The sequence below is a fragment of the Molothrus ater genome, chromosome 2, assembly GCF_012460135.2.
Source record: "Molothrus ater isolate BHLD 08-10-18 breed brown headed cowbird chromosome 2, BPBGC_Mater_1.1, whole genome shotgun sequence".
Taxonomy (NCBI): domain Eukaryota; kingdom Metazoa; phylum Chordata; class Aves; order Passeriformes; family Icteridae; genus Molothrus; species Molothrus ater.
Window position 1 is genome coordinate 28,991,358 of NC_050479.2, and position 144,179 is coordinate 29,135,536.

The 144,179-nt window shown below is 40.5% G+C and overlaps 2 protein-coding genes across 18 annotated transcripts; one reads left to right on the forward strand and one right to left on the reverse strand.

The window, feature by feature from the left end:
• Positions 1–749: 749 nt before the first annotated feature.
• Positions 750–3,765, reverse strand: POU3F3 (POU class 3 homeobox 3). The gene has a single exon (XM_036387062.1). The coding sequence runs from the start codon at positions 3,726–3,728 to the stop codon at positions 2,409–2,411; it is 1,320 nt and encodes a 439-aa protein (XP_036242955.1). The 5' UTR covers positions 3,729–3,765; the 3' UTR covers positions 750–2,408.
• A 3,253-nt stretch (positions 3,766–7,018) lies between these two features.
• Positions 7,019–73,310, forward strand: LOC118689053 (proline-rich protein HaeIII subfamily 1-like). Of its 17 annotated transcripts, none has more exons than XR_004980558.2 (7): positions 15,851–16,084; positions 16,482–16,591; positions 22,889–22,970; positions 31,815–31,900; positions 41,071–41,197; positions 59,482–59,566; positions 72,357–73,310. XR_004980558.2 is itself a non-coding variant. In XM_036387074.2 (5 exons), exons 1-3 carry the CDS (start codon positions 15,573–15,575, stop codon positions 31,863–31,865), a joined length of 588 nt encoding a protein of 195 aa, XP_036242967.1. In that variant the 5' UTR covers positions 15,470–15,572; the 3' UTR covers positions 31,866–31,900; positions 41,071–41,197; positions 46,007–46,583. The 17 variants fall into 17 exon arrangements, 3 of the variants coding, with proteins under 3 accessions (XP_036242985.1, XP_036242967.1, XP_036242975.1); XR_004980547.2 differs by lacking the exons at positions 59,482–59,566; positions 72,357–73,310 and adding exons at positions 44,877–45,029; positions 46,007–46,583 and having other exon boundaries at positions 15,919–16,084; XR_004980557.2 differs by lacking the exons at positions 59,482–59,566; positions 72,357–73,310 and adding an exon at positions 43,781–46,583 and having other exon boundaries at positions 15,886–16,084.
• The last annotated feature ends 70,869 nt before the right edge of the window (positions 73,311–144,179 follow it).

Sequence of the window (144,179 nt, forward strand, 5' to 3'; positions counted from 1 at the left end):
AAAGTGGAGGAGAAAACTAGACTACACCACTTCACACCCCATAGAAAAACCTTAAAACAACAACAACAGCCACAGCAACAGCAACAACAGAAACGGTGAACTAGGCAGACCGCACGTGGGATGCTAAAAGTATTATTCTATATATTCGATCAGGAAAAAAATTATAAAATATAATTTCCTTTAAATTATAAAGATAAATTAAATACAAATATTAATACATACATAAAATGAGCCAAAATAAATTATAGGTCAGCCCCCCTTCTCCCTCTTTGCACCCTCCCCCCCCCCCCCCCCCCCGCACCTCCCCCCCGTCTAGCCTCAGTTTGGAAAGAGAGGAAACAAGACTGAACTTTTGGAAACATCCCTCTTAGCACCGGCCACGCGGGACCTGAGGACGCGCTCAGGTACCGCCCGCGCCCGAGTGCCAGCCCAAACCGAGGCGCCACTGCCCTTTCGGGTGGAAGGTGGCATGTGGTGAGCTCTAATGTCGCCGTCCTTCCCGGCGACACAGGGTCCCCGGGGCTGATGGAAGGGAGCGCGGACGGGCCCGGCGGAGAGGCGGGCAGGGGAGAGCCCCGCGCCGGGCAAGCAGCAGCAAGGGTGAGGCGGGGGCACTGCCGGGGAGCACGGGCCGTGCAGCCGGCAGGTCGGACCCTCCGTATTCCTCTCACTTTAGCAGTATGTCCCTTCAGAGAACTTTTTTGTTTGTTTGTTTTTCGACACAGTGTTTATGCATCAGACACAGACTATTTCATTCTAACAAATTTATTTTCTCAATCAGCTCTTACGGAATCACTACTCAAATTAAATTACAATCAAATTATCACATCAAAAGATACCCTTATTACCTAACAACTGTCCATATTTTCATTTCATTTTGATTTGTGCTCGTCTGAAAAAAACACGTAATACAAGATCTGGGGAAAAAATAAATTACCGTTTTGCAGCAGTTCATAGGTATTCTGAATAAAATATTAAAAGAAGTCATTTAATGAAAATATAAAGCAAATTTTTTTTTTTAGATCAACAACGGATCTAACAATTCTATATTGCCGTCTTTTTGAAAAGTCTGTTTATTAAAACCTACCAAAAACACTGCTTGGAAATGGCAGTATTATATAATCACATCCACAGCACCCATTCAATCAAAGTTGGCAACGGATTTAGGAGAGGAGAAGTTCAGATAAGTGCAGCTGCAGATGCTCAGTCCTTCTAAATCCCTTTATCTGAATCAGTCCAGAAATAAAAAATAAAAATATTAATAAAAAAAATATTAGCAGTGGATTTTTTTTATGACTCTTCCATGATGATTGGCAGCCGTCAGGAGCAGGACTTTGACAGCCCTAAATTATTTCCCTTTCTTTCCCTGGTTCCTTTAATTCATGCAAAGTCCTTCTACAGAGCTCGAACTTTAGGGACCAACAACATCTCCTTCTCTCACCCTCCCCCTGGCGTCTGTCCCTCCCCCCTTTATCCTCAGGGTCAGTTTTCTCCGCGTGCGGGCATTTATTTCCATATTTTTGTTCTATAGCTATACCTATATATATAGATAAATATATATATATGTATTTGCTTCCCTATTCAGCCTGCTTGTTTTTAGTGCTGTGTGCATATTTTTTTTTTTCCTGGAAAAAGTGGACCCTTTCATTTTGCAGAATATATAGATTTATAGATATATATGTTTTCAGAGTGGATATCTGCCTTGCACCAAAATTCTACGGTTTGGCCAAGAAAAACAGGGTGCCGGAATGCAGCAGGCACCTTCTGATTAACCAGATTATTTTTCTTCTGTTTCCCTTTTTTTGACTGCACCCATTGGAAAAAAAAAATTAAAAAGAGGGAGAGAGAAAGGAGAAAAAAAGTTTCTGTGATTCATAGAAGAGAGCCCTTTTGGGGATGGGGGGAAGAGTGCGGGGGGTGGGGGGGAGGAGGAGGGGAGAGAAGAAGCGCAGACAGTGGTGTTCCTTACTGCGAGAAGGGGATAATTTGGAGAAAAATAAAAATAAAAATAAAATTTAAAAAGCCCAAGCCCACCCCCCAAGCCCTTTCCCCACAACCAACCAACCAACCCCCCGGCACATCTGCAGTTTTGGTGCATTATGCATCTCCACCCCGTTTTCCCAACACGGTCTAAACGCTCTCGCTCGGATCGACCTTCTCCACCGCTCCCTATTGGTATCGATCTTATATATATATAGATGCACGCATATATCCATATATATATAAACACAAGCAGTCTGAACGAGCCTGGATCGTGTGTGTGTGTGTGTGTGTGTGCGCGCGTGTGTGTCTGTGTGAGCGTGCGGCTGTGCGCGGCGGTGCCGGGGCCGGCGGCGGTGCCGGCGGCGGTGCCCGGCCCGGCCTGGCCCGCGCTGCCCCCGCGCTGCCCGGCCCGCCCGCGGTGCCCCTCACTGCACGCTGGTCTGCAGTCCGTGGTGAGGGGGCGGCGTGTCGGAGTTGACGGTGCCGACCTGGGAGTAGACATCGTCGGGGGTCTGCTGCTGGATCCCCGGGGGGGTCATCCGTTTCTCTTTCTGCCTCCGATTGCAAAACCAAACCCTGACCACCTCCTTCTCCAGCTGCAGGCTGTCCGCTAGGTTCGTAATCTCCTGGGCGGAGGGCTTGGGGCATTTCAGAAAGTGGCTCTCCAAGGCCCCCTTGACACTCACCTCGATGGAGGTCCGCTTCTTCCTCTTCCTGCCCTGGGCGGCGATCTTGTCGATGCTGGTGGGACTGCCCGTGGAAGAGTCGGCTTCCTCCAGCCACTTGTTCAACAAAGGCTTCAGCTTGCACATGTTCTTGAAGCTGAGCTGCAGGGCCTCGAAGCGGCATATGGTGGTCTGCGAGAAGACGTTGCCGTACAGGGTGCCCAGCGCCAGCCCCACGTCGGCCTGGGTGAAGCCCAGCTTAATCCGCCGCTGCTTGAACTGCTTGGCGAACTGCTCCAGGTCGTCGGAGGTCGGCGTGTCCTCGTCCGAGTGCGGGTCGTGGCTGTTGACGCCGCCGTGGTGCGGCGGGTGGTGCCCGGGGTGCTGGTGGTGGTGGTGGTGGTGATGCCCGGGGTGCTCGCCCAGCTCCGGCGTCTCGCCGCGCACGAGCCCCGGGTGCACCAGGCTCTGACCGCCGGGGGGGGGGCTCAACATGCCGTTCACCGTGAAACCCCCGGGCTGCGAGTAGAGGAGCGACTGCTGCTGCTGCTGCCCGCCGGCCATGGAGGGTAGGTGGGCGGCCGCCGCCGCCCCCCAGGCCGCCGGGTGCCCCTGGTGCGGGGGGCCCAGGTGGGGCGGCCGGTGGTGCAGCGCCGCGCCCGAGTGCAGGTCGTCGCGTCCGCCGCTGCCCTTGACGTCGGGCGGCGGCGGCGGCTGCTGGGGGCTGCCCGTCATGCCCACGGGGCTGCCGGACCAGGGCGAGCCCGCTTCGGCGGCAGCGGCGGCGGCGGCGGCGGCGGCGGCGGCGGCGTGGGGCAGGGCTGTCACCCACTGGTGGGCATGGCTCAGCATATGGCCGCCGTTGCTGGCGGCCATGGCGCCCGGCATGAAGTCGCTCTGGACCATCTTGGCCGCCGGGTCGCCGCGGTAGCCGCCCGCCACCGAGGTGACGGCCACGCTCCCCGGCTGCATGCCGCCGCCGCCGCCGCCGCCGCCGCCGCCCGAGTCCGCGTGGACGATGGAGCCGGCCGCCAGGATGCCGTTGCCGGGGAGGTAGGGGTTAGAGGTGGCCGCGGCCATCCCGCGCCCGCCGCCCGCCGCTCGCCCCCGCCGCGCCGCAGACGCCGCTGCGCCGCCGCCGCCGGCTGCCGGGCGCCCGCCGCGAGCGCCCTTGCCCGGCGCTGCCGGGGCCGCTGCCGGGGCCGCCGCCCGCGCCGCCGCCGCCGCCGCCGCCTTCCCAGCCTCGCCGGGGCGCCGGGGCGCGGGGTTCACCTGCTAGCGCTCCGCTGCGCGCTCTCCTCCGCCCGTCCGCCGGCCGTCCTGCCTCCGCTCCGCGGCGCGCTCGTTGCGGTCGCCGGCTCTCGCTTCGCCTTTTATATTTTTTTAGCCTTTCTTTTTTTTTTTCCAAAAAAAGAGAAATATTTAGCTGTACATGTAGTTTTCCTCCGCCTTCTTCTCGCCCGGGTTTGCTGCTCGCAGGGAGGAAACCAAACAAAGGCTAAAAAGCGAAAAAAGGCGGGGGGGGGGGATCAAAAAGCCCCCGTGCCTTCTCCCCTCCGCTCCCCTAGGAGTACATCTCCTCCTCTCAGCCTTCCCCTCTCAGAGTGAAACTTTTCCTTTTCTTCTTCCTTTAAGGCTTTGTGTGTGGGTATATTTTCCTTTTTTTCTGCCTCTCTGTCTTTCTCTCCTCGGTTCCTCGATCTCCTTTTGCTCTGTTAATTGCAAGTTTTGTTGGTGTCCTAAGAAAACTTCCTGTGATGATGATGGTGGTGATGGTGGTGATGATGCATTTCTCAAAGTTGTGCTGTTGCTGAAGCACTTTGTCCCCTTTGAAACAAGAGTCCTGCCGGAGCCTTCTTGCTAGAGTCACGCTCTGGATAAGACATTTTTTTCTCTCTACCTTTCCTTTTGGCGGTCGGAAAAAAAAAAGTAAAAAGAAATTTAAAAAGTTGAATTTTCTTGTTACCTCGCGAATTGTTTCTTTCCCTCTCCCGCTCTCTCTCTCGCTTGGTTTGTTGTCTTTTTTTTTTTTTTTGGTTGTGTTTGTTTTGCTTTTTATTTTAATTCCAGCAGTTGGTCGAGGGAGGAGGCGGAGGAGGAGCGCCTTGGTGGAGAGGTGTGTGTATGTGTGTGTGCATATATGGTATCCTTTATACACTAACTCCAGCGGGGAAGTTGGCTGCCGGGCTGGCAGCGCGCACTGGCGGTGCCGGAGTCCCGCCGCTCGCCTCTCCCCGCCTCCCTCTCCCGGGCCGTGCCCGCGCCCTCCCTCCTCCCTCCGCCCTCCCCCCTCCAGTCCGTCCGTCCGTCCGTCAGTCCCTCCCTCTCTCTCCTCCCTCCCGCCGCCGCCGCCGCCGCCCGCGCCGCCAGCGCCCGGCCCCGCCGCGAGGAAGCGGCCGCCGCCGCCCCCGCCGATTGGCTGCGCGCCCCGTGACGGACAGCGCGCCGCCGGCCGCGCGGCCCCCCTTCCGGCCGTTCCGATTGGCTGCTTTTTAATTTAGGCGAAGTGGCGTCGGAGATGGAAGTTGCCCCCCCTTGCTTCTATCCCTCCTCCCCCTCCCCTTCCTCCTTCCTCCTCCCTCCATCCCTCCCTCCCTCCGCCTCTTAACTCTTCCTGCCCGGCGGACGCACGCACCTCGGAGCTCTCCCGCCGTCGCCGCTCGGGCAGGGGCGAGCGCGGGCGGTAATAATTAATACCAACACTAATAACGACAATAATAACGACGCCAGCACCGGGCTGGATTCGAAAAGGCATTTGTGCGAAGGTGTCACCACCGGGCACACGCACCCGCTTCTCTCCCGCCGGCAGTGCCCGTACCGGCATTCGGAGCTGCCCCCCCGCCGCGCTCAGCCCCGGAGGCGCCCGCCCCCCGCCCGCCCCCTCCTCCCTTTGTCCGCCCCCGCACCCCGGGGTGCGTCCCGGACCCCGGCAGCCCCTCCGCAGCCGTCACGCCGGGGGGCTGGCCCGGCAACGCCGGAGGAGGGCCGCCCCGTCGGCGGGGGAGGTGGCAAGGGGAGCCGGCGTCCGGGCTTGCCCTGCGCGCTGCGGTCTGCTCGCAGGGAGCCAGCCCCGCGGCATGAAACGCTGTATTATTTCTCGTCCAGCGGAAAGAGTTAAGGGGGGCGGGGGAAGGCGGGGGGCGCGGGGGAGAGATGCGACCGAGCGGAAACACTGCGCGCAGGCAACCTCAGTGAACCACGGAGAAAGAGAAAGTGGCAACAAAAACAAGGGCAAATTGAACGCTCCTCGGGGACTGCCGGTGCAATAACATCGCTCGGACACGGAGGGGACACGGCGCTGCCGGTGACCGCCCCGCCGCGCGGCGCCGTCCCACGCGCGCTCCCCGGGTGGCGGGGGCCGCGCGAAGAAAACGCGCGGCGCGGGCATGGGAATGGGCAGCGCCGTCCCCGCCTGGCCCTGCCCGCCCCGCTCCCCTCCTCCGCACGCTGAACAAGCCGGCCCTGCCAGGCGGTGGGCTGCGCCCCGCTGGCAGCGCCCTCCACGCCGTCCCGCTCCCGCCGCGCTCGGCAGCCGGTGCTCGGGGCTCCCTCCAGCCCCCGGCTGGCACGGCACGAAATACCATGGCAGGTCGGGTTAGAAAAACCATTCAAGTGAAGCGTACGGATCTTAAGGGCGGTGGTAAATAACACCAAACATAATAATTATAAATATATATATATGTGTATATATCTATTTGTATATATGTATATATATATATGCATATATATATAGGTATATATATTTGTTCCCATGCGTCCTCCAAAGGTTTCTTTTTTTATATATAAAAGATCCAACACAGATTTCATTGAATAAATCTGAGATCTCCAGGTGCAGACGTTTGAATAGTCAGTGCCAGAACCCCATGTTTTCCTTTCCAGCCGATTTTGCTTGGATCAGGCTCAAAAACCGAGTGAGTCTCGTGGTTTTGTTTACACTGAATGGGGAGGATAGGAACGGTGCCATGGGGCCGTCTTTCATTAATATACAGTGAGGATTTTGTCTAAATTACTGCTATGAATTTCACAGTACACGCTTTCAAAAGCCGTCTCAGGTGGCCTGATGAAACGTGATAGCGCCTCTGCAAACAGATCTACTTTCTTAATAAAAAAGGAAGGTGTGTGGGGGGGTGGAGAAATCCCCCAAAAATACAGAAAAAAAACCCAAACCGCCGTACACCCTCATAACAGCGACAACAAAAAATAAAGCTCAAGCTGGAGTATGGTCTTTTATTTTAAAAAATATCCCAACAAAAAACAAACAACCAACTTCGTTCCCCAACTCTTCCCACCCCCTCCCTTGCAGAGTGAGATTGTTTTGTCTGGAAAAAAATCCAAAGTATAACAAGGGGAGAACAGTTAGTGCTGATTTTCATTTGCATAAATTTTCATATATTTTGGTGAAAATAATAGACTAGTGGAGAGCGGGGCTTAGTGGAGTCAGTGCAAAGGAAAATCTTAACATGGATCGTTTCGCTGGAGTTGAGAACATGCTTTTTTCCCCCTGTCACCTTATTAAAATCAAAAAATTAAAAAAAAATTCTCTAAATCCTGGGAGTTTGATCGGTAAGTGTTTTACATTTTTTTATCTACTTTTGTTTTCTTTAAAGTCTTCTGGATATATATTTTCAAAAGCTTAGGACAAGACAGGGGAAACCCATGGCAACTGCCTTGAAGGAAACAGGCTGAAAAAAAAAGGGAAAGAGAAAAGGGAAAAAAAATCCCACCAGCAACAAAAAGCACCTTAGTGAAATATTACATAAAAAGCATGGATTCATTCCAAAGCTCAAGGCAGCAATGGAATTCTTCAGCGCTGGAAAGTCTTTCTGGTTACTACTTCACTTTTCTGGGCACTGTTAATTATTGTAACACCAAGACTCGGGGAGGCTGGGCCGGGGCGGCGGGGGGGGGGGGGGGGGGGGGGGCGAGGAAAGCTCTCGAAAATATTACAGATTTGTGAAGGGGAGGCGAGGCAGGGATGCGGGCTGTTTTCAAACGCTGCTTCGGGGGGGCGGGGGGGTCGCCCGGCGGGCGGGGAGGGGTCCCGGCCGGTGCAGCGGGCGGGAGAGGGGCCGGGGCCGGGGCCGAGCGGGGCGCGGTGACCCGAGCACCTGCCGGCGGAGGGACGGACGGACGGACGGACGGACGGGAGCGGGGGAGGCCGGGGAAGGTGCGGAGCGGCGGTGCACGCACAGGGTTAATATTGTAACTAGGGAACAGACGGTTAAGCACAACATCTAGAGCTCTGTAGTGAAAGTCCATCAGAAAGAGTATAATCAATCAAAACTAACCAGGACATCCCTTCATTTTATTCTCCAAGGAGATTGGGGCTGGAGGATTACAGACCAGATTTCACTTTGTTTCTCTCTCTTGACAATCTTGCCTGTCTCTCCGCTTTCCCCGAATCCCATCCAATTGCGAGCTGTAGTCTAATGATCTGAAACTCTTCTATAGCGTTTGGGTCAGTGTGATAAATAATGCGATAAATAATGTAGGATTAAATTAACAGGCCAGATACCGCTCCCGAAAACTTTACCGAACCTTAAATATCCCATTACGTGACTTTAATTTATTTTAATTTTACCCTTTTTTTTTTGCATTTTTTTTCCTTGCCACCTCTGTTGCTGCTCTTTTGGATACACAATAGCTGGTGATCATTGTAATTTCCTAGAATTAGTTACTTCTTTGGAAACGGTCGATAGCCAAATCAATAAAATGGCTTGTAAAACTACGGAGGTATAGGTTTCAATTTGGGGGGGAGAAGAATCGCTCATTTTCCACTTCTTGTTGACGTGCCCAGCGTCTCTTTTGACTGGGGTTAACTCTGTGTGCTCCATCGGAACAGATGCCGTATAGAGCTGCTCCCTCAAGATCATTTGTTTCCTTGATGGGGGAACATTTCTGAGCAGAACATATTGGTTGCCATAGAGAAAGAAATAAAAGGAAGAACACTAGTCACATTAAGCTATATGTTTGTGCACTGGGCTTTAGATAAAAGGACCCCAGTTCAAGCCAGAGAGAACGGGGCCAAAGCAGAGCTTCTTAGCTTCACTAAAACTAGCTTTATTTTGTTTTGGACTTTTACGGTTGAAACATGTAAGCTAATTTTATTGGCTGTCGTTAATTTTATACGATACGGCTTGCTGAACAAAATCAACTTTGGGCGCGCTCCGCCTGGCCCCGGCCGGCCGCCAGGGGGCGCCCCGCGACGCCCCCTCCCCGCGCGCGCGGGCGGGGGCTGAGGGCGGCTGAGGGGGCTGCGGGCCCGGCCCCGCCGCCGGCGCTGCCCGCACACCGGCGCTGCCCGCACACCGGCGCTCCCCGCCGCCGGGACAGCGCCCCGCGGCCCCCGGGGCCGGCGGGCGGGGGGACAGCAGCGGGGGCTGCCGGTGCACGGGCCGCCCGAAAGTGTCCCAGGCGGTGCGGTGCCTCCAACGGACCCGAGGCCTGCAAGGAGTGAGAGCGGTAATTAAACACAGGCACGGGCACCGCAGCTCGGGGCAACCCGGGGTGCCACGCGGGGCTTTTTTGTGGTTTTCTTCCTGTCCAAATAAGGCGCTTAAGCCTCTGGAGATGCAATAAAACGTCTCGGGTTTTTTACATTATTTAATATTTAATCGCTGTATTAAACCTGGAAAAGTGGCTAGTTTTCTTTTTCTTTTTTTTTTTTGCTTTCGTTTTTCCCTCCTTCTCCCTCAAGCTGGCCACTCCTCCCCCCGATCCCTTCAGACTTATCTGTGTGCGGGAGCCAGCGACAGAGGTAGCGCCGGGCTCCCCCCGCCTCCCGCCCTGCCCGCACCGGCCGCGCACCCGGCACAAATTTCGCCGTCCGGGACGCTCGCAGATTAACAACCTCAACTAAGCACAGCATCGACAGCGACCGCAGCTTAGCTCGACACAGCTCGGGTCTCTGTCCCTTCCCGAGCGCGCCTGCCCTCTGCCCTTACTCCTTTCCTCTGCTTCCCTCGCTAAGTGATTGCAAGAGGGGACAGAACTGAGAAATTTAGTTGGTGGCTTTTAGTTTTCGGGTTTTTTTTTTTTTTTAGTGCGCGGGGAGGGTTGTTTTTTGGGGTTTTTTTTTTGGTTTTTTTTTTGGTGGAATTCCTGCGCAAACACGGCTGCTTCTCACCCCCGCGCCCTCGTCCGCGGGCAGGACACAGGGCACGGGCGGACCCGCGTGGCTGCAGCATCCTGCAACGCACCTGCGTCCTCCCGGGACGGGCGGGGAGCGGTGGCCACGGGGGCGGGAGCTTGGAGCCACTTTGCTTCCCCGTGGTGGAGCCCCAGCAGTTTCCGTGCTACAAGGAAAGTTTTATTTCTTGCCTCCATAAAGGAAAGACCAATTGGAACCCTGGAAATCACACAGCCCATAAATATGATAGAACCTGGCAAGATGAACTCCCCGCCTAAAAGCCTAACACATGCATAGCAAAAAAAAAAAAAAAAAAAAAAAAAAAAAAGAGAGAGAGAGAGAGAGAGAGAGAGAAAAGTAATCAAAGACAGAAAACGACCTACAAGATATTACACTTATTACACTTTTCTACACTTTCCATTTAAAGTGTTCGTGGGGCTTCATTTGGAAAACGGAGTCAAGTCTCTGTGTGTATTGACCGTGAGGTAAAATGGTTGAGATATTTACATGAACGAAACTTTCCACCTACCGCGTTTGGCGCAATGAGCGCTAGGAATATTCCAGACTATTAAAACATATTTCCAGAGCTCAATTCTCCTCAGAAACGTGGTCACTTTCTCGAGATTTGCAGTTTAGTGAACATTTCCCTCGCCTGTGAAGCGGGCGGGTTTTGGAGTTGAAAGAGCCCAGCAAAGTTCATCATCCCGGGGTCGGGATTGAGCGGATTTCCCCCAGCTTTCCTCTGCCCCTCCTTCCCCCAATCCTCCAAGCGTAACCTGCGTTATATTTTAAACAAAACAGGGTTTAGAAGCTCAGCTCCTCTGCTGTGTCCCTGCGCCAGTTAGCAGCAGCAGGCGACTAGGTACCGCAAGCGAGAGAAAAACTAACGCAAAAACGAGCAACAAGTTAATTCGGCAAAAGTAAACTTTTCTGGCTGCCTTTGGAAGAGTCCGGTCCGGCCAGGATTGCCGGCTCCATGCCTGCCGTGGCACCCCAATTATAAGAGTGCTACAGAGTGCATTTTTTTCCTCCCCTTTTTTAAAATAAATGCCTATTTTGTCCTAATGGATGCCTTTGGAAAATGGATGTAGAAGAGATACTGTCGTGGAAATAGTAAAAAGAAAGTGTTTACCGTATTTAGTATTCATTTACTTATAGTGGGAAATGATTAGGTATGTACTAATATAACCGTGGAGACCAACTGCCTAATTAGCATTTACAAATTAAAATGTTAAACATAAAGACATATTCCGTATACAGTCTGCTATATGTAAAACACATTCGTGCATAATACAGCAGTCAGCTGCAAACGTGAAGTTGACTGGCTTCCAGATATGTAGCGTTCTTGGCTAATGCGATCTGCTCTGGGTTTTTCAAGCTTACCCACGCTGTAGTTCATAGTTCTTATGACCACGTTGATAGCTGCACTAGGGATATTGCACTAACCAATCTGGAGAAAATAGGAAAATACACAGATTACTTTTAGAGGCTGACTATAATAACGATAAACACAATAGGCAGGCAGATCATTTATCCATACCTTTTATTCTGAAGGCTTCACTCAGAACCTTATTTGTTGTTTTGAGCATAACAAAGCAATTCGGGTTCTGTAATAAATTAGAACAATAATACAGAACCGCACATGCAAAGCAAGATTCCTTTATTTCCCAGCTGCATAATTTTGATATTACCCAACGTGTCTTGCTCAGGGTTCACCTCACACGGACTGTAATGAGAGTTGCCAAATGAATGGAACAATCTATCTGTTGACTTGAGCTCAACGTAGACACATTACATATGATGGAAACCTAATGCTCCCACCGATGTTAAAATCAGAGGGATACATAGTTTCAATCCAGACCCTTAAACATGTAGATTTTTATTAATAAGAATAATTGTGCATGTAGCGACATTAAAAGGGGATTTACAAGTTGGAGTATTTTAAAAGAGACTGTGAAAACCTTAGCCCTGCTTTTATTAGACATGATATCATTTTGATTTGCGTGCTTGCCATCTCAATGGCGTTTCACATGTGATAAAAAAAAATTCATATGCATTGCATAGTTTTTCTTTTACACGCATGAGGACTGGAAGTCTTTTAGTGGATATGAGGGTGAATAATTGTGATACACCAGAAAACAGTTCGTGCAGTTTGGCAGCTCTGGTTATTATTATTAGATTTTTTGACATTTGAACTTGTCTATTGTCTGAGGAGCTCAGTGCAGATTGCAGTAGGTCAACCTTAAGGCTGCTCTTTTTGGCATTGCACACAAACATGCACACGCTGTCTGTTCTCCTTGTGTGAATACAGCAGCTAGAGTTTTATCGTGCTTTTTTTTTTTTTTTAATGCACATTTATTTATATTTATCTAATCCTCTTGGGGTTTTCACGGTCCTGTGATTAGTTTCTACGTGCCTTCATTTTACACCCATTCCTCCAATCTATACATTTGCCTGATGTTGGATACTTTTAAGTACTCAGTCGCTTTTACAGCAGTATAATTCCAGCATCACGACGTTTGATAAAAGGGACTTCAGTAGCCCTGGGATTAAATGACATATTTCCCCGCAGCTTCGCTCAACTCCATCATGACTCCTACAGTCAAAAGTTAAAGTTATTCATCATCTCCCTGCATTTATTCCCTCCTCCCCTCTCTAAATGCAGCCCCACCACCCGACATCTGAAACAATTTCTTGCCGCCTGCCAAGAGTTAGGGGGGCAGCAATGTGGGGGGCGGAGGCTGGAACCCGAAAGCCCGCCGCCACCCCGCGTCCCCGGGGGACCACCCCCGCCCCGCCGGCCTTTCCGCGGGCGCGGAACGGGCCGCGGCCACGCCAAGGTCCCGGCAAACGCCCTCCCGGGCGGGGCGGCAGGAGCCACTTCTGAGAAGGAAAACGCGAAATAGGGATGGATCCCCCCCGGGGTGGGAGAGGAAAGAGGAGCAGGAAAACTGGATCAAACCCGATAGAAAAGTCAGTTTGCACTGGGAAAATCTAGAGATTGTGTCTAAATAACTTTTCCCTGGAGTGATTTGTGCATGTTGCTTTCCTCTCTAGTTTGGTTGGTGTTTTAAATTGAGGCTCTTTCCTCATCTGCTGGGGTGAAGGCACTCGGTCTGAACAACAGCCCATCTCTTCTTGTAGCAGTCTGTCATTTAAATATGTATCTATATAGGTATGCATACATCCAGGCATATACGTCTGGATTTGTTCCCCCCTTCACTTCCCTCTTCCCTCTTTAACAAGAGCCTGATAACGCGTTTAAGGCTTGTTATTTGAACTCTCTGATCAGCATGCAGAAATGTAATTGCAACGTTTTTCATCAGGAAAGAAAAGAAAGGGAAAAGGGGGAGGAAATCCCCCCGCTCCCCTTCACACCCTTACACACGCAGACACCCAGTGCTCTGTAATCGCTGAGTCACCGTACTGGGGGTCAGTGGGTAAACACGAAGGAGAGAGCAGCAGCTTATTGAAAACCCTGGCGCAAACTGCATCCCTCCTTATCTCCAGACTGTAGATCCCTCCCCTCCTTCCCCTGGATTTATTACTCCGGACTTGGGAAAGAGTGGCCCGAGTGCTGCCAGAGCCCTTTTTGTGACACCGTATGTCCTCCTCAGGCACAGTGGGACCTGCTTTGTTCCGGCAGGGTGGAAGGAAGAAATTCAACATTAAACTGCTATATGGGCTGCCGGGAATGGGCATTGTTTTGTGGGAGAGAGGGGAGAACGAGGAAAGGGAGGAACAAGGCCAGTTCACCTAGGGATATAAAGAAAGCTTTCCCTTTCTCTGGGGCTGGGCTCTGATCTGGGCATATTTACTTCTGTTTAAACGCTATTGTTCCTGCCAGCCTTTGACACAAACAGAAGGGGGGGGGGGGGCGGGGAGGTGGTGGTGGTGGCTGAAACAAAGATGCTCAAACCCCAGCAACCCCCAAAGGCAGAGGAATACTTCTTTTTTTTTTTCCCTTTAAAACGTATGTGACAAGTCTTTCTCTTTGATGTTGTTTTCTGGGTTCCCCCACTCTCCCTGTGAGCTGAGCAGAGTGCCTGGCTGTGATTCACTTACCAGGGCCCGTTTAGAGAGGTACATGTCCCCCCAGTAGGTGCCAGGGAGTCTTGGAGGGACAGCTTCTCCAGCCCCTGGGTCTGAAGGAGAAGACTTGAAATCGGTTTGTGAAATCCCAAAGCCCTGCAGTAGGAAACAAAGAGGCAGAAATGTTGGGAGCCCAAGGAGGGCCTGGAACACAGAGAAGCATTGAGCTTCCCAGAGATGCTGCAGCTTCTCAGCGGGGGACAGGGCAGAATCCTTTTTGGGCCGTCTCTATGCATTTGAGGGCTGGACTGTACAGCCCACATTGAATCAGAGTCATTGTGTGTAAATGAATAAGTGCACATTGTTTTGAGATGCTGCTATTGTATTTGGGGTTGGGGGGAGGAGAAGGTTATATTTTGTGTCTGTGTGTGCATGTGGGTCTATGTGCTTGCAAAAGGTGAGTGCAGATTGCAATAGTTGCTGCTCTATTTTTGTTTGTCAAACAGGGCCCTTCTCTTGGGAGAGGGGCATGTGGCAGATCCCAGCCCAGGATTACATTAATCAAAGCATTATTTCCCCAGGGATGTGCAGCACAAATGATAGTAAATCCTAATAAAATTGGATCGCTGAGAAATTGAACGCTTAAAGTAATCTGCTCTGCCTGATAAAAACTTCAAATTTATAAGATATTATGCATCCCCACCCCCAAACACCTTAGGTATCATCACTATGTGTGTATTATACAACTATCTGTAGGAGAGAAATCACTGTTCAGTTTAACAGGCCCATCACTATTGAATATATACATAGATATAAATGTGTTTGTATGAGCATGCACACAGATATTGCCCACACACACATGCGCAGAGTCATAAAAGAAGCTAAAATATTTATGCACATAACAATAATGACTATGGTCAATATTGTCAGGACTTTACAAGCAACACCTTTGCTGTGGCAGGTACTGTAGAAGGCTTGGACAAGGCTGTACATGGTTGTGTACCAGCACTATAATCTGGCCTGGGGATTTAATTCTCTCTTGCTTTTTACTGATACTCATTATGGACCTCCATGATGGCACCTGTGGTCTCAAGCCACTGAGCAGCTTTGCTTTTTAAACATGGGACCACAGGGATGGTATGAAAATAATTTTAAAAAATTTAAAAATATGTGAACATGAGTATTTGAAGCTGAATTTAGAAAGCTTTTGAGGGGGATGAGCTTCAGAAGGAAACTGTGTTGGACTGGATGGGAAGAGTTGAAAGAAGAAGAGGTATTCCCAGGCCAATTATTAAGTCTCAGACATGCAACATACTGTGCCCACAGTCTTTCAGTACAGGGCTGGGCCACCACCTTGCTGGCATGGGCCAGAAAAGATCAGGGTAGCTGCTGGCCACTTGCTAGCTTCAGACCCTCAGTCTCTGCTACTTCCTCTCTGCAGAAAGAAAGTTTATTTTTAATTGCTACCATAGGACGTAACAATAGGCTCAAAGAGATCCACTGTCCAGCAGAAAATTTGCTTTCCCTCCCCGCCCCCCCCCCCCCCCCCCCCCAAGATCGCTGTGCTTCCATATGTGTAAGGGGCAGAAGGCATTTCCACTCACCCAGCTGAAACTCTTTGAAAGGCTGTGAGCCTCCCCCGGCGTTATAAATGCCGATCATTCCTCCTACCCTCGCCGTCCCGGGACCCTGTTACCCCCGCGGGAGCTGGCCCTGCCTCGGGCCCCCGCTCGTGACCCGTTCTGCCTACTGCTTTGTGGCCGATGAGTCCCGTAGTCCTCTCCCTGCCCCTGTCTTTTCTGGCATCGCTAAGCAGACCGAAGGCGGCTTATCCCTTTTCCCAGCGTGGGGTTTTCCTTCCCCGTCCCGGCCCCGGGGGCTTGCGGAGAAGGGCGGGCGGAGGTGGTCCCGACCCCGCAGCGCCCCGCACCCTGCCCTGGCCTGATGGTATCTGTCCTCCCTGCCTGCAGACAGGGAAGCGGCGGAGGGGAGCTGAGCCCTCTCCCAGCCCCGAAATGACGCAGCCCCTGTTCCAGCATCGTCTCCCGTTTGGGCTGGCTCCATTTCAGAAGCCGTCTCCCTCCACCCCCTTCTTCCCAGCCTTCCTCCTTCCTCCTCCTCCTCGCCTCACCGTCACTCTCAAACAACCCCCCCCCCCTCCCCACGCCTCGCTTCCCCCCGCCGCCCCAAACTCCTTCCTCAGGACCGTGGGATGCGGGTGAGCTCTGGTGAGAGTTGCCGGTCTCCATTTCTGAGCAGGGAGCCGCCGGGAGCGGTGAGGCAGCCGTGACGGGGGGGGGAGCGGTCGGGGGGTTAGGGAGGCGATGACTGACGGAAGGAGGGGGGTCCGCACCCCCTCTCTCCCCATCTGGAGCGGCCGCTGCTCCCGGGAAGGCGCAGCCCCCGCGCCCCGCCGCCCCGGCCCCGCGCCCCTCGGTGGGCAGCACTGCCCCGCGCCGGCGCTCCCGCACGACTCCCCTCGCCCTCCCCCACGCGTGTGCGGACGGTGTGGGGACCCACTCACCTCGCCACTGACGATGCCTTTTCTCACACCCCCCACCGCCCCCCCCAAAAAAAAACCGACAAACAAAGACCAACTATTTGCATAGCGTTCGGCACCCTCACTCAGTATTTAGCCCCACTTTTTTTATCACCCGTCTACCTCCGCCCAGACCGACCCTTCTGCCCCACCCCACTCCCCCGCATCCCGGGTGCAACCGGATGGCAAAAATCAAAGCTGGCTCCAATTTACCCCAGTTGTCTTCCTTTGAACACTCATAAGGTAGGTATGGTGGGATGCTGCGCTCCCACTCCCCATGTGCTCAGTGAGGTGCCTTCCTCTCCACCCTCTCCCCCCCGCTCTCTATTCCTTAATTGGCTGTATCTTGATGTGCACTTGTTTTGTTTAGCCTATTTTACCATTGCGGACGAGATAGGCAGGAAAAGGAGTGTTTGACTTGGTATGTCTCTGATTTTTTTTCCCCTCTCCCTGTCTTCCGAAGTTAATTTGCATTTGAGGTCTAATCCATGTTTCAAAATCCTGCCATTTGAGGACCGTATAGGAACTGGGCATTCGTTTCTATTTTTGAGGAGGAGCCTCTCCTGCATTTGCTCCTTTCTGTATAATTTCATTGTGTTCACAAGTGACAGGGATTTGCATCAGTTATTTTGCAATTTATTTTTTGAAAGAGTTAGATCAAATTTTCTTATTTTTAAAATTGCCGAGGGAGCAAATACTAGACATTAGAAAAGGAGCATACATTATTAACAATGTTGCAAACTTGGTCACAGACTATATATTCATATATATGTATTAATCTGCATTCCTTGGAGTTGGATTTCTGCCTCCTGAACATTTGATTTTGATGAGAGAAATCAGTCAGAGAAAGTCAACTATACAAATGCTAAAGTGTATTTATAGTTCCTCACATCTATTTACAGGTGATTTTACTGCTGTTTGCTACTTTTGCTCCAGCACTTAGTAATTATTCACTCCAGCAAGGCATTTCATAGGATTAGATGCTGCATTACTCATTAAAGTTTTCAGTTTATCCAGGTGTAACTTTCATCCACATCTCTGGAAATAGCTATGAGGCCACGTGGACTTTATGTAAAAAGTATAAAATATAAGTGAACATATAAAAAGATTGGATTTATCCATGGGTCTTTCAGTTCTTTGGATGTGATGAAGAATCCATCTATGTTGAGGACTTTATGGGTCCTTTAAGGACTTCTTTAGCATATTTTATTTGTATCTATAAAATGAATTTTCTTTTTGTATGTAGTGAATACATGAATGGCATATGTTGCATAATATGCATATGAGGCCTTTCAAGTATTTCTGTATGCCCACAAATTTATTTTTCACAAATGTATGTGTGTGCATATGTATGTGTTTATACATGTGTGTGATAAAAAACATGCTGGAAGAGAAAACTGCCCAAAACAAAAAATATTCATAAAGGAAAAGTCATTAAGGTGGTTCACTGTGAGTTGGTAGCTGGTACATTGCAAAAGTCACTTTTGTTTCAAACATTACTGTAAATACCTACATACACCCCCATCTCAGCAAAAAAACTCCTCTGTGTGTATTTGCCCTTCTAGAACTAACTAAATGGGACTGTGAATTATGCCTAAAAAGATGCCACTGATATAAAAAACTTATAAAATAGTAATGGAATATGGAATTTTATATAGTGCCAACAACTTTAGCACGATTCTTGGCATAAGCAATTTAGTGCAATTTTATTTGTCTGAACCAGAATGATATTACAAAGTGAATTAATAGAACATTAGTACTGAAAAAAAGAAACAGTTTTTCCTTTGAAATATGAAGTGCCACTAACTTGAGATGAAACCTGAAAGTCAGTGAATAATATATGGGAAATATTAATATTTTAAATGTATCATATTTAAAATTGCTGTGAACTTAAACAAGATTTCATATCAAGAAAAACCAAGTAATTCATTTTAGGTTCTAATCTTATATGCAATGTTTTACAAATGAAGCAACTCACTAAAGGAGGGAAGTCAGGTATGTAAGCACATCTTGTTATTTTGCACATGAAATATGGTCATTGTGGAATATAAATTTAATTTTGGAAATGATAAAAAAGAACACTTATTTTATTTTTTCTACTATGATTCAAGAAAAACATTTTTAAGCAGATGATTAATTAGATGAAATGGACTGACATGGCCCATAATACCTGTATAGGCTTTTATACCGTGTGAAACTCCACCACAACGGGACCTTTATAAAAAGTATGAAGTCAAGTAATGCAATCATATTTTATATTTAGAATGGGAGCTGATATGATTCAGTTTAATGTTGTGAAAAAGTGGGCCCTCTGGCACTTGACATTACATTTTTTTTAAATTTCTCCTTCAAGTAAAGTTAGTAGAAAGACTGTACCATGGTTGAAGCCCAGCACTAAAGCTCAGGGGCAAATTGGGTGCTGCTCCTTGCCTTGCCATCGGTTCAAGTGCAGACAAGGTGTTACCCTTTGTACTCTCCTTAGTTCAAGGTCTATTGGCTCCAGTGTTTCACTGTCCTTCTCCAATGAGTGGGTACAGCTCAGCATCTGGAAGCCAAACCTGTGCTGCTCAAGATGGGCCAAATCTTGCTTGTCCCATTCATTGAAGCCATGTGGAGTTTTGTTTGATTGGAATGAGCAGGACCTAGCTCTCATTCTGCTCCCTGAAATATTTCCATTAGACTTTAATGTCAACGGAGAGATTATTGTTACATTTATATGATGTGAATGGAGTTAGGTATGAGGGCCACATTGATCTTGCCCTTATGCCTCAGCTGTCTAAGGGTTACATCCTACACACTTTGACTAGTGAATCAGGCCAGCAATAATTGTGGTCACAACATACTAATGAGTAGGATATGCATTACTGAGCATTTTGAACGATCGAAAAAACCCCATACCTGCGTCTTTGCATCAATGGGAAGTGCTGGATATGTATGAGGTAAGCAGAAAGGGCAGTTGTGTGTTTTGGGAAAGACTTAAGGCTGCCATGAGGACTGTCAGCACTTGTGAGGTGTCTTGTTGAAGGACAGCAAATGTCTGGTTAGTCTGTAGACTGGTTCCCACAGTGCCAGTTGCTCCCACCATGAGCTGGTTGCAGGTGCCACAGAAGAAGACAGAGTGGTGTTGGTAGGGAGGGCACGCAGTTATCACTTGCTACACAAGCGGATCTTTTTCTGTCCAGTTTTGGCCAAAGCTCTGGGACATTTGCTATGGTTCTCTCAATTATCTCTCATTAATTTCAGTAGCTTGTGTTTTCATTACAAATGCCCAGTGTCCTTTGGAAATTTACTATGGGTATTTTAAATTCAGAATAACTGTGGTGAGAAAAAACCCATGCTTTTCCTTTTTAAGCAGTTTTACCATTTAATCACAGTTTGTTTAAATATGCTTTTCTCTGCTGTGAAATAACCTTTCTTTCCACATTTATGTGTACAATCCTAACTCATAGCAGGAAAAAACATTTTAAAACACTGTGTCATGCTTATAGGATAATTATTAATCTTGTCAGAATAAAAAGCATACTAAAAGTATTCCGTACAAAGGTTTGTGCCTTAACATTTTGGAGAGTTGTTTTTTTTAAATAATCAGAGATGTCATAACAGGGGGAGAAACCATATATAGCATGTAGTACAAGTATAAGACTCCTAGAGGACTATTTAGAAATACACAAAGCAAGCTTTTTTTTTCTCCTTTTGGTTAGCAGACTACTTGATGAAAAGGTATGTTTTTCTTTTTATTCCTACTTGTGTCTTACAGTTCTATGAAGGTGATGGGAAGCTACAAATTCCAGACTTTAGTTGTTATATATGATATAAAACTAAGAAAGAAAAATGTTCATGATACGTATGTGGAGGGAGAAATACACAACAATAATGCAATCTGAAAACAGAAAGAATAATTATTTGACAATAAACTCAATGTTAAATACACGCAGAGTAATATTGTCCTAGTAAGAAATATAGCAAATAAAACGATACTACAAAAAGACACTTATGAAACTTCCTCTATGTTTAGAACTTTTCCAGTTGAATTTTCCTTTTTAATAATTTGTGACTATTGAGATATGGTTAGTGAACAAGCCAGTCAAAACTTTTCTGTCTTGATTTTCTTATCCCATATCTACAAATCCAAAAATGCGACTTGTAGTAACTTCACTTGATGTTAGGAGGGTGATTTTGCTGCTTGTTTACTTGGATTTTACTTGAGACTTGATTTTGCATACCCTAACTCATGCTGAAATTTCTGGTGCATGTGAGCAGTGTTTATAGGGTCATCTTATTTTGTGCAAGAAGGACAGCTTTTTCATACTGGGGTTTCCGATAGAAACAGAAAAGGGATACTGCAGGAAAGCGACTGTTTTTCAAGGGCCTTGGGCATTCACTCCTTCATTTAACTTCAGTGAGAACTGTGAAAAGCATTAAAAAAGTGCCAATTTTTCTTTAGAAAGTCAAATGTCATGGAAATTTGACTTGTGTAAGTCTGGCTATAATAAATAGTGAAATTCTATAGCTGGAAATGTCTGTTTTTATCTTTGTGTGGGTTTAGCATTAGCTATACGTATATAAAATGCAAATGTACCTTTCCTCATGTGATAACTGTTTGCTTTGCCTTTTTCTTCTAAGAGGTAGAAAAAATTATTAAAACACTACTGCCCTGAAAAAAAAAAAGAGAAACAATAGAAATCATTGTTCACTACTCAGTTAAGAAAATAAGAAGTCTGTAAACTGCAGAGGGTGAATTATGATTTTGTAAGCTGCTGATTTGCCTTTCTGAAATTAGGATCCTTTACTGAACTCTCTTAGCTATTTTCATAACTATTAGGAAAGAATAAGATGCAGATTTCACACACCTGTTAGAGGGACAGCTTTTTGCACTGTGACACTCTGAAACCTAGAGGAAAATATAACAAACTTTTCGGGGAGCCAGCAGTGGCTGGGGAGAGGAGAGTATCTGCACATGCTTCTGTGCCAGTGAATGCTGTAGCAGGTTGTGTGCACTGGGGGCTATGGGTTTTCTTTTCAGAAGAGGACTAGCAGAAGAACCAAAACCCATGACTAGTTATTGATCAAAGTCCCCTCAGTGCAGGACTTTCAAGTTTTGGGATCAGTTTTGACTGGATGGTATTGAGCTGCAGCTGGGAAAGGAACCCAATCCAAAGCTCTTTGTGTCCCTTGTGCCCACATTTGAGGAATAATTCCTTTGTCTGCAAGTGGTGGTTGAAGCTGTGACCCTCCCCCCAGCAATGCCCAGGACAAGCTGGCCCCACAGCCCCTAGCAGGAGCTGGGGTCTCTGGGATGGGAGGGCTGCTCCGCTTTGTTGTGCAGAACCCATAGGGACAGGGCTTCCCTCCGCATCCTGACACCAACTTTGCACTTTGGTTTCGTCTATCTCTCTATTACGGTTTTTAAAATTTTAAATCCTGGCTTCAGTTAGAGATGATTGGACTGTGCTCAGCACTGGCTGTCTTGATAGGTTTGAAATTCCTGGGAAACCTCAATACTGGCATTTTCTAAAAACAGTAAGCAAAGCTCACTGGAATATTAATAGGTGAAACATTTTAAAGGGGCAACATCACTTTGTAATTTTGTGTGTTAAAACGTTGGCTAGGGGCAGCTTGGGGGAGTTGTGGTAAAGCCACAAGTGTTCTTCAAAATTTAAAGCTTCTGCATTTTAATTATTTCTTTTTTTTTTTCTGCCACTGTAAAGGATCCCTGGAGACAATGGGGCTGTGACACTTAGCAACAGGTTATCCTCAATGTGCAGGGAGCACCATAAAAACCACAAAATGGACACACAGAATAAAAAACAACACCCGCTCCCCTGCTTCCCAGTTTCTTTACTTTCTGGTGTTGGAGTAGTTACACTGCATCGGCAGTGGGTAAAAAGGAAAAAAACCCAACCAAACAGATGGAAATGTTGTCTCTAAGCTGACAGAGCCTCTGCAAATTTGCTTGAAGGACTATCTTAAAATAATAATAATAATAATACAACATTCTACACTGTTCTGGAATTTATTTATTTAAACACAAATTTATGGAGCTGGTCACACACTAAAAATTGGAGAGTTTGGCACTGTATGTTGCTTTGGTATATTTTTCACCATTGTAATGAGCTACAGGGAAACAAAGGAGGATGTGAATATAGGGCAGTTGGTATTTAGATTTGGGTGGCACTTTCATGTGTTGAAAATGTCTTTTAAAAAAATCTATTTTTCTTCTATCATGCTATTGAATTGTAGAAGGTGTTGAGATAGAGTTGGAATTATTTAATAACCAAAACTAAGAGTGTTTTCTTGTGGTATGTTTCCTATATTTCTCATTGCCAACCTCTTGAGTGATAAGGAATCCTAAGGTCCAGGCTAAACTCTCCCGTGGGGTAGAATGGGCTGTTAGAGAGTGAGATGATAGATGGATCTATTCCTCACCTTCCAAACCCAGTTTCTTTATAAAGCAGTAGAAAACAAACCTTTTCATAGAGCATCAAAAAGCAAGCTCAAGAACAACACTACTATCACACCTTTCACGGTATTTTTTTTCAGGCATCTGCCCCTGATTTTAATCCAAAGGAGCTGCTTTTGGAACTGGTGTGTCCGGCTTTGGTGTTTGCCTGCTGAGGAAGAGGTATGCCCTTTGTCCCTCACCTGCAGATGGCTTGGATGCTTTTACTTTACCGAGGCAAGCACTTCCCAGTGGGTGCATTCAGAAAGTGCTTTTCATAGCATTAGTACAGAACCAAGTTACAAAAGAATATTAATCTAATACATTCCAAAATTCAAATATGTGTGATTAATAAGCATTATTATCTATAAATAAGGCTCTAATGATACTTTGGCAGTGTTGTAAACACAAGAATCAGAAGCAATTATTGTCATTATTGTTCTGCAAGTACCTTCCATGAATACCAAATGGATATTACTGTCCAGCTCTTTGGCACATAGAAATCCTGTAAAGAACAGTTGTCAGTCAGTAAGGCCTGGCCGGCTGCTGTTAACTACATTTGTTTAAAATGTAGTGTACCTAAAGACAAAGCCGACGAGTTATTGAAAGCAAGATGACTGATTAAAAAAATTATTCTTTGTCCTTTGCAATACCCAAAATTATGTTAAATAAAGCCTATGAGAAAGTTTTCCCATCCTATGAGATTAACTGCCTGTGTGATGGTTGTGATTAAAAATGGAAATGGATTCTCTGACAAAAACACTGCCCTTCTTTGTGTGAAACACACAAAGGTGAGGATGTCCCAGCTGAAAGGTGGTGTGTAAATAATGACAACATCCCCCCACTCCCCAGCTGTAAGAGGTAACTCAGGACTAGTTTTCAAGGACACAAGATGAAAGGGATCTTAATTCTCGTCACATTTACCTCTCCCTAGTTTGTACAGGTCCCATAGACTGGAGTCACGCTAGCGGCCGGGTCCCACTCTCTGTGACTCCCCCACTCTCCCGCCTTTGGCAGTCTCACCTCCCTCACCAAACCTTGCTGCTTTAGACGGCGCCAGCCAGCAGTAGCATTTTGTGGTGGGTGTTATGTTGTTCTTCGGATGCCAGGGTGTCATTGCGAGCGGGAACAGTGTGGGTCTGACTCTTCGAATATGCAGAAAGAAAAAGTAAAAAAAAAACCCAACCAAACCCCAAACAGTAAGCTTTACTTTCCAAATGTGTTCAATTCTTCTTATCTCTCCTTGATATTTGGGGCGTGCAGCACCCTATACCATGTGGTTTAACATTTTGTTCTCTATTTGTAGGTCAACATTTCCATGATTAAACTTCATCCTTTATTCAGCCTGTTCTGGCTAGGCTTTGCAGCACATGTGATATAAGCTGTTTTCACAGCTAGTAGGCCAAATCTTACTCTGAATAAGGGAGCCAAACATATGTGACTGAGTCAGACACTTAAATCAACTCCTTGGTAAATGGGAGATAACTCCAGGTGCAGTGATGAACACTGAGAACCAAAAAAGTGGGAAGGGTGGCCAGCGTTCCTCTGTGTAGGAAAGGAGACATCCTATGCACACAGGCAGTGAAATCATAGCCCTACCCAAATTTTGCTCTCCTGCATTTGTCTGAGGACACAAAGCCCTCTTCACTGAAGTAATTGGGAATTTTTCCATTCAGGGTCAGGCCAGCCTGGGGTAGGCTCAGCTGCAGCTGGGCATGGAACAGGCTGTGCAGGAGGAGGACAAGGCAGCAGGAAGCGAGCCCACCTTACATTCACATCATGCACAAGAAGGTTGCTGGGGGAACATGGAGCGCTTCACCTACAGCATTATGTTTCCTTCATTGTCCTCCCTTCATCTCCCTTACTGATCTCATTTACGGACCAAGGCTGGTGGCTCTTCTTTCGCTTGGTGGCAGGTATCAGTTGCTCTAAGTCCATGAAGTTGGACTGGGCAACCTATCCACTTAAATCAGTGGAACAATTCCCAGAAGCACTGCCATCCAGAGTGAGTGTGACCTACCAGTAACCCTTGGTGCAGAGGATTTTTGTTAAAGGACTCTGGCTGTGGGGCCAGCAGCCCTCCTCCTGTCCTTCTTTGCCATTGCCTGGTAATTCTGTTAAGTTCTGGGAAGCCTAAAAGGCTCATCAGGCACAAACAGAAGGCAGAGGAGGAAGGGATGTCATAAGTTATCCAGACCTGCTGTGTGGTTGCTGTGTGATGTTACTGCCTTCACCAGAGCTGGACTGGTCTAGGTTATTGGGTCACTCCGCAGCAAGTACCAGAGTGAATAGCAGGAGATCTCCTGCAGGAGGTCCAGAGAGGACCTATATTCCTCAAATGGAGATGGCTGTACCCATAATATTATGGAGAGAGGACTGTGCTTCATATATAATTTGGTGATGAATTGCAGCATCACAGAGAGGACTTGACAACAAGCCATTTCTGTAGGAACAAGCACTTCCAGAGCTACACTGGGGCTGCTTCCCTCAGCTAAAGGAAATACAGGCAACATAGCAGGACTTTCAGTGACTTTTACTTTTTCTTTTTTTGTTTTAATGGCACCCATTCTTTAGGTTTTGTTCATTTGCTTAGGTTTTTTTAAATAGCTTTTTTTTTCGTTTAGGAAGAAAAACATATCCTGCCCAAAACTAAATCTGCTTGCTAGATCTTCAGTGAAAAAGGTCAACTGGTGACTACTGTGGCTTTTTGAGTAATGTGTTATTCATAGTTTAGAAAGTCCTGTCCTGATAAGACACACAGTAGACAACACATATAAGATGAAGTTTATGCACTAGTCTGAGGTTCTGAGGACATGCCTCATGGCTGGGCAAATCCCTGGGCATTAATGTAGACATCTGACCCACTTCCCTACCATTGCATTGGGAAGAAAAGCCTGCTGGCTACGAGATGTTACCAAGGACTTCATAGAAGGCAGGTGCCTTCCGTGCTTGTCAGGCAGTTAAGGGATGCTGTACAGAATGAGGCACAGAAGTAGATGATCTGGTCCGGTGTGTCATGGGGATGTGGAATGGTGCAAGGCAGAGGAAGGATAAGCTGCACACTCCTGGAAAGCAAGAAGGAGAGTACCATGATTCTGTCCTCTCTGGAGTGAAGGTTAATCAAGAATATGCTGGAATAAATCCCTATGTGCATCAAAGATACATCGGTATCAAATTAATGGAAAGGAGAAGGGAATTTAGGACAGCTAAGATCTGCTGATAGGGTCAGGTGACCTCCCTGTCCTTAGGTCTACATTTTGGAAAGACAAATTGTACTTTGGTTTCACTTTTAAATGTGTAAGCCAAATTGTGATGCTTATAGACACCAAGAAGATTGGAAGAAGATGGGGAAGTCCTGTAATCAGGGAGCGAAAGGATTGCAGTAGGATATGGTGAAGTTAAGCAAAAGAAAATTAGATTTTTTCTCTCCAGTTATTTAGCCAAAAGTAAAATCTCCATTTTCTTATGCTTAAATAACAGTCTCTCTCTTCCATGGTATAAAAGATCCCAAGATGATGCAGGAATGAATTAAGACTGTGGTAACAGACATGATTTCAAGTTAATGAAGAGACAGTATGTTTTGTATTATCTTTCTCTTGTTTTTGATTGCTGTTTTTGGGGGGTTGATATTACTGTAAGTAAATACATTTGTCTTTTGTTTCATTTTCCCCCTGTGACCTATTTCATTTAATTAGAAGGAAATGCATAATAGGAAATGAGTATCATCACACTGGGCTCCATCCAAAGCCCATGAAATCATCAGGAACCTTTCCCGGGTTTTTCACTATCACTGCGTCCAGCCCAGCAGAAAAGAGGGGTTATTTCCACCTTATCTGGAAGAATGTATGCTGTCAGTGTAAAAATATTACAGTTCTTATTTTAAGGTCTGGCCCCAATACTAGGGAAGGATTTTGCTACTGCATGTGCCTCTCTGTGCCACATGTTTCACATCTGTGGCAGCACATTAAAGGATAAAGGTTCCTAAAACTTTAACTCTGAATATACCTATAAAAAGAAGATAGAAATTAAGGAAAAGATAAAAGATATTGATGGAAGTACAGGAGATGCTCTTTAACATGCATATTATTGACTCAATAGATTGTTACGGCTTCAGAGCTATTAGGGTCTGCTGTGTCAATGTGTACTTAGGGACTGTTTAATATGCAGATGGTTGACATGACAGACTGGAACCATTACAGTCTATCATGTCAGGGGGGATACATGAATACGCACTTTGCCAACACTGTAAAAAGTCCCTTTAAAATGCAGTAGCTGTTTTTTACAATAATTTAATAGGTTTGGTTCTTTGGATGCCCAGAGACTTGAGAGTCTGGATTTATCAGCAACAAAATTTATTTCCAAATTAAGTCATTTTCCATGTGGAATGTGCAGTCTGGAGGACAGGGTGTAATCTCAGATACACAGCTCCTATCAAATCTTGTAAAATTAGCTACTGCACTTGTGCATATGTAGAAGAGATCAGAATCTATCTGTCGGCATGTGTCTTTTTGAAGAATATAGTTTTGTCTTTTTGAGGGGTAAGGGAGAATGTTGTCTCATTTTTCATTCAAATAATCTTCAGTAGCAATTAAATAGCTTATGCTACCTAAGAGATCAGTTATTACAAGATAAGCAGCATGACAGTTTGGAAAACTGAATAAGTCTTTGATTATTTACTAAGTTTTGATATCTGCTATTTGCCTCAAAATGCTAAAAAGTGAAGTATAAGATACAAACATGAAAGGCTCATTTGATCATCATAAGGAAAGGAATCAGTAGTTTTGCTTTTCTTTTCCTCAACAACTTATTTTTTATTAAAATAGCAAAGCCAAGTGTTGTGTTTAATAAGATATATTTTTTTCATTTGAATATCAAATGGAAAAATACAATTAAAACATTTCTGCTTTTACATTAATCGTAGGCTATATTTCAGCAATGCATATATCTAAGAAGCTCAGCATACACATTTGGTATATATTAGATGCTTCTAACAGATGCCCAGACCTCTTCCCCTGATTTTTAATGTTCTTTTTTATGGCACTGGTCCAGGGACATTTTAATTTGCAAGCCTGTGAACTTGGAAATAATACTTGTAGTGGGGCATTATGTCTAGTCCATTCCCTCTAAGTTTATTGTCCTGTGTCACCTAGCCCTGATTTTAGCTGGTTTGCTGAACTGAGTTGCATGGTGCAATTACAGCACAAAATTCACTGAGCAAAAGCACTCTGTCTTGCAAATAATAGTAATTGTGCAATATTATAAAGGTCTTTCCTCTTATCTGTGAGAGAGTTGGTGGACAAATTCCACAAAAATTTGCATTTTTAGGCAAATGTGATGGCTGATTTCTGACAGCTCCTTTTACTGCCTGATGCTAACGGGGAGACCGTGGGGGCAGTTTGGATGTGGTGGTGATGGGCAAGTGCCAGGAGGTAGAAGATGCAGAGAGCACATTTCCCATAACCTGTTACTCAAGTGCTCCTGGGTCTTCTGTGAGATTTCTGCAATGACACAGGAAAGCCAGGAAAAGCTTAGGGGAAAAGAGAGGTCTGGAAAAGCCCAGGAGGTGGCTTCTTCTTATGCTGAATTCACCCTGTACTCACGGAGAAGTCCCTAATGGGAGATAACTCTGCAACAAGGGAGGACCAAGCAGCAGAAGCCTGAGCTGCAGGAAAATGTGTCGTAGCTTCAAACTGCATCAGTACCTGTGGGAAAGGTGAGCTTTGTTCCCTCCCCAGCTCTGGGATGGTGGGCATGTCTATGGCCATGGGTTGTGACCATGGCTGTGGGAGTGGCAGCTCCCATAGCCCTTCTGCCCCCACCTCTGGCCTCATGTGACTCTCCCGGCCACTCTGCCCTTCTCCTTCCCCAGGGCAGCCCTAGAAGTTCCATATCCCTCTCTGTGTTTCCCATGTGCAGGGAAACATCATCAGCTGAAAGAGGCACGTATGAAGGTATTATGTGAAGCACTGTGTTACCTGGTGCTAATCAATAAAGCAAAAATGTAGCTTTTTGACAGCACTTGTAATTTTGACTATTGCAATGGTGTGCCATTTCTTTGAATGCAGTACGCTTCTGTGCCCCATTAAAGCATGGCTGGCATCGCTTTCAACTATTCACAAATGCTGAGATGTTGAAAAATGTAACATTTACAAAAGATACATCTGGTGTATATTTACAAGGCTCAGGAATCATTTAAATAGTGCCTGTGCCATCACCATATTAGGAGAAAAGTTAGTCCCAGCCGCATATGTGAAATCAGTAGTCAAATGTGTGCTGGTTGAAAGTCCATTGCTGTGATATGGTATTTTGGGGTATTAAACATGAAAATACTAACCTGGGTAAAATGCTCAAATTAGATAAATATAGACCTGCATAACATATGTGACAGCTACCTATAGGCACCTGTATAAACGGTGTGGTCAGAAGAGGGTTATGGGTTTTGAGGGATAAATGCTTACTTTTTTTTTTAAAGTAAAGCACAATCTTTGGCTTCTCATTGAGGAGTGTCATCACACCTTTGTTCCTGTTCTTCAGTGGGAATTGTAAGACCTACCTTGGAATCGAGGAAAAGGCTATTGAACAGCTTCCTTTATATCACATAACATGTCAAGGACAAAAAGGTGTTTGTCTCCTCCTGCCAGTGCAATACCACTTAAGTTACATTTGTAAACTATTTTTTAATTAATGCGATGGGTCATGTTTTCACCACACTAAGGCAGGAAATTCAAGGTAAACCAGATACTCCTTTTCTCAGTCACACAAACATGAATTAAGCATGTAGCATCAGACTTAATTTCAATTTCTAGGTCTGTAATTGAATCTAGCTCAATGTGAACTTTTTTCTGCACCATCACATTGATATCTGGATGTTAGTGACATTATTTAAAGCAACAAATCAACCCATAGGACTGTGTTCAACTGTATGTTGTTTGACAGTAAATGGAATAAAAAAATGTTACTTTTCTCTAGGGGCAAATTTGTTAAAGGGTTTTCATCTTTTGTCAAGATATTTAATCTTGGAATGTTACAAAAAAAAAATGCACAGTTTGTACAAGTGCAGATTTCTGCATGCACAGTTTGCCTGATTGCTAATTTGGCTTAACACACTTAGCTTTAGCACACAGGAATGAGAGAGGATAGGTAATTTTTGTATATATCCTTCTGAGTCAAGTGTGAGTCGCTGAACTCTAAGGGAAGCAGGTATCCACTTTTGGGGCTGAAGGCTGTCACTCTGGATCACCCTGTACATCAGTCTCAGTTCATGCATGCCAATGAGTACAAATCCTAACAATGAGCAGTTGAATGATGCCAGCAGAAATGAATGTTTCTGAAAGCTTCAGGGTTTTTGGAGAAAGCAGCTGAAGCCAACTCTGTGGCACTCACCACTGTTGCCTAGCTGAAGGAGGGCAAGATTTTGGCACAAGCCTCCCATGTAATGGACAGATTTGAACACACCTTTGTTTTTCAACAGGCTGAGTAAAGCTGGTATGGGACTATAGAATTAAGCCAAAATGCCCAACCATGTTATTTCCTCAGAGGGGTTCACTAAAGAACAACTTCAACTAAATTATTAGCACTACTAGTAATTATTATTATTAATTCGTTTTGGTAAGCCTGTCTCTCCATCACAGTAGCAATCACGTGCTGGGATGTCTACTGCTTAGGACATCACACTCCTTTGGAAGTGGATGCTTGTTTAATTGATAGATTGCAAAGAAGGTCTGACCTATTGCCTTTTCATGTTTTGCTTTGTTTCAATTGCCCGGACTCTCACAGCTCCTTAGTAGCTTTTCTGATCCATCACGTCAGGCTGGCAGCTGTGCCTCTGCACTGTGCCTGCCTGCCCACCGTGAGACAGATTTCACTCTCAGATGCTTGGCAGACCCTCCTCCCTCACTGTTCTCTCACTGGAGAGCTGATTTTGCCTTCACCTCTATTAAACGCCTTGGTTTTAATGGGAACAACTGCTTTCTCTCATGGGTCCTCAATCCTGTGCTCTAGGTGTGCAAGGACAGAGGAGGAGGGCACATTTCCAGATGTCCCTAGGTGTGTGCTATGCATGCGGGATCAGGCTTCTTCCTGACATCTGCAGACCCAGCCCTCTACCCCTCCCAGCAAATGGTCCCACTCAGAACCATGAGCATTTTAATTTGGAGATGTTTTCCCCAGGCTGTGTAACTTTTGCCCTCACTGTGGATTCCCCACTTCTCTTGAGCATAATTTCCCTGGGTCGTGTAGGCCCACAAAGGATGGCATCTCAAATGAATAAACTCCATTTTACATCAGTACGCCTGAAAAATTGTCCTCAGAGGTTTCCACCCCGTCCCCAACATCAGGAAAAAAGGTTGAAATTTTATAAGCAGATTTCCAAGAAGGAACAGATTTTTTTTTACTGACAAGCTGTATAATAGGTGTTTTTGAGAGGTCGTTAACTTGAACAGTATAGTCAGAAACAGTGTTACACCCCACACTGCATCCATCGTTAAGCGATTAAGTTACTGATGGGCTTTTACATTTATTTACCTTGATGGAAAGATATGTTTACCGAACCTGAGTACAAATCAACATGAGGAGGTGGAAGTTCAGAGTAAATTTGACTAATGATGTTGTGTTTTCATCCTTAAAAGAAAGAAAAAAAAAACCCTCTCTGCTTTTGATGCTATTTTATCTTCATTGGAAGGGATCCGAAATGATCCCAACTGTCATGTGAGCACTCAGTTAGGCTTAGATCCTCTTTGATTGCAGCTGAACATCTCTCTCCGTTGGCTCATACCTTTCCTTATATGAATACAGCATACAGCACTTCAGGTTGTTTACTGAACAGCACTTTAACTCTTCCTCTGTGAATGCCCTCACGATTATATCTTTAAGCAAAATTTGAGCTGTGGCCACCTTTGCCTGAGGAGATGTTAATGCGGCCTCATTGCTGATGTGAAGAAGAATTTCCTTTTGCTTTCACAGTAACTTCTGAAATACAAATAAGAAATATTTATTTCATGAAACTTAATTCTCTCTCCTTTTTTTCAGGCCCACTCTTTTCTCCAGTCTTGGTATGAGGATTTCTCTCTCTCCAAGTAATTCCTTAGCATACCCTTGAATGGCATCTACCACACGTGAGCATCCTCTACAGTCTCTAAGATACTTTTGTTGTTTTTCTTCTTTGAACATTTGTTTTTTTGAGATGACATTGACAGACATGAGGCCTAAGTCTGGAGATGTTCTGTGGGTAGAACTCACATTTATTTCAGTATGTCGAGCAGTTTTAGGATCTGATCCATATTGAAGACTAGCATGGCGTAATGAGGCCTGGGCATATACAACAATATGTATTCTAACATAGCTCACTCAAAACAAATATGTTCCCTTCTCTTTGGCTGGTATAAACAAACAATCTCCATTGTGTTCTGCATGGCTCTGCTGCGCCGCCTTGCACATGGCAAGAGCTTGGCTTCCCTGTTCACAAAAACAGCATCTCCGTTCTGCAATGCGGTGCGTGCTCAGACAGACCTGCAGCTTAGGACACTGGTCCCAAACTGACTGCTGGTTTGGTGTTAAGTCCTAGGTGAGGGAATGAGGGAATTTTTCTTGTGACAGATGTACTTATACAGGGTCTTGTTTCTGAGTCGTGTGCACTTCAGTCAGACAATACCGACTCTGGATTCCACAGCTGGAAAGCAGAGAATCAGTTGTTGCAAGATTCCCTCACACTGACCCACAAAATCTTATATCCTTGCAATAAAAACTGTCAGCTTTGTGAAAAATTCGTGATGACTCGAGGTGGAAACATTAGCAGGGGTGAGCTCAAAACTCATGTGTGAGACCCATTGTCTGTGTGAAGCTGAGTGAGTTTGAACCCAGGTGTTCCTTCTGTGATTGAGCTCAGACTTTTATGCCATTTTACAAAGCCATTACCTTCTCCTGTAACTTGTGCTGGAAGCAGAGTGAGCTGTTTTGGCACTGAAATGATTTCATTGTTAGGCTAAGTGTTACACAGATGGCATTCTTAAATGTAAAATTCTTTTTATGATTCTTTCTATTTCATATTTATTTCATTAGATCATTATTTATGTTAAAGAGTCACTATTAATCTGAAACGTGCTCAGCTTGAAAGAAAATGTTGAGAGGAGTTTCAGGTATCTGATCCTCAATCCTTTAGTTTTTTTGTTTTGCGTTTTCCTACTTAAAATGGTTTTTTCTGTCTTTAGGTGCTATGTGACAGATCCACACAAACAACAGAGGGGAAAGAGCCTCACTTAACTGATTAGAGGAGAGAAGCAGTGAAAGGGAATATGCACAAAGCACTGCCAAATTCACAGAGCAAAGGAAAAGATAAAAAATAGAATAATTTCACCAGCCTATTTTTTTTCTCCATAGAGTAATGTAAGGTATTTTTTATACTAGCAACAGGGAAAGAATTTTCAGGAAAAAATGTGATTTCTTAATTAAGGATCTCTAATTCAAAATATAGTCATTTAATAAAGAGTGGTTATGATAGAAGCAACTACTCATTCACATCAATAATTCATTCAGAAGTAAACAATATCAACATATTAGCATTTATTTTTCCATTTAATAGGCTGTGATTTAAAATAAATCTAAATCATCATAATCATTTTGCTCCATATGCTGGGAAAGAAAAAGTCACCTTAAACCAGATGCATATTGTGAAAAAAAGGAAAAAAAGAAAAAGAGGAAGACAAGTTGTTCTAAAGAAACAGCATATGGGAGAAAATCTTAAGCCTCAGTAAAGATGCTCTGCTTTGTAGATGACAATTTAGTTTTGAACTGAAAGAGGGTATGTTTAGATTAGATATTAGGAAGAAATCCTTCACTGAGAAGCTGGCGAGGCACTGAAACAAGTTGTCCAGAGAAGCTGTGGATACCCTATCTCTGGAATTGTTTAAGCCCAAGTTAGATGGGACTTTGGGCAAACTGATCTAGTGGAAGGTGCCCCTGTGCAGGGCAGAGGGGTTGGACTAGATGGTCTTTGAAGTCCCTTCCAACCCAAACAATTCTGTGATTCTAGAATTCTGTGATAACTATGATTCTATGATAACGAGGCTGAGTTATGCCAAACAAGATTCTGGTCAATAATTTTCAAGAGCTAGAAGTCAAATACTGATTTCTTTCTTTTAGAAAATTAAGAAAAAAAGGGATTTCTGTCATTTCCTTTTAATCGGGAAAAGGCAATAAATGTGATCAAGAAAAATTCAAATTCAAAGATGTTTATGTATGGAAACAATAGGCTGTTTGCAAATCCTTATGTATGGAAACAATAGGCTGTTTACAAGTTCCAAGTGGGCTCTGCACGTGTACCTGCTTGTGTGCTTGGAGCTGCATTTATTTTTCCTGTTGCTAATTACATAGCCAATGCCTCTCCTAACTTGTATCCTTAACTACCCACAGAATTTTGTCAGCTGACAGCTCTTTTTCAGCTCCCTAACACATCAGCTCTCCTGGAGCAAGCTCTGTTAAAAGTTTTATTTCTGTCACCTGTCTGAGGTCCAGAGAGTGGCGTTTGGAGCCTGTGGATCAGGGCTGTACTTCGAATTTTTTTTACTTTTGACATACTGAAAAAGGAATGGAGGGCTCAAGGCCTGGTCAGCCTGTGCTTCCCTGCTTCAGTATCTCGAGAAGTCGGTGTAGGTCTCCTTCTTATTGCTTTTTCTGTTTTTGCTTTCAGTAGGTGAGGCCAGAAGCTGTGGTGGAGAGTGGGGTGTCAGCGCTCTGCCTGTTCTGCTCCCATGTCCAAGGTAGCACTGACAGCACACTCTTTGGGCCTTGGTGCAGCCATAAGGCTCTCTTGTCCTTGGATGAGCTCAGCAAAGCCCTTTCTCTCCCCCAGACAGAGAGCTCTGTATTCTGTCTGGGAAAATAAGACTGTGCAGCCCTTCTTCCCCAGAATTCCAGCAGTGATGCTCTTGGGGACCTCTCAAAGGGGTGGCTGCAGTTGCAATGCTGTGAGCATTGCAGGTTAACTCTGCAAAGAGGTGTTTTCTTAGCCTCTCAGGTGAGTTTTGTCACCTGTGTTATTATCTTATTACTCTTCCAAGATTGTTGTTGCTGTCCCAGCAAAGGCTGCCCGGATGTATAATCCCAGGGCAGGCAAGTTTAAAAGGTATCTGACTTTTGTTCTTTTCCAATCTCTGTCATGCTTTATGCTGTTAATATTCCTCCAACAATTTTTAAGGAGAAAAGTGAGTCATGATTGATTTTCCATACCCTAACAGAGAGGAGCCATGTATTTTCCACAAGCTATTGCATTATTTCTCTCTCCGGTGTGGCTCTGATTTAGTGCTGGATGAAACTCAAAAGGAGGATTAGTGTAGAGAGACTCCCATATGCTTGGATGCATTTCTGAACTGTGTACTATCCTCACTGCTTTTGATGAAAAAAGCTGGGCTATAAACCTGATGAGAACAGGCTTCCATGCAAGATGTTTAGTATTTCCTGCTTCCATTTGGGCCAGGAATACAGCACACCCAGCCGCTTTTGGCCCTGTAGCTCTTGGTCACAGGCCTGCCTGAAATTTAGAAAATCACAGCAGTGGAAAATGAGTGGGAGAGTGAAAGGAAGTTGATTTTTCTCCACTTTAATAAAGGCTAGATTAGGGTTTTGTTCCAGTTTTGGCAAAAGCTTTGCTGGGGGAAGGGCACAGGTAGAATGTTTTTATATTAATGGAATTGGTTCATCTGTCTATTAGATGGCTGCACTGAAGTGCAAGTCCCTTTTTATGGTCCTGAGTAAAATAACTTGTGCTGCTTTTTAAGGGCTGTCCCTCCTGGAAAAATTAAAGCTGAATGTAAAACTCTGACTATATTGTATTTAAGGAAATTGGGAGCATAAGAAGGAAGCAAGATGAAGAGAAATAGTGAAAAAGGGAGAGAGGGAGGCCTCCCAAAGATAAGCTGCTACAGTGAGTTGTGCTACTGCTTGGTGTCACACATGGGGGCTTCACTATACCTAATACCTGATCATTTTTCTAGCTGGTAATTAAATTGTAAACAGTGAAACACAAAACAGCACTGAAATTGACTCTAAAACTGCTGGTGTACTGCCATTTGGGTCTATCTTCTGTAGTATTTTCTTTTTTTAGAAAGAATTTCCCAATAGTACTGTTATCAGGTGATCATTTTTGCTGATTTTCCTCTCCATTACAAAACTTTCTGAGTTTGTGAATGAAAGGCTATGAAGGGCCAAATCCTTTGCTTCTCAGTCTATTAGTAAACTAATGTTAACTTACAAGATTTGACTGAAACCTCAGGCTCTGCCAGCTGGATGTTTGAGGAGTCCAGGCTGGCTAGGTAAAGAAACACCTTTTTCACATGACCCAGCTCGGCTCCCGAGTTGCCCCACAAGTTTCCATCAGTACAAAGGCTGACTTTGTCTGCAAGGAGCAACTCAGATTACGGTCCCTTCCAGCTGCATTGCCCCTGACCCCAGTGCTGCCCCAGGCTGCCCACGCTCTGCCCTCCCTGCACACACGGAGACTTCAGCTGCAGCTGACAGCGTTGAGTCTGCTCTTGAGGGTGGCCTTGGATGCGTTTTAAAAGGCAGTGCAGGCGCTCTGTGAGGATAACATGGAATGATTATTTTAGGGCAGATTTTTCCCTAAAAAAAAAATAGTTCTACATGTGCGCAGTTTGATCTTCACACAAAAGATTTATATAAGAACTCACTTCTCTCTGTCAGTTACAAAAAAAAAAAAAAAAGCATGCTGGCAGGATTTAGGGAAGTGTGCAGGCTAAAGGATAGAAGCAGACAAAAGGGAGTTTTTCTTCTAAGAACATCTGCACAGCTGGAACCCTGGCAGTGCTGTGGTTTGAAAGCCTAGGTGTTGCCTGGCTGGGGCAAGGGACAATGTCTGTTTGGCACCCTCCTGACACGCAAATTTGGCCAGAGGTTCTTAGAGCAGTCTCAGCCATGTCCCTTGCTGTGCATACACAGATGCATGGACATTATTTTGCCATCAAATGCCTGTTTTGGGGAATCTTCCACCCTGGAGGTAAACTGTACATAAATGATCTGAGGGTAAAGGTGAAGGGAGAAACTGTGATTTCTTTACATGCTAAAGTAGATATAAACCAGGCACAGAGTTAACAGGAATAGAATATCTGCAGTGCCTCTAGATCAGCAGAAACCAAACATCCCTGACTCCTAGATGCCATGCAAAAACGTGCCTATAGCTCAGGCTGGAGAAACTTAACAATAGGTCTGTTAGAGAAACAGCCCTGAGAGCCTAGCAAGGATAGGAAGGCTCCTGTGAGGCACCTGCACCCCAAATGTCTTTGTAAGGTCAGATCACCACCTACGGGTAGAGCACGGGCTAGCTCAGTCTGATCTGCTTTGTGGCATGAAGGAAATGCATGTGTGAGACTGGAGTTGTTCTGATTTTTGTCTGTCTCTGGCTGGCCCCATTCAGCCATCTCTGCCCTTGCTGGGGATTGAGTCCCAGATCCAAAGACAGATTCTAACAATACAGCCTGTGTGCATGCCTCATATATAACATGATGCTTATAACTGAATATAAGCAGGGATGAGGCTTTAGATCTTCCTCAAATCTCACCGTAACTTTGAGATTGTCAGACAGTGCTGAAGTGAGAGATCTGGAGTAGGAAAATTAGTGAACACAAAAGTCATGATATTTACTTAGTTTATGCATTTTCTCTCTTTTTTTTCCATAAAACCCGCATAACTGGCATGTAATTGTTTTGCTAAGTGAGTCTTGAAAGAAAAAGTCTTGATAGCTGTCACATATCTTCTTTGTAGTACAGTGTGTTGTCCTCAGAAGATAATCAGTAGAACTTGCTCAGAAAAACTTAATCAGCAGAACTGAGCACATTGTCAGTGCTTAACAAATAATAAATTATAATAATAGCTGCAGTTTCTTTTGACACAACCTATCAAACTTTTGCTTTATTTCCAGGAGTACCTTACTTACCTCTGTTTAAGATTTAATACCTTCTACAACTCTGCTTGTTATGGTTGAGAGAACTGGTAATACAACCTAACAGGGTGGAAGTATTGACTGCAATAAAATTTTGACAAAGGGCAGAAACAAAATACAAAGAAAATTCTTGAACTGTTCCTTTCCACTTACTAGTGCTGCTTTATAAATCTTAAAATCTGAATTCAACAATAGATTTGATCTGTTCTATTGTTAAAATGTAAAACACTATGCTTACAAGTTAATAGAATCACACTTAAATTTTCTGATAGTCTGTTTTTTAAAAGACAGACTCATTAGGCTTTCTTTACAGAAAGGTGAATGTGTCCAGAAGCACATCTCTTATTATTAATTATTTTTATTATAACAAACTTGAATGGCTCAGAAAGTTGTTAACATAGCTGGGGCTATCACTTTGCCACCATTATAGTTTGGTCTTGGCTTGGAGTTACTAACACTCATTTCATTTTCTGATCATTTGGTAGTTTTTATGCAATTTGTTGGTGGGTTTTACTGACTTAGAACAAGACACATATTCACATCATAAGAAAACCATCGGGTCAGCTCTAAGCTGCTGCTAATTGTCACAGGCTTAAATGGACCCGTTTCAATTTAACCCAGTTGAGGATCTGACCAATGATCACAACTGGCATTAATTAGCAGATGTGTTATCAGACTCCATGGAGATGTCCTGGGTTGAGTGACAAGAGAAGCGCTCAGCTCCTGCAGCCGGTGGAGCTGTGCCAGTTTGGCAGCTGATGGCACAGCGCCCGATGCTGGCAGGTGGAAAGGCCGGGTCACCCCTGATGGAGGCACGCTGGTGGCTTCTGTCACCAGTCTCCAAGTAGAAGGAGCTGCAGACAGAGACCAGAGCACCAGGCATGTGGTTGTAGTAAAGCACAAACAACACAGGACTCCTGGGAGGAGGATAGCAGGCAGGGAAGACAGGGAGGATAGAGTGCTGAACTGACTTGTCCCTAAAGCTGGATATGCACAAGACATTGCACTGCTAGAGAAGCAAAAGCCACTAGCAAATGTGTTGAGGCTCTGGCTTTCCATGTGTGCCATCTGATCTGACACTGTAATGCCAGTTGCAAGTGTGTGGCAGAAGGGTGAGGAAAACACATTTAAAAGCAGGGGATCCTGAAAAGCAGTTGAATTTCACAGAGACAGCTACTGACAGTCTCAGTGCTATTATGGCTGTAAACTAGAGGTTTGGACCATGACTAGAAAAGTGTCTTGAGCAGGTCATGGGGGTGAATGAAGAGCAGGAATGAGAGGCTGCAATTTTATCAGGGAAAAAGGCATCCTCCCTTTGCACTTCTCTGAGTGCTGTGTGGGTTAAAACCAGGCCAGTAACCTGCCCAGATATTGCTCAGTAGCAGCCAGTCCCTCTTTCTCATGCCTACCTACCTCCACAGGATGGTGGCAGGAACAGCTAATGGCATGGGACCTTTGTAAAGATTTATGGATTCTTAATATTTACAGGACAAAATTGGACATCAGGTAGCTCAGGGAGTAATTTTTTCAGCTCTTGACAGAGTTTGGAAATTAGCTTAACTGACCCCATGTATTTTGATGCACTGTGAAAAAAAGAAATTGTTTTAATTGTGAGATCTTTCTTTGTAACCCAGGAAAGGAAAATAGCAAGAGAGTACTGGGAATGGAGAAATTTTTAGACTGGTTGCAGACCTCTGACCCAACTGATAGGAAGATGTAGACTATCCAAGGAAGGCGCTACCACCTGCAAATTCTCTGTTACCCTTCCTGCCATTTCTCCCACCACTCAAAGCAAGATATGAAAAGATGTTTATGCATCATTTGCTGTGAAAATCTGGGTCCTTCTCTGAATAATTATCTTTGGGCCTAAGGCCATGAAAGGGGATGACTGAGACTCGTGTGGGATATAGATGTCCAAGTCCAATTTCCCTATCTACACATTCTTTACATTTTTTATCACCTGCATTTTTGATAAGAATGTTCTTAAGACATCTAAAAGCTTTTTTCTGCTCATGTCTCTTCGTCAGTCACCAGCTCAGCTAAGTTGAACTTCCCAGCAGTTAATCCTGATTCATCTCCTCAAACCATCCACTGCTTCACCCATATGTCTTCCAAGAGTGTCGTGGTAAAGCACATGTAACACGTGATCAGGGCTGAGCAGTACACAAAGTACAGCAGCTGTGTTCACCGTCATTCAAAGGCATTAACTTCAAACTCCACCCAAGCTTCAGGGGCTTCAAGCCCTTATCTCTTATCTGCAGAGAGAGCAGGAACCTTAGGTAGGAAGCTGCATGCTAAATATTCATGAGGTTAGAGGTTTTTCATACTTCCTGCAGAAGTGATACTGACACATGTATGGTTCTCTGGGAGGAGTTTAAGCCAATGAAGTACAGAATACAATCTCCAGCCCTCCACTGCTGAATTAGCTTGGTGTTTTGGATTGATGCAGACAGAGGATCTCTTTTGGTATACTCATTGCTGTGTAAGGTGTTTCTAAAACATTGTCTTCACAGCCAAATGAAAATACAGTGATTTTTCAGAAAAATCAGTAGAAGATATCCTCAAAGGATATGATGATTATTGGAGTTTTAATTAAAATAGCAGGTAAAATAAGTATTATAGTGTGCTATTACTTCTAAAATAACAACAGAATAAAGATGCCCATTTCTTTTTTGAGTGCAATTTTCTAAATGAAAAAGTAAACATTAATATCTGCAGAGATCTTACTGATCTTGTACGATAATTTAGAAAAATATCCCTATTAGGGATAGTTATATATGCTTTTTGTTGGAAATGCAATCACAGGATATGCACATAGCTGCAATCTGTAGATAGATTAAGTAAATTAAATCACTCAATGTCTTTTTTCAATAGCTCTAAAGTTAAAAGTAATTTGCAAAGAAAATACTCAGTTTCAATTGGTTTGTAATATCTGTTAATGATCTTTGGAAAAATTTCTGATAACATGCAGGAATTCCCTCAGGGGCAGGGTTGTGAATAAGTGGATTTTTTTAAGTTTGAGATGTCATTAGCTAGTGATTTCTTTGAAGTAAAAAGCTGTTACAGAATAAATTGCAGAGGTATACAAGTGAACAGGACAATCATTTTTATGAATAATATACATTATTTCCACTGTGCTTTCTGGCCTCTAAAGAAATAATTTACAATCTAGCTTGCCATTACAAACATCCTGGAAGAGCAACTGCATGAGCATTTTGTGCTTACTTTATGTGTATTCTTTGACTTTATATAAAAGAACACCTTGATGGTATAAAACTACCAGTGTAAGGAGCTGATTTGCCCCTTTTAATTTTTTTTGTTTTCTTTTCCCCCCAGGAGATAACTTTTTGAACCCACAAGGCTGAAACAACTTCCCTTAACTGAAATGACCCCAGCACAGCTATTCACTAGAAGACATCCTCCTTGATTTCTTGGAGGGCCCATAAGATGACTGAAGTTGTAGGTAAGTGCAATTATGTCAAAAAGTGCCTCTATTCTCTTGGTACCTTGTCAACATGAACATATTCTTAACAGTTCAGAGATGAATCGGGTATCTATCATGGCCCACCACAGTAAGGTAGTATGAGATAAGGCAATAAGGACAAATGAGATCTCCTGGTTCTGCTCCCACCTTAGGATATCTCAAGTAGAAAAGAGTGCCAGAAACATCATAGAACACACTTGTCCATGGGGAATGTTGTCCCGTTCCAAGGTTCAATTATACAACTCAACCATGGGCATCCGAGGTTGGACCGTCTGCTTCCACAGGTTCCTGTGGGTGGTTCTGGGTTTGGATGGGGATGGAAGGGATGCAGGTCTGGATAATGTGGCACTGGGACTCCAGTGTGTGTTGTCACACCAGTCATGAGATACAGTTAATTGCAGCCATTGACCTTTTGATTTCCTCACCTTCCTCCAAACCTTTTTTGCCCTTTTTACCTTGTTGGACTTGGTCATCTTATTCCTGCAGACCTGCAGGAGAGAGCTGAAGACCCACCATGCTAGCATGAGTATGATTGATGCCTCCAAGGTTCCCATACAGGGCTGGAGGAGAAAGGATTTGTCCCACTCTAGAAAGAGATGAGACAGTCACCACTTTGAAAAGCCTCCTGGACTTTCCTGACCCTCTGAAGGCCCAGTGTGATGGTTTACCATGTGTGAAGGTGCTGTCCTGACACTGCCTATTGATTGGCACATACCATGAACTGCTGGGATGATTGGACATCATTGTATAGTAGCAGCTAGTAAAACACAGATTTTTTAAGGCTACAAGCAACCATTATTATAATCTAATCTGATCTTCTGCATAATGCTTTCAACTGAATTTAACCCAACCTGAGCTTTGTGTGAAGATTTGCTTTTATGCCTAAGATTGACTTCTCATTTACAAATATGATGCTGTTTCTCTCAGTACTAACCATGTGATAGCAAGTTCCATTAATTAGCTGTACATTGTTTGGAAAAGCAATTCCTTTCATCCATTTAAAATTCAATACCTTTTTGTATCACCTTGCAGGATAGGAAAGACTTTTTCCTCTGCTGCTAATTAAGTTCAAAGATCCTGAGGACAAAATGTTATTTATATTGTAGTCATGCTTAAGTAGAACTCTGAAGAAGCCTGGGGATCCCATCACACAAAGTGAGGGAGACTGCAACTCCTTTGGGACTGAGACTGTTTTAATAGACACATGGCACATTTTCAAGGAACATGAGTGATTAAACTGAAAAAGTTGCCAGTCAAGTCAATGGATTGTTATCTCTCAACCATCTATGCCTTTCAGAAGAGAAAGTTAGGGAAAAGTGAAATTTCTAAAAGTTAGACCCAAAAAATGAGTTAGGAGTGTAGTCAAATTCCTTGGAAAGGACTTTTCACAAGTGCATGAAGTGACAGGACAAGGGACAATGGCCATAAGAGGAAGAAGAATAGATTTAGATTAGATATTATGATGAAACTCTTTACTATAAGAGTTTCTAAGTAAGGCACTGGAACATGTTGTTCAGAGATGTGGGACGCCTCACCCTTGGAAATGTTCAAGGCTAGGTTATAAGGGACTCTGAGTAACCTGCTCTAATGTCTTATGGTGGAGGGATCAGAATTAGATGATCTTTAAGGTCCCTTTCAACCCTAGCCATTCTATGATCCTATGATTTAACAAAGGAAAAGTGTTTCTAATATGTAGCTCTGTGTCCTGTCCACTGTCCATGAGTCAGATTGGCCTCCAGTGGCTGAAAGTTCTTTAAAACAACAGGGTACACTGAGGAAAATACCTACAATATCTGGTTCATGAAAGGTCCCAGAGCTTTCCAGAACTGCTGGGGTCCAAGGACATTTTCTAAATTGTCTGAGACAACAGCATGTGGTCTAAGTTTATGGAGAGACTTTGTTCAGTTCAGTATGATTTGAATCATAGATCTCTAAGATCAAGTCCAAACATTAACCTATCACTGCCAAAGTCACCACTAAACCATGTCCCTAAGTGCCATATCTATGAATGTCCCATGAGAATATATTTTTCCTGAGAGACAAGGCAGTGCTTATGTTCTTTCTCTTTTCTCAAGAAATTTCCCATCCTTTTGACTTTTATCATTTTTATTACCATTCTCTGGACTTGTTCTATTTCTACTTTCTTTTTTCAGGGATGAGGTGACCAAATTTGAAGACAGTATTCAAAGTGAGGATGTGCCACTGATTTATATAATAGCATTATAATATTTTCCATATTATTCTCTAAAACTCTTTTCTTTATACAAACCCTGTAAGATTCTTTTAATTCTTTGAACTACAATGCCTTTTAACATCTGTAGTTTACTCTGATCAGATTTTAACAAAGGAATAAAAGGCTCCATTTTTCACATAGAATTTTATTTATTGTTTGAACTTTAGAGGAGAAATTGGTTAACTTACAATTTAAAATTCTTGGCAATGTAGACCATTGGGCAAGGATTTCATTATCTATATGTATTTCTATACTTTCTGTAGAAGTGTGTGAGGCTGAAAGTTAGTGTATAGTATCTTCACTCAATAGGCTTGTCTTTTGCTTTATAGACATGGACAAAACCTAATTTGGAGCTACTGGCATTCCCAAAAATGTCAGAAAGGGCATTCACCTCTACCCCCTTCCTGATGAAACATGCTGGAGCCCAACATTGGAGCCCTGCTGTTCATGCAGGACCAAGTGTGCATGCAGCACCTGAATTTTGCCATCTCCCACATACTGCACCTCAGACTTCCATGCCAGGCCAGGGAAAGATCCCTTTGCAAATGATGCACTTGATGGCTGCAGAGGGTGAGGATCTTGCTCTTGTGTCATGGCTTGGCATTATGCCTTCATCAGGATATTAGAAAAGGCTCAGGGAAAATGGTTACAGCTATTCTATCACCTGAGACACTTCCGGCAGCTCCCGCCTTTCCTTAGAATTACCAATCCAAGTAGTGACCCTGCCTGACCCTACTTATCTTGTAAAACCTGACAAGATCACAGCCTGAAGCAGTATAGCCACAGGCTCAATACTGGCTACCAAAGTGTCTGTTTAGTATTTTCAGAAACGTTGCTCTAAAGATTTACAATACCAGCTGCTAGATATATGGACAGCACCAACACAGCTCTGACCCCTGAACATTCAGCCCCACTTGCACAGAAATTTGTGTCTCTCAAGGGGCCAACACTGAGCTGCCACAAACTAGTGATTGCCTACCTGCAAGCAAGTGAATTTTAAGTACAATTTGATTATATATATAAGACATTGGGTAAAAGTATTTGAAAACTATGGTCTTGAGTTCAGAATTCATGGTTAGTTTTTCTAATCAGTTGCATTACTGCTTTAGCAATAGAAAGGTCTCTGCCATTTCTGTGTGATATATATAGAATTTACTTTTAATTTGGTGTAGAGAATTTTCTTCACTCTTCCATGACCAAAGCAGTTTTTCATTAGAAGGTATTTTTAGATGAACTGTAAGTTTCCTCCCCAGCAAAAATTTTAGCTTCACCAAGTGAAATGCACATTTCCTCAGATATCTCTAAGGATAAACACAGGTTTAAATATACAAAAAAAATTAAGGGTTCAGTTGCATATGGGTTCATACACCGGATGCATTAAGTTCTTGCAAAGTTGTGTGGGCTTTTTTCCCCTCTTCTTTTTAGAACAGCAAAGACTTGGAACAGACATTGAGGTCCTATTGCTCCTGTCGGAAACTTCTGTTGACTGCAGTGTGAGTTGGATGGGACCCAGAGAAACCAAATACAGACAAGTAATGATGAGTTGGCCATACAAGCAAGGAAAATCACAGATAACAGGTGCACACCAATTAGCAATGTATCTTTTGGGTCATCCAGTACATCTTCCTGACACTATGAGGTTGTTTCTTATGGCATATTTTTGTGAGTTTTTTTTCGCCTAGATTAAATTTCCTAAGTGATGCCATATCTCAAGGGAGAGGTTGTGTTGCCTAGAGTATCCTGTTGTCAGGAGTTTTTCCCTGTTGTTAACGTCATCATATTTTTCTATTTATGTCCCTTTGCAAATTTCCTTCTTTCCCTTCTTTGATCTCTTTTAACTAGTGTGATGTTGTCTTTAGTTAGCATTAAGGCAACTCATAGATATTTAGCTCACCTAATCTTTCCTACTGTAGCAGTCCTTTCACCCTTCTTGTTATTCTTCATTTCTTCTCATCACACAACTGCCTGTCAGTAGCTTTTTTAGTTATGAGATTTTAAAGACATGGTGCATTTCTCTGATCTAACAACAGATCTGGTTTAGAGCTGAGCACCCTTAGTGTCTTGTCACTTTGTCCAGGGGAAAGCTGCAAGCATTCTGAACAGGCACACAGGTATCCTACTTGAACCGCTTCCTTGGTGCCACGTTATTGATCCACAAAACACTACTAAAGCAGTTACCTAGGAAATAAAAAAATAAAGTACATGGCATTTTTTTTTATTTCTCATAGTGTAAAAAGACAGAATAGCACAGATAAAACATCTTTGATGCTGTTGAGATTATCTAACTCTTGGTCATGAACATAACAGACTAACAGTATGGAAAACATCATCTTCCATAACTACATCTGAGTGCTAGAAGAGCACATTGTAGAAAGTAATTATATACACAGAGACAAGCCTAGCTGTTCACTTCAGGCAATAAGTTCTGATCTACAAACTACAGTTCTCCTTTTGTGCTAGATGAGATCTTGGTTGTAATTGACTGTCTTTACCTTTTTGTTCTGTTGGATTGGAGGAATATAATTTTAATCTGCTCTCTTTAAATTTCTATTAAGGAATGTTTCAGCTACCTGCAGCCTCATCCGATGATGCTTAATGAACTCAGCTAGCTCGATCTTCTGTGCACCAGCAGGGATTTCTTTAAATGGGTAAACTGTATAGAACATTGTTTTCAAGTTTAACGTACTTGGAATTAACCTTATAAAATAATGGCATCTCTAAAGACAGATTATATACACAGCACAGACACGTATGTGTGCATTTATGTGTGCATGTCTATGTATACATGTATATATATACATAAGTGCACACATATGTATAGAAATGCTGATGTTATTCACCTTTTTGAAATCTTTACAGCTAGTATGAACATGAATGTGCTGTTAAATTTGGCAGTGTTATACATTTTTGTTGGAGTTTACTTCTGTAAGATAAAATCATAAAGATAAGCTGTGAAACTCGTGCAGCTGATGACATAATTCTAGAATCTCGTGATGCTGAATCTCATATTTCTATGAGTGTGGGATGGATGTTCCTTGTTGAAATAATTGTACTGCCTATTGAAATATATGTTTCCTTGTTTTTATGTGGGCGCTGAGATGTCCAAACTATTAAACATATATGGTACAATGAGTCCTGTGTTTCTTATTTATTCTAAAGAAGGCAATTAATTTCTATGGTTTTATTGTATAATAAAACAAATTACTCTAAGAATCTCTTACAAGCATAGCAATAATCTGTGACAGTATGCATATTTACTTTTAATAATGATGTCCAAATATACATATGTGCATATAAATATGCATATATGTATATACAAACACAGAGAGACATACACACAAATTAAATGAAACCAATTAGAATGTGGCATAAGTAGGTTCAGAGCTTACCTGTTATGGCTGTGTGAAGGGATAATTTGAGCTACAGGGACATGCAAGAAGACGTAGTTCAGTATACTCTATTGGCTCAGTCTCATTATGCTCACCCGTGACAGGCTGTGCGCTAAGGCAGGGTACCAGCAGACATTCGTAATGACAGCTGGTTCAAAACAGAGCTTTAAAGTAGTGCAACACCCCTAACTTCCTTCCACATCTTGGTGTTTGCCAGTGCTTAACTGAGGCTGCTTCTTAAGGTCGGATGTTCAGAAATAAGTTATTCAGAAAGAATATGATTCTTAATGTTTGAGCTGTAGATATGTTCAACCTATAGGCTTTTTGTTGCCCATGAATTTGCATTTGAGCTCACATATGGATTACGTTTGTCTACTACCCACAAAAATGATGGATGTTTCTCCCTGATACCATACCTTATTTGCCTGGATCGTTCTCTATCAATTTTTTCACTCTCTTGTGGGCTACATAAACTGAGATTCAGGTGAGAACCCTTTCTTCTTACTGGGACTGAAAAATTCGTCATCTGCTATGCTGAGAAAGGGAGGAAAAGCAGCTTTACTTTAATATCACCCATATTACACCCCCTATCCTCAACCAACCAGGAACACAGTAAAAAAAAAAAGCCCAACTGAGCTTCAGTTGTTGTGTGTGACTTTTCCTGGTGGATGCGAATAGAATCTGGAAATACACATACTCCTCCTTGGGAGAGAAAAGCAAACAGGTTTTATCTATTTGCAATTAAACTCAGGGAAAAATAACCAGGCACAGAAAGCTTGTTTGAAGGTAAGATATGAATATAAGTAAAGATAAATATCACTGTGCTAAATTCAAGGCAAATGTGCCACATTGTTATAATTATTACAGAGAACATGTGCTAATTAATTGTTACACTGTGCTGGTGCAAGAGTTGAGTATTCCATGTGGGACAAAGAGAGGAGCTGACCCTGGGATGCTGTCGACTCTTGTTTAGAAGCCAGTGTGTGAGGAGCATGCCATGAATGTCCTTGTGAAAATGAGACTGGTGAGCTGATTTGGTCTTTGAAATTACTTTTCAGAGGGGTTAGAAAAATATTTTAAATCTCTGATAAATTTTTGTTGTACTGGATGACTGGACTGCTGAGTGTGTGCAGTGTGTTCAAAAGCAGTTTTGTGTTTATCATACCACCTGGGGAACCTAAGCACTAAGTGTCAGGCCTTCTGAGGAATTCAGACAAAAAATAGCCCTGCTGTTAGGGGATCTTCAGTGCTCCTAGGACACTTCTTTGTAGATTAAATCAAGGAGACCTGAGCATTGGGGGTTCAGAAAAGCATTGACCATGTGTCTATCTGTCTTTTTTGGATCTGCATTCATTTCTGGAGTATTGACTCTGCTTTAGCTGGACATGCATCTGGGGAGATGTTGAGGGGAACAGGATGGGTCTGTCCTCATTTCTGGAGGAGGTATGGGTCTCCTGCAAGCCAGAGGTCTGTTTAGGGCTGTTTCCCTGCAGCAGGCTTGCTTGGCTTACAGATGGGTCTGCACCCGTCGTGCTAGCTCCAGCATAGTACGTGTGAGCAGTGTTGGCCACGCTCACAGGCTGGCGATGCTCCTGTTTGCCATCAGCCTTCCCTCCTGGATCAGGGCCGCTACCGATTGCTGAGGGGTGGCCAGGAGCAGCTCCCTCTGGTGAAACTCTTTTGTGCTTTTATCTCCCTTTTCTTGGCAGTAAACTGCCACTGGCTCCCAGCCATGGCCCTCTCGCCCTCCCCAGTGCCCAGCTTGCATGCTCAGCCAGTGCCTACATCTCTTCCAGCAGCTGGCCCTACTCTTCCTCCACAGCTGGCTGCTGCCCCCTACTGTGGTAATTATTATTTATTATGGATATTCAGTGTACATTATGTGTCCAAAGTCCAGTACAGTCTGAATCACTACCAGGGTCCCACTGTGTGGGCAGAAGCACACAGTCATGCAGAGTTGTATCACATTGATATTCACTTGACTCTCACACAGGGAAAGACTGAGGGGAAAGGGGTGAAGGTGGCTGTTGGCACCTATTAGCACTATCTGATGTGACACCTACTCTCTGTGCTCTGTTATGTGACTCCTGCAACAGCACAGCTGAGCGCAGAGCTCCTTTTTCTCCACCTTGCTATCAGTAGCAGGTCTCCTGCTATTCCTGTTACCTAGCTGGAAACACCTGAGGTGTTTTCCAAAAGTCATGGTTGCTACATAGTCACAGTTTAACTCCCTGTTGCTGTGAATGCCGACATTGCTTGGCACAGCATGGCTACGTGGGATACCATTTTCTTTCCTATTTCTCTCCATCACCTTCTCTGAGTTTCTTTGTTCATGCGTCCCTCTCCTAACACTTCCACATTCCTTCACACCCTGCCTCCCTGAAGACACTACCCTCAGCTAAAAACAGAGGAGCTGTAACTCCCACAACTTAGTGCACAGGCAAAAGTACCTGGAGGGAGAAGCAGATTTCTGTACATTTGGAAAAATACAGAATCCTGGACATATTCCACACATGTATGTGCATGTGTGAGAGGCAGGTTCTTAGCTGTGCCCTGTTCAAGAGGATGGAGCAATACTGCTCCATGGCAGCTGAGGATCTGTCCCAATATGTAAATGTAAATATCTATTTTTACAAACCCTCCTACAGTTTGCTTTTAAAAAAGCTTTCTTTTTAGACACTGGAAACATACAAGCTAGTCAGAAATGTCCCACTTTCTATATTTTCTCTAATTCCTACCTGTGACTTCCTTTGAAAGCTTTCAAAATCTAATGAATTCAAGAGACAAAGAGAATTAAAACTGGAGATGCTTTGCCTTCAGTACGCTGGGCCTAGTCTACAGGAACTAAAAAAAAAAACTAGGAGAGAAAATAGAAGGGTACAAAGCCATGTAAATCCAGATAATTTAAAATGTTTGATTGTAAATAGGCTACCAAACCAGCAAAATTCCCACAGTCCATTATTTGTAATCTTGTGCCCTTTCAGCTAGCTACAGCAAGTTAATGTAAAGAACAAATACTTACAGTCTCTGCATCAGAGCACTTTTTGCCATGGATTACTTTTTAAATTGTTTTGCATTTACATTTAATTGCTTCCTTTGCATGCTATGTGTACACATGCACTCCTCCCACCCTCCATACTTCATACGTAACTGTTTTATAGGCTGAAGCCTTTGAATATGGAGTATTCAAACCTCAGAGCACAAACCTCAGGAGTTTCAACCCAGGAACTGATTTGTCCTCTTTTAAGATGGGAACCACATGTGTGACATGTGAATCCAGATCTTGGGTGGATTCTGGATACACTAATTTGAAAGCATTGGGGCTTGGGATTCAGACTCATTTATTTGTTATGACACTAGTCCTGATACCTACTACTGGGTGTTCACCTTTCCCTGCCTCAATAGAAAGAGAAAAGCTTCTCATATTCTCTCTTTCCAGACTGATTTGTAGTTCATTCCAGGATGGAATCATCATCAAGTATTATTCTCAGTTTTATTTCTTAATATTCTCTGTGATAATTGCTTATTATTGGCCTCCATATAACCTTTAGAATCTTTGGATCATTTGGTCATCTTTCTCTGAGAACACTCTGTCATCCCACTTTTCCTCTGAAGGCTGCTCCACTGTTTTTTCAAAGTAACTGAATGCACTTTCCCCCCTGGTAACTTCCTTAGTGGTTTGGGAGACTGAAGGACACCTTCATGGGGTGTTCTTGTCCACAAGCTCTCTCTTGAGCTGTTGTTCAGAACTAGTATTTTTGGTCTCCCTAAAACTGTGGCAAACTTCAAAGCTCTTTTATTTCCAGGATTTTCCTCATCTCCTTTTGAAGACAGGCAACATAATAGGGCTTCCCAGCCTTCTTGTGCTGCTGCATTTTTCAAGGGAAGAAGGCATCGTCTTGTCAGTATCTTGGCTTTTTCCCACTTTATTTCCCCTCAGAACTCCCAGATGAACACCATCCGGTTGTGGTGATTTACTGCACTTGAGTTTCTCAAGTTACTCTACAACTTCCTCCTTAGAGACTTCAATCTGTATAAAGGCCATACTCTGATTTTCTTTGCAAAGTGCCTTTGGCACAGGAATTTCTACACTGCTCTCAGCAGCAGACACAATGCAAGAGATTAATTTAACTCCTCTGCTAGCTTGTTGCACTCTTCTGACCCACCGTATATGGCTTTGTGGGGATTTCTGCAATGTTTTTGTGCAAAGTCCAGGCTAAGAATAGTATTCACCAACAGGTGAGGCTTGTCTCTCAACTGGTATTCTCTTGCTGTTCTGCTGAAGGATATTTCTTTAGGTTACTACAGCCAATACCAGCACATCTTATTTGACTGGTTTATTAAGCCCAGTATCATTCCTTTGCACTATGTCTGTCACACATGGGTTAAATTCTCACCCATGCAGACTGGCACTGTCCCTAGAGAGATGTTCAGGTGAGGAGCTGGTCCTGCAGGAAATCCTTCCCTAGTGCTTTGGCAATCCACCCCCTGACAGGTCACAGCAAAGGGACAGGATGAGTGCTCAGCACCACAGCCCAAGAGGAGCGGGGTTTATATCCTAAACTGTGGTCTGGCCCTCATCAAGTGAAAACCCTTTGGTCTTCTGCCTTTCATAAAGGGAAGTTGAAGGGCTGGAGCAATCCTTTCTTTTTTCTGCTCTTTCTTTTATATATTTTTATTTCTGTTTCTTCCCACTCCCTTTCTGTTTTGAGAAAGACGGAAACTGCCGTATGGCAAATTCAGTCTTTAATTATTTTGAAAGACAGAGCTAGAACATCAGAAATGGGGCAAACACTTTCCATGTCCTGTTTCATTCCCTGGCCAATGTAGATTGGCCTTCAGTCCCAATATTTCAAAAGGTCGGTTTTAAGAAAAAAAAAAGCTCACAAAAACTACTGAGCTTTGTGACTTAATATATTTCAATGAACTTTGATGCTCATTACTTGGTTTGTTTACAGATTCAAACCCAAGAAATTATCTTAATTTGTACTGCATTCACTAAAGAAATATATGTCTGGTTTGAGACACAGACAAGCATCCCTTTGATATGGTATGGATATGAGATTGATGTTCACTAGAGCTGCCTAAGGCCCAGATATGGAGACTATATCAGAAATCATTTCCATGACCTTCATCCATCAAAGCGAAAAGTGTTTATGCTGTTGAGTTTGTCCTAGCTTTCTGAAAGGAAAAGCCGTAGAAAGCCTATTGTGGGTATCCTTATTTCACTAACTTTCTTATTTCCAATGAAGAATTAAAATCTGAAAGCTCTATTTCTCATAGGCTTTTGTGAATAAAGACCCTGAGCTTCCTAAAACTTCCTAAATTGAAGTGAAATATGTCTCAAGATTCATAACTGCAGAGCTATCAGCTGAAGTCCAGCCTATGAAATCTATGTCAAGATACAAACAGGCATACTCATCCCTAGCACATCTGTCTGTAATAAACGAAAATGCCTTAGAAATTAGTTGGGTCTTTCGTTTTCTAAAATTTGGCACTTCATGTACAGACCAGGATTCTTTATAAATTGCTGTGGCTGTCTTAGAATTAGCTATCTAGTCTCAGATAACTCTTCTTTCCCTGTCTGTCATGGGTAGCACCTCCAGACCTCTGTTCAACCATTTCATATGGCCATTATAGGATGGTATCTCATGTGGCCATATGAAAATAAGCCTCTGTTACTGGTAAAGTCTCTTTCTGTCTCAACTACAGAGGGAGTGTAGGCGATTGCCTCAGAGTAAACCACTAAGGTGATACTCTCTCTTTGCTAATGTCTTGGTTTATTAACATTTTAAATTCAAGGTAAGTAATTCTGATTTGATATATGTTTTTCTTTCACTGTAGTCTACAATAATGACAAATGCCTCCCAAATATCCCTATTCTAATCTGTTTTTCCTGAAATTATTTCCAGTTTTTCTGCTTATGTAACTAGAAATGCTACTTTCTTGGTCTCATTTTCATAATCTACAGGTATTCTTATTTTAACTTACAATATTTTGACTGAATGTAGTGATATACTAGGATCCCACTTAGCACATGAGCAAAATGATCTTGTAGTACTGTACAAAGTTAAGATACCAAGAATAAATTGCAGGGAGGCAATTTTAAGATGCTTCTCCTAACTGATATAACCAATTTTGTACAATTGTAATATTGACAGAAAATATCAGAATACATATTTGAATTAATTGGAAAGCATAATTTCAATGGGCAGAACAAATATAATGTGTTGACATGTATAAAATATGGTTAGCAATAACTAAGTGAAATAATTATACAGCACATAAGGCAATTTCTCAATTTTTGCACTCTGCCTTCTCACAAAACAAGCAGGTTACACAATGCCCTAAAATGTAACATTCTAGGAGATCAAAAATCTTTCAGAGGCCATTGGGAAGAGACACCAAAAGGTATACAAAGCACAGAAAACAATAAAGAATAGTTCTGTAGAGATCGATAGCTCTTCCTAATTAAGAAGCAAGGCAAGACTTGGCCTTTTATTTTAATAATGCTTCTACAACTTGAAAAGCCGGCCACATGGCATGCTGGTGAGAGAAGAGTACCAACTACTGCTGTTGGAAAGGTACAAAAAGCAGCAAACCTTTATTTTGGCTTTTGGGTAACTTTGAAATCTGTTTACTGTGTGGAATGTATGTGCTGTCAGGACACAGGCTGGTCCCTTCTCAAAACCTCTGCATCAGCAATCAATTTTTCTCATTAAAACTTGTATGCTATTCTCTTGCTCTATTCTCTCCCTCTATAAGATACTGAAATTATTGTTCAAGGCTCAAATTCTGGTTCACCTGCCAGTGGTCTGATCACACCCACCATCACATCGCGCCAGCTCCTTACTAAACCTTACCCAGGAATGTGCAACACCTTCCTTTCCTCTTCATGCGATTTTTGCCAGGACTTAACAAGGCAGATAGGACAAGACAGATAGTGCCTGGAAGTGCTGCCTCCTGTGTCAGTCAGGCTTCTAAAAATCCCCCATGCCCCCATATGGCTTACCGTGGGCAACTACAAGAAATCTACACAGAATGCTTTTTGGAGAATGACTTCTTTGCATTGCCTGTCTCACACATTTCTGCATATTCCCATGCAGTAGTCTGCACTTTTGCTTGGGATGATAGGAAATATTCACAGACAAATAACAAACAGCTGCTCTCATCATCTTCATTGATATCAAAGGCTGTTGTGTAGGTGAACCAGGAGGGAAAGCCTATTGTAAAGTGTGAATCAAGTAAAGACTATGTTGAAACATTCCACACAATTGAGCATGTTTTCAGGGGTGATTACTTTTGCACAGTACCCAGAATATTGCTCCCTTCTCTCGTTAGGACCTACTCCCTGATGAACTACTACTGAATGGAGGAAATCTGTGCCACAGGTACGACGGTTGATCCAAAATGTATGATTAGGAAACATCTTTCAGTTGGTGTTGAAAACAGAGATGAACAAGAAATGAACTTTAAATGCAAAGAAATTGGTTGATTACATCCATTCCATTCATGGGGTGATTCGTGGTTGTCTTCTCTCTGCAAATTTTCATCAACATTGAAAGGTTTTGCCAAATCTAAGAAAATATCAAGACCTTGGCATAAATCTCTTACTTGCTCATGAATTTGAGTCTAGTCAACAGTTTCTCATTTAGTTGCAAAGCATTTTAAAATTTATTTATTACTTCTGGACTCTTTAAGATTTTAGGAAAGTTCTGACACAAGTTTGGATGTGGAAATGGGATCTTAAGGATAGATGTACATAACTCTCTGAAGAGTTATGATGTAACCTTGGCTGCAAGAATCTGTTCTAGGAGGAATTTTGATTAATCTTCAGATGCAAATGTCACAGTTTAGGGCCATTTATTAAATTTTTGAGTCTTGCAACTGGCTCTGAACATTAGTGTACTTGGGAGGACCCATGACACTGTGTGTGATCTCTAAGTGGTCTCTTGGAAAGCCAGGTTTTGTTCTTCTTTTTCTCCCTATAGATCCTTAAAAATATGCAAATCTATGTGATCTGCTTCTCATACAAAGAGTTGAAAATTCAGCTATGGATCAAAGATTAGAGCATATGCCTATTATTGCAGCTGCCAGTTAACTGATCCAAGTGTTTAACTCTTTAAAGAAAGAGAAGGTCAGCAGCTTTCTGAATAATTGTTTCCAGACAGTCTTCAGTTAGTTGGATTTCTATATCACATTCAACTTCAATTGCTGCTGTCATTTATCTCCATTCCACAGAGTTTGACTTTACTAAATTCACATGTTAGTATTTGAGCCACTTACTCTTAGACACATCCAGAGCATGCTCCATACTCATCAACTGTTTTTTATGGTGCCTCATAGATTAAATGAGAAAAACTGATGCCATCCAAACACCTGCCCTGTGTCTTTTGTCATGCTATAAAGTGCAGAGACAAAGAAACCAGGCCATAAATGACTCAAAAATAAAACAAGTCGGGGTGTGTACCAACCTTTTTGAAAGCTTGTCTTCACTTCTGTATCGACAGTCACAATGAGAGGTGTTTTGATGACAACCATGGTGCCACACTGTGAGAGAACACTGGGCTGCACTTCCTTGTCTTTCAGTCTTGTCTTGCCCTCATGAAGAAAAGATCTTCAGAGGTTCTCTGATCATGTTCTTTGTCCCACTCTGGTGGGCACCACCTCAGTCTCAAGTGCCCCAGACATGGGACCTTGTGTTGGGATCAGCATTACCATCCATATTTCAGTGCTTCCTGCTGGAGAGTCACCAACTGCTGTCTGCAAGCTCTCATGCTGTGTCAGTCTCCTTTGCCATCTTCCTCCTGCTTTGGTGCAGTTACCAATCATGCAGTTGTTATCTGAAATGATGCAAAAATGGTGTAGGGAGTTTATTTTTAGGTGATGGTAAACTGAAAAATAAAACATATTGGAACTCTGTTCTTATTCCAGCTTTGGTCTGGACTATTCAGTGCCAGCATGCCCTACTTCATCAAGTAACCAAGTCTCAAGTTAAATGCTTTCCTCAACGGATACTTGATTTTGAGAAAGAGAGCAAACATGCTAGTCTAAACTAAAAAGGACTAAGGAGACAAAAGTGTTAAGGACAGGGTCTAGACCCTTAGCATCTCCTCAGGAGAAAAGATAAACACCTCTCTTTGGCCAGGTCCAGTTTCCTACACCTTTCTGAGGAGCAGCAATGGAGAGTGCTATTTATTATGTGTTGGGATGAATGTAGGGAATGTTTTCCACCATTTAAAAAAATAGAATCCAGAATTTATGGGAGTTTGAAAAGCAATTTCCTTTTAAGGTGCAAATTCCTAATTTGCCACATAAAAGTACAGGAATTAAGTGCTAAATCCTTCTTTGCCAGTGAGACTTGTGAAAGGAGGTACGAAAAAAGAGTTACTGTTAGGTTTCTATTCATGTGTCCTGAAAGCCAATGTATGCAAAAGTGCTGAAACAGCCCTGATTTTTTTTTTCAAAGCCTTCCTGCCGTTTCTGACTGACTTTTAAAAAATGAACCCTTGTCCAGTTTTATTTGTATGGTGGGTTCTGACTTTGTTCTGCCTGTACTGTATCACTTTTCTCTCCTCACCATTAATCTTCCATGAATGTTCCCTGGGGCACAGTTCTCCCTTTTCTGCATGGAGAGTTTCTATTGAAATTAATGGACTTTCTTCTCGTGGGTGGAAGGAAGAATACACCCTTATATCAGCCCTGTTGCAAAAGAATATTATTCATTGAAAAAAAGTGTTAGTCTCACTCCTGAAAGCCCAGGGTCTAGTCAGGCAGATTATAGTGGGAGATCCCAACAGGAGGTCTGGTACAGAAGCAAGAACTACTTGTCCAACATGAAAACAAAAGCCAGAACAGAAGACTTTTTAAATGTTGGAACAAAACCCCATGGAAAGTCAGTGGATATACTATGTGAAGAAGTGTACTGTCCCAAACCTAATTCTAGGGCAGACCCATCTGGTGGAATACAACTCAGTGAAGATATCCATTCATGACCTGTAGAACCAGGCATGTTCACAAGAACAGCATGCAACCAAAGACTAATTTGATCTGCAAAGAGGCACTGCAGATTGGCCAGAGGTTCTGGGCCACGCAAATAAAGGTACATTGTGCTGTGCAGATGTATCACCTCATTTGGAACGTGGGCTTGGGAGCTTGGGCATCTTTGACACAGTTGAGCATTGCACAATGTACACATGCTAATAAGCATGGCTACATGCCCTTAGAGGCTTAAATGGAAAAGTCTTATGTTCCTTCACAGAGAACCCTTTGCTGAATTAAAGAGAGTGTTGACAACCTTCAATTGAAACTGCATAAATTCTCATAGGAAGGATAGTAGCTGCAATTTGAGGTCTTGAGGCAGGCGGATGACCTTATAAAATATACTACAGTATCTAAGTTTAGTAAAACAAACACACTGTATTTAAGTAGACTATGGAAATGTAAATATGCTTCAGGACTGGCCCCAAGCAGTATATGTTACAGTAATGCTGCTGTCACATTTTGGATAGATCATTGCTGTAGATACTATAATCTAAGGCTAGAAGATAGAATTTAATATGCATGGAGAAATTTAAACAGAGGATAAAAAGCCCTCTTTCCTCAACAGTATTTTCAGGAATGAACCTCACCTCCACCTTGTAATCCAAAAAAAACCCCAAGCTTGTCTAACAAGGCATTATATAGATGGGCTAGGCCACTCCAATATCTTTAATAATTTGGGATATTTCAGAAGGGAAGTCCTTCTAGTAAGGATGACTCCTTCCATGGTGCCTGTTTGCTTCCCATGATTCTTTCTACCATGCAGTGCTAGAAAGGGTAGCAAAGGTTTGACAACCACAGTGGCAGACAAATAAGGATTTCTTGTGTGTTTATGGTTTGTGAAACCTTGATTGTTGTATAATTAACATGTCAGTTACCCTTGGATTTTCAGTTTTAGCAACCAATGTGTTTTTAATGTTTACGTTTGATTTGAGCATCTCTGACAAAGCTCTTGTTACTCATTTGTGTGTATTTTTGGTTGAAGATTATATACATATCTATAGAGATGATTCTTTAAACAGTGCTCTATCTGCTGCTCCTTCCACCAAACCTGGATCGCTTGCTTTAAAATTAGCCTTGTCAAATTTACTTAAAGTGACCAGGCAAATACATACAACTAATTTTGTTATAGGCAAAATTAACTAATGCTCCTTTTCATGGTGAGGTGCTGTAATGATTTTATATAGCAGTCAAACTATTTAAATACTAATGCTGTCTTCATGCTGTAATCACCATTCTAGTCAGATGTCATTTTTAGTAGCCTATGGGGAATTCCATCCCTTAATTATTCTTCAATACACAAACCAAGCATTCTTTAATTGGTGTAAATTGAACAGTGTTCCAAGGCAAACAAGAAGAGGACAAACTAATCAATGATTCTGTGCATGTCTATTGGAAAGCTATTGCCATTAGATCAAGTAACGAATCCTTGACTCCATTAGCTTCAGAGGAACGATGGGGGAAAAATACTGCTAATGCCACTTCTTACTATCAATCAGTAATGAAAAGTGTGCAGCAAATCCTTTAGCAGAACTGCAGCTTTTCTTGAAAGTGCTCATGGAAATTTAAAATATGAAGATATTTTGACTTCAGACTCCCGAGTCATATGTCTTTGATGGGGATTTGTCTGGAAACAATGTGTTTTTGTTCTCTGCTGCCTTCAGTCATGTGGCCTGTTTTTTATTTTTCTTTTTCAAATAAATGATTCTTGAATGATAACATAACTTTTTTCAACTTGTCAGGAACTTTTGGGTGAATTTTCTGTCTCTTCCAGGCTGTTCTCTGTACATTCATATGTATTCACTACTGCAGCACAACATAAATTGGTTGGCTCTCCCATCTCTTTTTTTAATACAATCTGAAATAAAGGTGCTGTATTTAAGAAACAGATGAAAAATCCTTCTCATAAATGTGTCACACTCACTTTTCATTCTTGTCTCTTTTTATCAGTTCTCTAAAACTGATTATTTATCTCTGGAGAGGGAGGAAAAAAAAAAGTAAAAGGCCCATTACAAACCTCTGGCCCAGATCTGCCAGTCTTAGAGTTTTAGTTAGTGTGGAAAGTGAAACTCCTCTGGAAAGAGATATACTGGCTATGGTTGTTCACTTTTTAATCTATTTGTTTTTGATATAATATGCTATTTACTGTTTAAGGACCTTTCATGTTGCTTTAAATTGAAGTTTTTAAAACAAGTCTAGCATAAAAAGCTCTAAGTGACATAGGCTGAGTAGAAAAATACAGCATCTTGTACAGACAGCCTTTGTTCACCACATTACAGTTGAAAGAAGTGTAGAGCAGGCTTGGTAGATAACCTGCCTTCTTAAAACAAGAGGGTTTCTAATTTCCACACATCCTAATCACAGTCACATTACTTCACTCTCTGTACCAGACCCCTCAGGGCTGGCTCTAGGTTTTGCTGTGAAGTCACATGTGTGGGGCCTGAGGCATTTTTCCACTTTACTTTTTTCTTTTTTAATCCTTTTGCCGGCTGGGACTCTCTAACTGGCTCTGTTGTCATGGGTGGCTGAGTAGGGTGGTAAGGAAGAGAGCAACACAGGTAATCACTCTCAAGGTTTCATACTTGTTTTTTTCTTATGAGGATGAAGATGCTGCAATATGTGTTTTCTGAGGAAAAGAAAGCTTCTCCCCTCACCTCCCTTCCCAGACCAGTGTGTGATTTCCAGGTAATTAATTCCCCTCTGTTTCCCTACTTTTTTCCTGTGCTGGTTGGCTCTTGTGTGTGGTTGTACTATTTCTCAAAAAATTAAAGTGTGCCATCTGGCTTAAGGTAGCTTTCTTCTTTCTGTTGCTCTTCAATATCTTCTGTGGTAGCTGTTAGAGGATGTTGATGCCAGCAAGTGGTTATGACACTTGAAGTGGGGATTGTAGAGTGCTGAAGAGGATTTTCAAGAGTGATAAAATCCTCACTCTGCTGAGAGCATGATCTGAAAGCCAGTGGGTCCTTTGGAGTCTGTATCTGCTTCCTTGGTTTGGAGATTTGGCCCCTGAAACAAAGGGATGCCAAATGTCCAGGGCCCAAGCAGATGGGACACGCTCAAGGAGAGATTGTGGGGCAGCTGCGGGGTGCAGAGGGGATACATGCTCTGAGATGACACCAGGCAGTCTAGAGTCTGACTGTACCTTGTTATAAAAAAAGAGACCTTTTAAAAGGCCATACTATGCATACTATGTTAGAAAGGGAAAACTTTATCTAAGCAGAATGTTAGATAAGATGTTCCTGTAAAGACTTCATAAAGTTAAACTTTGCATTTTTTGGTAAATCTTGTGAATTTCACTCATTTAAAAAAGATAGTTGTACCACTATTCCCATATACATGAACAAGCCTTACTGGAGTTGAAACCACATAAGAAAAGAATCAGGCCAACTTCAAAACTATGCTTGGGATCCAAATGACACCACTGGGAGGATTTAGCATAATAAGTTTACCTGAGGTTGGAACCTGTGCTTTCGGTTGTGTGCCAAATGTGGTTTAGGCTATAAGAAAAGGCTAAGATTTGTCATCTGATATTCATGAAAAACAAAGGAAGACATTTTTATTTTGGTTTATTTTTCAAAAAATGCCAGCTCCAGATTGTTGGGAAAGCTTCAGTAGAATAATTTCTTAATCACCTTTATGTTCTTAGGCGTAGCTGGCCTTCAAAGTCCATATTAAAACTCCCCACTGATTTCCTTGGGATTATGCCCCTCAGAATGGATGACAGGAGAAACAAATACTCATCAGGCCTCAGCCATTGCCTGGTAATCCCAAGGGAAATGCCCCTCTGATCCCCACAAGGAAATCCTCAGACAACATTTTACAGGATAAGGAAAATCTCTTCTTTCCCAAGGCTGACAGAGAGAAAGACAGACCATGGGAGGCGGGATGTGCCGCTCCCTTTCTGAGACAAAGAGAATGCACTAACACACCAGCAGCCAAGGGAAGGGAAGCCAGAAGAAGGCTTTTGTAAAACGCTAGGATAGTTAGTGTGGATGCTTCAATTTAAACAGATACAAATGTGTTAATGAAATGATGTGAAAAGTCCTAATTTTAGAGTGTGACAAAATTTCAAAATTCTTTTTACCTTGTTACATACTTTAACCCTTATGCAGGTGACTCCAGAGATCATTCTGATTTGAAAAAAATATGTTTTAAATGATACATTTGTTTGCTTTTTTTGTATTTAAGAGTGAAGTAAATGTTATACAGATGTGACTCTTGGGGATGGTATTAAACAGGAACAGGAGCTGGACTCAGTGGTCATTGTGGGTCGCTTTCAACTCATCATATTCTGTGATTCTATGGTTCTATGATATTTTTTCATCAAATATAAAGATACTACCTGAAAGAAATAATATTCTCATTCAGACTTGCATTATGCAGGTTGTATTCCGTGTAGTTTTGGCAAAGTGCTATTATATCAATTGCTATTGATATTGGAACAGAGTTTGGGATTGCTTTGCTTTGTACTTTCTGTTTGATCACAGTCATAGAGACTCTGCTTCTAAAATCTGCTGCATATACTCCAATTCTAATGATAAAGTTATGTCATATTGACTTGCTTTATTTTATAGTATTTCAGCCAGCTAATTCATCATGGAGAGATTCTACATGTTTATTTTTATTTTTTATTTTTTATTTTTATTATTATTATTTTTATTTTATTTTTATTTTGTTCTGTTTTGTTATGTTATGTGAATGAGCTCACCTTTGGTCATGCAGACCATTCTATCTATCCTTATCAGCAGGTAAGTCCCATCCGCAATTCCTCTCACTCATAATGGCAGCTATACTGGGCATTTATAGTGTGTTTTTTGCCCTAGATTTATTTAAAAGGGTTTTTTTTTTTAATGGTACCACAAAAGCAAGAGTTCCATCAGCTTCTTAAAATAAATTAAAATATCAATGTAATAACTGCTAAGGAATTGCCGTCAGCTAAAACTATACTCACATTATTTTGGAAAGTACCTTGTGCAGATTATTCTCAAAGGTCTTCAGTGGGGGAGACTCTAGACCCTCCACAAACAATAATTTCCACAGCTTCAATGTTAGAAGCTTTCAGCTTTCACGGTTAGAAAATTTTTGCCAGCATTTGACCTGACTTTCCTTTGTTTCAATGTAGTACTGTCACTTTCTGTCATCTGGCTGTAGTCCTGAAATACAAACTCTTCCCTGCCTCTTCCCAGAAGGCTTTTAACATTTGAAGTCCTTGGATTTTATGTCCACTCATTTTCTTTTCCAGATGAAATCACCCCAGTTCAGATTTCTTTGTAGGTGACATTTCCCAAATTTCTGATCATTCCCATTCCCCTCCTTCGGACACTTTTGAAGGCAGCTGTATCTTTTTTGAAAAGTGATTTTTTTAATGGGGTCCCTGCCAGCATGCAGCTGAGCAGCACGATCACTGCCTTATCTTACAAGAAAGCTTCTGTCTGCTCAGCTCCCAACAGCTCAGCCCTCTGGCACCCAGATATGCTTCTGATTTTCTTTCCCACAACTCTGGGGGAAGAAAAAGAGAGATTCTCCCTCACTCAAAATCAAGCTCCAGTCTTGTGTTGCCTGCTCCTACCTAGTGGAACCTTCAAAGTTCTTCAGGAGCTGCTTAAGAGGGAAAGAGGGTCCTGGATGTTATCTTTCGGAGGAGAATGGAAACCAAGATTTTTCTGTGTATATGAGACACATTTGACCCCATGCAATTTTTCTCTTTCTCTCTCTCTTTTCCTTCCAATATGAAAACCCCCTAAAAATGCAATGTTTATTTTTATCTTGTTTTCTATTTTTTTCTCATGTAATTATTTGCATTACTAATTTAAGCGCATGTGATATGAAAGCATAGTTTTAAACCAAAAACGCCCAGAAAGCCAAAAACTTGTCTTTTTTTTTAACCATTATTTCTTCCAAAGTGGCTTGCATCATTCAGCATAAATTTTTTTTCATCTTCAGGTCAGTAAAATTTTTGTGAAAAACCCTCACCAAATTTTTGAGCGATTGTTCTCCTTCTTGAATTGACATATTTGAGCAAAATAACTCATAGAAAATTCTAATATAATTCTGCCACCTATGTAAATTCATTCAGATTTTACATCAGGATAGCTGGTTAGTTTGTTTGCAGCAGCATATTTTGAATATTTTTTAAAAATTGCATGATTTTAATCACAGAAAACATAGACTTAGGTGCCTCACTCCCTTAAAGTTAACAGAAAACTCCCTTGAGCTTCTCTTGGGAAGGGTTGAGCCTTTAATCTTTGTTTGTATAATAATAAAGTCCCTGAGATAGGCTGGTAGAAAAGTTTCTTTGAGACACACTTGTATCAATGTTAGGTATGGGGTTTTTTTCTGATATACCCTGGTTTCCTAGACTGCTTAAGCAGGTACTAATGATTTTGCCAAAATTATCTCCTCCTGACCCTCTGGTATGTCTTTCTGTTCCTATTTCATGAAGGTAGATAAATATTTTGCAGCAGAAGTGTGAAAATATATTATATATATATTTTTTTTTTAAGTGTGGTTCATAATTAGTCTTCTGTTTTCTTACTCCATTAAATTCCATTCCACATGATCATTTCTGAACAAACATTTGCTGTCAATATTTGCTGAAAAAGTCCAACTCAACCAAGTAAATAAAGCATTAGAAAACATAATTTTGTTTCTTCATTCAGCTAAATCCATTAAGACTTTAACACAAGTAGAAACTAAAGACAAAGGGAATTTCTTAAAATATGAAGGCCTGTAGCACATTTGCATTTTTAAATTAATTGCTGACCTAATTATTTGTCAGTAGTAGGATAAGTTAATCAAATATAACTTACAGTAAAGCTTCTAAACACCCACAGGATTTTCTCCCTCAGAGTAAATTGTCATAGTGGTCCAGTTTGACAATCCATTCTCACTGTCATCTTGCGACCAAAGGAAGACTATCTGCGAAATGGTACCATATGGAGACACAAGAGAGAATGAAATACTTAGATCTCCTGTACAAAGGCATGATAAGCTAACAGTCACCAGAGGAAGTCAGGAACGACGAAGCTTTGAAAAAAGAAATACCCCGCCTTTCAAATCCATTTAGATTTATTTTTATACTCTCTCCAATTTAGACTAAAATAGTCTGATAATAAATATGCATATAAAATAGGAATCAAATGTATTGTGCAATGTTTCCTTTCTAGCATATCTGTGGATCTGCATTTCAGGCTTAGCATTAGTTTGATGAAAAGGCCGGTATTTATAGACAAGACTAGGACCTTTCCCTCTTCATCTTACAGAAACTGACTTTGCTATCCCCAAATAATATGTTGCAACCAACCACTTCATGACCTTAGGCTAAGAATGCACAATTTTACTTCAAAACGCACTTGGAAACAAAATCTGATGAAACCATCAGGTAATGTGACCAATGCATTATTTTCAAAAGGCATAGCTAGGCGTTTGAGCTAGAAATACCTCATCAGTAGTAATATGAACTACTTCATCGCTTCTGTTATTATAGTACTGCCTCTCTCCTGTCATCTGCTGGCAATGGCAACCCACAGAAAAGGATGTTTTTCTGATCATTTTGCACTCATTAAATACAGCTGTCACAATAGCGGATGCGAGACTGCATACAAAACTTTTATGCCACGTCAAAATAAAGCAGAAACATTTTAAAAAATCTGAAACCTTTGAAGCCTTTTCTTGAGAAATATTGAAATATTGCTTTTTGTTGTTGTTGTTTGCGACAATTGAAAATGTTCCACAGCTACACACATTAAAACTCACTGCAGAACAAAACATCATCCATCAAAATTAAGGAAAAAAAGAAAAAAAAATAGAGAAAACATAAAACCAAACCAAATCTCTCTGAAGCACAAAGTGTTTGGTTTCTGAGAGTCTGAAGTTCTGGTTCATCACCTGATTTCTGGGGCTGAACATTCATTGAGTTTCAAGATCTCAAGGGACCTGACATTTAATTCTGGATTATGGATGAAATCTGCCCCATAAAACTTCCAGCTGAGTGAAAACATCTTCCCCTAGTTCCCCATTCTGAGAAACAGCTTTCTTTCAGGCTGAGCAGCAATAAATTCTGTAGTTTTTTGACATTATTTCCTTAAAAAAAAATATTTAAAAGGTCATTTTGAATGACCCCAAAACCATTTGGCGAGTGGTGTGAACAGAGAACCCCTTATGAGTAGCATGAGCAATTACTCTTGTTTGGATGCAAGTGTGTTCTGAAATACTGTACCATGCAAGGTGACCTATTGAAGACTTTGGTCACCCCGTAAGACCTGCAAGAAAGCAATAACTTGCACCTGTCTTGCACCTCCCAAATTCAGAATTGCATGATCACAAAAGAATAAAAATTTGTTAACTTTGAAGCATCTCCTTGAGTTGATGGCTAATGTGAAGCAGGTCAATTGAGAAGATTACAGATTTTCAAAAATACAGAATTTTCAAATGACACCCAATTGTGGGCAAAATAGCTACTCATATGAACATACTTAAGATATTCAGGATGGCTGGTCTAAAACGTCTATCAAGAGACTTCTTTGAAGACAGGATGATACAGGTATAAATCAATGACTTCTATTACTTGCAGTAACTCATTGAACAAAAATGAGATCCATTTCTTTGTAGTAAGTCTGCTCTTTGTTGTAAATCTGCCTTCCTGAATGTATGGGCTTGGGCCAATTATGTGATTTACTTGTTGTGGGCTTTCCATTCCCTTCTCATTTTTAAACTGAAATTTTTGCCTGTGCAAACAATGATGAGAAAAATGTGCAAGTGCATGTGCATGTACACACGTGTGTATGTCTAAACGAACCTTTAACACACCCCTGAAAATTTCTTCATGCTCACAATACTGCCAGCAGTAGGATGCATGGAAAGCAGGCCCTTGGAAGCCATGGCTGGTCTGGAACAGCCCCAAGCTCTCTCATTCCCCCTGCAAAGTGCAAGCACACGATGGCCAAAGGGAAACAATTTCCAGCATTTGTGTGGCTGGCACCCATGCAATGCAAGCTGCTTTCATTATGGGGAGCTAAGTGTGTCTCCATGAGATTTGGTGACACTTACAACTGTTGTGTGGAGATATTATCAGCTCTCTCACTCTAGCTCTCTCCCCCTCCTCTCCCTCTCTCTGACTTGTTTCTTCCTGACACAACTATTTCCTGCTCCCTTTACTTCTCTTCCTGGATACCCTTTATATTGTCCTTTACCTTTGTTGATGGCATCTTTCCTGAGGTAAAAGAAAGAAAACTGTGTCCCCGGCTTCGGGAAAAGGAGAAAGACAACGCAAATTTTACTCCAAGAGCATATTCTCCTAGACCAGCAGTTTTTGTTAGAAGGCGTGACAGAATTTGTGAGTGAGAATACCAACATTGGGAAGAGCATTGCTGAGTTCTTGTTTGCAATTACTGCCTACCATCAAAATTCCTGGCTCAGGCAGTCCCAAGATCAATTCATCTGATGTCCCAGACAGAGTCCACTTCCCAGATTGCGGAAAACTTTTTCAGACAGCACTAGACTCCATAAATCTGAACCTCAGGGCACTAATCCCAGCTATGGCTGCAGGGTCGAGTCACTTTGGGACTTGAGTGAATGGGGATAAATCACAATGGAGTGACCAGTGGAAGGAAATGCAGCCAGAAGAAATCTCAAACTGTAGGTTGCGAATGAGTATGAACAGAAATTAAGGTAAAGATGGAGAATTTGGCATGCAGTACAGGGAAGAAAGGGGTGAGAGAATTCAAATAAAGGGCACAAGTAATGAAAGAGAGACAGAAGAACAGAGGAAAAGGAGGAATATGAAAACTGTGAGAAAGAGAGGGAAGAATGCAATATAGGGAAGGACAATACAGGAAGTGGGAAAACCTTACTGGGAAAGTTGAGACAAAGGGAAGATAAAAACCATGTGAAACACCTACAAGCAACATATTGTGTGCAGCTACACCATTTCACCAGCCCAGAGTTCACTTTCTCTCTCAACATCAGAGTCCACCTGCTGGCCTTGGGCCAGCTGAGATACCCCACTCATGCCCTGGCTGCTCCAGTTCCTCCCTTCTGGGATTCGTGTTCCTTCCTACTGCCATCCCATACCGGGTCAATATACTCAAGTGCCTGGCCAACTCCTGTCTTAGGGCTTTCAGAACTAATTTTCAGACTGGACTGTAATCTCAAAATCTGCCTGAGAGGGCACGGTATAATCCCAGCTCTATTTTAAAGGTCAAGTCCTGCAGGTTTTGCCCGGTTTTGACTCATTCAGACCTTCCAGTGATTTCAAAAGCCATTGACCTAGATAAGGGAGGGCAGAACTGGGGCCACAGTCAGATTTCCAGTATAAAAAGTGACTTCATTTTTAGATGGCTTCACCGTACCTGCTGTGAGATTTCACTGCTCTATATTCCTCATTGAAATACGTGGAAGGTTCTGTACATCAAATACATAAAAGATTTGACTTTTAATTCCTACCATGTATTTTGGTAAGAGGAATTAAATGTCAAAACACAAAAGCAATTATATACTTAATGGTAAAAAACATATAATCAAGTCATTTTTTATATTTTCAAATTGCGGGGATTGAAGTAAAAGGGCAAGAGGGTCTTACTTTGACATTATAGGAGATGGAAAGGCACATTTGTATCCTTTTGTACCTTTTACAAAATGAATATGCCTGTAATCAGACCCATTCATTTTGAAACGGAGATTGTGCTTTAGATCTATGACATATTTGCGAGGGTGTTGAGAAAGTATCTAAGTAAAATGTGCCATAGGAAATCAGCTCTGGAGAAATGCAGTTATTCTTCATGATGATATACAACTAGTTTGGCATAACACTTGGGGTGAAACAAAGCCTGCTTGTATGGGCAAGTCATGGCTGTATATTTAAAAAATCATCGCTAGGCAAAATTTCCTAACTTGGGAAATGTCCAAGCTTCAAATTGCTGGAGGCTGGGACAGTGATCTGGGACATTCTGCTGGGAGGTTATCAGCTTCTCCTCTGCAGTAGGCAGCTGCTGAAGGCCACTTTGGGGTTTAAGACACAGGTCTGTGTTTTAGTTCTGCCTTTGTCAGGTTAATTTTTATGTCTCTTTCCTCTATGTACCTACCAAACTTAAGGGTAAAGTCCTGGTGATGCCTCTGTTTCTAGGGTATTTGAAAATATTGGCTAGTTGCTGGTGTATCTGTACATTCCCTACCGCAGTGAATCACTGCTCCTGTTACTCTCCAGCAGTGACCTGGTCCTGCAGTCTGGGCACAAGGACAGGGTGCATCACAGCTCTCTCCAGCCTGAGTAGGTGCCTCTCCTTCCCTGAGGCTGGGGATGACTGATGCACATTTACAGCCCAATCTGTCATTTCTCTATAGCAAGACCCTCTGTAGCTGAGACAGACAAGGTACAGAAATGGACTTCTGTTAGTTTAGTGACAACAGAGTGCTAAAATGTCTCTTATCCACTTCTACAGCAGTTTATGAGGGAATGGAAGACCTACTAGTGATAAATATTGCTACATTACTGCAATATGGCAATTGCTTATACTCAGCATCAATCTTTGTGAGCCATTAGACCAAATTCCTTTTAACCCTGCAAAATCTACAAACATATCCCGTCAAAAACATAACAGATGTAAAGTGCGGGATCATTCCTCCTTCCCACAGACTAGTGCACTCATATTTTTCCAAATTCTCAGGTCTGATTCCTGCTTATGATGATATTGCATTTGTGAAGCTGTCAAAAAACACTAAAAATTATTATGAATGTCCCTGCTGTGTAAGTAAATATATACAGCTAAGTGGCTCTGACATGAGCTAGATGAAAACTCCAAAACAAAAAATTCAAAGACACGACTTAAAATGCCCCAAAAATGAAATTCAAGCTGAATTACCAATCAGACCACATTTTTGCCATTCTAAAGAGGAAATATTTATTTGGACCATGGTGATTCCCTGTATACACAGATAGCTGGCACTTTGCTCAAAGCTTATCCAGGTAGCCAGCTTACAGAAAGGATTTCCCTTCAATGGATTTACATCAGCAACCTGTCCCAGAAAAAATGTGCGTTATTTACTATGGAGCTGGACAAATTAGGGTTCCATTTTAATGTAAGCTCTAATTCTTGACTTCCAAGATTAATTTTGGCACTTTTTTTTTGGCGTTTTTTTAGTATAGAAATGTTTAGGTGTTTTCTTGATGACTCTTTTATAAAGGTATCATAAAGATTAAAAACCTGATCCCAACAAATAAAAGGTAAAAATAATCATTTGAGGAAATATGGAAACATTGGCCAGTTCACCTGGAGATCTGCTGCTTCTGCAGGCTGCTTCACATCTGTAGAGATCCTAAAAACACAAAAAGATTTTAAGAGAATACTTGTATTTATATTTTATGACTTAGAAATGGTAGAACATCTATTTTGCATGCCAAAGCACTATTATTATATATCTATATTTAGCTTTCACTTTTAGTGGGTGTTATCTGCTAATGTATATTTTGGGGAGTTTGAAAATTTAATGTAAAACTATGGTATTTTTCACTTTCTGTAAAGAGTGTGCTTTTGATAACAAAAGAGAAAAAAAATCTCCAACCTGCTAAATGGTACTTACTGAGAAAGAGGTTTCTCTTTTCCAGAGAGAAGGAGGCATTGAACTTTTAAATTCTACTTGCAGGGTTACAATTTTATAGGGGGAAAAAAAGGATCAGAAAAATCCCATTTTTTACAAAAGTTAATTTCTCTCAAATTTGGACCAATTGAGTTCTATCACGTTGTGTTTCTCCTCAGAGAGAATGCAATGACTGGCATAGGAAGACTCTGAGAACAAATTTTTTGATGGACATTTTCTGTCACCCTTTACCATCACAGCATACATTTTCCTGTCACATAATATACGGTAATTATATGGATTTTCCTGTTTCCAAATCAGAGGAATGCTTCCTTACTTGAATGGAGGGGCCACAGACTACTAGTCAACCTAAAAATCCTGTTAGCATTACATCTCAGCATAAATAAAGAATTTGGATCAGTGCCTTGTTAGATCACCGCTATTTCTAGCTCGCTGAGTAAAAAGAGCATTTTTTGCAGCCTAGTTTGATAAGTAAAAGGTGTCTTTCTCACCTGCGTGCACTCTGAATTGTCACTCTCATTCTTTGTTCCTTTGCATGCGGTTGTTGTCAGCTCCCGAGTCACAGAACCACTTGCAGGAACGGCTCGGGAGAGTTTCGGAAGAAAGGGAAGGGAAAAAAGGAGCCGCATTTTTATTTAACAGGAGAAGGAGAACATAAAGAAAAGAAAGGTGTTCTCAAGAACGTAGCCTGCAGCCTTGTCAGGTAGCATTTCTTCAGATGGTTTTTTTCTCACCCCTTTCCCACCCCAAGATCTCTCTTCATCATTTTTTTAAACATCTCTTCTGGGACAGAGACATGAAAGTGAATTGTGGGTCAAAGGCAAGAATTAGGGGTTGCCAGGTCTGCTTTCTGATGGCTTTACTTTATCTTTGTGTCCAAGCTCTTGCCAGTTAGCAGGTACTGTGGGTTATCCATTCCAGTCACATCATTTTCTGCTTGATGACAAGCATCACACCTTCATCCATCACATTTACATTTCAAACTGCCACACTGCTCTATTGATTAATTATTTAGCAGCTCTTGGCCACTTGTGAGCGTTTCTGTGCTCACGTTTCACAGGGAAGGTCCATTCTTTTTATTTATGTGCAGTTTTGTAAAGCTATAAAAAAAAAAAAAAGGTAAAGCCTTTATCATACACACATGTCCCTAACCCACGTGTGTGTGCCTGTATCTATGCACACATATGTGAATATTTATGTGTGTATGTGTATGCTGGTACAATTAGGCACACACAGGGAGCAGAAGCAGGTAACCTGATCAATAAGCACATGCTCACACTGATAATAGATTTCTGAGTTTTCAGAGCACTGAACAGCAGATCAATGAGACCTTGCAGGTGTACTGGAGCTGGGAATTGAATCAGCTACATCATGCTCCCTACAGACCTGCAGGGAACACAGACATCATCCTCTGGGCTTTGTCACTTTGAGGAAAAACAGGTGGAGCATTTTTGCAGGTGCCTGCTAATGGCTGTGTTTCTTCCACATCACAGTCAGGAAAGGGCAGCCTCTGAACAAGACAGGAGATCCAGTTCGACCCAGGGCTCAACTTGCTCCAGAAAATCACTCCAGCTGTCTTTTCCTCAGTTCTCCTTTTATGAAATGCAGAATGAGGATCTAAATCTAATCTTATACTCCTTTTGCTTGCTTTATTTTATTGTCAGATAAAAATCCACTGAAAGAATAAAACCTACCTGCTCTACCTGAAAATCCAGGTTAGCTCAGAAATCTGTGTCTGGCAGAATGATGTTTGGCCTTGCTTCTGTTCCCTGGGGCACTCCTGGGCACTCTGCTTTAGCTGGACACTTTCCTGACCCACCACCACCGCCTCTCACCCAGCAGTTCCCATGAGAGCAATCTGTAATCCTTTGGTGTCCCAGGTGGTGGTACATTCCAGAGTACCCTCTGATATTGGTAACTGCTTGTCCCAGGATTCATGTCCCTAGAAGGAACAGCTGCAAGAAGAAAGCAAGATGCACAGTTCCACAACGGGAAAAGAAATGTTTTCAATAAAGGCTTTGGAAAAGTCATCACACACTTGTGTTGGAGCAGAAAATGAGGTAATCTTGAAGTCTCGAATTAATTTATTATTTGGGTCTGTTTTAATGTTTTCTACTGTTTTCTTTTTTTATAGGTTTATTATGGATACAACCCAACAAATATAAACAGAGTGATTCTTTTTTCCTGTTATTAATTTTCAATGATTTTTGACTTATACAAAGCTTATTAAAATCAAAAAGAGTAGGTATATTACCTTTGTGGGTTCTGGTGAGACCTTTGAAGAGCAGAGACTACATGGCTTTTATTACTCCATCTCTCACATTTCTGTGTTTATCCTTCAAATTGTAAAAATCAATGTAATACCACTGACTTTTTTGTAAATGGATGGGATTTGTGTCACTATTCAGCTCATTATGTGAATGCTGTTATGCTAGGGTTGGTCAACATTTTTCTGTTAAAATTACTAGGTTTATTATAAAGTACATTGGGAACTTGAACAAGGTGAGTGAGTATCCTATTTATATTTACAGTAAAATATTATACCACTCATACAATGCCACAAAACCATCTGCTTGGTCTATTAGTGTTGCTAGTACACTATGTAGCACACAGAGAATAACTGACTGGGTCCTTTCTGTTGAAAGTATTGAAATGAAAAAGTGGAGTTAGCCTTAGCTCTGACTTGTGGTGGAGGATTTTGTTGTTTGGTCAAATATAATCCCCATCTCTGAATGCAGTTAAAGGAAATATTTAATGTTTAATTTTTGCCATTACTTCGCCTCTATGTTTTCTTCCCTTCCTGCCTCATTCAGTCCCTTTCTGTCTCTATTCTAACAGAAACTTCTGTGAAGTGCAAATTAATCTACTTGTATTTTTTCAGCTCTTTCCAGAATTGCTCCACCTCTGGCATTTAAAGTAACCACTTGATGCTGACAATCCAGACAACTCCCATATCTTCTGCCTTGTACAGCACCAAAACCACCAAAACTAGTGCCTGACAAAGAAGACCCCTGAATCCTCGCTAGTGAGGGAAATGTTTCTCTTGCTTTAGTGTATAAAGGAGGAAGAGAATGCAGCATGTAACTCCTTGGAGGGAAACACAGCAATGGATGGTGTTATCTGTGAGAAATCCTGACTTCCCAATTTCCAGTGTACTGTGAATATTCAGAGAAAACATTTTAATTTCTGCCTGTTATCCTAAGTGATTTTCAGTGATATAACTTCTGCATGTGAAATGTCATTGCAGCAGTATTAAGTTATAATTAGAATAATTAAAACTTCTAGTAATTTGAAAATCAACATTTTCATGGTTAACCAAAGGTGATGATATCTATTACCTCTATAGTAAACAAAGTGTCTTATAATGTAAAGTGCAAAAATGAAGGACAGAATGTGAACTTTTAACTTATACAGCAGAGTGGTTCCTCTTACATGAGTAACTCCAACAAGAAAACAAAAATACTGGTACCGTGGCAACACTTGATAAGATAAAAGATGTTATTATCAAGATCTCTCTGTAGTACTCTTCCACTGTAAAGATGCAAAATTAAAAGACAAATGAAGTTCTTTCTCTAATATAATCATCATATAGTGACAATGTACTGATCTGCCTTTTAATTTTTCCCCTTCATTTCTCTGGAATAGCCCTTCTCTGTAGAATAACAGTCTCCTTTACATACCTATTCATTCATTGATCCTAAAACTATCTGATACAGGGATGGTATGGCAGCAAAGCTCGTCACACTTTTTCTTTTTTGCTTGCTTCATCTCTTCACATTTGCAGCTAACAGGCCTGCTCTGTATAAAAAGAATAAACACAGTAATTGGTTTGCCATAGGTGTGTTTAATTTGTATTGTCACAAATAAACAGGAAAAACAGCACTTCATCATTTTTGGCTAATGAGATCAGGAAAGTATTTTCATAATTGAAAACAAAGAGTCTTTTAAATAAGAGTTTTATATTAGAAAGTGAGAACAATATAAAACAGAACCCTTTTAGCGAACTCTTCTCTAAAATGCCAAACACGATAACAAACAAAACCAATTAAGCTATGAGTGGACTTCTTACTTTACATAGATTAAAATACATAAACATAAAATTCTCAATATTTTACAGGATTACACAGACTCTAATTCTTATTTATTAATTTTATTCTTGCTGATTACCATTTCTGACTGCATAAATACTAGCCAGCAAATCCTGCTATCACCACTAATGAGAGAGGTACCAAGAAATTATATGACAGACACAAAAAATCCAAGTAGAGCAACAGGCGGTTCTTCCTATTGTCTATGAATACAACATTACCTTAACATTTTGAGTAGCAAATATTCAGCTGGTGCTTAGAAGGTGGTCAATTGCATCATCAAACTTAGCTGGCTTCCACTTGGTGACTAGAGTTCATTAAAGATGAACATCCACATCTTATTGTCAATCCTTTTCTGCAAAAGAATTATTGTTAATCAATTTTGATATAAAGGTCAGAGAAGAAGAATGCTATGTCTTCTGCCCAAGCCTGGTCATTCAGTCAACAGAAAGAGCCAGTACAGTATTTTCCAGAGGAATTAAAAAGACAGACAAATAAACAACCAACCAAACCATGAAATAGCAAGTCATAGATCAAGCTAATAGTGCAGTGCTGTTGCCCATGGAGAACAGCACTCCTGCCTGACTTCCCAGCACATGGTGCATTTGCTCTTACTTTATTAGCCAAGCAGGACTCACTTCTGCCTTCCCAGTACACCCAGAAGTCCCAGAAATACAGTGATGGTTCCATCTGTTATGGTAATAGCATTAACAACTATTCTTTTCAATCAAGGAACCCTATTTATCAGATGGTCACCTGTAGCAGGAAATCCCACAGGTTGACCACATGCAACACAACTAATTTCTTTTTATTTCCTCTAAATTTACTATCTCGTACCATTTAACTGCACTGACTGCCCTCTTGTTCATAAGTAATGTGACAGAAAAAATAAGGAGGCCATGACTCATAGTTTAATTAATTACTCCCAATTAATCACACCTTCAGGAGCCTCAGGTAGGTACAATATTGAGAAACAGACTTCCTTGCTATGCCTTTTATATATAACATTGATCAAGAGAAAAGGGAGAGTGCTTCTGTCCCTCAGGGGTGTAACTCTGCATTGCTTTGCTGGAGAATTACAGCAGGATTGAACAGAGAAACATCTTTGGGAAGCAAGCACCTCACAGGAGTACACATTTCTACTTCATTCCTGCCTTTTTTACAAAAATGCTTGGAAAACATGCAGAAGTCATTGATCCATAGGTGCACAAAACCAGCTGTTTGTACACAGTCCATCTTAACATTAATCTGGCTGAAACTGAGAAACAAAAAGACACTGTGAGATGAGCTCATTGTAGGTAACTGCTCTGCACCTGCACAGCAGGAGAAAAAGTAAATTACGGTCTGTCTCTTGTTTTCTCCAGACTAATAAATCTTAATTTTTTCCTAAAGAATGGCATGTGGAGAGGAAACACCCTGATTCAGAGCATTGTGTCTAAGGGGAGGGGTCTCTGCAAGGTGGCAGTGACAAGTCTGACTGCTCCATGAATTGAGACAGACCTAGGGTAACCTCATACTCAGGATGATAGGTAAAACATCAGTTTACAGCATCACTGCTGGGACTATGATAATGCTGCAAGAGATACCAACAGGGTTATTGATTTATTTGAATCAAATATTGTTAACATCGGCCAGAGGAGAGGACTCCAGGTCCCAAACTGGCTAGGTAGGGGCCACTTTGCTGAAAAGGGCTATGATTACAGATAATTGCTGGAACTGGAGTACAGACCTTGCCTTCGTGACTTTGCATGTCCATCCGTTTTTCTTCCCCCTCTGAGATTTCTACCTTTCCCTCCAGAGAATACAAAAGACAACAAACACCACACAAGAAAACACAGTCACTTCTTCAAAGTGCTGCTTAAAACAATGTGCAGTGCCATACCTAGGCCTGCAGGGAGCTGGCCATTAGGCTCTGTTTCAATAACCTTCTTTGGGGACAAAGAAAGAGAGGCTAGCACTGTGGTTAGAAGAGGTGCAAGATGCACAGAGGCACCTTCCATTTCCCCCTGGTTTTACCTCTCCCTAGAAAATGGGAAGTGTTGGAAGGAGGAAAGTACTCTAGACCCTACTGACTTTAGATGTCATTGCTTCCACCTTATGAGAGGGGAGACATCCTGAAGTCCAGAATTCTGGTGGCATGTGAGAACTTTTTCCTCCTCAGCTGGAGCTGTGACTGAGCTGTGAGCTGAATTTCACAGTCAATGCAGCAATCCAATAAGATAGTGCCTTGATGTTTGGTGGTTATCTTGATTTTGGCAGTGCAGTGGAAATGGTTTTGTACTTAACTTCACATAAATGACACAGGCACAGAGATGTGAAAAGTCCTGTAGGAGTGGTAGCAACTGCATACAGCTTTTAGGCTAAGGATTAGCTGCCTCTAAGTAGGTTGCCCTCACTAGATTGAGAACTGATTGCAATACCTTCTTCTTTCTTCTTTACCTCAATCAATAATTTTTAGGGTTCAAAATAATCAGAGTGCAATAATTCCTCCACAGGAACAGTCATGTAGTGATGAATTACATATTCCAGTCTGCATAAGTATGAAAGAAGAAAGGCAAATTTCGAACAAAATCTGCTGTACTGAGGCTAAATTTGTGTCTTTGCAGCTGACAGGTATGTGTCTTTACTGCCTTGCAAAGTTTAATACTTAATGGGAATAAGCTTTGGTAACACAACAGACATTAAAAAACAGACAAACCAGCTGAAAGCTTGGCTGTATGTGTCCTGTGTGTGCGCCTTTAAACACTATTAAAATTGAATTTGACTAGACTTGCTCAAATCAGACCTGTTATCAACAACACATTGTCTCAGGAGACCAACATTTGTCCAGTTAGGGCTTCCTTCATTAATCGTCCAGCATCAAGCAAGCCAAATCCAAATCTGTGGAGAAAAAGCAATTAGATATTTTAAGCAGTGATAAGAACACCACAAATAATCAATTTCTATGGCATTAACAGCTACCTGGCCCAGAAAAAGTCTATAAAAGCTAGAATTTATTGCAGAACACCAGACAGCTTACAGAGCATTGATTCTTAGTAGTATGCATAGATTGCTGGATTTAAAGAGAAATCCCTAATGGTTTTTACCTTTAATTTTTTTCCTTTTAAAGGGAAAACAAGGATAAGGTGTTCATGAGGCCAAAATACAGCAAAAGAAATGTCTAAGGACTGTTAAACAGATTTTGTCTATCTTTCAGATGAACAGAATACTACCACACTGTTTAGTGGCTATTATATGCAATCTAATGCATAAACTTTGTAAGAGATGAGATGCCAAATACAGTCATCATATTCTATGGTTAGAAAAATACATTAATTTGGCTTATTTTTAAAACATCTATTGTACCTGAAATGCCAACAGACTAGAAAGCATTTTTGCATTTGTTCTCCTTGTGAATCTTTAGGCTTTAAAGCCTTCTATTACTCCATAGCAATCTCATATTGGAGTATTTTATTCTGCATTAAACTTTGTGATTTGTAGCTATTTATAAAAGCAAAACAAAAGGTAGTGCAAAACCCAGCAGGCAGAGCATTATTGTCTGCAGTGGACAACAAAGTTTTAAAACCTATTTAGTCTTAATGTTCCCAAAAAACAATTTTTGTATGTAGATGTTATAGTTTCTCTTTAAATGTTGAACCAAAACATATCTGAGCTCAGATTTCTAGACCAATGCTCTGAGAAGTTAAAAGGGGCTTTGGCAATCTTCTCCTCTGACCCCCTGTATACATGCACTAGAGCCTTTCTCAAGTAGGTGGATTAAACAATGTCTTTCAGAAAGATGTCTAATCTCATTTTAAAGACTCCAAGCTATGGTGAGTCCACCTCCTCCCTGGGTAAGCTCTTCCAGTGTTTAATTACCCTTACTGCTAGGAGACAGTGTCTTATTTCAAGGTTGAATTTGTCTAATAGCATTCAAATACTGAAAATGCAGGGTGTTTGAGAGAGAGCAAATATAACTGACATGATACACTTTACACTAATCCTAAATCAAAAGATTAAAGAAATATTGAAAACATGACAACTAAAGCTCTATTTTGGCAAACATTTATACAAGGGGGTATCTCTCTGCAAAGGAAATGGTTTTCTTTCAATTCTGCAAGTTTACACACGTGTGTAAAGTTATGCCAGGACTTCAAGTGCAATTCAAAAAGTGGCATCTGGAGTGACTTTTGCTGAAAAAAATATTAGGCATTAACTATTAAATACAACCTCCCTCCATTTCTGCCCCTTCTAAGCAGCCTTTGTGGCTGCTTATAAATACTAGAAGAAAAAGTGAGAAAACTTCCTCATTGCAGAAATGTGATTGCTGCCATAGGGGGATGACTGCTGAAATCCAAACACAACCCAAGAGGGGAGAGAGAAAAAAAAAAGGAATAGAAAAAAAAAAAAAAAGGAGAGTTGTCAAGATAATTAAAACTTTGCAACAATTCAGTAGTGGTGCTGATAAAAACAGCACTGCTGGCTGAATGCAAATAAGATGGTAAAGGCCCTGTTTGGATTATGGTAATTACTCAGTCTGAAGTTAGCTTCAGCCACACACACATATGAGCACACACATACACACACAGCAGTGGAGTGGAACCTGACAACCATACTTGGCGTGCGATCATAAAATTCCCTGGCACGCTCTCAGGATGCCATGTGGAGCTATTTGTACAGTTAGGTACGGGACTGTGCCGCGCAGGAAATACCAGCGGAAGCACGGCTGACCCTCCTGGCCTTCAGCGAGAGCCTGCCCCCCCGCTCGCTGCTGGCCTGCGTTCAAAAGTGATCTCTGGAGAAGGCAAATCAATCGAACACATGTTTGGTCTAAAAATGTCATTTTGGAATATGTTAAGATATTTCCTTACATTAGACCATTTTGTTTGCCCCAAAGATTTGTCAAGTGCAATTGAATGCATACACATCACAACACATGCCAGTGCCAGAACAAAATAATTTCAATGTGTCCTTTAGTACTCCGATAAAATGCAGGCAGTCGGTGTTGAAACGAGATGCCCTGTGAAAGTCTTGAGAGCACTGGCATTCTGCATTTCTTCCAGGAACTTGTTTCTTTAAAATTTGGGATCCATCCAAATGAGCAGATTTTGCGTAAGAATGAGGAAGAGGACAAGCTCAACCTCTCCTCTTGCCTTCTAGACGGAGGAGTTGAGGCAGGCTAATTTATGTGATGAAAAATCATTAAAGGAATTACAATTTCCAGCTCTGATTCCTAAATAATAAAGCCTTTATGAGGACAATATCATTACAAATAACCCTATTAATCCGTTGATTCAGCTTTAGAGCCAATTCTGATATATGACAAAGATGTGTTTCTTCAACAGTTTTCGCAAGTTAATATTAAATAATATTGGCACACACATCATTTTTATTACTGAGTTCTTTGATTTGTTCACCCTGCACAGTCTCTGCAGCTGTGTGTTTTATGACCTACCCATCACAGGAGAAACTCCCATTAACACTGGCACACAGCAGAGGAGATGTGAACTTTGCAATCAGCCTTGCTATCCTCACTCTGTTTTTGGTTAGTGCTGAAAAGGCTCTTTCCAGCAGATCAGAATAGTCACAGCCCCATCTGAAAGTGCACCCGTACTGTGAAGGGCAAGCTTCCCTGCCTGGCATGTTCAAAGTCTGCAGAGACTGTATCAAATCCAGATTTATACATGACTGTGCATGTCAGGATGCAGTCCTCTGACCAACAGGCTCCTGAGGGAAGGCACCCACACCTCCCCCTTCTCTCCCCTTCTCTCCACCTTCACCCCCACACCCTTTTTCTCTCTTTGCATTGACCCAGTGTGGTTGCTAAAACACACAAACACACACACACACAGACACACACAAAGTGCATCAGTCTTGAAAGGCTGCAAGATGCTTGGGTTGCTGTACTTCAGCTGAGACACAAATTAGGTCTGTTTTGATTTGCTGTGGGGATCCTTTGCTGGTGTGTTTTTTCTCTTTTTCCAAAAAATTCTTCCTTGAAAGAGTACTTATCAGCTGATAGAACAAAAATCAAAATTATGTGGTATCTCTTGTGAAATTAACTCAGGGAAGTTTACACAATGTCTTCTCTGAGATTTTTATCTTAATTAAAACAAAGACATATAGGAAGAGGAAAAAAGAAAAAAAAGAAAAAATTAAAAACTGCCAAGCTCTCAACTCTTATCAATTATCTGACAGTACTAATCCAAGACTTGCAATTGTACAACAGAGAAGAATGATTGCTTGCAAATTCATAATTTCACCTTAGAAATTAATTTTGATGGGGTTATCATGAAAAGGGTAATCAATATAATTTGCATCTAAGACCTTAGCATCATCCTTTCCCCTTTCCTGCATTTTGTGCGTATTTAATCACCTGTGGCTGCCACCGACAAGATGCAAAAGTTGGGCTATGATTCTGAAGCAATCAAGAATGTTAAGCATTTCAGAAATGGCATAGCATTACTTTGCCATAAAATAAGAACATTTGTGAAGGATATAATATTGTATTATAAAGAGGAAAAAGAAATTGCAAAAGATTGCTAGATGTTAAAGGAAGTCTGATGAAAATGCACATTTATTAGTTCATATTAGACAAAAAGTGCTTTATAACTATATAGTGTTGCTATTGCGATAAATGTAGTATTTGTACCAAAGTGCTCAGTTCTTCTCACTACTGAGAGATATGGGATTATGTGTCTTAAATTGAAGAATAATGATAAGACTTAAAAGACAGATTGAGGACCCACAAGATCTTGAATTTTTTTATGATATATCCATTTCCAGAATGAATAATAAGTTTCTGGACCCTTTAATGCTTTTTGTACTGTGTGAATTTTTTATTTTTTTTTATTAGTGCGGACAAATAAATTTTATTTGATAGCTTGTTGTATTTAAAGACAGTGTAAAACTCTCATTGCAAACACTTGTTTACAGTGCGCTTTTCAGCACAAAGCTGTTTTAAAGCTCAATTGTGCATTTTGCAGATAAAGTGGGAAAACTAACTGAAGGCTGTATTGTAAGCAGTGGTTGCCGTGGAAACCCCAGTTTCAAGAGCTGGTTCTCCATTACCACTTAATTTAGGCTTCCTAATTGCATTCCACTAAATCGGTAGCGACAATATCTGCAGAGCAAAACTGCATGCCCAGTCTAGCGCAAACCTCTTTGAAACAGGCTTTTTGAAAGCCAGGAGCTATAAAAACTCAGCATGACGTGGAGCATATGAGAAACCTGTAGTTCAAATGTACTGCTGCTTGCTTTCTCATCCTTAGTAACTTCAGTGCGCTCCACACCAATCTATTAGTTCAGTCTACCTTAAAGATCATAAAGCTCTGCCATGTGGAAACTCATCTGTCCACCAACACATTGGTGCAAAATAGATTTAATTGTACTCCCAACCCAGTATCATGTCCATCTTATTTTACTACACACCAGCAGGTAGCCGGTGCAGAGCCTTACTTTCCTTGAACTGCCCTTGCTCCATAATACGAGGAGAACAATACTTTCTCAGTTTAAATCATTTGCCACCGTTCAGCTGTGCAGCAAGCCAGACCGCCCATATGTGACCTAAAGAGAGCCTTGTCAGAACCACTAGACATAAAAGCATTCCAATTATCGACCATACTGCTTTAATAGAGGAGGCAACTAATATGATAGTGTAAGTGATTCTGCCACTGAGAAGCTCTTCGTCACTGTCAGATTAACACTTGAGTTAAACTCTTGTAAATCAGTCACATTATGCCGTCGGTTGAGAAATAAACACAGACCTATTACTCTTAGAATTCCAGAGGGCTCTCCCCGCCATCCCAGTTGTGCAGGATGCCCTATTAATCTGAATTTTGTCATGTTTATTATTTTGCAATTACTAATGTGGGTAACATTGGAAAAATTTAAGTTGTCTACAATTAGATTCTGAAATGGATGTACATGTCTAGCAAAATCTGTGAGAGAAAAGGAGAGAGAGGACGAGAGGAAAAGTGTAGACAGCTTACGTGGAACTTCTGACTGAAAAAGACAGGAGACCACCAAATAAATTAAATCCCATTGCTCTTGAAAAAAAAAAAACAACAAAAAACCCACAGACCATTTCAAGACAAAATATTCCAGTGTCTTCAAGCTGAAGACTTCCCACAAGCTCACAGTGAAATGCATCTCCTAAACACTAACATCTGAGGCCTCCAATATATATTAATGAATGCTGAAGTTGAAAATAATAAGAAAACAACTGGTCTTACGTTGCTTCCTTCTTTCCACAGTATGATTAGACGCAGGTAAAATACCTTTAAGTCATCATTATCAGCTCACCATCAGTTTTTCTGTTTCTGTGGATTTCAGTCAAGTTTCTTGTCTTTTTATCAAGCTTTTGTCTTCTGCTCCACCTGAGCTACTTGGAACACAAAATCAAGACACCTCTGCTTTTGATATAGGGATTTTGGATGTGAGAGAGTGGACAGATAAGGATTGTTAACACAAGCTGGGATTTATTTCCTGTGGCACAGTTCTACCCATTGAATGGAGCCCTCTCAGATGGATGGTGAGGCTGGGAGAGAAGGAAATGAGGGTGGGGACTAGAAGACTGGCTGTTGAGTTTGTTTGGTCCCAGGTTGCTTCAGCCAGGTGGACACTCCCCAAGATTTCTAGTCTTCTCCTGTTTATATATCAGGAGTCCTATCTGGAACCAAGGCAAATTCTCAAATAAAAAATGTGTACAGATCTTTCTAAAAATGTTGATCAGAGATGTAATCCCAGTGTGTTCCAGGTCAGAAACAGCAGCCAGAAGAGATTTTAGGCTAAAGGTCCTTTTCAGGCTATCATCTTTCTCCAGTGAAGTAGGGAAAAAAACTTCCTGTCACTCTTTTTCTCTATGAGTTTTTGCAAGATCTGGGAAGACAGGTAGAAAATGCTGTAAGTAAAAAGGGTGAAACAGGAAGAAATTGGCACCACTGTTCTAAAACTCTACCGAAAAACGGCTTGAAAGATCATGTGTTTGGAAACCATATAATTTTTATATTTGGCTTTGCTCTTTAGAAGGCCCTTAACAAGGGGCAATGGCAGAAACCAAAGGAAGACCAGTAAAACTGTATTGTACTCTGAGAAAAGTCAGAAAAGACACTTTTCCACTCTATCTTCTAGTCCCTATGGGTCGCTTTTCTAGTGGAAAAGTGTGGCCTTGAAAAAGTTGTGGGAGAACTCAAAGGAGGAAACCTTTCACCCCTTGTTTTGGACTAAATGAATCATGGCAGAACTTGATCAGAGACTGCTCAAGGCATCATCCACAACAGATTAAATTTTCTTTGGGTAGGTCTATAGGAAGAGATTGTTGACACACATTATTTCCTCTGAGCAGTCTTTAAAGTGGTAGCTGATCTAAAAAGAAATAAAATTTATCCAATGTGATGTGTCTCTGATAGGCAGAGACACATTACATTGGATAAAAATTCTGGTTTTCAGTTTAGGTAATTCATGTCCTGGAGAAAAACAAAGAAAAATTAAAGAGCTCTCAAGAGACAATAGGATCTATTCTGTCCTCACATGCATGACTTAGTTACAAGTGGGCTCCTTGCCAGCTTCTGAGCTCAGCTACACACATGCAATTTTCTTTGACTTAGAGCATATATTTTTGTGGGCAGAATCTGGACTTTTTGCATATAGGAATTCCTATTATTTTTTATTATTTGTATGTTATTACAAGGATCATGGTATCATTGTTTTGAGCTTTGGGAAAACAAGGCTCTATGTCCTACCCATTGGAGAGATTACGGCCCAGAAGAACCAGCAGCATGTGAAGGGGGGGCGCAGTCTAACTATCAGTCCTCTACACGGCCATATCTTCCCAGTTAAAGAGGTGTCACTTAAAAAATAACTGACATTCTTGAAATGGATGCTTTCAGATGCCTGACAAATTCTCTGTGTGTACCTTTCCCTTCCATCGCTGCATCCAGCACAACACTGCTTTTCATCCCAAATTCATTAAATCCTCATCCCCAGAGCTGGTTTACCCTGAGAATGCACTCAGTCTTGTTTCAAGCACCTGCTTTTAAAAGGATCTACACACCACTGCTGCCAGATTCTGTGCTCAGCTACACATGCGGCTTCCTTTGACTTGGAGTATACATTTTCCTGGGCACGGCCAGTTCTTTTAGGGCATGACTCTATACAGACATGGAAGCCCATGTGGCTCACCTTTGCTCGGGGTTTGTAAAGGCCCTAGCAGAGGATGCAGAGTGGAGGAATTTGAAGCAGCAGAAGGCAGTGGGAGTACTGCTGTGTTTCAGGACCATACCTGGCATCTGACATGACAGTGAAAGAGGCAGGAGCACATGGGTAGGTGGGAATGGTGTAAATGAGCTTTTCCTCTGAATGCATCTCTGTACACAGCACTTCACTATTTAGTGATCATCATAGTGAAAGTAAGAAATCAGACGGACTTAAGGACTTACTCCTATGTGATGGGAGTGAAAGAGTGGGGATAAGACAGAGGATTTTGAGTCCTCAGAAAAGAGCCAAATCAGTGTGTTCAGTCTCTTCTGTGTGCCTGTTTGAATGGCCTCAAGTACAGCTGGGGCTCTGCAGGTTTGGGAGGGGAGGGTTTCAGGGCAGGGAGCAGAGCCAGGGAACGACTGCTCTCTATCCCTCGCCACCCCTGGCACCTTTCCCAGTGGAAGTCAGAGTGGGGATTAACACACACGGAACTGGTTCTGTTCCAACTCCCCAAGAGGAAAACAACATTTTTTCAAGCTATATGATTCTTGTTTGTAGCTACGTGACACGTTATTTAATGGCTGTGAAATACTGCATTGTTCTTATTTTGAAGATGCGCACATCTTTGGAGGACTGCTCTCATTTTTCTAAATGCTTTTTAAATGCAACATTTACAAACACCTTCATTTTCTTGTTGTTGCTGACTTGCTCATTGACATTTTAAGCTAAACAGCATATGGCTTATAGCTTTGTACAAGCAATTGTATACAATTTATACATTTTCTGGAATTAAAAAGCCTTGGAAACACGATGAAAATTTTCAAAACTACAGGTTTATTCTTAAAATTAGGAGATGTGTGAGGTCTATTCTTAATTTTTACGGAGTTTTCCAAGTGATCCAAAAGAGTTGCTCAGGGCATCACAATTTCCTGGCTGAAAAACAACAGAAACAACACAGGTAGATATTTAGATGTTTTAGTCCCATGTGTGTTCAATGTTTTTTGTGGCCTTTAGATGGAAGGTTATTACTGGAATGTAAGGTATTAATTACTGTTATCAGCATCTAAGACGTCTCTTGCTGAAGATTTAAATCAGCTTCCTCTGGAAGCATAGGAAATAGGATTTAAAAGGCCTCCTGCATCAAGTTCAAACCCCAGTTTTTGCTGTCAACTGCACATCACACAATTTGCTTCATGAAGTGCTCAAGTTTCATGCTGTAACCAATGAAGTTTCTTGCTTCCCCTGCTCCTGTTGGATGTCTGCTCCAAGATATCATTCCGGTGCTTCCTCCTAATTTCCTGTTGGAGTTTATTCATGGCCATTTTATAACCATTTTTTCTTATCGTCCTTTAAATAGCTCTTCTCCCTCTTTGTATATTTATAGAAAACAGTTATGTTTCCTTTCAGCCTTTGTTTTGTCTGTGTAAACAAGTAAGACACTTTTAATTTGCCATGTTAGATAGCCCTTCCTCCTCCCAGTGCACCTTTTTGGTGCTTGCCCCAGTTTGAATAATTGTGTTGTACATTGATGAAATAAAATGGGTGACCCAAGTTGTTCACTGTCTGCCTGTGCTCTGTCAGAGAAATATCATCCAATGAAAATTAGGAAAAAAATCCACCACTTCCCTTCCCACTCTCCCTCATCAAACCTTTTTTTTTTTTTTATATAGGCAAAACATATCTAAGGCTCATGATCACCTTTTATTAGCAAGGACAGTGATCCAAAATTTTTAAGTACCCAACACTACCTCTTCTTTCAGCCGGCAGCTGAAGCAATGCTACCCGCCCAAACTAGGTGCCTAAACCCACTGCTTCATTGTTTGTTTTCTGAAGTGTACCATCTTGAGGCTACTCTCTCAGATTTCACCTTGTCACATCCCACTCCTTTTCTTCCCTTTCCTCTCCTTGCACTACAAGATACTATTGGCATTTTTTCCTAGCTTTGTGTAATCAGAAAATTTCACTTGCATATACTCCCTTTGCTTCAGTGTGGGTGTTAATGAAAATAGGACCCTACAAAAGGATTAATAATAAAAGCAGTACGTGTAGGACCTGATTACTGATCTCTGTCTATCGCAGTAGACCTATTTTCAGAACAACCTGCAGTCACCTCTTCTCCAATCAGTTCCCCTCAGTTCTTCCAACTGATGTCCTCTTTCTCCAGTTTAAATAATACTCCTCCCCCTCCAATCATCATAATATGCTTTATGGATACCAGAGGAGTGAGATCTATTGCATTTCCTTTCTTTAGAAAAACCTGTTTATTTATGACATGATCCATTTTTGGAAAAATCTGACATGTTTCAACACATCTCTTGTTTCCTTCAAAATTAAATTTAAAACCCAGCATGCAATGAGAGCACATTATGAATCTGAAATGCTGCAATGGTTGTGTACTTGGTACTATAATGGGTTAATTGTTGCAGTGCAGGAGGCTGATAGGGAGCCACAAGAAGGTGCCTGCCTTAATGAGGAGATGGTAAGGAGCCCTGGGGCATGGAATAGCAGCTAATATGAAGGAGAAAACAGTAGGATAGAAAGCTGAGTAACCCAAATAAAGATACATTTGCTCTTGTTTATGTTGCAATTACTGTTTTGCATTATCACTGACAAAACTTAGAAACATTAAAGTAACTCAATGAGATGGATGTGTGCATGGAATATTTCTGTCCCAGGCTAGGTTTTCTATGTTTTAAGGTTTCACTGGCACTCCCTACTCAAAACAACAAGCTACCAGTTAAACAGAAAACCAGAGCACTACTTTGATGAGTGGACATACTGTTGTTACAGTCAATACTTTTGATTCCTGGGGAGGAATTCTGTTTCCAGCCTACATTTTTTTAAAGGAGGAATTTTTGAAATACATCAAGTTCCCTTGGTCTAAGGGCAGTCCAGAAAATATTGGAAATGAGTAACTTTAAAGGAGTAACATGGATCAGAATAGTTCTGCTTCAAATGCATACTATGCAATGACACTCATCCACTTTGTGACACTTTGTTCAGATTTTCAGGCAAAACTACCACCAGTTACAGTTTAAGATGGGTCAGTAATGCATACAACATCAACTTTGCCTTAGTATTTTGGATTAAATCAGTTCTTTCTTTCTTGGAGGCTGGCTGGCAGGGGTAATGGAACCTTGAGAGACACGAGGATCAGAATCAAAGAAAAGTTGTTCAAATCCCAGGAAATGTTTAACTTCATGTCCAAAATGGTCAGTTAGCCTTATACTATCTCTTCCACTTTATCCGTTAATTAAATACCTTTGAGTCATATTTCTCCAATAAGGATTTAAAAAAAAAAAGTAAAATTTATTTTTTTTGCAGCTGGTACACAAGTAGTGGACTTTATTATATGTACCTTCTCCAAATGTAATAGCACATGGTATCTGGTCTTCACAAATTTCTAGTTGCTGGACATTTCTTTTTAGGATTAATGAATTGTAGGAATAAATCAATATAACTTTAAATGGAACTGGGATCAAAGTCAGACTTACTGAATATTGATAATCATCTAGGTGAACACTGGGGGTAGCTTCCAAGTCAAATAATAAGATTCTCAAAAGCATGTTTCTATAAAACAAAGGTAAATATATAGTCTTTAATAAAACCTCTGTAGAGCACTGCAGAAACAGAATGAAAGTAAAAGAAACAGAATCAAAGTAAAAGAGAGTTTACCTAAATATCAGCTAAACCTTTTTCTTTACCATAATTTTATTCTCATTTTATTATAATGGACCTTCTCCCCCACTCCTTATACTTTTCCTCTTGAATCTCCAGCCTTCTACATCCTCCTTGCTCCCCTTACAGTAGAAATTGCCATACAGGGTCAGACAATAAGTCTCTGTGGTCTAACATTCAATCTCTCTGAAAGAGGCAGTGTATCAAGTCTCCTCCTTGTCTTTAACAGAGACTGACCTAAAGCATGAAGCTTGCCATTAGTATCCCTCTTACAAAATAGGTAACTGCAAGTATTTTGTACTGACCGTATCTTACAAAGTACTTGGCCTCAGTGACACACAAGGGCAATTATTACCATGAGCTAATTATATACTGTGAGTGGAGAGGGGGAATATTTCTTTTTTTTCATTGAGTTTCCAAAGATCAGCTTTTACTTTCAGGCAGTATTTCCTTACCCTCATGTAATCATAGGAGAGCATGGATAAAAATTCCTGACTGACCCCTACTATTATTTTGGAAGTACTTATCATGTCAGCTGTGATTTTGTTTCCTTCCTTTATTTCTGAAGTCTCCCATTCATTATCTGTTTCTCTGTTTCATTATCTGTGCTAGCATTTTTATTGCTGTTTAACCTTGCTGGTTTTGCAGTGTATGTGCACCAAGTCCTGCTAACAGCCAACACACCAATGGGTGAGGGAGCAAGCAGCAGTGCATGGATTAAGGAGATGTTCTGCTGGAAACATGGCATGCACTCGCGTGGATGTGTGCCTCAAAGCGGGATGTCTTCCCAGAGAAGCAGCATCAGTGTTACGTGACCCCTGGAGACATCCCCTGTGCAGACACATTGGCATGCAGTGCTGCTGTCTCCGTGTCCTGCTGCTCCAACCCAGTAACCTGTGGGTGACAGGGAGTGACAGGCAGTTGGCAAAGCTGTAAGGCTGGCTGGGAATCTTTGCTAGCCAGAGGCAGGATGCTCCACAAGCCCCAGGGACAGTGCCCCAGGGCAAGTAAATCTCAGGAAAGCAGATCCTCAGAAAGAGGAGGGAGAGAGCTGCCATGAGAAAAGTGCTGGGGGGAAGCAGCAGGGGGAGAGTACAGTGCAGCTCATAAGCTGTATGGAGAGGGTAGGAGACGGGGATCTGGTGGTAAATGGAAACAGAGGAACAAGTTCACAGGAGAAGAGGTAGAAGAAAAAACCAAGACTATATTTGGGAGGAAGATGAGGTTGAAGGCTGGGAAGCTCAGAGAAGGTGAAGGAACCATTCTGCCTCTTGTGATGAAAGACTTGTCTCTAATATAAAATGACTAGGCTGTCTGCTATCAGCACCTTGAAGATGCTACATACTGATGAAGTGGAGAGGAAGACAAGTTTTATTTTCCAGCCAGGTGATAGTAGGTAAGTTAGTGCTTTTGCAGTGGTTTATGAATATTTGATCTCCCTGTTTTGATGGTACTTCCTCACTACATCTATCCCAGACTGACCCACATTCTGCCTTATCCTCAAGAAAGAAAAGAGCACTGGGTTACAAGCAATACAGAACAGTTCAAATACTATAGCTTCCACAACCAAGAGCTACCTGTAAAAAAATTTTAGGAAACTCCAAGTAAACAGTCTATGTAAAATTGTGGAAGCAATATCTCTGACTACCACTGAATGGAGAATCACTTCATACAGAATCATTTACTGTAAAAGTGTTCGGCCAGGACAGATTTGTCTATAAACTTATGAAGAAGTGATTAAATTGGTAATAATGTACATTTTTGCTATGTTTTTTATGTGTGTATGGACAAAATAAAAAATTATTTTGCCATGAAACTCTCTTCTGTTGATTTTTCTTAAATAATTGTTTTACTATAACAGTTATCTTTACTGCATAATGGCATCTGAAAAAGGACCAAATTAGTAATGACAATACTAAAATAAAAACCTGTACCATTAATTTGGATCACTGTGGCACATAGAAAATTTTTTGCAAATTAGCCCAAAAGAAAACATATTCCTGCTCATGTGCAGTTACTATAGAATTGATACTACCTACCTAGAACAGATGTTAAAGTGAATGAATAATCTGTTCTTCAAAACTAGTCTACCACAAGTGATCACTTCTCTTGTATGCTCTTTTCATCTCTGTATGAGTGGTGAGAGAAAGGAAATATACCTGGATATGCTGTTAGGGGTAATGTTCAAACAAGAAAATAATGTGTATATATTGCTTTAAATCCCGTCCTATGAAAAAACTGTTGAGACCTCTAATTCTCATGATGACACCTTTGGGAGCTGTAGGTATCTTGCAAACAGTGCTGCATGTCACAGTGAGCGTCTAACAGCATGTGACTCAAAGCACTGCCTTGTGCGGATAACACAAGAAATAATTCACGTAGTTGATAATTTCCATTTCCATTTAACAAACAATCTGTTACCCAGATACAATTGTATCTGTGAAGATTCCATAAGCTTAACTTTGGAATGATACATGAATTTAAGACATGCATTTCAAACAACAACTAAAAGAACTCACTGCAATATGGAGATGTATATATATCTGCATGGAAATACAGAATTAGTCTTAAATGGGAATGTATTTAAATGGGAATGTACTTAAACAAAACAAAAATTGTAAAACTTTATACAGGTATAGATACTTTTACTCAGGATTTGGACAACTAATCAAGTTCCTTGTGATGAAAATTTTGTTTTTATTATTAGTATTGTGTATTATTTGCATTGTGAAATGCCTTTAGGGCCTGAACTAGAAGCCAGGTTCCATTATAATGGATATTAAGCATGTAATGAAAAGGTAGCATTCCCCTCCAAAGTGTTCTTGAGGTAAATTTATCTTGCAGTCAGAAGACAGAAGTGACTGCACAAAGCATGGAGATAGCAGAGCCAGTTTTTAGTTAGGCATCTTGGTAACACAGACCAAGGAATACCAGCCCATTGAGGACTAGCTACCCTTCCTTCACAGTCAATTTTGCAAATGTCACAGAGAAAAAAGCAAAAAGTGAATCTTGAGGGGAAGAAAATAGACTAAGGAATAGGGGAAGTTGGTAATATAATCTGATTTTGCATGTAAACAAACGGCTCAGGAGCACATATAGGGAAGGTTGTGAGGCTACTCCTGTGAGAAGGAAGATTAGAAGTAAATGTAGAGTCTGGGATTATATCCAGTCTAATACTAAAATCCCTGCTGGTGGTTTGCTGTGCTTATTTGCCTGCCATCTTTGTTGTATGCTTCTGGTGGAGAAGCACACAGCTAGCACACCTCGATGGCAGTAGGTTTTAATTGAGCATAATTTCTCTTGGAAAGTCACAGCATTTCTTGGAAGGCAACAAGGGAAAACATAATTTTGCTGTGTAACTGAGTTTCATAATGAAATGTCTTACAGCAAAGCCGTGTTGCCTCATTACTCTTAAACCTTTATTAAAATGCTTTTAAAGTGTATTACTTGATTGTATAATTTGAGGATCTTGCTGCAGAGTTCCATATGAGTTCTGTGTTTGGCCTCTCCTAGATGAGATAGCATTAGTACTTAGAAGTCAAGAATATGAAAATTAAGGTTGAATGGACCATTTTCCCTCCCTTCCATGAACACCTTGTGATGCAGTCTAATTATATTGTCCACTACTGTTGCTCTGTTTTGACATTTTACAGATTCTCAATTAAACCACTTAACCTGTGACATTGATAAGTTCATAAGTCAGAAGTCATTACATTATGTTGTTCTGTAGTTTGCTTCAAGATCCAACCACTGGTGAATGATTGAACAAAACTTCAGAAATATTTTAGGTAAAGTGCTGCAATATTACAGGGTTTCAGGAAAAAAAAATCTGTGACTAAAAATTTAATAAAGGAATTTTCAACTAAGTGTGAATGGTAATTCATTTTCAAATGTTAATATATGTCTTATTTAACAATGGATAGTTTTAGACATTTAATTGTGTATTTCTTTTTTATTAATGATACGTCATATCCATTCGAACTGATTTTTGAATCTATACTGACTGAAAAATTAGATTCATCAATTCTGGACGTAAGATGAAGAATGAAGATTTCAGCCCTGTTTCAAAAGTTGAAGAGCATCTTAAAATCACCAGTTATAAAGACAAGGCATCTGCATATTTACAGCAACTGTTGTCTAGTGTCAGTACATTTGTTTTGACTAGATTTCCTTGTGACTTCTATTGTGAGGCTTTTGGTTTATGTACTCTTTATTTAACTTTCACAGGACTGGGCACTCCCAAGTTGTTATGCGCTTCACAGGGAAAATATATCTGAGTAACAGGAACAAAAATAATAGTACAACAGCCTCTAAGCTTTTCGCTGGCACTAATAAAAATAGTGTTTTGGCATTTCATGAGTCTAAAAGCTCATATAGGGATGCCTCAGTATATACAGGTGTCCAAAAAATTTCAGCCTTGAAGGACTTTTCTAGGTAAGGCTCAGATGTCTTTTCTGTATCTCCTTTAGTACTGATGCCACTGATGGATTTAAAATGCATTCATTCAGCAATTGTTCTCAGGCTACTTCTGTAATGTATCACAAAGTAGGAAAATTTCCTGGCTTGAGTCCTTCCAATATCACTTGGGGAAGTGAAGAAGACAGAGAGGTGGAAAAAAAGAGAAGGCAGTTTTGCTAAGAAAGGAAATTAATGGTTTATCTCTATATCCGTTTCTTCTTCTGTATTTAAGCAAAATCTGAAAATTTTTCTTCATATTCAATTGATCAATCTACTACTCTCATAATTAATTTAAAATTAATATAGATAAATTAATATTTATCTATAGATAATATTAATATTATCTATAGATATAGATATAATATAGATATAGATATAATATAGATAATATAGATAAATTTATATTAATAAATTTATATAGGCTGTCTTAACCTCCTGGTTATTAGCATGGTACTGCTGCCTTGGTTTTACATCAATTGCTACCACCTTTCATTAAATAAGTGAAAATATAACTTTTCTACATCAATAGAAATAATTCTGTATTTGTACTATAAGACTTTAAAAGTCAACTTGACGTAAAAATAATATATTTACTCAAAGAAGTGTTTATTTTGTATTTGTTAATGAATAATGTATTGATGGACATATCTTTCTGATGTAAGACATATTTACCCATATATAGCACAGGAGTTGATAATTATGAAGAATTTTCCATGTCTGTTCACTGCATTGTTTCTGAGAGGTTTACATGAAGTGATTAAAACATTGATCTTGCAACATCCTTTTATATGAAATGACCTCAGTGGACAAAATGAAACACTTATTTTTTAGCAGTTTTTTGGTTGCATTAATTCTTTCCTATCAATCTTTCTTAGTATTCACCTTACTGTACTTCCTGGTACTCCCCATTATGGGCATCACTGTGATAGATGGGTAGAAAATATAGAAAAAATACAGAAACTCATTCTGCAAAAAGTTTGAATATATAGAATTTGGCGATGTAGACATTCACTCTCCATGAGCTTGAAATCTAGGCCTAAGATAGGCAATGACAGTCAAAGAGGCAGATAACTGAGGCAATTTCAGAAACAGGTAACAGCAGTCAGTACTGCAGGTAGTGTTTAAAGATGCTGAGGAGTAACTACAAATTACTGACTGCTCAAGGTAAACAAACATGGTTTTAGTAATAACTGATATTCAAATAGAAAATAAATAGCAAGCAATATGAGCATTTTAAGTCTACAATCCATGAAGGGTTCAGGTGATCCCATGACAGACAGCTGAGCTTTGCACAGACAGTCACCCTGATGGATGCCATCACTCTTACTGCACCTAATAGAAACTACCTGGAAGCTCTCCAGGCATCCTCAGTCCTGATCTGTGCCAATGAAATGTTTGGGCTTTTTCTTCCTCCCCAGTTTTCTCTTACTAGAACTGCTCAATGCACCCTTCTGCAGCAGCACACTTGCCCCTTATGTATATGTAATACCAGCTCCATTCCACTGCATACTGTGCATTCCTCCTTTGACACCAATCTTTTTCAGGCTTTTAAACACTTCCCACCAGTACTAAGCTCATATCTCCCAAGCCTTGATGGTACAAAGATTCCATTAGAACTCTTTTGTGTTTGGTGCACTTGCTTTATTACATGAAGTCTTACCTAAACTACAGGGCTTTTCCACAGGGATTAGGTATTGAACAGAACATCCCATAAACTCTCCTGTGCCTCTTTTTAGAAATTTGAAGAGAGCTCTGTGAACCATTTATAAGGGAACCTTGTATCATAGGAAACCGGAGTTTTATGAGATTTCAGGCAACTCTGAGTCTGAGATTTATGAACATCTCTGAGAAGTCTGGACATCAGCATGCAAGGTTCAGGCAGACTTTCAGCAAAGTGTGAGAAGGTTCTCCATTGCCCAGCAGATTTGTGTGAAACCCCAGTCCACAGAAGACTCTCTCAAGCAGCATGCAAATAAGTTTCTCTCAGCCATCCTCATTGGAGACAGGCTTTCAAGCATGGGGTTTTCTTGCAGAAGGATAGAAATGGATATCCTGAGGTGGGTCCATGCTGCCTAAATTTTAATAGTTCATGGAGGGAGACAGTCTCACTCCAAGGGTGATCTGAAGCAGTAGCCATTAACAAGACAAACAGCTTAAGGAGACAAATCTCCTGAATAAGTATGTAGCTAAATTTCGGTAGTGTATAAACTGCATACTGTATGTTCCAGACTTCCTTCCCTGTGGAAATAGTGATAAATAAACTCCTGCCTCTTGCTGCTAGTGGAGGTGACATGAAATTTTAAAATGTTAGATGGGGGTGGCAGATAATGGGAGAGAGCTGTGAGTTAATTAACTGGCATGTCTAAGAGAGCTGTGCCTGGAGGCCACTGCCAGGACTGGCAACTCTGTATGCAGAGCACTGTACAAGCACTTAGGAAGAAATAGCCACCAGACCAAAGAATCTGCCGTCCAAATAGGCAAGAAAGTTGAGAAGAACAGAGAAAGGTGGACGGGTATACTATTTCTGAGAATTGCTTCGGTTGCCTACTCCCATACTCAGCAAATCCTGAGGAAAAATCTTAAACAACTCTCTCATTCAGCCAGAGTCCTCAGCGGATACTTTTCAGTGCAGTTCTAAAATATTTTCAACAGTCATCAGGCAGCAAATGCTTTTAATGAGAGGATGTTGAGTACCTCATGTATGTTTCTAAGTTCCCAGGCTACACAGTTATCAGTTATCCTGGCAGAAACTGTAATTCTGACATCAGTGCTACCACTGATTACCATTCCAAAGGTAGCAAAGAAGCCTAAATTGCCAATAATAGTTGAGAAAGAGTTAGTGAATGGACAGCAGAAGGCAGGCAGAAAGATTCAGTTAGGAATTATATAAACTATAAATTGCCAACTTTCATAATTTTACATCTTTCTTTTCTTGTAAAAGCGGAATATTATACAAAATAGGCCAAAATAGGATATCCAAAGTGACTTAATCTGTGGTGAAATAATAGGTGCAAGGAATTAAAAGTACAGTAACCAAAATAAAGTATCTTAGAAGACAAAAAAGAATCAAAAGGCTTTTAGCTTTTGAGAAAGGGAATCCCGTTGTATAATTAGATCATGAACTAAGGCCTTTCACCACTGCAAGTTCACACTGTGTGCTGTTTAAGTGCCATCTCTTGATTCTCCTACAGCAGCCTGTAATAGCAAACCCTGTTCTGCTTTTCTTTGTGCAAAACCAATCACATCACATCAAATTATACAACTAATTAACACAAACTCCTTAAAAAATTGCATATTATTTTGGCAAGCCAAATTAACATCGGTCCCCTGAAACCATGTTTAGTAATTCCCACAGACTGTAGTAACGCCTACTACTGAGAGAAGGGCTAATCAACTACAGGCTCTCCTGCTGATGAGCTGAACCAAGTAACCAGATGTTTCTGCCTTCTAGGGTAATGGAAATGTCATGCATGTTTTTCTCTCCACCTAGGTGAAGAACTAATTCCACCATGGCCATAGTCTAGGTAGCTCTCTCTCTGGTGCTGCTTCTGAGAGGTCCTGCTAGTTAATCCTGAGCAGACAGGTGCAGCCTTACCAAAGGTGCTCTGGTTTAAACCAGCTAATCCAGCCTATCAAGGCAGCTTGCTGCCAAGATGTTCTCACTCAGGATATGGATAGCAAAGGGAAAGCTGATGAGCATCACTGTGGAAAAAAAATTTATCTGTCATATTGTGCTGTATGTAAAAGCTGGGCAAAGTATGTTTTTTTGTGTATTGGTAAGAGGTCCCACTGGTATTAAATTACTTAATGAGATGTCTATTGCAATTAAAAGAGTCATAACATTTATATTAACATTTTAAAGCTTGCTTATTTCAGGAGTGTCAGTTTACATGAGTCTAAATAGGCGATAATGAACATGATGAAGTATTCCATATTAAAACTGAGTACTGTGTAACTGTCTAGTAAAATCTTAATATTAAACTATACTGTATAACTTACAGGGCAGAATAAAAGCTTCATATTTAGATGTGTCCCATCTTGAATCTCAAATAATGGAGTTAGAATTAAATATTAATACAAAATAAAAAGAAATGAATTTATATGTAATCTTAAAAAATACATCTACATGATATATCTATTTAAAAAGCTTAGAGTATCCTTTGATGGATGATACAGCCATTTTCAGAAACAGCAAACCATAATTTAAAGACAAAGTGTAATTATTTAACAGCAATATTTTCTATGTTGAGCTGACTTTTGCTTCTCATGCTAGATGCTAGTGCTAGATTGTGTATCAGTAAGGCCTGTTATTCCAGATGCTTACCTGGTGAAGGAAAAAGATACGTGGTGCATTTAAAATACTGCTTAAGGAGGAAGGGAATTAGGTTTATTCATGCAGACTTAGTTTGAAAAATGCAGAGAATGTATTAATTTCAGACCCCACCCACAGCAGCTAAATATATTCTTTATTTTGTTTTTCAATAAATCTCCGGTAGTATATATAGACAGTAAGCACAAGTCAGTCTTTTTATATTTTAAATTTCCTTAACACACTCATTGCTGTATTAACATCTGTTCTGAAACTCCCACCACCACAGCAAGGAGGCATCAATTAACATCAGTTTGGAAGTGACAGATATTCAGTCAAGGAGGAATAAAACTCTACAGCAATTTTTGCCAGCAAAATCTCATCATGTGTGCAAGATGCAGTCTACTGGTAGCACCAGTTCGATATTTGAGGGGATGGATCACTGCAAGAATGAGGTTTGCCTCTCATGAAAGGAGACATGCATGAGCCCCTAATTGTAAATTCAAAGATAAGGCCACTGAACTGAGAGTGACCTGGCTCTGATCCCAGAAAGTTGTGTTTCACTAGATTTAGTTTCTACAGCAGAGAAATCTAGTAGTGTGAGAGGCAGTCTTTCAGGCAGCCAGATGCACTTGCCAGTGAAATAAATATTGGAAAACTGAAATTTACCCAGGACGCTGAGAGCTACTAGAGTGGACCATAGACTACCTGACACCTGGTCATCCTGTATCACTTAATGTGCAAGGTAGTAGTTACTAAAACAGTGGATCTTTCTGGCTGGATTTCAGGACTGTATCCAAGAAGAGTGGAGTTAAAAAATCCTGTGATTTGATAATGGAAAATATATAGTGTTAAGCAAATATCCATGTCCAAAAAGTGAGAAAAGACTCTTGAACCGTCTTGGCAATTGTACAGTTCTTCCAACAGATTCCTTTGCTTTTGCATGCTAGAGTTTCATTGAGTATGATTGAGAAATCAGTGGAAAATGAAGAGTGAAAAAAAAAATGTATAAAAGTATGTATACTGTTAGTATATGGCTTTCCTCGACAAACAATAAATAAATCCTTAAAAAGCTGAGAGAGAGAAATGAGGCTAAAGAGCAAGTAGGGCTGGGGCTTTTTTTTTTTGGTATGGGGTTTTTTTTTTCTGGATTTTATTTTTTTTGTGAAGTCATTTGAGATTATAAGAGTATGAAAATTTTCAGTAAGTATGTTCCCCTTTCTAAAAGGAAACTGATAGTTTTCTAGTGAGGAAAAGGTTACTTTTATAAAGTGTTTTCTATTGATCTGATCAACATCTCTATGATGGAATGACAAGAATTGAAAAAACGTTGCTGAACTTAGATCAGCTTAGATGAAGAACTTAGATCAACTGATTTTGGGCCAAGAAAAGCTGTCATAAAGAGTGAGGCACCACCTCACTGGACTTCACTCTATTTCAATGGCATGAAATACATTGATAGTACTCATTCCAGTGGGGAAGGCAATTTTTTCAATTTAAGTAAGATTCAGAGTAAAAATAAAAAGTACATGTATGTATATGTACAGGCAAGTACAAAGCAGAACAGTGTAAAATTATCAAACAGTTCACAGGATAGCACTAACATTCTCGCACTTTTTATTCAGCAAAAAGTCATTGGACCTCATTCATCCTGCTCTGCAGATCTTGATTTTCTGTTAATGTAAGGTTGGAGAAGGAATAACAAAATTTTGTTCTAAGCTCATCCATGAGAATCTTTATCCTGGCACAGCTGTGTTCTGAATAAAGCCTTCAATTACCACAATATGAAACATATTGTAGTAGGGTAGTCTGGAGAAAAAAACAGAGGGTGATCTGTACTGCTGCAGATTTCAGACTGAAATCAGGCTGAGCTATTGGTGTTTGTTTATGTGTTGCTCACTCCTCTCTGACCAACTTTCTATCATTCTGTACTCAGCAGTATTATAAACTTTTCTGTGAGGCTGTGTGCCTGGGCAGTAGAGATAAATAAAGAACTATTCACAACAAAAATAATATAGAGAAAGAACAACAGCTGAGAAAAAGAGTACATGGAGAAAGAGGGGAATGATCTAGGATGTCTGTTCCTTCCTGAAATGCCCACAATTTTATTCTCTATGCTGAAGTCTTCTAGCATAGAGGAATCCTGAAGCACTCAAGATCACAGGGATGTTCAGCTGTATCACACTGGAAACCCTTTGGTCCACTGTCCTGTGAACAGTGATCAAAGCCACGACTTCAAAGGAAGATGCAATGAAGTATGAACAAGACACTTACAGACATATCCAGCTTTTGGTTCTTCTTTCCTGTTCTAGACAAGAAGTGAATGGCTTGTGCTTTGTAGCTAGGGAAATTCTGCCACTTTCTACTTTAAAACTGTTTTAGGATCATTGTGTACCTTTTTTTCACACCCAAAAAACTTTCCATTTAATTTCAATAAAATTGAGATAAAGTGTAATCTTATTGCATTAATTTCTCCCCATTTTATCGACATTGTGTGATTAACTTTCCATATACATATTTGCCTACCTCAGTGGATAAAATGCTCTTTTTGGCAGTCCAGTAGCCTTTGAAAGACTTAGATGAACAAGTTATAACAATCTATTCAAAGAATTTCATCCCCTTTGCTCTTTGCAATGCAAAAGCTTCAAAGGTCAATTCAGATAGACTTTGCACACTCCAGAGGTGCTCAAAATTTAAACTCATGGATACTTTTCTCATGCAGGCATATGAGCAACTTTTAAGGTATATTTTCTGTGTTCATATGTTTATTTCTTAATAATTGAGCAAGATGATAAAAACTCTAGCAGAGAAGGTAGTTGCTAAGAAGGGACTACCAGTATCCTCATGGAGGCAGAAGGTATTTTGACAGACTTGAAATTATACAGTAGCGTAATTATTTCTCTTTCTCCAGGTATTCCAAAGTTAACAAGCTATGTTGAGTGTCCTCAAGAAGGAAGAAAAGTTCTCTGCTTTGGGCACACACTTGACTAAACTTTTTGGAGGAAAATATTTCTTCCTTCTGTGCTTGTATTGCAGCTGAGGATAAAAAAAGAGATAACCCCTGACAAAGCCTTCAGACCATCTTTCTGTAAAGCTCTTAAATGATAGCAGGAACACAAGAAGGTCTAAGTACTAAATACACCTGAATTTAAATTTGTTTCTCCATTTCAAGTGTATGGATTACATTGACTGGAATATGGTGTTTTCCTTACTGTGAGTAAGACCAAATAGTGTCCCTGACTTGTGCACCACTAGAATGTTGAATTTTGTTTTATAGATTGGGATAAGGATTTGCAGATTTTTTAAAAGGAAAAATTTGTAATCTGACAGTGATCACTGATTTATTTTATGTCTGGGACTTGAAAAAGACCTATAGTCACTCCTTTGAGTTTTGCAGAGCTTTCAAGTGTGAACAAGGGTATAAATGAAAAGCCGTGGAAGAAGTCAGATTTTCTATGAGGCTGTGTACCATAAAAATAATAACAAGGGGAAATGGAAAACCACTAAAATAAAGACTGTGATCCAGTTTATGTCCACATGGACACCTACATGGTAAGGTATTATCAAACAGTTATTTCTCCTAGTTAATCATTAAGTGCCCTCCTACACTCTTAAAAACTAATGTGAGGAACACTTTTAGGACTGAAAAGTACACACAATGGATATGTGAGTAAGAAGCATGTGAACCAACAAAATAACAGCTCTCTCTTCTGTAGAGCTCTATATTCATTTACAACTAGGTTGTTTCATTAACAATTCCAGAACATTAGAATGTATTGTGTTATTCTGAAAAGCTTGTTGTACAGAAACAATTCAATAAATGAAAAGTCTGAATTCGAAGTATTATTATTATTTTTGTTCAGATTTTCTTTGTGGTGCAAAATTCTTTTGATTGCTTCAGACCTACAACAATCCCCTGTTGTTTATCATAAATAACAAGTTGTTTTATTTCTCTGGGCTTGCAAGTTTCATTTTATTCTGTTGCTATAATTTCTATTCATTTTTAACATGAACACATTTTCCTACAGAAGTAGTCTTGTATCTAACTGTACCTTGTGATTTTTTGGCTGTGAAAAGCATTCTAGTTGATGAGAAAAGGGTGAAAATCATTCCACCCCCTCACCAGAGTGAACTGAACTTTCTAAGGATATATTTTTGCCCCTTTTTGAAAGGGAATAGGTAATGCTTTCACTTCTGACTGCCCACTTGCTAGACATTCTTTATACTGAATTCAGAAACAATTTAGTGGTGATGCCATTAATTTTATTTCTGATAGAATTCTTATTGTGTCAGCTTGATCCTGCACTGTCACAAAAGAATATAGATTTTGTATAAAAAGCACTATTTAAAACACCAAAGTTGGGGCTGATTTTACCAGTACCGCCAGTTTTGCAAAATCTTTGAAAACTCTGCAGTCTTTTTTTTGAATTGAATTTCTCTATGATGGGTGAGGAGAGGGAATTATGGCCTCCATGATAAATTATAATATTTTTATCTCTCTTTCTTCCCTGCTGAGAACTTTGCATATTTTCCATACTGAAGGTTTTTAACCGTGATCTTTTAGTCCCTTTTTCACAATCAGAGCCCTGTAGAGCCCATAGTCAAGGATTCACTGCTTGTATGAAATTAGACAGAGTGGATCACGCTGGTCATCTGTCCCCTCTGCCATTCTGCACTAACACAAGAGAGTACATGTGATTTACTTCAATGAACTGTGACTCCCACAGTTTCCCAGTGTCCCCCGCTGCAATTCTTAACAAAGATGTGATCAATCATTTTGGTCTTCATTCAACTGGGAAAAATGTGCTAAGAGGAGTACCTCTTAAGATGACCAGAGTTTGTCTTTCTGTCAAAGAGACTGATAAATCTGTATAACCAATTTATACATTTTTTTAAACTGTACAGAAAAATGAGTTACAGCTAATAACATGCCTCAGATAAGAGTCTATTGACATTTTAACTGCTGAAGATCCATTTTAAACCAGCAGAATCTAAATATGCTGGGGGCAGGGGAGCTGAAGTGTTACATCTGCCATTTCTTGTGGTTGGGAATCCCTCTTCCAAAACCACAGGGGCAAGGGTGAATTCATAGGCCATAACTTTATTTTGCCAACTCTGCAATGCATGTCTAAGAATGCATCCTTCTTTCGATTTCCACCACTTACAACTCATCTTAACTTTTATCTGGAGAAGTGCATTTTTTTTTCCTTTCAGGCACTGACAGCTGCTGCTGTTTCCTGCTTGTATATATTCCTGCTTGTATCCTGTTGTTGAAAATACAACCACAATAATCATTTTCTAAGCTCATGGAATCACTGCCTTGAGTCCTTCCAGTGTTTCCTTTCCCCATGACATTGCATTTCTCATCTTCTTGACTTAGCTTATAAGTACTTCATGATGTTCTTGTCAGCCTCCAGCAGATATCCACCACCTACCTACTAGTAAAAGTTCAGATGGGGTATCAGTGGCATCCTCCTCCTGTGGGAGATTCACCCTCACCAACAGTTCTAAAAACCACTTCATTATCTTTATCAAATCTTTAAATTTCTCTATCTAACTGCTTGTGAGTGAAGGAGACACTTGTTCTCCCTATGTAGGCATCTTTACCTGAACTAGTTTTCTGTTCTCTTCAGTGCAAAACAATACAGCTTTTATGGTGTAACTTATCTGACTGATTTCAGGCATCTACTGTGGATTGAGATGAATCTCACTTTGCAAGTGATTATTCCTTTTTACTGACTACCAGGGGAGTGTATGGCTCCAGTTCAGATGCAAATGATTTTACAGCTATTCCAACTAGCCTACCTAATCTAATGATGGGTGGATATAAACTGTATCTATACTTTCTCTGTATATATGAATTGAAGCACTCAAATTTAGGTGCTTCCAGTGTAGATGTCAGCACCTGACTTAGAATCTCCACTACATCAATGGAGCTCTAGGTAGTACAGGTGATGGAGCCTGGAGGAAAATTCAGCTGAGCTAGCTCCAAATCCTTCCCCAAGACTGTGGTATATTTCATTCCAAAAAAGTCTATCCATCTGTCTGGTAGCCAACTATGATTTGTTTCATATTGCAGCTCTGATTATTACCTCAGCTTACTCTAACATTGGATCATCAGAGTCAGTTAATGGAACTACTTCTGCTAAATATTCATTTATTTGTTTTTTTTTTCCTTGAGCTATTTGCAGTATAAAAATATTAAAACCCTGAACTTTAATGCATACAGAGTACTTTTGGAGACTGCAACACTATTTGGGAAAACTGCAAACAATGAGATGTCTTCTTCTGAGTAGCAACCCAAAGAGATGTTATCAATTTGAGTTTGAAACTTTATTGTTCTGTAAGAAAGAAAAAATGTTCATTTAACCAAATGGTGCACCAGTTTCCCTCCTCTGTGAAGTTAAAGCAACAAATTTTCCCCTAAGAAAAGCATATTAAATCCTAATACTAGTTAATCCTACTTCCCCTGTTGCACACAAATGAAATGTTATTGCCACCCATGCTTCTCCACACTATTTTATAAAGGACCACCTCTCTTAAAACAAGAGACATTCTTATCCCCCTTTTCTTGATTCCCCTGCTTACATCTGAAATGATGTCCCATAATTTCCAGGATGTAAATACAGCTGTCTAACAGCATCAGAAAAAGAACTGTTTAGAGAGAAATACATCAAGCATCTTTTCCTTTAGACAAATCATATCTTGAAGAAGTTGTACCCTTTTTCTTTTATCATATGCAATAAATTCATAGCTCAAGTCACCTATTTTTTCCAAACAAGCATAATACCCAGCCATGAGAACTACAGTCCATATTCCTTTCCTAAACTTTTTCAGCTTCTTTAAGTAGACCATAATTTTTCCTGTCCTGTTAGATTTCAGAGGCCACCATTGATAATCTCTTGAAAAAAGGTTGGGTATTTTTGTCCCTGGACTTCTCTGTTTCAGTCTTTGTAGGAGAAGCTTTCATGTCAGAAAACTCATCCTGTTTAAAGCAGAAAGAAGCCACTTGGCAATGTAATCTCTTCATCTTCTTTGGTGCATGTGGGAAGGCAGTGACTGTGGAGCAGTATACCTGTGTGCTTAGCAGTCAGCCTCTGCTTTATCTGTGTTAGTGCAATTGTTCTGGAGAAGCAAAATGGAAGGAGTTTGAAAAGTTATCACAATACCTTGACAATAGGTCTTTTGTAACCCAAAAAGCAGCATGTACACACCAGAGGATAGTGGGGATACTGTGTGCTTTGCTACAGCTGGTGAGAGTTATTCTGCCTGTGAGAATTTTGCTGGTTTTAGCAACCATCCAGAATTATATAATTCCTCAGAAATGTGAGGTTAGGAATAGACAAGCAAAGAAGCAAAATAGGGTAGTAGGTTACAAAGTATGTTTAGAGTTTTAGTCTAGCTAACAATATACCTCCTTGCCCTTTCACCACAGACTGCTCGCAAGGACTGAATTTCAGGTACATAGTAGACATCACAAAAAACTTCTGCTATATAGACACATGCATACACTACCCCCTCACACCCACTCCACATACACAGAGATGTACAAAGGTAATACAGTTGTTCATATCTTATGACAATCATAAATGGAAATCTGCATAACAGAAGAAACGTGCTCATATTGGTGGATAGTTATGGCTAGCTCTACTTGGATATTTTCAATGTACTCTGAACTATGGGCTATCAGACATGATCTGCTTTATTTCTTTATTTTAGGCCTTTTCTAGCTCCAATGAAATCAATGGCAAAATTCCTACTAAATTAGGTGATGCATGTTCATCGGAAGAGGAAGTTGCATAACCAGATATATATATATATATATATATATATACATTTTACATTGTAAAATGTCACTTAAATATTCCATACTTATCACTTGAAGCAATTTTCTTCACAAATCTGAAGAAATTCCTCCTCATAAGTTAAAAATAAAATTGGTGTGAATTATACTTTTGTGAAGACAAAATAAGAAGTTGAAAAACACCCCCTTCACAGTGGTGTACATGTGTGCATGCTTGTATTTGCCTGTGTGTGTATATGTTTGCTCATATTTTTAAAAGAAATTTACTTTTATGCCTGTATCTCAGCAGACTGTCCAGCGTGGGATGAAAACATTGTCATATGCACATAAAACATGCGTCCAACTGGCCAGTGTTTTCTCATCTGTTACAGATTTAAGATCGTCAACTTTACACATTTCAAATTTCTCAAAACCTGAAATCTAAGGAACAAGAACCATGCACAGGAGAAAATCTCCTTTCATCACACTGGGATTATTTTTCTATCCCAGGTGCTCGAGCCTGGGCTTTCTCTTAGTCTAATTGATAACTGTGGGGCTCCTCCCCTTAACCCACTGACTTTTGTGCGTTCCCTTCCCGGGTGACTACTGCTCCACTGTTCTACCTCATTCACTTATGGTTGACCTGGAGCTCCTGGGTTAAGCTTCCCCACTGGTATTCAACCTTGGACCTTATTATTGTTCTACTCATCTGACCTCTGATACACTAAATTCTAACAAGGTGATCTGAAAAAAATCACTCATTTTTTTTCTGTGTGGTTTCATGGCTCGTCTTTTTACTGCTCTTGGCTGATGTTCTTTTCTCCACTTCAGACCACCAAGTGCTCTGCTTTAGTTTGTCAATTTATAGTGCTGTCATGGTTTCAAATGCTGTGACCATTGTGTAGAATATACTCTCCTGACCTCTGAAGCAACTTTCTGTATTTCAATTGTTAACTCATTAGGGTTTGGAAGAACAGCTGAAAAGGGAATGGCCTTTTTCCCACAATTGCTTCCAATGAGATGCTTGAAGAGTCATCACAGTCCAGGATTAAGAGAAATCAAGAGGATGCTGCTAGAAATTAGCTCCAGTTATTTTTCATTCTTGCCTAAAGGAAACAAACTAAACCCCTCAATGCCCCAGAATACTGATATTGTCATCATCAGTTCACCACTAAGATTCAAGGGGAATCATATCAATAAAGCTAATAATGAAAAGATGACTCAGATGATTCTGATTTGGATAATTCACATATTTTGCCAAAGAATTCCAAAATACAGACAAAATATATTCTTTAAACATAACTTTTTTTTTTACTACTTTCATTGTCCTCACACAATCCTTTGTTTGCACTGGCCCTTTGTCTGGGTTCTGAGCCTTGAACTGGCTTCTCACAATCAAGTTTTTCTAATAAATATTGTTTTTACTCTTTCCCTTTGAAAATATCTTCTGAAGAAGAATAGAGAAGTGAATGGACAATACCAGCAAAATTTATCCTGAAGTCAGCTCCCTAAGAAGAGTGCAGTCTTAACCATATTTATTACACCTCACCTCATCCAACAAACTCCTTCCCTTCTTTCTTTTCATTTAAGTGGGGAAATCATCTTACTCAGCTAGCAAATAAAGAAGTGCTTCTGTCATTTATGGAGAGTTTTATAGCATTAATAATTTTCATACTCTGAATTTTCAGATTGATGCACATTTTTTTCTGAAGTTTCTCTGACCAACTAATTTCTAAACAGCAAAAATAGCATCTGATTTTGTCTTTTAAAAGAATTTAGTGTAGTTGAGTATTTAGCAGTTCTAAACATGTAATGTCTAGTTACATGTGCACAATCTAAAAGAAAGAAAAAATTTCTATCTTTTCTTTGGCATCACAGGTATTTAGATCAACCACAGATTTTGATTTCAACAGAAAAAGAAGAGTCACTTTTAGGACCTCATGCGAACTATGCTTTTAACAACATCCTTAATTTTGAGAGACTACTTGGTACAGTGTTCTCCTTGGTAGCACTAATCATGGCTGCACAGTTTTCTGATAACATGAAATACTTGAATGCAGCCTTCATTTTTTTGTGTCAGAGAATCATAATAACAAGAGCTCGCATTTTTGAAGGTCTCATCATCAAGTGTTTCAGAGTACTTTGCAAACACTAATTTAAACTTCACAATTTCCCAGAGAACAAGGCTGGCTTGGGTGTATCTCTACTGATTTCACTTAGCATGATACAGAAATGACACATTTTCTCTAGATATTGTAATAACTTTTTAAAGGTGGGTAAATTGAAGTATTGGCTCACAAATGTCCTATCCAAAAAATACAAACTGAGTCAGTAAGACAATGAAATTTGTATTTCATGTCTGGTTTTCAGCCTCTGAATCACTTGCTAATACTTTCATCATGCTTGATGATTTAACATTTAACAGTTTTGCTCCATTTAAGTCCACCTGTTTCAAAAGACACTCTTGCAAACTGTCTCTAAACAATATTAGCATAAGTTTTAAATAATTAAAGCAAAGAAATTAGAGACTATTTTACCAGAATTTAAATGATCAAATAAAGTAGAAGGAATATAATCATTATAGAGTTGATGCTGCCTAAAAACTGTAAATGCATTTGACTGCCTATGTTAGACATCATTAGACTATTTACTTTAATAAAACAGTAAAGCCAATACTATACAGCAGCTTAAATCAATTTCCCTAGAATGATATTACAGCTGCCAGATCTTCCAAAGTTGAAGATAATTTCTTTTCTGGAAAGGTAAGAAGTCTTCAAACCTTACCGTTCCATTAAAAAAAATATATTTGCACGGATGCTAAAAGCAATTTGTGTTAGTGTTTGTACAAGCAATTGCAAAAAAAAAAAAAACAAACAAAAACAAAAAACAAAAAAACGAAAAAGAAAAAAAAGCAGGCTGATTGTGTTGTGCTTCTTCTGCATCATTGTTTTTAACAGATGGTTTGCTATTACAACTGCCTTTACTTCAGCAAGACTTTATAACCCTGCAAATTTGGGGTTTTTTTTGTTTGCTTTTCTTTTTTTTCTTGGTGTTGCTGTGTACCATTCGCATTTAAAAGTTTATGCAGGTTACTTTGTTGGTGCTTTGAATCTCAGTTAATTCTGATCTCTTATGGTATTGGGATGGTATTTACTATCTGTGCTTGCTCTGGACCAAACGTATTTTGGTTGTAAATAGAAGGTCTTCTTTTATGAGGATGTTCACTTCACAGCTTGAGCAGTGTAATTTTTATACAGGTCTCAGCAATCAATAAAAAAGCCACAGGAGGAATGATTTATCTTGTTGGTTACAGAGACTGTCACCGAGAGAAATTGTAAAAGATCAATTTACACAACCTGGTGTGAGAACGTTATTGATATAACACGGCTGATCAGTTTCTGGTAGTCTATGGGTAGGCAGGGAGAGAGCCCTGCCCTCGGATAGGGCCACTCACCAAGATCTTAATAGACTCGCTGGTCCATAAAATGGACATGAAGCCAATGAAGGGCGAGATTCCGCGTGCGCATGGAGCACTGAGTGGCCCGCAGGAAAATGGATTGGCTCAGCTCCGATTAGTTAGTTAAGCAGTGTCATGCATCCTCTTTTTTTTTCCTTGTTGCTTTTTTCTTCTTCTTCTTCCCCCTGCTCCCCCTCCTACTGTGAGAACTGTTCACTTGGAGGCTCACTGCCTTAATTACAAAGGGCCCTTTTAACTACAGGTCACAGGAGTTGGCTCACTTGACAGGAAATAAGGAAACAAGCTACCTTCCTGGAAAAAAAAAAGAAAATCAAACTTCCACTCCTCAAATTAGTTAAATGAAGCTTATCAGCACTTGTTAGTTGATCCTTTGACAGTCTGTTAATTGCAGCTGGTACATTAAGTTATGTTATAACCAGCAGGACATATGATTAAAAAATAAATAAATCTACGGATATGTCGCACAGCATTGGTGGAGAAAACAAAGTAAGAGCAATGTTGATATTTGCTGTAAATATCACAGCACAAAAGACTATTTTCTTTCTTATTCTGTAGAATTAAATTGCATGCTAACTGAAGGGGTTCGTTTGGATCAGAAAAGGACTGCTCTATACAATGAGATTAGAAAGGTTCTCACTGCATCTTAATAAAAGCCAGCATTGGCTACTCCATCAGTATAAGTGGTCTGTACCTACAGATGTTATACATGCAGCTTTTAACATGCTTCTCCTGATATATGCTCTCCATTATAGTCTTTTATTTACAGACAATAATTTCTTACTGTTATTAGTGGAGGGAAAGAAAAGAACATAAGCAGCATTAAGAAACCCCACGGCAGTTGTTTCTCCTTCACAGGAAGTGACTCTACAGTATAACTGCTAGCAAAAATAAAGGATCCAAAGGCACATCAAGGGGAAAAAACTGTTTTCATGCATTTAACCTGTTAATTATAGTAATCTACACTACAGTGCAAGTATTGTAACCTGGAATGGGAAATGGGTGATTGAAAGAATGAGCTGACTAAGACAAAAATGATTAAATCCACACTTTGAATGGATGATTTTCATATGTAATTTGAACTACACATTTTTAAGTTGTTTCATTTTCGCATTTCTGTACTCATTGGCACGTATCAAAGAAAGACTAGCTGAAATTAATGTTTTCTTACCTTCATCTGCCAGAGTAGTTTAAACACTTCTTGAAGACTGAAAGATGTGTTCTTCTGGACCCATAATATGTGCTTTAAGCTGTGTTTTATGCTCATTATGAAGTAATATTTTGAAATCCTATGCACCCCAACAATTTTGCTTCTTTTTGTCTATGGAAGGACACATAAAAAGGCAAGGTTACTCTCATACCACTGAATATTCAAAGTGTCTATTAGTTATCATTGTGTTTTAATATTATTGGACTCACCAAAAGGCCTCACTGTGTTCATATTATGTCCTAAGCACAGACACCTGTGTCACATCCCCCTGCCCTGACCCTCTGTGGGGGAGAGGGGCCCTTCACTCCAGTTTCTTCATATCTCAAAGTCAGATTCTTTGTTCTCAAAATGGATGGGGTTCAAGTGCTGTCCCTCTTCCTTCCCTGTGCTTTTCTGTACTCAGATCAGAAAAGAAATAAAGCAATTATGACCAGAGTGAAGAAATGGAGCTTGTGAGTTCACGGGAGAGGAGTGGGTGGGGGAAGAGAGTGGTGATGGCCAGATGTGGATGATCACTAGAAGCCAGGGGTAGTGGAGAAAGGACAGAAGGGAATGTTCAGTATGCTCTCCACATGCTGAAATGACTTGATATTATTCTAAATCCACATGTGCTAGTAACCCTCAAGGCACACAGACTTCTGGAGTGAGTGGTAGCCCTGATTGAACTTGGGTCCTGTTTCTTCTTAACCACAGAAAGAAACAGCTCCCATATCTGTGGATACCTAGTGAGGTGCAAGGGTGGCCACAGTGCCTGTTGACCTGTCTTGCTCATCCTTGATTGTGTTCTAAGCCAAATTTGGTCATAAATAACCATTTATACCATGACTTCTAGTGGGGAGTGGGCAGAGAAAGAGTTGCTTTTCTCTACAGCTGCCAAGCCACTCACTGCCTCAGGCAGTCTGAAATCATTAGCCAGCCATATTCCTCCCCTGCCTTTCTCATGAGGAAGTTGGGCTCTTCCCAGAAATCAAACAAATGCTGTTCCTCTGTCCCTCACATGGATGTTACCTTAGCAGAGCAAGCCTGGACATGCTGTCACCGAGCTGTCCAAGTAGAATGGACATCATCTCCCTTTCTGTTGTGAATCCTTTTTTATTTCCCTTCCCTGTGTTCAGGGCTCCTGCTAAATGAACATCATGGTCCCTGACTCAAACTCTGACAACTCTGGTGACTATCCCTCAAATTAGTAGCTCCTTGAATTGCAGAAAAACATATTGAGGGAGTCCTTCACCAAAATTTTCCCTGACTCACTGGAAGGGCAGCTGGTAACAACACCCTGTTGTTAAAGCCTTTCTATTATAGAAAATCCCTGTGACCTTTTATTTTGAGAATCTCTCACATTTCTGTTGTTTGTAGAAGGTGTTTGGTATTCAGCAGAGGAAATCCCTTTGGGCCACAGAAGTCTCTTCTCTTTGTCCCATAAAATTCCATTTAGGATGCAAAGTGACAGAAATTGTCATTATCCTTCTCTTATTTTTATCTCTTGGGAAAACCTTAGTAGACTCCAGGCTGAAGGCCAAGCTCACACGGACACTGCCAACATCAAGAGACACAGATTGAAGCAGCTGAAGACAAGAAAATGGAAAGGTAGGTGAAGAAGAGCTTGAGTCTGTGGTCTTACATTACAAAAAATTCCAAACGGAGCAGTTCCTGTCTCAAACCATGCCTAAAATACTTAGCTTAAGGAGTAGCAGTACAGACTTCTTGACACTGTAGATTCAAGATGTTTTCCTCATTCACACAATGCACACAAACACACACACCCCTTTCTCAGCCAATGTGCATCTGTACACTTAAAGATCTCAACAATCCTAGCAATAGCATCCTGCACTGCAATGCAGCAGGTTCAAGATTCATAAGTAACTTCCAATGCCAGAAATAAGAAGGAGTGTAAAATAACTCCCAGCAGAGTTATCTTTAAATTAATTTTCCTGCAGTTGCAAGAGCTTCTACTTGAGAGTTAAGAAATGCCTCTGAATCCTAATTTAGCTTCTTTTACATGAATGTGTTCTGGTGCAAATATGTGTTATATATGAGCATACTACCTTTTCCGATTGATCCTGTTTAAATCAGTATTCAGGGTGGACTGTTCAGAGGGTAGGAGAAGGTTAGCACATACAACCAAAAGGCTGATATTTTAGTCTTACATGTTTGATTTTGCAGTCACTATTATTATTGCAGTCACCAAGTAAGTATTTTCAACTAGCACTTTGTGAACCTGGAATCTCATATGTTCTTATGCTCAGAAATAGTGTGAGCTATTCATTAAAGTCAATATCTTAGGTAGTGTATGTCATTCCTTTGTTAAAAAATTACAGAATTAAAGCATTTTCGATAACTACCTAGAACTCATGAAAGCCACACAATCCATGTCATTAGTGTAGATTGTGAATTAAGTCACTGAAGGTGTTGCACACTCCTAATATTTTACTTATGCAGAGAGATCTTGCACAAGACTTTGCAGAATAATGTTCTTTGTCCTGGAATGAAAACCCAGAATTTGCTTCTTCAGCATTTAACATAGATATATACTGAACACTGCTCAGGTGTGGATTACATCCTGGACTCACAGTTATCAGATTCTGAGATGAACCCCTAGCTTCACACACATACACTTATCAAGAGAACCATATTCAGCTTCAACCAAAACTTTTCATAGTGAGAGTTGTGTGAAAAATAGATTCCTAATTTAGAGGCATTTGAGACTTTAGTTTTAAAACAATTCAGAGATCAGTAATATTTTGCTTTCAGAATTTCTCCTGATATTAGAATTCTGAGATTTTTTTGAACTCTCTCATGGATTTCTGAAATGAAATATGCTCTCAGGAGCTTGGAAACTGATGGGTAAAGTCAACATTGCTCTTGCTAGCTTCCCTTCAGCTACCTCCAGAATAACAGCAGTCCAAAGACTCATGCACAAAGCTTAAAATGTTTTTAGCCTAATGGAGAAATCTTTAATAGTGTGATATAAAGGTCCTAACATCTATATTTGAAAAAACAGACTAGCTTTTTCAGTCCTTTATTATGGTAGATTTCTAGTGACGTTATTGGTAGTACAAAAATGTGAGCCAAATTTCTAATGGCTAAATGCGTGTAAGAGTTCCAGCTCAGATGGTCTTCTGCAGCATAGGGATGTGCTGAGCATTGTGCTAAGCCTTGTGGGAACATGCCTCCTCCAAACTGCTATTTGCTTTCAGCAGGGAAAGGGCTAAGAATGTGCTGCGCATCCGCAGCCACGCCGACGCTCGGCAGCACCTGTCACGCACCCGGCAGCACCACATCAAGAAGCCAAACTGGGGCTCTGATGATTACCCCACTTCTTACCACCAGCCAAAAAGACATAAAGCTGGACACCCTGGCATCAGGGCAGGGGCTCAGAAGCAGTGCTTCTTGGAGGATTCTTCAGCCTCTCTGTGGATCTACAGTGGGCAGAAATCAATTTCATAATTGCAGTGGATACCATGAGATCTGTATCACCACTCTTCTGGAAATCAAATGCAGGTAATGAAACCAGCTGAAATGAAGACATTACCAACTTGTGACACTTATTCATAACACACACGTGAATAGAAATGTCTCAGGTGGAAATTAGGACAACTGTCAGTAACTGCTGTTCAAATCATCTGGTCTCTTTCTTTCCCCAAACAGTTCATTTTCCTATGGCAAATGCAGTTGTCGAAGCAAATTTGCATTCTGATGTAGCGAGCACTGCTGTGTTTGTGTGCTCCTTTGTTTTATGGCATAGCTGGTGAGTTTGAGTGAGCTTTACCCAACTGAAGGTAAAGTTGTTTTATGTGTTTAATTTAGGACACAATGCATTATGCCTCAAAATTGTTTTCTCTGTTCCATTCAGGACCCAAAGTTAGTGAGACATAGAAGGCTGCATCTGTGTTACCTCAAAAAGCAGAGTGGTATTATCCAGCTGGGTGTTCTCTAAAGGCTTTCATTTCACCAGTATCACAAACAGTGATGGCATATGGTCTTGGTGCTGGTGATGTAACTCCTGGCAGTAGTTCTGCTGCTAATGCTGAGAACTTATGGCATTTTTGTCCCCGTGTTTGCTCGCTCTCAGTTTATGTATATTTTCTTTTGAAGCTAACTTAGGTTCAAAAACCTTTTATTCAGAGAACTTGTTTTGACACCAACATTTATGCCTCTGTGATCAAAATGTTCTAACCTAGAAAATGTAGGCTTTTGGTTGGATTGTTGAGTTTTGGCTTGTTTTTATCTTGTTGTTTTAAGTTCATTTCTCTTTGAGAAAAGCCTTTTTCTGGTGCACTTGGCTTTACATAGCCAGAGTTTACAAGGTGCAGTTAAATTGAAATATCAAAGAGAACTGTTGAAATGACGTGCTTGCAAAATGTGTGCAATTATCTGCTATTAACTCATCTGGAATCCTGTGATGAGCAAACTGTGATTTTCAATGTGTCATTACATTGTTGCATCAATGGGCTGTTCAACAGCTCAATTTAAAAAATACTCAAGAAATAATCATTACAAGAGGTAATCCTTCCACTTTGATTCAAATAAATCTGTTCCTACACTAGGCTGACATGATCATGGATCTCATGAGGTTTCAGTGCTTTGTTTGCACTTACTTTACAGTATTTACTGCTGATTTTGCTGTTGCATGTTTTATTTTTGATAAGGCATCTTGGATTCTGTTTTCTAATTACGTAGAGAAGAATGAGGGATAATGCTACCATGCCTGGTTTCTTGCCTTTAGCTACAATGACACAGTGGTGTTCTTTACACAATGTCAAAGTGCTTGTTTTGTTATTATGGTGTTACAATATTTTTATCCTATGGATAATTCTGCCTCCTCTGGTGAATATTCAGCTGCAGTTACCCTCTTCTAGCACTGAAAAGTCAGATCTGTTTTGTGTTTTCATTTGCAATCAATTTGTGTGGAAAATGTTCAGCCGTGTGCTGGACTTATTATTTTACTGTGGCTTTTTTCTGCTAGATAGACAGGTACTTTGGAAAATTTGTCTTGGAGAAGACACTATCAAGTATGTTAAATATGTAAAAATACTCCAGGTTTTCTATTCTTAACAATATCACTTTATTTACACTGCTTTTTTGCCTTTAGAAAAGGATTCTGTAAAACGGTTTCCAAATTTCACTATGGTCAGACACTACGTATTTGAACTTGATTGGCTTTTTTTCATTATGTATTCTGGAAGAACTGCTTGTTGACAGAAATAATTGCAGGATTCTTTTTCTTTTCCTCTCCCAACAGAGCATATTTCCACTTGCTTGTGACTTGGGACATTTTGCTATTGGGCAATTAGTTTGAAGAAGTTTGTGCTCATGTTTTAAGTTCTATATAAACTTAAAAATATTTCAGTATTCTTGCTTACCTGGTGATTTTTCTTCTAGCTAATCACTTGCAGCAACTGTAATGTATCTGAAGCAATCACGCTTTGCATATGCTGGCTCCTTCTTCTGTAACTGGTGTAAACAGCCAATTGTTTTGGCCAGAAACAGGCTTTATTTCAGTGTGTCAGAGGATGAAAGGTGTAAAGAGGCTTCTAGCAGGTGAATATGTGCCGGTGCATATGCGTGGGAAGGTACTGCTCGCAATCGTTAGGGGCGAGGAATTAGCCAGCAGTAGTTTGTGTGCTGAAGTAGGTGGGAAGAATCAGCCTACTGAAATATGAGACAGGCAGTGGAAGGGAATCATCCAGCAGTTGCCTGTGAGCTGGAGGTTATGATAAGGTGGGTGGAAGAGAGAGAAGAAGAATGGGCAAGAGAATTAGGGGAAAAAAAAAAGAAAGAATGCAGATGAAGAAAAAGAAGCCCAAGGAACAGAGAAAGAGCAGAAGCAGAGATACTACACAAACTGCTTGTAGCATGAGTGATAGCCAAAGAAAAGACAGATTAAAAAAGTCATCTATGTTTCTAGGAGAACAAGTGCAACCAGGTAAAAACTGCAGGACAACATGTACTATTAGCTAGCATTGCCTTTGTGTTAGACTATGTGTTGAGTTGTGAAACTGTCTGACGTAAATGATGTTAAACAGCCTACACTGATTTGGTCCAAACAGAAAATTAGACATCAGGTAAAGTGTATCAACAGGAAAAAAAATCCTTAAAAAATAAAAAGAAAATTTTCAATTCAAAATATCCTTCCAAGACATTCCTGCACAAGAAAAACACCATGAAATACTCCAGGCTGTCACCTTTTTAAATACTGGCGGCTCCTCAACTATTTCCTGTGTGAACACTGAGTGCACAGTAAACACAAAGAAGCCCCTTTCACTCATCCAAGTGGACCAAGTGACCATGAAGATGTGTGCTATGTGTGTTTATTTGAGAAGCTGGAATAGTGTGGCTGTAAAATCACAGCCTAGTTTTCTGCATGTCATCTTTCTTGTCCAAGGTGGCAATCCCTCCACACAACATAAATTACCAAGAGTTGGCCTCCCTCTGAGGGTGCTAATGGGGTGTAGGTGCAACTCTTTGAATAATAGCTCTAATGTAACAAAATAATGCAGGTGTCTGAATTTCTAAAATACTCACAGAGGAGCTGCACTTGCCAAGAATAGGCAGAGGTACATGAACACATAATTTGTGATTGCATGAGTGAATACCTGGTAGAGACCCTTTTAATAATTTACCACTGCATCCATGCAACAAAGTGTCTTACACTGGGAATAGCAACCAAGCATAAAAAGTTGAAAAGAAAGAACTGGCTTCTCAAGAAAGGCTAGTTGTCTAGAAGAAAAGCTTTGCTTCTACCCATTTGTTGCTGAGCACTCTTCACAGGCTGTAGGTAAGCAAAGTTTTAGGGACGTCCAGTTATCAAAAAATTTGGCTGCTCTGTAGTTTCAAAAGTGCCAATGCTTCATTCACCATGAAATTCAGAAAGAGGAACTCAGCTTGCCAGAGCCGTCTACCACTCCAGATTCTCACTGTGCTCACAAATATATTCCAGGGAATCATACTTTAGTCTTAATGACAACAGGGAAGAGAGGCTGAATCATTTTAGAGCCTGTAAGAAAACACACAGATTTTATGCTCTAGGGGGCTTGTTCTTGTTCAGCCCAGGCTATCAGAGAAAGATGGTTGTTTCTGTTGAGTTATGGCCATTCAGGAGTTTATAAGAAGTGAATTTTATAGTCTCAGATAAATGTATAGAAATGGATGTTCCTCACAAAGTCGGCAAATGTTGCTTCTTGGAGGCAGCTCCTGAAGGGAAAAAGAATGGCAGCAACTTCTGCAAATATAGGCAGGGATGTCTGCAAGTCAGAGCTTCAGAGAGCAGCACAATCTGTCTTGTTGCCTGTATTTGCTTTACGCAGAAGTGGCTACTTAAATATTCGACCATTGGGTGTTATTATGTCTTTTTGTTTTCATAAGCATTAAGTACGTTTCTTCTCCTTCACCCCTGTTTATTTCCCTGCTGTGGAACAGCAGTGCAGTTATGTCAGGTACATTTTGGCAATCCCAGTAGAATCAGTGCCCTCATTCATAAACTGTGATTACTGTCCTGGGGAAATAAGACTGACTTATATTTGTGGACATAAAGATCTGGTAACAGTGACTAAAGCAAAGTTTAAGAAATGCATTAAAATAGGGTGATAGAGGGTTTTTACTTTGCTCTTGGCTTTGAAACTAGTAGAATGAAATGGCTCCATTAAAAAACAAAAACTGCATAATGGTATTTCTATCTCAAAATAAATCTTACGCTAATAAGGACCACTGGTAGTGTAGTTAGAGAGGTCAAAACTTTCTAACCTCGATAGTGCAAAAAAAAAAATTAAAACAACAAGAGAATTTAAAGTTCCTTTTGGAAATAAAAGAGAAGAAGGAGCAGGAGGAGGAGGGGGAGAAACAAAAGAGAAACTCTGTCTTTCAGTTCCAATAGTTCTTGATGTTTAAAATCTCTGAAGTTTTCTTATGTGTTATGAAAAGCTACAAATTTATCTTTTGCCATTTTCCCAAGGGAAGCTGACCCAAATCCACCAGCAGCAGTTGAAAAGGTTTTTCCAAGCTTTATCAAATGGCCCCAACAGAGACCAGCTTAAAATTAAAAGCTTCCCCTACCAGAGGGAATATATGTGACTTTAATAACTGAAATGTGTTTTTACTTTCTATTACAGGGGTCAAAAGGTTTCTAAACAAACCAAATTTATCAATTATTTAGAGCTGATTTCTTCTGAAGTGGTATTTCTAAGATATTATTTGGTGGATAAATTCAATGTTCTAAGGCCAGCAGCAGCATTTTATTCATAACAAATTTCTCCTAAACTGAATTTGCTGGGGCAACTTAATTTCCACTATCGTGTTTGCACTGTGGAAATATCAACTGAAGTGTTAGAGGGCCTAACTAGTGGTCTTTTCAAAGAGAAATTCCATATGAGCATGCTTATTCAGCACCACCCTGCTTGCCATTTATTGCTTAAGAAATGAACTGGTGCATTGTGTCTGCAGTAGAATTTCTTTAACTGCTGAAATATCCTTAAAAACCACAAGGCACCTTTAAAGTCAGGAAACAATATCTTAAACTACATTCTCACCCTTGCAGCAAAAGAAAATAACTGTCAGAAGTTTTGTTAAAGACATTTTAAAATGGAAGAAAAGTCCTATACACAGATGTGAGTAAATGCACATTTTCTTAGCCTTCTCTGAGAAGCGAGCACTTCAGTCAGGTTGTTGCGGAAGGGAATTAACAGTAAATTTAGAAAGAGACCATTCTTAATACCTAATAGGGTCCACTGACTATGTAAATACTCTGTTTGTTATACATTAGCTAAACATACATTGGGTTGCTGCCCAAAGTCTGCCATTTGGTGCAGGGAGAAGATGTTATGGAACAGTTCATAAATTCACGTGGAGCCCTGTTAAATGAAACCAACCATCCAAGAGCTGACATTTTGCCATCTTGAAAATAGCTGCCTCTCTTGCAGTAAAACGTCAGGTTTATTTATGCAGGCAAATATGAAGTAGTAATGCAATCAAGGTGCTATGGAGGGTTTTGTGTTGTTTTTTTTAGAGAAAGAATCTAACTATTAATAAATAAAAAGTCTTGAATAGCTGCTCCTTATTTATACTCAAAAAAATTTTCTTCCTGAAAAGTCACATTAAGGAGGAGTAAAAACATCACTTTGTGACCACTGAAAATAGTCCCTTTTTCTTAGCAACGCATGATTTCAGAAATATGAATTATTGCTACAAATAAAGAACAAACAGGTGAAAACTCTTCCTCTCTCTTCTGCCTCCTTCCTTTTGCCTTTGGGGCAAAAGAATTCTTCTCAAGCATAAGAGATTGGCAAAAAATGATCAAAGTGAGCCAAATTTGATCGAGGCCTGTCTAATAGGGTGTCAAGGAGCTTTTTACCTCCAGGGTAATAAACTCAGCTTCTGTTTCATTTCTAGTTCAGAGTATTACTCAGGTCTGGACATGGCTTGAGGATGTTGTCTGATAAGGGCTCGAGGTTTGGTCTGGGGACTCTGTGCCCTGAAAAGGCCAAATTTTTGAATGGAATGCCTTCCTGAGATTGAACATGCTTCTGAGTACGTGAAATGGATAACATGACATTTGGGTCATGGTCAGCCAGGAGCTGGTCAGCCAGGAAACTGGTTCTGCACCCAAATTATTTGCGTGTCTGTGTGGCCTTCCCCTGCCCAAGTTCAGAAGAGTTTTGAATTCACAGTTCAATTTTGGCCCATTGCTGACAGTGATTGAAAACTACATAATGGTGGTTATTTAGAAGCTTGCATGAAATGAGTGGATGAGCACCAAAATCACCACACCTCTGTCCTTACTGACTGTTAGATTTGTTTTCAATTCTTTATGTACACTGGCTTTGCTTTGCTGAGGTCTTTGTAACCAGAGAAAGAAAAGAAGGAAACAGCAGGTATAGCTATGAAAATGTAAATGTGATAATGAGGAGAGCTTGGCAGATTAGCATAAAAACCTAATGTTGCTGAAAGAGTCTTTCAAGGCGTTGAATGGTGGTTCAACTTCAGATCACTCTCTGGAAATTTAAGACTTCCTTCTGGACCATAGGACAAGAAGAGTAATTTGAATTTGCTCCTTCGGGGTATTGAGGTCCTTAAACAACCTCAATGTCAGGATAAAAAGAACATTAAATTTTGCACTGGAAGGTGCTCTATGAAGTATTTGGAAGCTTTTTTGAAAGGGGAAAGATCTGTAGTAATTTCCTTACTCTGTTTCTAATGTCCTAGCTACTACCATAATCTTACAACCTCTGGTAAGGCCAGACAAGATGTGAAAATCAGAGTGGTATCATTGGTTGAGAAATTATTTGCAACAGAATAATAGAGAAATGAACTTGTTCTGTTCTTTCCAGCTTTGCTCCTAGCCTATGGAGCCAACAGACTGGGAGTTCTGCTCAGCACATGGAGCTGCTTTACATGTGTGCAAGGGACATCATCTCAGCTTGTATATATTTATGTAGCCATGATCTACCACTTTACCTTTTGTTTTTGCTGTTCCTTATAGTTCCAGCACTGTTAAAAGTATTTAATTTAGTAAAAAAAAAAAAAAAGGAAAAAGATAAAAAGAAAAAAAAAAAAGGAAAAGAAATAACCTAGCCTGTCCCAAACTGAGTCACCCAAGCATTCATTTATAGACAAAAAATGGGTGAAAGACAGCATAGGGAAGTTGATCTTGAATTAATTAATTCCAAACCTCAGATCAGATATGTTCAGCTCATACTTCCACTTCATAAAACCAACTCTACTCTTCAAAAAATATTCAGCTATAGCTGAGGAACTGAGCTCTACTTGCAGAAGATATATTGCCACCAGGGTTTACAGTAACATTTTTGCCTGCTTAGCCCTGATAGTTTACCTATCACATCTGTCAGATTCTTCAGAGGAAAAAACACAAAAGCCCTCACCAGCTTGTTTTCTTCCAGTGCCTGGAACAAACTGGCTTGGGGAAAATATATTAGCACCTATATTTAAATTATTCAGTTGGTTTGTTCTTTTCTCTCAAGAAGGTAAGCTAGGGCTTTCCCCCTTCCTCCTCCTCCTCCTCCTCCCTCCTCCCATTTTTTGTGAAGATTCTCACAGAATCATGGGTGAAACCTCAGGCATAATTAAACAAATTGGCATTGCAAATCTCAGCAGAAATAATGTGCCTTTTGTGAAAAAACTCCCACCAGAAATGATGTAGTTCCTACCCAAGTTCTTTCTCCATAGGTCTAAAAATACGACAAACCAGTTAGTTACTCATATGCTGCTCATAATAATGTCATAATTGAACTATCTATAAATGGCATTATGCAAAGGAACATTGAACAAATGCAGCTGAACGCTCTTATATTGGAATCTTTTCTTTCTCACAATTAAATGTCATTATGAGAGATTTTACTCTATTTTATATTTAATCAGGACTTGTAAAGTCTCAATATAAACAACATTTTTATTTGATCAGAGTTCATTATGAGAAGCAGCTACTGTATAGAAAATGTCTGAAATTACACCCTGGACTGGAAGTCTGAATTTACTAAATGGAAGGGAAAAAAAATGGCTGCCTTTTCAACCAAGCATACCTTTGCAATCTGGTGCATTTCCTTATGTGGCCTTGCTCAGGCTTATAAACCATTGGAATCAATTTCTTTTAAAAACACGTTTTTCAGAAACTTATTACGCACTTTAGAGATATATTATATACCTTCAGCAGCAAAAGAAGAAAAATTACAGGTGCAAAAGCAGCCCATTTTTCTAGCAGCTGAAAATGATGCCGTGTACTAGTCACAGGGGAACAGTAAAAATTACACTCCGACAGCAACAGGGCAGAAGCCCACAAAGCCACAGCAGCGCGAGTGGCACGGCCAGGCAGCGCTCTAATAAATCAAGATAATTCTCTGCCTGCCTTGAACTTAGACCCGACTACAATTCACTGGTACAGCAGGAAAAAAAAAAGTCTGCTAGTGGAATTCAGCTTTACTGGGGGGACGTGATTAGTCACTGACCAGATTGAGCCTCGATTGCATCTAAATGGTCCACTTTATGAACCATTTATCTTCTGCTCAGACCATTTTCATTACACCAAAAACTGATGCTGAGCTACCAGCTGTAAGATACAGCCTGGTGAAAATTAATAACCAGCCCCCCCCCCCCCCTTTTTTTTTCTTTTTTTTTTTCCTTCTGCAGGACTCCTGCATATGTGAGCAGGAGCATTTATCCCTGTTTTGTTGCTATTTGCATCCCAGCATCCCTGGCAGTCTTTCAATTTTCTCAAGTCTCTTAGCCTTTGCCCCCTGTTTCGCTTTCGCAACACAAACAATCCATCCTGTGCATTTAAAATTCTCTTAGCGCCCTGACATCAGGATATAGCCTTAGAGCAGGGAGCAGTTTACACAGAAAGGGCTCTTATTAATTCCTCTGTCCTGCCTTCCTGCTAAAATATAGGGATCTTGAGATTACTGCTGGGTCCCTTAAAGACCATTTAGAGCAGTGCAATTTTAAAAAAGAGACCTTTATTAATACCTGCTTAGGCTACTGACTGTGGGGAGGGCAGAGGAGGTCTGGCTGTGATGGAAGATAGTCTCTTAGTGAAACAGGACCACGTGACTGATAATTCATGAACAGCCTATTGAGCCTTCTGTAGCTGCCGAGATATATGCTGATATGATTACAATAACATACAATGAAATTATGGAGTATTAATGGTGCTTAACCACTGTCAGGAATTAAGCAGAATTAACACGAGTCTTTCTCTGAACAGACATAGTTTTGATAGGGCTGATTAAGGATTTGGCTATCTAAGGAAACTCATTATAGTATTAATTAGGATACAATGAGCACCAAACTGTGTTGTTTTGGCAGATTTCTGCATGGTGCCACACAATTGGTGAGAGGCTTAAAGCTCATCACATGAACCCTGAAGTTTTTGGAATCAATACAACTTCTTTCTAAATGATTGATTTTTAAGCTTTTTATCTTCTCTTTGCCTTGCAGGGTTTTGAAAATTCCCTCATAATCATAAAGATGGCAAATATTTTGGGCTATCTTATGCACAATAAGCAGATAGAAGATATTTAAGTTTCTCTGTGGAAATGTTTTTAAAGAACTATCAGATTTTGCTTAAATTTTAAAATAAAAGTGTCAGATAATTTTTGTTTGACTCAAACCAAAGCCTAGAATTCTAGTTTTTAAGATATACTAACTTATTTGTAATACTGTTGTGAACATCTAAGGTCTTCTTTTATCACACAAATGCAATTTGTCTGAAATAATTTTAGTAGTGCTTTACTTAAAATAATCTAACAGCAATTAATGCTTCCTTTTAAAAAATGCTCCTATCTGTAGTTTGCTACCTACTTTTCAGACTAGAGAAACCCTGTCACAACAATAGTAAAGGAAATACCTTCTGAAAATAATAACAAAAATGTAAAAGTTTTGGGGGAATAAAAGGACTCCTTTGCTGTTTATCCAAATTTGATAAAGTTTTTCTCTAATATAGAAAAAGAAATCTTTTGAGTAATGTAATTGTTGATTGTTAATGCTCATCCTCTACAAGTGAGCATCCCTGTAGGGATCAGTGGGAAGAAAGCAGAGGTGCATGCAGCACCGCCGTGAAACTCAGGTGTCCATGAGTTACAACGCAGCATTTAATATCAGAGTGCTTGTCTTAAAACAGAAGCCATCGAGCAGTAAACCTAACTACCTCTGGAAAGAACTTTCCCATAATTATTAACTAGCAAGGAAAAGTCCAAATGGCTTCAGTAACCCCTGAGGCAAACCCAGGGTCTTGCTATGCTCACTGGCACCCAATGGAGAAAGGGTGTGTGCAACGGGGGGGAAGGAGGGGAGGGCTGGCAGGGGTGCTTCACCTCAGGGGAAAAGTAGCCAGCAGATCCATTGCTGCCCTCTCCTGGAAGTGTCCTCGGAGAAAATGGCCAGGAGACAGGGGTTGGAGACCAGGCCACAGAAGACATGCTGAATCAGCACATCTCACAGGAGATCTAGGTCACTTGTTTCATTCAGGTTTCCAGTGCTGGGCTGGAAACTCATTCTTTTCAGAAACACAGGAGGGAAGAGAGTTTCCTACCTCTATGTATCTTCCTTGATTGGAGTTTCAAGTACAAATTCACCACCTTTTAATGTTCAAAAAGCAGTGCATTTGGCAAATACAAGTGAGCCCACTTTCTTCATCTGCCCTGGGTGAGCCCACTGACAGACACCTTATACTTCTCTGAGAGCCAGTAGTGCCTGAGATCACATCCAACTCTTGGGTAGATGCTACAGATGAAAACTGGCATTGTCTCTCGGAGGGGCAAAGTTTCTCTGCCTGACCAAAATGTAAAGGTTTTGGTTAAACTTTGGAAAAGAAGAATGGTCGATGTTCTCTCATTGAGGCTGAGGCTAGGACTGATAAAATGGTCAGCAATGCCTCATCCAGCTGTTACAGCAGGAGTTACAGACTGGGATTCTTTCACTAAAATCTCAGGTCCACACAGGATCTTTGAGCAATTGATTGGCCTCATAACCAATCCAAGAAGCTGGCTTGTTCAAACACACCAAATCTGCTGATCTTTGAATGGCAGGTATTTATGCACTTATTTGAAACTTGACTCAGGGGAAGAATGTAAAAAAATATGATTGTCTTCTCAAATTATTAGAACTAAAGCTGGGAAAGAGAAAAATTCCCAGTTTGCACCACGATGAAGTAACATTTTACTTCCATGAGTGCATCAGTCTTTAGACAGGGAAATATTAAGGGTCTGCAATGCGTGTTCCTTGCACTTCTAATTCCAGACACAAATTCAGTGAAAATATTATTTCTCCAGTGGTGTTAATACTTCAGACAACACATTTTATTATGCTGTCTAGTGGTCTAAATGAGGAAAATAGAATGGAAGTTTCCATTTTGTTCACATTATTAGCTCTACTGAGAACTCCATATGACCAAAATTGCCAAGTATCCAAAAGCTCAGTGTGTAGAACAAGCTCAAAGAAAGCAACTCTCCACATGTGGCTTTGTGTGCAAAAGAATTTCCATGGTGAGGTGACTAATCCTTGAGTAATATGTCACAACTATAATTACTTTAATAATATTGTAACTAATTAGGAAATATTCTTCACCTTCTATCTCTTAATTCACCTTCCATTGCACTGAGTCAAATAAACTGCAGTTACAAAGTACTTTTGATCCAAAACCCCACTATAAGGACAACAAGATGGAGTATAGAATCCAAACAATAAGAAAAAATAGTAATTTTCTTCTGAAAACAGCAAATATTTAATTTTATGAAAGAGGCCAGAGGAAGCAAGGATGACATAATCCATCTGAATGTGCATTCATTAGCTTCAGTGTCTAGGTCTCACATAGAATGTGGGAACCATCAAGACCTGTTCAGGAGTACCTGTTCTGGTTTTCATAGTGCCTCCTGAGCTGTGCTTCACCCACATCAGAAAATGCCTCTATTTTCACTCTTGGAGCAAAGAAAGTCTCAGGAAAAGCGAGATTTAGAAGATCAGTCTTGTCTGACAGCTAAATACTGAACAAGTCTTTGTCTTTCAGCTGGAGTAATGTAAACCCTGAACCCTTAGAAACAGGTCTCAAGAGCAGAGTTGAAAGAACACATTTTCCCTAAGAGGAAAATTACTTAAAGCAAACTTTTGCCCAGTAAAATTGGCAGTCACTTTTCTTTTCTGTAAATTAAAAAAAGAAAAAAAGAGGAATGGGAACACCTAGGAAAAGAATCCCTAGAAGCAGTACTGAAGCAGCTATTCATAATTAATTATTGTGTTCACCTAGATGCTGACAGGACACAAAACAAATGAAGCGGAAAAGCTGCTTCTCCTAGAACTAGGGTACAATATATCTTAATACTTAGGAACAAGAAATTCAAAAGTGGGAGGACTGCAACAGAGTGAAGAGCTGACAAACACAGTCATGAATGAGAAAGCCTGCACTGGTTATGATGAGATAGTGAGGAAACTGACTGTGAGGTGAGGAACTAGGAGGCTTTCTGTAAGGTGAGATATTTGGCCAGGACTGTTGTGAGACCCTTGTCATTCAGGTGATAATCTAGAGTAAAGCTTCCCTGTCTATCACGTGCCTTTGCTGGTGTTGAAAGAAGAACTGACATCACAAAAAAATTTTTAAATATGTAAATACAGGCAAATAAATAAAAGAAAAGCTGATTACAGAAAGATACCTGATAGCTTTTGTCTGAGATTCAAGTTAAAAGGTATAAATTATTCCCATAACATGATTGCACAATAAAGTAAAAAAAACTCCTCAAGGAGAATGTTATATATTTCATTTATTATACATCACTCTTATGTTTACAACTGAAATACATCTTTCCTTGGGGACTGTACCATCATTTATTTTAAATCAATGTTTAAAATTAAATGGTAATCCTCAAGAGAGTGAAGACTCTTCAGTTACCAGCCCTTCCAATTCAAAATCTTTCTTTCATGTTTCTATTTAAAACTCAATCCAGGGTTTGAAATTAATTAAAAGATATCCTTTCTCTAATCTTTTGATTATTAGCTTCAAAGTTGTTTTTTTTCTTCTTCTTCTTTTTTTTTTTTTTTATTCCAAATATAATTATAATAACTTTATCTTTTTAGCTGTTGTATTGGGTTTCGTGTGGCCAGGTTTTGGTACTGGCAGAGCTACAGGGGTAGCTACAGGGCTTTTGTGAGAAGCTGCCAGAAGGTTCCCCTGTACTTGATGGAGCCAATGCCAGCTGGCTCCAAGACCAGCCTGCTGCTGGCCAAGGCCGAGTCCATCAGCGACACTGGGGGTGCCTCTGCATTTGAGGGGAGGGGAAAGTTACAGTGCAACAGCATTCAGAGAAGAGGGGACTGAGAATATATGAGAACAACAGCCCTGCCCACACCAAATTTAGTGAAAGAGGGGGCAGCGTGCTCCAGGTGCCAGAGCAGAGTTTTCCCTGCAGCCTGTGGTGGGGAGACCTTAGTGGGTCAGGCATGCTGCCCGTGGAAGTCCATGGTGAAGTTGATATCCCCATATGCTGCCTGTGCAGGACCCCAGTTCCAGCACAGGTGGATGCCTAAAGGAAGCTCTGACCCTGTGGGAAGCTCATGTTGGAACAGGCTCCTAGTGAGACCTGTGGCCCATGCAGAGAAGAGCCCACACTGCAGCAGGTTTGCTGGCAGAACTTTGTCCCCCGTGGAGTATCCACACTACACAATTTGGTCCTGAAGGACTGCATCCTGTGGAAAGGGACCCATGCTGGAGATGTTCATGATGAACTCAGGGAAGGACTCATAGCCTCTGGGAAGGACACACACTGGAAAAGTTCATGGAAAATTGCCTTCTATGGGAGGGACCCCACACTGGAGCAGGAGAAGAGTGTGAGGAGTCCTTCCTTCTCAGAAGAAGGAGCAGCAGAGAAAGCATGTCATGAACTGACAGCAGCTCCTATTCCCTGTCCCCCTGTGCCACTGGGGGAAGAGAAAGAGAATACAGGGAGTAAAGGTGAGCCTGGGGTGAAGGGAGGGGTAAGGGGACAGTGTTTATAAGATTTGGGTTCATTTTTCATTATCTTACTCTGATTTGGTAATTAATAAATTAAACTAATTCCCCCGAGTTGAGTCCATTTTGCCCTTGATGGTAACTGGTGAGGGATTTCTCCTTGTCCTTATCTTGACCCATGAGCCTTTTGTAGTATTTGCTCTCCCCTGTCCTCCTTCCTGAAGAGGGGTGTGATAGAGTGGCTTTGGTCTGTACCTGGCATCTGGTCAGGGACAACCCACCAGAGTAGTATATTCAAATTGTTATTAAATGTACAAATTGCATTATGTTCTGAGCAATAATGGAAGGAGAAGGGTTTGGTGGGGGAAAATTATAGGTTCTTGCTTAGGAACAGTCTCTAGTAACTAGTCTATTTTTGGTGTTAATTGTAGTTTCCCTCTATTAAAATCAAATGTAAGGAGAAACTGTTAAAAGGATGTCATGTTTAATGTCACCCAGTGACTTTTGCTGCATCTTGGGACACAGATTTGCCACATGACATTCAACAGCCATTTCACTTGTGGAAGGTGTCTTTTTCTCAAGATACAAACTGAGTACAAACTGAGTACTGCACTGTGGGGGAATGCAGCCACCCCCTCACTGTTTGCAGAGGTCAGGTCTGGCCTACATATGGAGCCAGGAATTCTGCACTACAAATGTTTGTCATCTATTCATGTTTTCATTTCCTATTAGCATCATGACCCTCTCATAGCATGCTTGACCTGGTGTTTTCCTTGCATGAGTTACATGGGAGAAATACAGGACTTCAGCAGCTTGAACTAGCAATGCAATGCATTTCATCACCTTCACAGAAGATCTTGAAAAGAAAAGAAGAAATAAGATTCATGGCTGATGAAAATATATTCAAAATCAGTGGACCCATAAACACATCTGTGTTCTAGATCATTTCAGATTTGACACTTTCACAGGCTCTGGTCTGTAGAGAAATAGCCTTGAAGTACTAATAACCCCAAAATCAGCTTCATACTGCCCCACTCATGCATTCATGAGGTCTCACTGTCATTCAAGGGGTCCACAAGGACACTCATCTTTGATTGCTGAAGTAGGGATTTACTGAATATTGTCTGTACAGGATTAATAAAAATGCACCCCCTCAACTCAAATATGTATTTCAACCCTGCACAAGAGCTCCCTACTGAAAAGAGAACTCAAACATACATGGCATCTTACTGTGGGCTCAGCCTCTCACTTGGATAGGGTTTCCTAAAAATCATAGCTCTTCCTAGATATGGCTACCTTAAAACAGCTCTACAGCTAGCAATGTGGACTGAGAGGTACAGATGTTTGAAATCTTCATTCCAAAAACCTACTTTGAGCCTGCTCCTAAATTTTTGTGGGAGCCATTGTCAGTGTATACCTTTCTTTATAAAGACAAAGTGAGCAGAGAATGTGACTGCAGGAATGCAGGTATTTTCCAGAGGAAGGGGAGGAAAAAAGCCATGCAACAGTACAAGTCTGCTAATGAGGTCACACTTCACTCAGTGCAATGGGAAATACAATTTTCTGATACTTAAAGAAAATTGTTAATATAATAAGACTTTTATCAAAGATTAGTTTGAAATGGAAGTTGCTAATAAGAGGATAGAAAGTAACTAGAACAGTAAGGGAAAGGTATCATAACAGCAACTTTCACATAATTTGAAGACTTTTGTTCTTTCATGTCACATTAGTGACTTTCATATACCTTTTTGCAATTTTCATATGGTATTAGTGGCATTTGCGTCTTAGGAGCAACTTTTCATATATGCTCTCCGAGAGACTTTTGGCATGTGCTGGCAGCTTTCATATTTTATTTAGGATTTTAACTTACTGTCAAATGTTCCACTCCACAAAGATGAAAAGGAAATCATTGATGCTGCATTTCTTAAACTTCTTAATAATAGGGTAGATAACAATAGCTGCAGTTTGAGGAAAAGAAAATTCCACAACCTTTGTTGCATTTTGGGGAGCAGCCTGTGTGGTCCCTGAAACCTGCAGCTCTGCAAATGGAAAATTATATCTTATGGTTAATTAAAATTTCTGGGAAGGTGGCCCCTGAAGCTCTCCCAGAAAATAAATAGAGAAGAAATTGGAAAGTTTGTTGTTTTTCTCCCTTGAGCAGACTATTCATCCCACTGTAAGACCATGGAGAGAATGAATGATGGAATATTTGACTGATGTAATTTATGGTGCTCCATATGACAGCCTATTTCAGAGCGCTTGAGGTTTTTACAGTCTCTGGTAGTAGTACCTGCTGCTGAAACAAGAGATTACTCTCCTTGGACAGACAGTAATTTAATAGTACAACTGTGTAGCTAGCCACCTCCTACTGTATTTCACCACCCACTCCAGTCAGCTTTTGATAGATAGGCCTCAGAACTTGGAATATGAAGCACTATGTATCCTGCTTGCAGTCTTAGGAGATACATCAAGGGTGAAAAACTGGAAAGAAAATAAATAAATAAAAGTATTAACAAAGTCAAGTAAGCACTGGTTTCCAGTTCTGTTGTTTTTACTGGAACTGTACACTGAAAGGACAAAGTGTCCACTGTATACTGGATGCTGTTAGGTTTTCCGGTATATGGTCGACACTGGCAAGGTTTCTGGTCTTGGTTGTTTGTCTTCTTGTTTTTTTTGTTGTTTAGAATATTTGACCACAAAATTATCTCAGTTCTCAATAAAGTTACATTTTAAGAATCAATCTAAAAATATTATTGTGCCTTTTCACTAATATATAAAATACCACTTACTCTGTAGATAAAAGCAAAGTAGATTGGAATCTGTCAGGTTAAAAAAGGAATTTTTTTTCTCCAAGACCCACAGTTCCAAACTGCAGCTCTCAGACTTTGATGCACTGACAATCATTCAGTGTGTCTCCCCTAGTCTGTGTAGCAAGGTGGTCAGTGTCCTCACTGAAGACTGCAGAAGGGTTTTACTACCAGGGCTGGAGTACCAGCAGCACAGTGGGGTTTCCCTGCTGTAGTTGGGGTATCTGAATGGGGCTTGCATCATCTTTTCAGACACTGTGCTAGAGGGTGAAACCAGCAACGGGCTTTATTTAAGATGCTGGGCAGAGCCCGGCCAGGCTTAGGGAGGAGCTGTGTGTCAAGGAGTGTCAGATAATCTGGAGGTGCCTCCAATGGCTGTTCACAACTAATTTCTCAATTTCTCCCCTTTTCCTTCTCTCCAGAGAGGCTCAGGGCTCAGCTCCTGCAAAAGTGTGGCAGTGGGAGCAATAACAATTCCACTGGATCACTTGTCTCTTCCACTCAAAAGGTTTCAAAGCCCATAACTCCAAACTACAAGCAAGTTCATGGCATTGTTGGAGACATGCCATTGTGCAGGTGAAAATCTTTGAATTAACCAGATAATGGGAAAAAAGAGGAGCCTCTGTAGCTCTAACTATGACATGGCGAGGAGCATGTCTGTCCTGGTCCTTGTTGGAATAACTGTTCCAAATGATTTAAAAAGCCTATGGAGGTTTCCCACCTACTGAATCCAGCATCAGCTAAATGGTGACTTTTTAAATGTCCATCTCCCCCATCCTGGGCAGAGAAAGCTTTCATTGGGACAGCTAATATATAATCCCCCAGCTTTCAGTCTGTTTTACACTATGTAGGCATGTAAGGTACTTGTACCCTGTTTCCTAGGACCATCAGTTCTGAGCCTCGTGACTGAAGGCAAACCAGTTGCAAGGTGGAATGGTCATTTGCCTGATGAAGAGCTTCACTCTTCCTGGCTGTGCTAATAGCAAATACACTTCTCTCTGACTACTACTTCATGTTCCTTTTTCACTTCTTGAAACTACTTAATTCTAGCCTTTCCAGCCACACTATAGGGATAAAAAAAAGGCTTTTAAAATAGCCAGGGGAGTTCTCCCAGTGCAAATAGTCCCATGAATATTTATTCATGGTAGGATTTGCTTTGCTTTTTGTGAGCATTTCTGTGAATAAATTCTTACTCTAGATCTAACTAGATATTTGTGATTTAGCAAAAAGCCATGTAAATCAATGGATTTTATTTGTAAGAGTCTCTGTGAATCCTTCCTCTCCCTTCTCTTTCCCCCTTCCCCCACTTTAAATTTGTCTCTTGGCTCCATACTCAAAAGGAAAGGAACAAATATGCTTTTTTCACCTCTTGCACACACACATATCAGCAATTGATTAAGAATGGGACAGGTCAGAGTAAAAAAATCTTGGACAGCTGCTGGTATAATTTGCTCTAATAAAGAGAAGGAACATCCAGCAACATTTATTCTCTGAGGATGCCATCCAGCATCTGCCAATCAGTTCTGCAAGCATTTGAGTGCTCGCAGGCCCCACTGAACTCAGGTGGGCTGAAGGGTTCCCAGGTGTGCTCAGCAGCTTGCAGGATCAATCCTCCGGTGCACGGCGGCAGGAGCAGAGCGCTGTTCTCAGCCACCGCCACCGGGGAGGCTCTGCTATCAAACAATCTCACTGAATAAAATCTGGGTTAAGTCTTCAGCCTTCTGCAGTCATGGTGCTGGCATGTCCTTACACAGGGAACCAGCTTTAGGCTGAGAAGAGCACACTGAGCACCTAATCTGGGCACAAGGCAAGCCAGGAGCTTTGCTTCACAGGTTCCCTCTCTGCTCATTAGAAGTGTGCACGGCCTCAGTGCTGCAGCCAGGTCTCCTGGAGCTGGCAAGTGTGCTGCAAGCTTTCTGCTAATAAACCAACTCTGAGTCCTTAGATCCTGTTTACAATCTCCCAAAAGGTTTTTTTCACTTTTCCTTTGGTCCAACCAACCCATGTTATGTCTGGTAGTGCATCTCCCAGTGTTACTTTCTAGAAGCCTAGGTTTTCCATGCTCCCTTTTTGCCCTTTCCAGCCCATATCATGCTTTTTATTACTGCTGTCCTCTCAGATGGCCTTGAGCACTCAGGAGATTTTAAAATTCACTTTTGGCTCCCTAATCACCATTCTTTTCACCTCCATGTAAATATGGTCTTAAATACCTCCCCTCCTACCCCTTGTGCCCCTGACCCTGATTTCGAGGTTTCTAATCACTGTATTTTCTTCGCTTCTTTTGCAGCTCTTAAAGAAACAAAACCCAGGCCCAAATGCTCTTTCTCCTGCCTTCAACTCTCCATCCTCTGCCTTCTGCCTGCAGGGAAGCACCCCAGAACTGTGCTGATGCTGTATTTTCAATATCAGATTCACTGTTACTTCAGGAGAGAACTAATAAAAGTGCAGATTTGAAACAATTTAACCTTGATCTATTTAATTACTGAATTCTAACAGAGCCTTTTGGATTTGGACTATCCCATTCAAAGAGTGTTCTCTGGAACACTCTCTAGCAATTTTAAGAGAGATCAAATGCCATTCTCTGAGAGTAATGTCCTTGCTACAGATTTTCACTTTATATTTTAGATCAACTTTCCCCTCAAAAAACCTCTGCTTATTCACACAACTGATAGTTTTGAAAAGTGAACCCTGTTTGTTAGCCACAGGGCAGGCTTGCTGCAGGCTCCAGCAAAACAATAAATACCTTATATTTCCTGAACAGTGGCTCTTGAGTCTGACTTGACATGATAAACAGCAGGGTCTAGATGGCAAGTCATATCTCCTAAATTTGCCCTGCCTCGGCAAACAGATAATATTTGTGCTAGATTTAGGTGTTTTAAATTCTTTTTTCACTGTGCTTTCTTCTTCCATAAGATCCCTAAAGAGCAGGGATTTTTCATCTCACCTGGATGTCCTTGAGAGAGGATGCAAATTTGACTGGGCCAAATTCAGCATGGTAATCCAACAAAAAAAATGTCATGTTTGTGGCATCAAGATGGCACAGGTTTCTCAACATTAGGCCCCCTATTTTCATATTCTTAAATGGGATTTCAAGGTGAAATGCCACCCTCTACTCATGTCAGCACTTCTGATCAGTTTACAAGCCCCACACGCTGGGTCTGAACTGCTGATTATAGGCCAGGATTGAGGCTGGTATTAACTAGTGACACCCAAGTAGCAATGAGAAAAATATTCATGTGAATTATATGAATATTTGTGGCGTGTCATATTCCATGACAGCCATTTCAGCTCGAGAATGCTGTAATGGGCTGGGACATGATGTCACTGACTCTGCTTTTGTTGTAGCAGGGAAATACTACTCTGCTGGCCAGAAACATAAATGCAATGTTAAGAAATGCCTTTTGATCCTACCCACCTCCATATTAGAGTGCTAGCACTTTCCTCAAAGGTCTCTATTCTGAAATTAATTTGAAATCCTTTCTGTAATAGACTGTTCAGTGATAATTCCTAATGTTCTGAATAATATGCATTGACATCAAATGTTGCTGCTTATTATTTCTATTATGATAAAAATACATATTAAAAAAATTGGTATCTTCTTTCTAGTTAATTCAAATACAGAGAAATAAAATTTAGAAAACATCCATAAATTTTAGAAACCACCCACTTATTCTGCAAAAAATTGAGCCTCTCAGATTATGTGCCAATTATCCTTCCTTATTTCCATCTCCTGCAATCCCTCCTGTGCCTGCTTTCTGCTACCAGTTCAGGCAAGACAAGAATGTCCAATAAAATACTTCCATGGTGTTTGAAGCAATGTGCCTTTAGAAGGTTCACAGTATCTGCACATCTTCAGCTTCTGAGACTTTCTAAATCCTGCTAGTAAGTCTTGGTTCTCATTCCTGTGCGTATTTTTTAACCCTGCAAGTTTAAAGAGCAAAATATTTTTTCTTTATTATTACAAGGACAAAGAAAACTGTTTAAAATCCTCAAGGAGCAGCTGCTCTGCAAGGACATTATGAGTGTCCATAGTACTGCTGCAGCATGAGCATCTGTCACTCAAGAAAATGTCATCTTGCCCAACCAAATCCCTTGTGCAGTCAGAGTGGAGAAAGCACTTGTTTAGAAAGGTTTATGGGCTGACGTCTGTTTGAATGAGTAACATCTGGGCCAGGATGGGCAGGATGCACATTCCTGTTTGACCAAGCTACTGCATCTTAATAGCAAGAGGTGTTCTTTAACTGAAAGGAAAACAAATGTCACCACTTCCACATTTTTAAATCACATTATTTTCTAAGTCTCAGTTGGAAATAAATCCAGATTTCACAAAAAAGCATCGATAATCTTTAGGCATCATGGTTTATCATTTGCAATAAAACCACAGCAGATATTTGAGACAAATATCATGTTATTTTTCTTGGACATGTTAATCAAATCAGCTCTTTGGGAAAAAAAAAAACCAAATCCTGCCTATTAAAAACAATAGCTTGCACAGAAATGGGAGCTGAACAAGGCTTTCATTTGTGTGGAAACAAAAACACTGGATTCAGGAATTACTTATGATATCAAGTTATAATATGTACTTAACTGTCAGACTAAAAAGCACAAATATTATTAGATCATGTGAAAATTATGGGTGTTACAGAATGAAGATTTTTTTAATTTTAAATGGCTTGAGAAAATCTCACTAGTGCAAGTCTAGTACTCATATAAACCTACTGATTTTGCCATTGTAAATCAAATTCTACCTTCTTAAGTAGGGCTAATCAGCACTAATTAAGGAAGTTTTCTTATTTTGCTTTCACGTTTAAAGATTACCTTTTCAATCCTTATTATATATACAGCAGTTGCTTTGCTAGCATGTGCCACCGTAGGTTAAAAAGTACTCAGCAGAGTGATTTGTCTGTTTCATATTTTGGCTTTGTTGTTGAAAATTTTTCATTTGCTTTTGCTTTGAAGTGCAGAGCAGCACCCTTTCACTCACCCATCTTTTTTTTTGAAGGCAAAATGTAAATCACAAGAATTTATTTTCTTTGTTAACAAACACTTCTTCATGGGGGTTTTATCACCTTTAGATATAACTTTTAAAAGGATACAAATTAAATCGGGCTTTTATCAGTTTTCCCAGAGGAATTTCACCTTCATTTACAGAGACAATGTTATGCTTTTCTCCATTCTTTCAAAGAGTTAACAGAAAAATGGAAAATGGGGATAAGACTGATTGCTAGATCACTAGCTGGTGATCTAATAGGTCTGTTGATGCTTCTATATTTGAAGATGTGTCAAGGTGGCATATGCATACCTGGATATATGTGTGATACTCTCCATACACCACATGTTCAGATATAGAACACTTCTGCCCCAAGAAATCTTTCACTTTAAAATAAACCCCATACTTTTCACCAAAAGTTTTTGCAATTCCATGCTAAAGATTATGAGGTGCTTTTTCTGCAGAGCTCTGATCAGCAGATTTGATATATGGGTATAGATCAATTTTTTCTTATGGCAAATCTATATGTTATTCTACTTCTTCATTTGGTACTATTTGCTGAGTGGCTGTTACTTGGGAGCAAAGGTCAGTATCTTGCTGTTGGAGCAGCCGAGTAATCTTTTACTCCTCATAAGGGTAGTCAGAGATATTAAATCACAGTTGACGTACCTGAAGCACAGCAACTTCATCCATATTTTATCTGCTGTAAATTTAATACCACAGCACTTTTTAGGGTGATGTATTTATTAACTGGCTGTGGATGAGCAGTACAGAAATTCAGTTTGTTCAGGAAAATAAAATGAAGACACTCTGACAAGTTTATGAAGTAAGCACAATAGCTATTTATTACTTTTTAAACATGCAGTGCACCTAAATGTTTTTAGCAGTGTTTGCCCAAATAAATGAATAAAGCTTCCCAAATCATCTCCGTTTACTTTTCTTTTGAATTTTAATAAAGTTTTTGCCTTATTTTAAAAAGCACATGCTAGCTTCCTTCATAATAAAATGCATTCTTTATGGAAATAAACATAGCTAAGTGTTCAGATAAGCTGGAGAGGGGCATTGTGGGAAGAGAAACAAATCATTCACAGCATACTGTATATTAATCCCATCTTTTCCATTTTTGGTTCTAATTTATTTTGTTCTTTACATTCTACTACCACCAAAATAAATGAAGCCATGAATACAATAAGTTTTTAAATGCAAGTACCTGCCTTCTACTGGCTTCTATTGCATTTGAATAGCACTTATTATTTTTATTCAGTGTTACTCTTTGTATTTCTCATGGTAAATAATCCACATGACTTTCTCTTTTCTTGTAACCAAGATATCCTTATGTTTTCATGCAATTGGAAAAAAAATCAATCTAGATATTTCCATCCTTCATTAACCACGACTTCCATCTTTTTATAACATGGCAAAGGATGATATTTAGATGTTAAGAAGGCATGCTATACTGCTAAAAAAAGGCAGCTGTGCCCTTAATGCATCTGTATAAAAGTGCTCATTATTTAATTTGTGATCATCGAAACCTGATGACCAACTAGGTCTGGAAATACTCAGATTTTGCTTACAGCCACTGCAGGAACATGCCACATATGGTGTGGTGGGTTTGTAGACCACAGTTACATCAGAGGAATGGCACTGGAGAGCTCGAGGAGCTGCCTGTGTTCTCCAAGTGACAGAGGACTGTGTGTGTTTGCTGCTCAAACTCTGAAGGGACATCCTCTGCAAATCAAATGTCAGGGGCTGTACATGTCCTTTAGATGTCATATCTGAAGAGACACATTCTGTTTTTCCAGGGTTGTTCATAAAAAGGATGAGTCAAATGACTACAGCAGCTCTTTACCACTCTTTTGGCTGTGGTATTTGTTTTCTTGGGACAGTCCATGAAAAAATAGCTACAAAACACTGTAGCTTCTTGTTCTTTGCCTGCTGCATCATCAAAAATTTGGTTATACAGGCTCTTGGAGATAAGAGACTGAGCAACAAGATTTCTCTCTTGAACTCTGCCCATGCTGAGGTAGGTAATTAGGCAAGTCCTTATTTGTGCCAAAAAGACAAGAACAGAAAGAGAAATCCACAGGAAGAGATGCCTCAGAGTGAATCTCCAATTTACCTCAGGAAGTCTGGAATACTTTTCATTTTTCTGCCTCCAGGTTTATGCAGAAAAGGACTCATCTGCATTCCTTTATGGAGATGATATTGTGTTGGTCTCCATCCCTTTCACAGATCCTCACTGCAGGATCACCTTCTCTCTCTTGCTGTTCAGTGCTTACTGCAGTTTATTCCCCAAGGACCCTTATTATTAAATGCAATCTCTCATTCCCACTTTCCTTTTTCCCTTTTATTTCAGGTTCTCTGACCCATTTACTCCCTTCTTGCATCCTCCTTAAATTTCTCACAGAGTTTTTTTTTCTGGTATATGTCCATGTCCCAGAGTAGAATTTAGCAGCCCACTGGCAGCACACTGAGGCCAAAGGGAGAATGCCCTTTGGTTTCAAGGGGCTTTGGATTACCAGCTAAGCTTCCATGACCACTTGTCTTCTCTGTTGTAAAGCTCCACATGAGTATTATGCTACAGAAAGCATCACAGCAGAGAAGCTGGGTGGCTCCACAGGCTCAGAGCGGAAGGCTATAACCATATATTCATCTGCCAGTCAGAGGAGGGAAACCCTGGGGCAAAACTTGCACAAAATAAGCCCCATTATTCAGACTGCAAAGGGGAGGAAAACCAGAAGAATTTTGCATTCAGGACTGACATACCAGCAAAGAGTGCTGGCACAGAATAATACTACTACATAATAAAAGCAATAATATTTGTACATAATTTATCATTATACACTACAAACTCAGCTCAAATCCCAGTACCATGCTATTCTCTTCCAGCTCCATATCCTCCTCCTGCTATACTCTTTTTATTGGCTTACATGTGCTGTGGAAATTAGTTTTATTCTAATTTGGAGCCTTTGAGGAAAGGCTGAAAAAGCATGTACTAGTCCATAGTCATTAAAAAACTCAAATGACAGTATTTCATCCTGCTTTTGAGGCTAAAATATTAGGATTTGAAACATGAATCACACAGCTTAGTTGAGGCTGTGAAGAAGCTTAGGATCACAGCATAAGTTAAAAATAAGCTATAATACATAAAGCTGAGGAAGACGAAACATAGTGAATACCTCAGAAGCTGAAGCACAGCTATGGAGCAGCTCTGAGTTTGTGCATACTCTACTCTGTTTTTAACCCAGATGCTATTGGGAGCCTCCAAAGGGGGGAAGGTGGAGAACCTGGCATATTTAGAGAGAGGTGATGGGTAGCATGTAAGGGAAACTGTGTGCAATAGGTTATAAAGAGTTAACTGTTTGCAATGTCTTTCATTTTGCAGAAGAACAAATTATATAATGCTTCACAGTCTCTCACTATTCCTTTTCTAAAATATTTTTTTCCCTTTCCCATGACTTATAAATCCCATATTGGCAAACAAAATGAATGCTACAAAACATCCAAGCGGTCCATACTGAAATGTCCCTTGCAGTGTCCTAAGCTGCAAGTTGCTCTGAATCTTCTATGGTCTAAAAACAATTCAAACCCAATTCCCACAGTGGCACAAATCAGCTTATATATAGTGAAGAGAAAAAGAGGATGAAAAAACCATCTTCAATCTTAGCTTAGGAAACCTTAGGAAAGGTGCTATCAATGCTTCTCACAGGATCAAGTCTCATCTCTGCTCCAGACTGATCCTTGCAGAACAAGCCATGGGTAAGGGTCGTCCTGTCTCCTTTCACTCTGAACAGCTCTGTCCCTCTTTCTTGCTATTGGCCATTGCAGGAGCCATGTCAAAAGGCTATTATGAGTCTGCACAAGGGAAGGCTAAGAAAACTACACTCTGGAGAGCTGAATTTCAAAAGCTCAGTTAATTCCCCAGAGGAAGCCTAAGGTAAAACAATAATCATCACCTTGTTCCCCTCCCACCCGTCGGAGCACAAGTTCCTGATTATCTGGCTGGCTGCAGCGAGCAGAGGTTATGCTGCTGCTGCTTCGACCTCCTTCTCAGCCAGTGCCACTCAGCTCCTTATCAAAACAGCATGAAGCCACCTGATTCTAGGGCTGAATTTAAAAATAGTATCCATTTATCTTTTTCTTTCTTTTTAAAGCAAACTTCTGCAATATACATTGATATTTATAGCTTAGATCCAGGCAGCACAGTTGTAATTTAGGGAGAATTCCTGAGGAGCAATACTGATCATTTCTGCAATAGGCAGCCCATTGTTCATAAAATTAAGGCGCCAGAAAAATGGTAGCAAAAGAAGCATATAAGTATCCAGCTTGCTGATCTCAACTCCATTTGCACTCCTCTGCTCTGAGTGAGTTCCTACAGGGAGGAGAAGGAGCTTAAAGGCATAGTCCTCAGACAATAGCACTCTCAGAATGGTTAATTATAGTACAAAGCCCTAAGAAACTTAAGTGGATTTTGCATGGCTTTATGGAAAGTGGAAACTATTCTCTTTACCATTTGCCAAACCACACACATATTACAGCATAACAGATAGAGTTTCAGGGCTTTCACAAAACCAGGTTACACATCAATTTATTTCATTTGGTGTATGACAGTGTGACACAGAAAGCTCTTGACCATATCCAATACACCCTACATAGCAAACACCTGGTATGGTCTCTGTAATTTTTTTTTTGATGCTAGGTCATATCAAGTTTTTAATATCCACAGCAGAAAGGGAAACAAAACCTTTGTGAAAGTCTTTCCAACAGCACTACTCAAGGGAAAACCTTCCCCAGCCACGCATCCAAATGCCCTGCCACATGGAACGAGAGAGAAAATTACTGTCTTGATCCACAAGCCCATATTTGTGTTCTTGTTAACCACTAAGGTTATACCTGTTGTCTCTCATCCAAAAGGGCCAACCACAGAGGAGACTATAAGCTGGAGTGCTATTTGCATCTCATTCTTTCTTTTTAGAGTTAAGTTGGAGACATGGTAAAAATTAGGATTCTGAGCATTATGATTTCAAGATTTACAGTGGAATGGAAGAGAAGGAAAAAAAGGTGAAAAAACTAATACATAGAGACATAGTTTATGGACAGCACAGTGCTTTAGGTAGGTCAGGGCTGCTGAGTAAACTATGCAGCCTTCATAATGAACTGCTGCTAAAACTATTAAAGAGTCCCCTGCTGCCATCCAGGACATGCTACCTGAGAACATATTTCTGCTTAGATATGTGTGCAACAGATATAAGTATGGATGGGGAAAATGGTGAAGAGACTCAAATCACTATCCTAAAAAGACTTTAAATGTGTGCTTGGTTTCATAAAACTCCTCTTCTCTGGGTTTACTCAGCCTTTAAGAGGAAGGCTCAAGGGGAGATCTTGTTGCCCTCTACAGTTGCCTGAAAGGAGGGTGTAGCTAGGTGAGGGTCTGACTCCTCTGAGGAGTGACAAGTGATAGGATGAGAGTAAATGACTGCAAATTTCACCAGGGAAGGTTTAGATTGGATATTATGAAATATTTCTTCCCTGAAAGGATTGTTAGGCATTGGAACAGGTCACCTGGAAAAGTCGCTACGTCACCATCTCTGGGGGTATTTAAAAGATGTGTAGATGAGGCACATGTTTAGTGGTTGGGAACATGGTTTAGTGGTGGTCTTGGCAGTGCTAGGTTAATGGTTGGACTTGATGACCTCAAAGGTCTTTTCTAATCTAAATGATTCTATGATTCTGTAAGTAAAGTAATCCTACTGAAACAGTTTAGTCAAAGGGGCTAGTTAGTGAATAAAGGTAAACTCTGCATTTGAATCCTTTCCAGGCCATTGCTTAGCTGTGACAGGGAGGAGGTATCTGATGGGAGACAGCCAACAGGGAGTGCAGAAGCTAAACCACAAGGTCTATCCTTTAGGGTACATCAGGTTCACTGAAAGTCTGGGACCAATTCTTAATAGTCTGTGGCAGACTGTGAGTGCCCAAGGATTTGCTAACTAGATAGGCTTCTTATAGCTCCCAAAATAGACACAGGTTGCTGTACATGTAAATAGAACAGTTATTTTGGTTAAAGAGAGCTTAACTGTTTCTGATACAGTCATTTATTTGTCAAGTCTGTTTTATGTTAATTTAATTATAAGAAAATTGAAAAGTGTGATACATAGCTAAGCCCTTAAGGCTGGTTAATCTATTTGGATTGTAACAAATATAATTTTTATTAGCTCAGCCTATTTGGATGGTAACGAGCCTAACCTTTCAGTAGACATTACAGACTCTGAATTATAGTCTATTTTATGTAAAACCAGCATCTAGTTCAACAAAAGAAAAGCTCTTTTTTCTGTTGTTGTGTAAAGGAGTTGCTGTACTAATGCGGATGTAGTAGAACCCAGAAGTAAAGGTTCCCTCCTTTCTGAATGTGCATGGAAAAGTGCCCAGGTAAATCCTAGGGGCAATGGCAAACCAGAATCTGAAGACGTATATTTTTCTTTTTTTCTGAAAATGACCATAAGGAAAATATTGTTGTGGGCATGAAGAAAAAAGTAACCAATCACTGTCCCAGTAAAATCTTTCCCTGCACAATTGGGAGAAAATCAAAATTAATCAAATCAACACCTCTAGCCAAATAAAATCCAACTGAAATAAACAAACTAAACCAAGATAAACTGGGAAACAAATAATACAAAGAGATATTGCCTTAATTTTTAGGAAAAAATTCCATGTTTGAAACTCACTAATCATTTTAGATTGCTTCAGGCAAAAGTGTCCTTATTCTTACTCAGAGTTTTCACATTCTAAATAAAATGAAAAATGCCCTGAAAAAGTTGAGGTTCTTCTCACACTACTATTGTGTAACTTCTAACTCCCTTATAGAAGTGGAAGTAAGGCTTTCTTTATGTTTCAGAACACTTGAAACTCAGATTCCTTAAAAAAATCCCAAAACACTAGAAAACCCTCTCAGAATGTCCCACTGGGGAAAAACCCAATCCAACTTGTGAAACTTGTGGAAGTGCATGTTTTCACTAGAAGTTCTTTGTGAGACTTAGTTGGAGTGTTATTCTGAGCCTGAGCAGCTGTAGAACTGCTGCTTTCATGAACCTGGTGTTGCCATGCTGATGGGAAGAGAGAGGGAATGTACAAGAGGGAAATACACTTTTCATTTTACCATATTTCAAGCATCTATATGAAGATATTGTATAGTATGAAGAAAGTATTGTTTCACTCTTAAGCATTCTTTGCATTTCTCATGACAAAGATAATGTAGGAGTGTTGATCAACCATTTTTAACTAGAACCAGGAAACTCTTTTAGCAATGCTGATGGAAAAATGTTAGATCCATTATTACTGAGGATAAAACTTTCCAACTATGTGATTTTTTTTTCAGAGAAATAAAAAAATAAATTAACCAAAAATCAAATGAAAAATAGATGTGTCTACAAGAGCAGCTTTTTGGTAAGAGGGAGTGGAGTTCACATTATTTATAGGGAGTTCTGACTTACCCTGCTATGTATGCCATATTGACAGGTGTAAGAAATATGTACACAACTGTAAAAAAGAACAACTGTTACCTGATTTCTTAAAATTTTAAAATTTCAGAGGGAACTTATGCCTCGTTGAGGTAACAGATAGCTTTCTAAATATATGAATGATTTGAGTTTTCAAAAACTCTTAAAAGAGAATGTTAATTTAACTGAATTTTAAGAAGAATAAAAATGCAAGAATTAATTGAGAGTGAAAGAGTGAACATTAGTGGACAGAAATGCTCTTTTGTTTAAGCAGTTCTGTATTTTTCATGAGAATAGTTATTTTTAAAAATGGATGACCAAGAAGGTACAGAGTTTAGAATGACAGACCTGATATGAAAATGGTATCTGCTGGGTTCTTCCTCAGGCAGTGGAAAGGATTCAGAAATTGAAGGTGAAAATGATATTGAGATAGTGAAGAAAAGTGCTGGAAAAGGTGTCTGAGGTCAGATGTCAACAGCAGTGGAGAAGGAAAACCTTAAATCACAGACACAAAATGTTTCCATCATTTATTTTTTTCTCAACAGCCAATTGGAAGAAATGCATCCCCGGCTCCAAACAACATGACTTTAGTGATACCTCACCTAACCAATGCCCTCTCACCCTCCAGGTTCCAAGGGAAATAAAAAGCATAAGAAACTACTGAAGCCTCTCCCCACATGTCATGAACATAACTTTGCAAAGCATCAACTTTCTCTACCTATCTTATTTTGAAACAAGCTGCAGGCTCTGCTCAGGATACCACTCTGAAAAACTTACATTTTTCAACTAAGGACTATAAAACAGTAGCACAAATTTTCAATCTGTGAATGGACAGTACTTATTTCTCCAGTCCTTTTCAGTACTTTTAGGTCAGGTTTGGGCTTTTTATTTTGGAAACATGACATTTTTATTATAAACTGCAGATCTTTGCAGTGTGGCATTATTTATTAGAAATTTGGAGGAGGCTTCCCTGCTTCTTTCCTCTTTCCATTACATTACTTGTAGTCTGAAATTGAGCTTTATTTATAATTCTATCAAAGTAATAAACAGTGACCTAAGTATGAAGTCTTTTAGGACAACAGATGTCTAGATGTCTCCAATTAATGGGACACTATCAAAAATATCTTACTCTGCCCTCCATACAGCCTGAAGAGAAACTTAAGTGGAAAATCACAATCCAATAAGCTCATATCCTACTTTACTATGAACAGCTGTCTTACTTAAAGCAATATTTACACATTTCTTTCCTTAGGTTGTATAACCACTCCTATCCCAAAACACATATACAGTAACTGCAGTGTATTCAGTACAGCTATGCCACCTGTAATCCTGTGCACAAGCAGTTATATTCCCAGTATTTACACAAGACAATATTTAACTATTCAAAATTTTACAGGGTTTTATTTCCTTGTTATCAACCCACTCAACATGGAACTGCTCACCTCAGGAAGATTTTAGCAGTGTTGTTAATAACCAAGAAGTCACTTAGCAAAGCGATTGTGCTGGAGAAGATAATTTATTAATACCAAATTTTATCTATCAAATCAAATTTTATCAATCAAAAAAATTATTACCTTGAGACAAGGAAAGTTAATTGACAGTTGTACATTCTGTGCCAGGCTGCCTCTCTGCCTTCTTGGAAGGTAGAGGATGAATTAGCTCTCTCTTTGCACTTTGGTATATTTGTATGTGCTATGGCCAAATAAGTTCTTTGCAATGTTATGAAACAAATTACTATTGATACTCCAGGCAACCATAAAATCCAAGATCTGAGACCACTGTTTTTCACTGAATGCCAGCGTGGTGCTTAAGCTCTCTATATAGGCAGGATTTATGGTTTTATATTATGGCTCTGAGCCTCAAAATCTACCTGGTCTCCCTTCTCAGTGTGATTTCTGTTGAATAAGCCATACTGTTTGGGGGCAGAGTGGATGAGCAGTACTGTTTGCTGCTCATCTCAGAAACTCTGCTGGAACAGGCTTTCTAATTAACATGTTCACAACAGCAGGCTGCAGACGTGTTGTCTAAGAATTATGGGTAGCTGGTGTAAATTCATGAAAGAGCTATTAAAAATAATATTGACAAATATTCATGCATGTTTGAGTGCAGGCAAGTGAGTTTCTTAATTAGCAAACCTTGCTTAGGTTTCATTATTTCATTAGGACCTTACAAAGGTCATAATGAAAGAATTTGCCATGAAACCACAACCTGAAACTTTTCCTTGGATTTAGTTTTCTTTGTGCCTTGTTCCCTCAGGACACGCTTACCCAAATCTTATCACTCTCTCTCTGTCATGATTCCTCTTTATTTCTCATATATCTAAGTAAAATAATGAGGTGGCTTTACTACTGAGTCAGCAAAAACTTTGCCCTTTCCCAGCTGGATCAACACCTGCCAGCAGGGTGAGGAATCTCAGGCAAACACTGCTGGAGGTAAAAAGAAAGAGTTGTGATGGTGATGTTTGAAAAAAATAATGTACTTTGATTCATTGGTAATCTCTCAACACAGAAAACTATTTGGTTCTTTATCTTTTGGCAAAAACTTCCTCTTTTGGGAAGCCATTGTAATACTTGGATGCTAAGAGGCACAAAAAAGGACAATAAATAATATAAATATTATTGTTATTATTTTTGTAACTTAGTATGAAATTTGTATTTCTGAAGGAGAAATAGCAGACATTTTTTACATCCAGTGTCATTTGTGCTCATTAAATAAGTCCCTCAAACCCTTTGGGTGTAAAACATTGAATAATGAGGAGGAAATGTAAAACATTGAATGAATGAAGGAGGACAGA

What these genes read in the sequence shown, in the direction of transcription:
- LOC118689053 (XM_036387074.2), top strand. Translation starts at nt 15,573, where the DNA reads ATGAGTCCCGTAGTCCTCTCCCTGCCCCTGTCTTTTCTGGCATCGCTA. An exon ending in CTCAGGACCGTGGGATGCGG is followed by an intron (nt 16,028 to 22,888) that starts GTGAGCTCTGGT and finishes ATTTTTTTTCAG; the next exon opens with GCATCTGCCCCTGATTTTAA. An exon ending in GTTTGCCTGCTGAGGAAGAG is followed by an intron (nt 22,971 to 31,814) that starts GTATGCCCTTTG and finishes CCTTTTTTTCAG; the next exon opens with GCCCACTCTTTTCTCCAGTC.
- POU3F3 (XM_036387062.1), bottom strand. Translation starts at nt 3,728, where the DNA reads ATGGCCGCGGCCACCTCTAACCCCTACCTCCCCGGCAACGGCATCCTG.